Below are 126,584 nucleotides of genomic sequence, written 5' to 3'. Positions count from 1 at the left end.
GAACATTGCTGAAGCCAGAATTGAATAATGATGATGATGACGGTGAGACTTTAAGATTTGTGTAGGTCGGGTGGGGACTTTTGTAACAACAGCGAAGTGTAGTGTAGTCTATGACATTGGCCGTGATGACCTCTTTACCTTGGCATTTTCTAAATACCAGGACAAACAATCACCGGTATATAGAATTTATTTTACAACTTAGAAGCAAAAATTAGTTTGGAACAAAGTTGACGAGAACAGATTTGTTATATATTTTTTTTATATTCGTATAAAGTGGGGTGATTGATCGTAATTTATTCTCGCGGTACAGAGACAGTGTGTGTTTGCAATGGTTTTTTTTTGGGTTGTTCAGCATGATGTCCGACGTTTCGCTCCACATTGCTGGAATCACTTTCACGATATTCTTCAGGGACGCTTTCGATTCCTGAAAGACGCTCCCAGCACGCGGAGCTAAAACGTCGTACATGGGTGCTGAACAACACGCGGCACAGCAGCACAGCAGCGCAAACCGGCACAGTAAGCAACCTTCACGCATCGATTTGTCATTGCAACTCAACTGGAAAACCAGGAATTGTTTCACAACAACCGCGTGCTTGGTGGTACATCTCAAGGAGGCACAGGACGAGTTCAGATTTTCCATACAATGATCCCCCGTATCGATGTAATAGACTGTTGGGGCAAGTGATGTTAGAGCGAGCAGCACCTATGAAGACCGGTATGGCACACAAGGGGGTGGGTGGTTAGCACCAGTGCCAATATTTACACACCGCACTAGGTACTCACTTGAGGCTGAGTCGACCTAGAGGAGGCCCAGGACCGGTTCAGATAATCGTCATTGATGTTGATCATGAGAAGGAATCGAACTCGGGTCGTCAGTTTCATAGAGCAGTGCGCTAACCATTGTGCCACTGCTCTGCACTTATACACGCGGTCGTTCTTGGGATCGTCGCACCCTCAGGCCCCCCCCCCCCCTGTGCTCCCCCAGGTGCCCCTGCCCTTCCCGTGTGCCCCCCAGGAATGGCAAACATGGAGAGCGAGTTTGGTGGGGCGGCCCATCTAGTTGCACAAGACGGAGGAGGAGCGGCTGGAGGAGCGACATCGCCCCTGCTGCTTGCAGCGCGTGGTCCTTTGTGTTCCACGAGAAGATGGAGTTCGTCCAGGCGCGTGGTCCAGAGAAGCGAGGGCGGACAGGTCAGGACGGGAGACCGAGTATGGATGACCAGGGTACGGTGCGGTTGATTTTGTTCCACGCAGCTCCACGTGGTTCCACCCTGGGTCTCAGTGGCTCCACGTGACTCCCCCTGACTGAATAAACGAAATAGGTACCACCCAGTGTAGCAAAACGTTCGTCGTACTCATGCATTTATTGGGTCAATGATGACACCACTCATTTCACGCAATTACCACACAATTCACTATTATTGGCCACAATCTAAAGCTGGAACCACTAACGGGATGCCACCTCAGGTGGTACCGACAAGTGACACATCTGACCCTGTCTCATGGACGAAATACACCACGAACCCGGCGACCCGAGATCCACCACTTGGGTTGGCTCAGTTTTAACTCGACTTAGTCCTAATTGAGTACCTTTTGTGGCGTGTAAACATCGGCATTGGGGAGACAAAGGCGGCCAAGCGTGGTGTTGGCCACCCCACCAACTCGTGCGCCGTTCTGACCTTCACAGGTGCTCGCTAACGGCACTTGCCCCAACAATGTCATGGATATAAGGGGGACCTTTGTCTTTGTGCGAGCGAGAGAGCGAGTGAGGGAGCATTGGTTGCTATCCTCCTCTGTCCTGTCGACAGTGGTGGCAGTGGTGAAGGACTCGGTGGTCAACCAGATGAACCCGCCCAACTTCGACAAGATCGGGGTCACGGCCATGCTGATCTCCCTCAATGAGTCGCCCGTGCTGGTCAACCTCAAAGAGCGATCCTCCGTCGTTGATGATCTACGGAGGGCATCGTGGCCTCCAGGTCTATCAACATCACCACGAACACCACCACCATCACGTCGATCATCACCATCACCTCCACCATCATCTTCATAATCAAGAGCAACACGTGCACCACCACCATCACCTCTACCGTCCATCACCATCACCATGGACATCCCTATCACCACCACTGCCACTGCCACCAGCAGCAGTAAGACCATCAACACGGCTGTCGCCATCATCGTCGTGTGCATTACCAACGCCATTGCCAACATTGTTTCCACCCATTGTAATCATCAGCCTCATCATCATACTACTACAATCATCATCATCATACGACTATCATCATCGTCTGTGTCAATTCCACGCCATTGAAATCATCACACAACCACACTCGTCAACATCGTTACACTACTTCATTGATATCACCATTACACCACTCGTGCAACAATCATGATCACCATCATCATCACACCACTATCATGACATCGTCACAATCGTACTTATCACGCACCACAATCACATCACAATCATCATCATTATCACACCACAAAAATGACCACTAGTGCCAAAATCGTCATCACACCACTATCATTATCATCATAACATCATCACAATCGTACTTATCACGCACCACAATCACACCACAATCATCATTATCACACCACAAAAATTACCACTAGTGCCACAATCGTCATCACACCACGACAATAATCATAAAACCACCATCACCATCCTAATCATCACCATCATCACCTCGCCCCCTTTGTGCACCGCAGACCGACCCGGGGGGGTCTCTTTCTTCTGCGTCACTGTGAACCTCCACGAGGGATTCCACGTGGAGGCGAGAAGAGGCAGGAGGGCGCCTCCACGCGTCACCTCCAACCCCGACAACGCGCACCACCAGCACTCGCTCACGGGTACGGGTAGACAAAGATCCCCCGTGTAGCCTTGAACAGACTGTTGGGGCAAGTGCTGTTAGCGAGTAGCACCTATGAAGGCCGGCACGGCACACGAGGGGGTGGGTAGCAGACACCACGCCCGGCCGCCTTTGACTACCCAGTGGTGATGTCTACACACCACAGCAGGTACTCATTTGAGCCTGAGTCGACCTAGGGGAAGCCCAGGAGCGGTTCAGATATTCGTCACTGGTGTTGGCCGTGAGTGGGTTCCAATCACAGCACGCTAACCACTACACGACCGCTCCCCGCGTAGATGAACAAAGACAAAGATTCCCTGTGTAGCCTCAGACTATAGTGGAAAGTGCAGTTAGCGAGCACCTATGAAGGTTGGAACGGCACATGAGGGGGTGGGTGGCCAACAACACGCCCGGCCGCCTTTGTCTCCCCAGTGGCGATGTTTTGCACACACCGCACCAGGTACTCATTTGAGGCTGAGTCGACATAGGGCAGGCCCAGGACCGGTTCAGATAATTGTCACTGGTGTTGGCCGTGAGTGGGAATCGAACTCGTGTCGCCGGGTTTGTCACATCGCGCGCTAACCGCTACACGCCCGCTCCCCACGTACGTGAACACGCACACACACACGTGTACAAATCTCCCGTAAACCACGTGACTTCTACGTGGTCACTCCCACTCTGAAGCCCTCCCCCCTCCCCCCGCCCACTGTAAGAACAGACGCTGCTCCTCCGTCCAGCCTCTTCCCCCTCCTCTCCTCATCTCTCCTGACCCCCTGTGCTCCCTCCATCCTTTCCTCTTATTCCCCATGGCAAATACGGACGTATTTGCCATGGGGACGTATTTGCCATGAGCAGGAATGGAACTCGGGTCGCAAGGTTCATGCCAAAGTCAGCTCATTGTGCATGACACGTACCAGGTACGTAAACGTAAACTAAAAACTAAACTAGTTTTTTTATTTTACCAGATAAGGCACCCTGAGCTATGTAGCTCTTTTTCGGAAGCGACCTGTCCACAAATGACATCTCAACGAAGTGGCTTATCATGTAGACATTTATAGCAGCCAAATACTCTAAACGCACGTTTCTAAATGTGGAGGGGAAAACTGGAGGACCCGGAGAAAAATCCACGCGACCACGAGGAGAGAGAAAGAGACACCGCAAACTCCAAATATACAGCAGGGATCGAGATCGAACCCACGACCTCCTATATACCAGGTGAGGAAGTTAACATCTCGTTACCACGGCACCCTAATTAGCGTACACCATCACAGGTACTTGTACATCAACAACCACCATTCGCCACTCAGTGGCGGTGACGTTACCACGACGCTTGTGCCAGGCTATGTGCACCTTGAGGCCACGTGAAGTGTACACCGACATTAATTGGACGGTGACACGGCCCAGCGGTAGCGCGTTCGGCCACTTACCGCGACAAGGTTCACGGTGTCGAGTCGAGCGGTAGCCGCCCCGGTGATGACTGCGGCGCGTAACATTAATCGCGCCAACACGCGCCGTACGATCCACTGCACGTCGTTCGCGAAGAGGGGGCCATTGTGTGCCGCCGTCAACATTCCAAAATGACAGCCCAACAAGTGACTGGATTGGGGGATCAGACAGAGTAGCAGCAGCAGGAGCAGGAATCATTGCCCCCTAGTGGCAAAATCACGGCCCAGAGTCACTCTTGCAAACGAGACTCATTCTGGTTCTCTTGTGCAGTGTGGTTCTCAACATTGTCTTGCCTACTGTGCGTGTACCCCCCTCCCCCACCACCTTGTTGAGTTTTGTTTCACACCTCGCCCGACCCAAACATGTTTCTGAGAAATGTCAATATTCGGATAATGATTAACAATATTTTAACCAATTGTTCATTTGACGAGGTAATCCCTAACTAGCTAAGTAACTGTGCTCGCTGCTTACTCTTGGAAACCGCCAACATTGTTGACGGTCAGTGACTTTATGAATATCGTTCAAATCGTTCTAGGTTACCACGTGGATGTAAATGTTATCGTAGTTATTTTATATTTGGCAGATTCACACGCGATTATTCGCCAATGACTCTCAGGTACGATATAATTTCACACATTCATACATCGCCTCTCGTACCCCCAGGGGCTCCGCGTCACCCCGGGCTGAGAACACACCTGCATTCTTGCGTTCCCACCCGGTTACACAAAACAACCTCGAAATATTCGACATTTCCCTCCCTCCTCCTAACCGCCCTCGATCTCTCCCCCACGAGCCCTCAACCCCGCACGTCTCACGCCACCTGCCGGCCAAACACAGCGCAATGCGAGCTGGAGAGGTCTTCCTTGAGAGACTGAGGTGGCCTGATGCGGGGGGGGGGTTGGTGGTGGAGGGGGGGGGGCGAGAGGATTGGGGGGCGGGTTCCAGGTGGCGGACGGCCGTGCTCCTCGCTCGTTTTATGTCTCGCACTCAGGAAGATAAGACGAGCAAGTAGTCGGTCCGTCCGTCACGCAACGCAACGCGCCACCTGTGGGGCCACGTGGCCACGGGGTCACAGGGCCCGTTCCTCACACTCGCCCGGGCCACCTGGCTCACCAATCACCAATCACACCTGGCTCACCAATCACACCTGGCTCACCAATCACACCTGGCTAACCAATCACACCTGGCTCACCAATCACACCCGGCTCACCAATCACACCCGGCTCACCAACCTCGCCCATCTCACCTGGGCAGGAGAAGCAGGTGAACGGCAAGCCGCCTCGCTCCCCTGCGGCATCTCCACCACTCCTCGTCAGCTCCTCCCGCCGCAGTCCATCCCAGTTGTTTCTGCTCTCCTGCCCGCACCTCCGATTAGCACCGTTGGCTACGTACGGTGCAAAAAAAAGTCCAGCGTACATACAGCTCCTTCTCGGCTCACCCACTCTTCCTCCTTTGAAAACGAATTTCTTGAAAACGGCGTTTTGTGTCTCGTTTGTCGTCCTACGTACGGTGCGAAAGTTCAACATCCATACATACTCCTCTCAGTCCCACACGCGCTTATCCAGCTCCTCTCAACCTCCTCCACTCCTCCACCGCCACATGGAAGCTTCGCTCCTGCGATTCCATTCCCGCTCTCTACCCCTCGCTTCCCCCAGCTCCTCCCCCATGCTTCACATCCTCCATTCTGGCCTTCCTCCTCTCGAGGCCACAGCGCTGCTCGCCGGCATCTCCACAAGTCCTTCTCCTCGCTGCCTCCATCGCTCCAAACCACTCCACCGCTGGTTTAATCCCCTGGCCGTTTGTAACATGGTGTTGATCCTCACGCCGCTGTTGCTGCTGACAATTATGCTGTTAATGCTCACGATGTTAATTCAGTCGCTGCTGCTGCTGCCAGCAGAAGTTTCTGCTACGAATATCGATGCTGTCATTGCTGCTGATGATAAAGGCGCTGTTGCTACCGATGTTGACACTGCTGTTGTGAACGATTACAATACCGCTGCTACTGCCGCTACTGCCGATGATGTTTCTTGCCCCGTGTCCTCCAGCAGAAGGGAGACGAGGGAATGAGGATGAGCCGTGATGGACGCACGCTCCACCCCGACTGCGATTTGTGAGACTTTGCACGAGATTCAAGAATGCGGAAACACACCACTTGGCCCACGCTCCATCTGCTGCTGCAGTTTTTTTTCACACCGCATTCACGCAGTTCAGCGTTAATATTTTCCTTCACGTCCAGGTTCTCCATTGACCCATTTCACTCTGACCGTCTAGGGTAGGGACGGGGGTGTAGGCAGCACACGCCGTGGGCAGGACACAGGAGGTCGTTGGTTCGATCCCGATCCGACGCCTAAATATTTGGAGTTTGCGTGTCTCTCTCCTCGTGGTCGCATGGATTTTTTTCCCCAGTCCTCCGGTTCTTCCCTTCACATTTAGAAACATGTGTTAAGAGTATTTGGCTGCTATAAATTTCCACATGAGCTACTTCGTTGAGAAATCATTTATGGCCAGGTCGCTCAGTGGGCCTCATAAGGTAACAAAATTTTTGTTTTTCAATTTTAGGCTAGCGACGGGTGTGGGGAACGTGCCCGCAGCGTGGCAAGGAGGTTGGGCGGCACGACCGCCACCACGGAGATGGAGCGAAGGATCAGCTCACGCAGAGGGAGCGAGATGGATCATGGCATCGCGGGATGGTTAGGGAGTGCGGAGGCATTCATCCAGCAGTGGGTAGAACAAGCCTGATGGTGATGATGACGATGATGATGAGCAAAGCCCAACAGAGTTGGTGATAATCTGTACCCCATCAGGCAAACGAACATTTGTTCGCGTTAACAAAGCTAGCGGAGGACAAAGTTCGACTCAGACAACATGAATGAGTTAAATGTTTTATTTAGAAGAGTCGGGGTCACGTGACTGCCCGAGGCCATGTGCTCCACAGACCAATCACGGCTCGTCGTAACGCAGAGCCCCGTCACGCGAGGCCACCGCCGCACCACGTCGCAGCGACGACCCATCGTCAGTCCACTGCTGGATGCAGGCCTGTCCACACCGCGCGGGGTTGTGGGGATTGACGACGCTTCACCACGCTGGTCCCGGGGCAAGGCTGACGACGAAAGCTTACACAGTGGCTCACAGCAGTCGTGGTGGTGGTGGTGGAGGCAATGCAGCGACGACTACGTTTCCAATGTCGCACGTGGCAATCGTGGTTGTTGCTGGCAACGTCGTTGCCCCGACGTTGCTCTCGTCGTGCCCCCGGTGGCCGTGGCGGTGTCACTGAAAGAGGCCTTGGTCCGGGTCCGGCTGAAACCGCACCTCCTCCTCACAGGGGACGCCCCCACCGGCCTCGGCCCAGCAGCTGCGTGCGCACGTGAAGACGAGGACGGAGCCGAACTCCGGGACGGAGTCTGCGAGGCAACGCAGGGGGAGTGGGAGTTGAGTTTTAGCACCGTTGTGTGTGCGTGTCTCAGTGTGTGGAGCGGTGGTGTAGCGGTTAGGGCTCTGCGCTACGAACCCGGCGACACGGGTTCGGTTCCTGATCACGGCCAAGACCAAATTACGATTATCTGTATCGGTTCGTGGCCTCCCCTAGGTCGACTCAGCCTTAAATGAGTACCTGGTGTGGTGTGTGTAAACATGGCCACTAGGCAGAGAAAGGCGGCTGGACATGGTGCTGGGCACCCACCTCGTGTGCCGTGCCGGCATTCATAAGTGCTCGCTAACAGCACGTGCCCCAACAGTTTGTTAAGGCTATAGGGGGATCTTTGTCTTTGTGTGTGTGCCTGCATGCCCAGCCACCGCATGCCCAAGTAGCTTCTGTTTGGCCAGATAGAAGGGGCTAAACAGGCACGACAAGGGCTAGAGGTGAGTGGACATGCCGATGGCCAGTACCAGCGGTGTCAAGATCGGCCTCTGTGGAGGAAGCTCGTGAAGGACGCTCCTGGGCAGTTACAGGCAGTCGCCCTCCAGCAACAGAGGGTGGAGGCGCAACGCTCACAACAACGAGCGGAGCGCCAGACAGATTAAACGTAAGTTGGGACAGTGGTGAGCTGGTGGTGCATCTGCCAGTCAACCCATGACACCTGGGTCTGTTCCATGACCTCCTGTCAACGCGGCCTCAAAGTCCACATAGCCTGGCACAAGCCACATGGTCACGTCACCGGCACTTAGCGGCAAAAGGCGGTTCTTGTTGATCACAAGTATGTGAGAGAGCGATGGAAATAAGCGGACTGAACACAAATGAGACAGAAATCAGAAATAAAAATCCCAATGCAGAGACCACGAGTGACGGATGTAATTATCGGGGCTGCACGGTTACAATGGACGTAGGAGGTAGGGAATGGCTGCCGAGAGATGTGAACGTGGAGAGAGTGATTCGTGCACTGCTCTACAGACCCGATGACGACCCGGGTTCCATTCCCAGCCATGGTAAACATAATTGTGTCCACACAGGCCGCCCCCCCCCTCCCCCCCACCACCCTCACCTGTCCCCTCGGCCCCCCTGAGCTGCCACACGAGCGCGGGCATCAGCTGCATCTCGAAGACGCGGGGGGCACCGCAGAGTGGGCACGGCATTGGGGGCGCGGTCAGGTGGGGGTCGGGGGCGCTCACGTACAGGGGCTCTCCCCCCCACGAATACCTGCGCACGTCGGGGGTGGGGAGTGGTGGGTGGGGGCGGGCGGCAGAGGACGACAAACGTGACTCACTCGACTCGCTCGCTCGCATAAACCCACGCTGCCAGCTGCTTGCCACCAAGACTAGAACCCCTGCTTCTCCCAGGCAGTTTCCAACCCAAGAACAAACCGGGCTCACCCCCTGCATGTGTGTATGTTGAACTTCTTTTGAACCGTACGTAATCAACCGTGCTAATCGGAGATGCGGGGGATGGACAACTAGTCTCAGTGTGATGAGTCTATGGGTCTCTGTGCAAGTCTATGGATCTCTGTGAGTCTATTGGTCTCTTTGTGAGTCTATTGGTCTCTGTGTGAGTCTATGGGTTTTTGTATGAGTCGATGTTTGGATGTTGAACTTCTTTTGAACCGTACGTAACCACCCATGCTAAATCGGACGTGCTTTGCTCTCGAGACCGCCGGCAAAATTGAACGCATTCCGGATGATTCGGTTCGAAGCAACAACAACGCAACGTTATTTAGAATTTTACCTGGTGACATGTGGTCTTGTGGCTGCCCCCCCCCTCCACCCCTCGCCCCCCTTCCCACCAGGCCCCCCTTGCCCCCCTTCCTACCAGGCCCCCCCTGACCCCGTCACCGTGGCGGCCGCTCACCTCAGCACCTGGCGAGGGCACCGCGCCGTCCGCTTCATGAATTTCAGGAAGAGGCGGTCGCCGTGGCGTGCACACGCCGGCTCGTACTCCTCCCGCGCTCCACCAACCCCGCCGCTGCCGCCACCGCTGTCACTGCTGGGTGCGAGGTCATTTTTTCCCGTGGTGAGGTCAAAACGACGCGTGTCTCCGTGTGCGTAACCGCGGGGGGAGCAGCGGTTTAGCGGTAAGCGCGCTCGCGCTACGAAACCCGGCGACCCGAGTTCGATTCCTCGCTCACGAACAACACCGGTGACGATTTTCTGAATAGATTCTGGGCCTCCCCTAGGTCGACTCGGCCTCAAATGAGTACCTGGTGCGATGTATGGACATCGCCACTGGGGAGACAAAGGCGGCTGGGCGTGGTGCTGGCCACCCACTTCATTGGTGCTCGCTAACAGCAATGACCCCAATAGTCTGTTAAGGCCACATGGGGGACCTTTGTCCGTGTGCATGTGGTGCGCACTAGGACCACGTTTCCCAACAGCCTAGGCCACACGGGAGGGGGGGGGGCGGGGGGGATATTTATATTTGTGTGTGGTGCGCATATTGCGTTTTTATTCCAATCACACATGTGAGAGTCGATTATTGTTTTTATTCCTAAATGTGGTATGTAACAAATATTCCAGGGATATCTGCATGCACTTAAGATGCGCTACAATCGCCACAATGCAACTTTCTGATTTCTGTTGTAACTTCGTGATCCGACCATACAGGACATCTGCGAAAAATTGCTTCATAGCTCATCAGATTCCTCCAGTCTAAATAAAGATTCTGAAGTATGGAATTGATTGTTGATCTGAATCACGACTCCGAATTGTGAGACAATTCATTGAATCACGAGCGGAGCGAATCCTTAAGAGGCCTAGCGCACACAGCCAGCAGTTGAACACAGGCCTCCGAATGTGTATTACCGCCACTGTCCGCAGGCTCAGCATCGACAATCGTCTGCAACGCTCGCAAAACACTCATTCACACTCGCCGCGTGAGCGTCAACAAGTGCTTCCCGGCATCGGAGATCGACGCGGTAATCACCGGGGCGGATGAACACCAACCGCTCTCTCACCGCCGTGAACCATAGTCACCGGCGTGTCACACCCAACGACGCTTCGGAGATCCACTCACCCTTGCCACGGCCGCTGCTGCGCCGCCACCAGCCCATCGGCGCTGCCCTCCCGGCGCTGGTACTCGGAGAGCAGCGCGCGAGCGTGCTGCGTGAGCTCGGCCTCCTCCCCCCCCTCCCCCTCCTCCTCCGCGCAGTCCTCCTCGCTCACCGCGTTCAGGAAGTACGCCAGCAGCCGAGGTGCTGGGTCGCCGCTTTCCTGCGGTCTCGGCATTGCCGCCGATGCCGCCGCCGCCGCTATTGCGCGCCCACCGCCAAGCGACAGCCCGTCCATACCGGGGCACAGCTCCATGGCGGGGTTCGGTGACGGCGATGGGTGGGGGAGCTGGGGAACGCGGGCCGTGGAGTCCGGCAGAGGGGCGGGTGGCGTGGGCGCGTCCCCTGCGTCCCCATCAACGTCATCGCCCCAGTCGTCCGCCCCATCGCACCAGTCCTTGGTGGACATCAGAGGCTCCACCTGTGGAACGGTTGCGCGTGCGACGCTCAGACCGGGAGCGCGCGCCACGACCGATGCCGACGGTGTACGCGTGCGTGGCGCAATGTAGCCCGCTTTCGCAATCCGCTGCTGGGTGACCGCCTCCACACACCGCGTCAGATCATGGGGGATGCTTGACCATGCTTCAACATGGTTGCTCAGTGTGGGTCGGGGTGGGGGGGGCGAGGGGTGGACCAGGACCGGTTCAAATATTACTCGCCACTGGTGTTATCCGAGGTTGGGAGTCAAACTCAGCTGGATATACTCACAGCATAGTACACTAACCACTGCTCCACCAACACATGCACGCGGATGTAGACATGAGCAGCCACTGCACATATATACAACATATAAACACAAGCCAAATGTCACAATGCACAACTCAAAATATTCATCAGCGTCATTGTCAAGAAAATTAATAAAAAACATAAATAGGCAACGTCTCATTCGTATGCACGTCTTTCCATGTAAAAAATTTAAGTATTTCCTACACCACACACCAGCCGCACAGCCTTCTGGGAGTGCAACATTTCAGTAGCGTTTCAAGACAAGCAAACTCTGGACTGGTTTTGGCACACACTGCCTCATCAGCAGTCAGGCAATAAGCAAGGAGCGTCAGTCGAAGAGAATGTTAAAGATACATTGAAAATTTTTATGGTTCACTTTAATTTCTGGAAACTCACACAGCCACGCTAAACCCCCTTTGGGATTCTGAGTTCAACGTTATTGCCTGGGACTCACAGAGTCTTTAGGATTCTAACGTGACTATATCGTGGCCTGAAAGGCGTAGGGTTAGCAGTGCCGAGTGCGGTAAAGTTGCAGGAAAACGACCCGTCGACATGACATGAGTTCATCACGGTCAACTGCCTCAGGAACGTAACAAATTAAATGAGTTGACCACGCACGTCTCACCTGCGGGGGTGTGGGCGCAGGGGCAGGCACCGCGCGCGCAGGCTCCAAGTACTGAGAACGTAACGCTCGCCAGCTGCAAACAGAACAGAGACACGGACACACAGAGAGACACAGACACACAGAGAGACACAAAGAATCCCCTTGTAGCCTTACATGGGGCTACGGCCCTTCTACACGGCACACCCTGCACCGTGAAGGACCATTGCCCCAAACATCACCCGTTATATATTGTATGCCTTTTCAGGCTACTAAAACTATAATAAATTTTTATTTTACGAGGTAAGGCCCACTGAGATACATAGCTATTTTTCAGAAGCAACCTGGCCACAAATGATAGCTCAATGAAACGGCTTATCGCGTGGAAATTTATAGCGGCCAAACACTCGAAACGCATGCCAATTCTAAATGTTGAGGAAAAAAACGGAGGACCCAGAGAAAAATCCACAGCACCACAACGAAAAATATGCAAACTCCAAATATACAGCAGGCGTCAAGGTCGGGATCGAACCCATGACCTCCTGCATACCAGGCGATGGGAGTTAACATCTCTCCAGCGCAGCACCATGGTGCTACTGACAAATGTGTTATTTGCGCTCGTGCACCACTGCCAACGCAACAGCATCACCAAATAATTTGTTCGACATCACAAACTAAATCCACATTCTCGTCGTTGGTGGGGAGTCATAGTGCAAGACAGGCTGCGGGAGCTGAGCAGCGGGCAGCCTCACCCTCGAGCGGATGTGGAGCATGTGGCGTGTGGGCACGCGAGGAGGTGCAGGGCGCGGTGGTACGGCGAGCCCTCCAGCGGGCAGTACAGCTGCGCCACCAGGGTCTGTGCGGAGCCGCATGCCCCGCACGCCGTGCGTCCCGCCAGCGGCACGCCGGGCACGCTGTCCTGCAGAGTGCGCAACCGAGACGAGGGGTCCGGAATTATATACAAGGTCGAACTCTTTTATAAGGTCGCACTGATTATACACAAAGTGCTTGCCACAAATGAACCACAATCAATACCTTGCGGGTCTAGTCAAGGAGCATAAACCATCATGCGAACTCCGGTCATCCTCGCAGCGGCTTTTGGCTAACCATTGAACAAAGACGGCAACTGCATCACACAAGTAGCCGGCCGTGTCGGCCATGTCTGGGGAAGCCAAAGCTGCAGCGAGCTGGCGGAATCGTCACGATCCCGGCCAGCACGTGACTATAATTACACTTCCCACCCAGGCCTAAGGCTCCAGGGCTGTGGGACCAGCACTCCACGTCACGTGTAAAAGCATTCGCTAAATAAATAACTGCATCGCTCGCTGTCAGATGCACTTCTGCGGCCGTCTGGAACACTCTTCCTTCCGATATTCGATAAGCCAAATGGAACTATGCACTTTTAAATCTAGATTGAAAACTCATTTTTTTTGTTTTAGCCACCCGGCGCTCTGCTCGTTGTTGTGAGCGTCACTCCTCCTCCGTATGGGCAGACAACCCATTTGACAGGCGAGGAGTGGAGAGGCCTTCAACCAGCAGTCTATGGAGAAAGAGCCTGTAAATGGAGTCATAATTGATTATTTTGGGTCACGTCGCGCGAGTAAAATGCGTGTTGTACACCCTCCTTCACCTGGCACAGCCCATTAATTGACAATTGGTTACAAACGTTTTGTTGGTAGTTGCAATCAGCATCATCGGGTTTTTGGGTGATTTGTTTTCTGTACCTTGCACTCGTATCGTGTCTTTGTTGTGTTGTTGTAACGTTCTTAGCTCGTGCCCCGACTGGGACATCTGTGAAAAAGAGCTTTATAGCTCATCGGATTCCTCCAGTATAAACACATATTCTGATTCTTATGTAAAGTGGTGTGACGTCACAAATGTGCGCCGACATGTAAGGAGCACGTGGTAGGAAGTTATACCGAGAGGTTAATGTAGTCACATAAATGATCAAAGATTATGTTGGATTATATAAGTTTAAGACATAGGCTTTCGCGGCCAAGATATTGCGATTTCCTGCACCTAAAAACGGCAAGATGTACATGCATAATGTGCATGCGTAATGTATGTTGATTACTTGCCCACAAGTGACGACATCACGTTTATCTCCTCTACTTAAGACTGAAACAGGAGGAGGATTTCTCCACAAATCTGGTTGTCGCCTGATGATGCTGGTTGTAATATCTGGTGAAACGTCGTACTCGAATTGTAAATTTCGCAGTGGGTTTACTCTCCAACGCACCAGTGTGCTGAACTAGTAACTAATTGTCACGTTTTGCTTTGGTGACAAACCTTACTAATTGGTTGCGCCGGGTGGTGGCGGGATTAACGACACATTCATATTGACGCGATCTAACCAAAAACATTAAGTTAGAAATGTTAATGTGTACCGTACATGCTTACGTGGAAGAGGGTGGACTATAGATATTTTACTTATGCGAACCGACTCAAAAATAAATTATGCATCGCAATATTAGTCGGAAAGGCCGACACGTTTGGCCTAATAAGTACAATATGCATCACTTATAAACGAATGTATTGGCGTATAGATGTGCTGCGAAGGGCCGTTATCTGAAATGTCGCCAAAGCATATTATTCGATCTTTCACGAAGCTTACGGTCCACCATCAATCGCATCCGCACAAATCGTGGCAGCAGACGCGGATACCCTGATGCACAAATGGGACATTAAACACCCTGCAGTGGTATGGTGGTGCGGCTGTGGTCGTCCAGAACAGAGACCGAAGTACAACGCGTAACGACGCAATGCCCCGATCCACAAATACGAAGAAGGAGACATCACAGCGACGACGACGACGGTGATGATGATGCACTCACTACTCCACTTGGCTCCTGACGCGGTTACCTGCTGGTTTGACCACGTGAATGTGGAATTGTAAGTTGTTGCTCTGCATCCACATCAGCAGCCGTACGAAATGAGAAGTTTTATTGACCAACGTGTTGCTTTGTGTTGTTGTTATTGTTGGTGGTGGTGGTGGTGTTTGTGCATCACTGCCAACGAAGCAGCAGCAGCAACACCAAAATCACGGTTTAACTGGTAGGAACCCACTGGTTCCACCAGCCCACAGGGGATTATTGTGTCCGTCCGTCCTGCAGGGAGGGGCTGGGTGGGGAGGGAGGGGCTGGGTGGGGAGGGGCTAGGTGGGGAGGGGCTGGGTGGGGTGGGTGGGGAGGGTGGGGAGGGTGGGGCTGGGTGGGGAGTGGGAGGGGTAGGGCTGGGTGGGGGGGCTGGTCACCCCGTGATGCCCTTATAAAACTCAACGTTTAACCTACTCACGCCGGCTTGTGCCCGCCCTCACAGTCGGCCATATTTGCGGAATACACCACGCCGCCGTTGACCCTGGCCATTGACCGAGCAACCCAACGTTCCTACCAGCTCCCTCTGCAGGAATGTGTTTAAATCATCAACTTCTCAGGCGCCTCCGTTCGTTGCAATTCGACCCCAGAGCCAGCAGGGAGCGCTGCGGGCTGCCGCGTGTACGACTCGACGCATCGTGAACCAAACTTGAAACTTCATGCAAACGGGAATAGAATAAATCGCCGGGCGCAGTTTCACGTAACGACTTCGTACTGTGATGTAATAAATGTTAATAACGACGATGCCTTTAAGATTTTTTTTTTAAACACACACCAAAAAAAAACATGTAAAAATAATACCGAGCCAGGCAGGAGTCGAACCTACAATCTTCTGATCCGTAGTCAGACGCGTTATCCATTGCGCCACTGGCCCCGAGCCGCATCCACGTCACTCAGAGGCCAACTTAACTCTCGCGCGAAGTCACCGCGTCCACAAAATAACATCTTATAATCGACCCTATTTGAAGTGTTCAATTGACAACAAACATTTTAACTAAACTCGCACGACGCGCGCGTTCCCCGTGGTAACACGGGAGCCTCTCGGCCTAGACCAGACCCTCCCCTTTCCTCATGTCTCTCCCACTCCCCGTCGCCTCTACTCGCGAAAATAACCCACACAGACATTAAATTAAACATTCACAAACGCGACGATTAGAAACTCTCCCTCACCGGCTCGCCGCCGATCTTGTTGCAGCTCCACGAGGTGGCCGAGCGAGGTGGCACGGGCCCGTCCAGGAGCCCGAGCAGAACGGGGGCCTCGCCTGGGCGAGCGGCCATGTGAGTTGGGGGGGCAGGAGGAGGCCCAAGGGCCCCCCTCTGATTACGGAGTTGCCTCTCTCTCTCTCACGCCTTGGTTTCTAAGTCGTCTCTCACGACGACGACGACGTTCCTCAGCAAGGCCTGCCGAGGTTGAGTCGAGATCACGGGGACCACCACCAGCAGCAGCAGCACGAGCTCCCTCGCTTCCCGGCCACGTGTCTCGGCCTCGCCTCGCCTCCAGGGGCCACCGTCTCGCCCGCGAGCTTGTCAACGTGCCCGGCTCACGTGGGCATCAGAACATTTATTATACTCGAGAAATCCGATGAGCTATGAAGCTCTTCACACTGGGGGGGGGGGGGGTACCACCACCAGCACCACCCCTCCCTCGCTACCCGGCCACGTGTCTCGGCCTCGCCTCTCGTGGGCATCAGAATATTTATTCTGATGGAGAAATCCGATGAGCTATAAAGCTCTTCACACCCGCCCCACACACACACACCGGGGGGTACCACCACCAGCACCACCCCTCCCTCGCTTCCCGGCCACGTGTGTCGGCCTCGCCTCTCCACCTGCCCCCCCCCCCGTGTCGGCCCTCCTGGGCATCAGAATATTTATTCTGCTGGAGAAATCCGATGACCTATAAAGCTCTTCACACCCGCCCCACACACACACACACGTGTCCGGTAGTTACACAGATGGCTCACGCCTGCCTATCCAGAGTTGACGAAAGCCGACTTCAATAACCAAGAAGATGAATCCCTGCAGTCACGAAAGCTTTAAATCGAAATTCAATTTGCGTACTTATGAGGACCTTGTCAGCGATTGAGATGGTCATGTATGCACGTACGTTGGACTTCATTGGCACCGTACGTAGCCAACCGTGCTCATCGGAGGTCATACTAGCAGGAATCTTAAAAAAAACAAATGTGTGTTCTCTATTGTTTTATTTCATTGACGTTTTATTTTACCAGGTAAGGCCCCACTGAGCTGTGTATCTCTTTTTCAGAAGCGGCCTGGCCACAAACGGCAGCTCAACGAAGTGGCTTACCATCATCGTGTGAACATTTAAAGCAGCCAAATACTCGAAACGCCTGACCTTGATTCTAAATGTGGGCGTAAAAACCATAGGACCCGGAGAAAACTTCACACGACCACAAGGAGAGAGAGATACTCCAAATATACAGACGTCAGGGTCTGGATCGAACGTCAACAAACTCTTGTATACCAGGCGAGGTAGTGAACATCTCGCCACGGTGGCTCTTGGTGGTGGTGGTGACTGTGATGTGTCCTGGTCGAGAGTCATGAGTAGAGGTGGACACCGTGGTTAGGACGGGGAGGACTGCCCACGGGATCCCTCCTCGGCCCCTTGTGCCTCACTCACGCCCATTCCACACTCCGCGGTCTTGATGTGTTCGCATTGATGGTGGTTCCCAAGTAGGCCTAGCGAGGTACCATTCCAAGCTGGGGTGCACGTTTGGTCAGGGGATCAGGAAACCAACGTAGGTCGACCAACTTCCACCCATGACCCCTCGTCTCACGACTCCTCTCACGCCTGGTTGTAATTGTATTGATGTTGACAACTTGATGCTGTTGTGGGTTGAGAGCCGATGAGGTATGCATCGAGGATGACACTCATTGCTCAAGTTTGGCCGGAGACCAGGACTACATGTGCAGCGAATCATTTCAGAGACACTATTGAAGAGGCAACAACGTTTATTCTATACTTTACACGACACCGTTACACACGGGACTAATACGCCTGTCTCTCACTCTTGTTGCCCACGGGACTATAATACACCGATCTCTTTCCTACACGGGATAACTACAATCGGGTCAGAGCAGCCACGATGTCGAAGGCATAGCCGTAGCACCTCGGTTCCGCTTCATCCACGGACAGCCCCGATATGCGATCGGGGCTCCCCTTTAATCCCTCTCGGCATGACCCGGCTCCACCCTCGGCCACGCCCCCCTTCTCGAACGTTCCCGAAGGTTTCCGATAACCTCTCACATGCTTCCTGCCCGGCTCCGCCCTTAACCACGCCCCCCTCAGGGACTCTCCGTGTCCCCTCGGTCACCTGTTCCCCCTACCCCCCACCCCGGCCAATCACGCGCTTCACCCGGAGCCGGTGACTCGTCCTCACATACCCCCTCAGCCAGCAGCCCTCCCCACGTCCCCTCGTGACCAATTTTGCGGCAATTACTCGCTGCGCTGGCGGAGTTGCTGCTATTCCCTATTCTGTCGGTAGAGCTCCTTTGCCTCTTTCTGCGAGCACCCGGTACCACGCCCCCAGTGACCCACTGTGGTACTGCACGGTGTGCTCACCTCTGCCCCCATATTTCCTTGTTTCCTGCACTCAGTGCTACGCACCGTAGTGATCCATTTACATCACTACACATGGGTTCCCTTTTCCTACCCTGGTTTCTCCATCTCACGCTTGTGTCTCTCCTGGTTGATTATAGTTTAACTATTGGCCTGTGTCCTCATCGGCAGACTACATTTTTGGGAGTTGCCGGTTTGTGAGTTTTTAAATCCTTTATATTAAGTTCGCTTGCTTGCTTGCGTGCTTGCTTGCTTGCGTGCGACCGTGCAAATCTTTCGGTCGTTTTTTAACCCACTTCCCGTGATCCAATCGAGCTGACATTTTCCACACAGACTCGTTGTGCGAAACAATTAATGTTCGTGGAAAAAAATTCCCAAAATTTTACACTTTTTAGGCAATTTTTTTTTATTTTACATATATTCAAATAGAACTCATTCATGGCTTTGGCTGAACGTCACAGTGTAAGAGCCCAGAGCGTAACCACTCCACAGGCCGTGGCGGAGTAGCGCAGTTGGTAGCGCCCTCGCTTCCCATGCCAAAGGTCGCGGGATCGATCCCCGCGTCCTCCACAGGCGAATATATTTTTAAATCCTTTATATTAAGTTCGCTGCCACGCATATAAAGGATTTATAGTGAAAAACTTTGTTTTTACTGGTTATACTTATTTTTAACCTCGTTTTAATTCGAGGTCTCTTTATCTGTACTTTCTCTTTGGACCCCGCCCCTTCCTCTCTAGACCACACCCCTCTTTCTAGACCCCACCTCTTTCTCTTTAGACCACGCCCCTTTTTATTTAGACTCCACCCCTTTCTCTTTAGACCCTGCCCCTTCCTCTTTGGACCCCGCCCCTTTTTATTTAGACCCCGCCCCTTTTTCTTTAGACCCATCCCTTCCTCCGGACATGGGGTTGGCCTCGTGTTTTTAAAGGCAGTGCTACTTTTCTTTTCCAGCGAGACTTGGCAACTTTGGGCTGGAGGCGAATGGATTTGAGTGATAGTTCGAGTGGGATCAAATCAGAGAGACCCGACTCTGAAAAACGTTCGGGAAATCCAAGCAAATGAGGCACAGAAAAATCGAATTGTCACGCAGGCTAGAGTGAGTCTACATTTGTGCAGCGGCAATAGCAGGCCTTATAATAAATTAAATAATACTTATCTTGGATAATAGTTTCCTTCCTCAAAGGCTGCGTGTCGAGACACAACTTCCGGAGCTGACCCTTATATAAGACCTGGACCATTGGAAGCAACTGCTGGACCACTGCAGTCGTTAGGGCAGAGCGAGTTATTTAAAACAGGCCAATAACAAAAACAACACCATGAGAATCTTGTGCCACGTGTGTATGCTGAACTTCTTTCGCACCGTACGTAGCCAACCGTGCTATTTGGAGGTGCACGGGAAGGGCAACAAACTAAACACAAAAAGCAATTCTAAAGAAATAAGTTTTCGATCTAGATTTTAAAGTGCATATCTCCAGTGGCTTCCTAATATCTCAGAGGGAAGAGTGTTCCAGACGGCCGCAGAAACGCATCTGAAAGCGCGGAAATACAGCGACCGTCTTTGTTCGATGGCCAGCCAAAAGCCACTGCTTCTGCGAGGATGACCGGAGTTTGCGTGATGGTTTAAGCCGCGTTTGTTGTGACCCAGTTCCTCGCACATTGCCCGCCTTCCTGGCTGCAGCAGAGCGCCCGGTTTGTCTGCAACCGACCATGGGCGAGTTTTAAATATAGCTCGCGTCCGAGTTTAAAAACGTGTAAGACTTTAAATAAACTTCCCAGCCACTCCACAGTGATGACCAACGAGCTTTGCTCTCAGATCTCATCTGCAAGAAATTGTCAACATTGTAACCATATATGCCCGTCACTTGGTTAAATATAAATTACGTCATTCGTATTTCGGGGGTGGGATGTGATGGCCAAAAATAGCCCAATGCTTCTGTAGTAGTTGGTTTATCCTGCACAGCATATTCTACACTTTATCAGTTTATACCCCGCCATGGAAATGTGGAATTGCCACACGAAGCCAAACGCTCATTACATGGAACTGGCAAAACTTCCTCATGTGGCGGGATGCTCCTGAAATTGAGTCTTGAGACTGAGGGAGGCCTTCCTGGGTAAATAGAAGGCCGTGTCTTTCTCCCCGTGGTCGTGTGGATTTTTCTCCAGGTCCTCCGGTTTTTCCCTCCACATGTATAATCAATATACTTATGGAGTATTTGGCTGCTTTTGTTTCCACGTGATAATCCACTTCGTTGAGCTATCATTTGTGGCCAGGTCGCTTCTGAAAAAGATCTACATAGCTCAGTGGACCTGACCTGGTATAATAAAAAAATCTTTGGCAGTTTTAGTTGATTTCACAAATAGGACGCACGGACGTTTCCCTGGTAGCTATAACCAACTTCATCAGGCACTTGCCAGAATTTGACTTACGGGATCGACCAAAAAATAAATTAGGAATCATCATATGGGTCGCGAAAGCCCCGACGCGTGTTACATTGAAATTAAAGAGGCATTCATTTGGCTACCTTTGCAGTGGTGTCAATTTCTGCCTCTGGGTCTACGGGAAATTAATGCATTTAAGCCTGGGGAGTGGTTTATCCAGGTGCGATTTGCCATTCTCCGTCCCGTATTAAATCGGCAGCACAACGCAGAGGACGAGTCAACATACAACTTTATTAGAACACATTTCCAGTTAGTAACATTTTCTGTATTTGTTTAAAAAGGTCTACTTATTTGTTTCGTTTCATATGAAAACTCCATTGTACAAAGGTCATGGCTGAAGTGTTTACAAAAGCGACTTTAATTGAAGGCCACGTGATCCACCGCTAAATAGCAATGCGTAATTTAGCAGTAGAGGGGGTGCGTGCGGATACCCCTCTCCACCCGATTAATGTTTTATCTCGTGGAATAATGGACATCATTATACCTGTATGTACAGGACCTTTCATCCTTCTCTCTCTCTCTCTCACACACACACCGCAAACTGAACAGGTCCGGGCGCCACGTGGCAAGTCTCCACTAACTCTCACGTGTACGAAACACAACAACCACCTCTCCAGCACGTGGCGCGAAACGTCGGACGTCGCACCCCAACGACGCGCGGATACGACCCGCCCCCCCCCCACGCCCCTCCCTCCCCCCCAAAAAACACATCAAAGAGCAGCCACCACAAGATACTGCGGCTGCAAGAACGGCAGCAGCAGCAGTATCGATTTTGATCAAATAACGCCCACTTCCACCTTAGACTACCAGAAGTGAAATCCAAACGCAGACACAAAGACAAAGATCCCCCGTATAGCCTTAACACTGCTGCTGGGGGAAGTGCTGTTAGCGAGCACCTATGAAGGCCGGCACGGCACGCGAGGTGGTGGCTGGCCAGCACCACGCCCGGCCGTCTCCGTCTCCCCAGTGGCGATGTTTACGCACCGCACCAGGTACTCAATTGAGGCCGAGTCGACCTAGGTGAGGCACAGGACCAGTTTCAGATAACCGTCACTGATGGTGTTGGCCGCGAGTGGGAATCGAACTCGGGTTGCCGGGTTCGTAGTGCAGGGTGCTAACCGCTGCACCACCGCTCCCCACAAGCACACACACACACTCGTGTGCACACACACACTCGTGTGCACACACACACTCGTGTGCACACACACACTCGTGTGCACACACACACACTCACGCTCCCTGCAACTGTCAAATGGGCTTTAACCGGCGCAGGAGGTGCGCTCCCACATCCCTGAGCTCGCCGCGCGAGGCCGCTTGCACCGCGCCTCAAGTGGTCCGTACGAGTTCATTATTTGGAATCGACCCCCTCACAAGGATGACCTCACCACCCTCACTCAAGATCGATGGACCCTCGGGGTCCTCAGCGCGTGACATTCCGGCTGCATCCTTCCGACCTCGTTCCCCGACGAACACACTGATGTTAAAAGCGGGGCCCCTTCTCATCCCAGGTCAGTCCTCGTGACCCCAAGGGGTTTAGCGATCACCAACATTGTTGCACAAACGAAGCCCTTAACAGTTTCACGCCGCCGACTTGACGATCAGTACAAATCTGACACCCGAACCGTGAAGTTGGGGGGGGGTGGGTCTTGGAGCCTGGATTTCGGCAGAACGGAGACAAATTAAACGCGTTATTAGGGCATTCTTACATCTTAGAATTCAAAAAATCTTAAAATTGTTCATTTGGCAGCGTGAATATCATCGTGAGGGTTAACAAAAAAAAACCCAGAGGGCGGCGCTCGCAGTCCCCGCACCGCCAGGGAAACGCTGCTGACAATTCCGAGAAATGGGGCGAGCGGGGGAGGAGCAGGACGAGGTCGGGATGACCCCAGCCACGTGGGACCCTGACCCCCACACCACCCCTACCAACCCACCTCGCCCAAGCACCCCTCTCCAAGCTGCCCAAAGGCCCCTGGGCCAGCACACGCGGGCCGGGGCCACACGGCGCACGGTCAACGCGGAGAACCTAAAAGCAGCCAACATTTGAAACGGGGCCGCATGCTGCAGTCGTCCAGACACGAGCGCTACCATTCAGCCGTGACCCGAATAAACTCGCCAACCAGGCACTGGTAGCACACGAGACAACCATATGCTAAACCCGACACCTAACCACAACCAGCTAGCTAACCCTACCGCCACCATCGCCATTCACCACGCACACCCGCTGCACCCCCCCCCAACCATCGCTTAAATTTTCATTCAATTCTTCAGTTGTTGGCAAGTTCGCATTGCCGCCGTGTGTCGAGCCACCACGTAGAGGCGTCGGTTCATCACCGTCAACGAGCGGGGCCCTGAACGGCTCTCGACGCCCGGAGGTTGGCGCTTAGCGGGGGCTGTGAGAGAAATGGCGACGGCCTTCTGGTGGGGGGGAGAGGAGGAGCCTTCAACCAGCAGCGGATCGAGCTCGGCCTGACGAGGACGATGACCACTTCCCACGTCGTTAATCATCGGGGGGGGGGGGGATGAGGATTCAACCGCTGTTAGGGGAACACCCCCACCGCCCCCCACCCCATCCCGCTATTCTCTCGCGTGTCCTTCCGCTCTCAAACCACGACGACAGCCAACGACGCGAGGCGGCCCGGCGTCGGAGCCCCCCTCGTCGTGGTCGACGAGTGATTGAAAGAAAAAGTCGACGGACTCTCGACCCCCCATCCCCGGGGCGGAGGCGGCGCGGCGGCAAGGGGAAGCGCCGCGTGGCAGAGCCAACGAGGCGCTAGCAGCAGCAGGGGGCAAGGGGGGAGCGCGCAGAGGGTCACCCTGAGAAGCCGCCTTCCCGGGCGCGGCGATACCCCGCCGGTCCCTCGGCGCGGTGGCGGCGACGCGACGTTATCTCTCCCGTGCGCGATGACAGATAAAGGTGAAGTATGGTGCACGCCCCCGACATCCGGATGCCATCCCCCCCCCGCACCCAACCCACCTTCCCGACCCACGTGCAGCCGCTACCCCACGTGGGGGGGGGGGGTCGAAGGTTTCGGGCTTTAGGCAGAGGAGGGGAAGTCAACCAGGGACATTTTCGCCGGTGGGCCACCACCAACCCCCCCTTTGCACGGACATCGTTCGTGGAACACGAAACCCCTCCCCCCAACCCCCCACACATCCTCCTGCGTCCGTCGCTGTGGCCAAAGCCACTTTACAGACAAAAAAAAACTCCGGAAAGGGAGAGGGGAGAGCAGGGCGTGGGAGCGGTGGCGACGTGAGGGGAGGGGGGGTGATGGAGAGAGACGCGCGGAGTGTAAATGTCAGTCGCGACGCTGACGACGGAGAAGGTCCTCGTCCACCACGCCTCGGGCTCGCGACAGCCGCCGTCGCGAAGGACGAACGTCAGCCCCCTTTCACAGGCGACACCGGCCCCACCATTCCCCCCCCCCCCCCGACACTCCGCGCGAATCGCTGCCTCCACCCGTCCCAACCACAACCGCCAGGCCTCTCGCGATTCAAACTCGGCGGTCGCTTGGCGTCAACTCGCGCAGAGGGCCGCGAGGAGACCTGCATGCCGAGCGTGGGACTCTCCGTTGGGGCTTCGCGGAACCATCCCTCGCCTAAGTAGACTTAGGCGAGGGATGGTACAATCCACAACAAACAATTCAAAGAAGACAGACAAGATGGACGGACAGACGGACACGCGGGTCGTACAAATCGTGAGCCCAAAACCATGGCCTCGAGTGACGAGAGTGGTTCTCCCGGGACATCGCCGAGAAGGGGGATGTGGAGTCTTCCCTGATGCCCAGGGACTGCTGTTGTTTTTAATCGACAAGGGAGGCAATGGAGAGGTGTCACGTGTCCGTGGCCGCTCCGCATAAAGACGCGACCGGGTCGTGAGCTTCGCTCGGTTGATGCGGAACCGTAAGAACCGAGGTCACGGCGGGCGCGCGGGAATTTTGAGGCCAATCGTCGTCGGCAGGGCCTTGACCGGGAGCAAGTAGTACGCGGCCTGTGCATGACCGAGGCATGGGGTTTTGTGGAAGAGTGCGTCGATCGGTCGATCGGAAGTCGCCATCCCCAGTCACCCAATCGGCAGGGGGAGCAGCAGATGGTATTAATCCATATTTTGGGGAAATTTATAAAAAAAAATGTTTTTATCTAACAGAAGTTGGCGCGCCAGTGGTTATCAGTGAATGCTGCCAGGAAACTCCACAGTGAGAACATTGTACTCGGGGTGAGTGAGGCAATCACCCATTGGGGCTGTGACCACGCCAGGCCACTGCACACACGAGCGTTGTGCCAACGGCACCCTCGGGCCTCCCCTCTTCCTGACGCCCCGTTTCACGCCAGCTTCCTCCGCAGGAGCAGGGCCGCCAGTGGTCGCCACGCTGGCCCACGTGCCCCCGGTGTCCACGGTGCCAGACGCCACCCCGGGCCCCTCCCCCACCAACCCCCCCCCTCCCCTCGCGTAGGCCCGCCCCAGGTCTCTACGACGTAAGCGGGGGTCGCCCCGGAGGCTTCCGCTCGGCCCTAGGGGCCCGAGTGTCCGCTGGCGGTGGCCATGCCGGCGAGGCGCGTGAGCAGCTCGTGGAAGCCGTGCGCCTGCTGCAGCAGCTCGCCCACGCGGGCCTCCGTCTCGCGCCGCAGCGCCCACGCGCCGGCCCCCGCCGCCGTCGGGTAGCGCAGGGCGGCCGCCTTGCTGGAGGCCGCGACGGCGCGAAGCCGCTCGCTCACGGCCTCGGCCAGGGCCGCCGTGGCGGCGCGGAGCTCGGCGGAAAGGGCGCCGCGCGCCAGCGCGTCGGCCAGGAAGGCCAGCCGGTGGCCTCCGAGGACGACGGCGCGGCCGTGGGCGAGCAGCTGCCGCGGCGTCAGCGCCCCGGGCTCGGGCCCGTCCGCCGGGTCGTCGTCGCCGCCGCCGCCGCGTAGCCGGGAGGCGAAGGACTCGGCGGCCGAGCGCAGGGCCCGCAGCGGGGCCTCGCCCTGCTCGGCGTAGAAGCGCAGCAGCTGGCGGTCGTGGGCGCACAGCGGCAGGCGGCACAGGGCCTCCAGGGGCCCGGCGCAGCCCGCGGCCGGCTGGGTCGGGCCGCCCTCGAAGCGGTACACCTGCACGGGGGTGGGAGCGCGTGGGACGGCCGGTCAGAGGCAGTGGCAACAACAACAACAGCAGCGTCATCGTAATCATATTTTGATTGTTACTCGATTTTTGGGTCAGGCCACGTCATGGTCTGGCCAAATAAGTGCTCAAAGACCCCCTTCCCCACCGCCGCCCTCCCCTGAACCTACCCGACGCAATGTTAACCCTTTCCCATTCCAAGACGTCTGCGGGGTGGGTGTCCCGTTCACCACTTAATCTCGGAACGCACAAGCAGTTAGCATACATTTTATTTAGAGAGGCATAGCGCCGTTGTTTTTAAAGTTATTGTACTCATCGCAGACAACTTTAGCGACCTGACCGCACTCTAAAGAGTGAACTGCCCCGCCTGGTATACAACAAGTGGTTGTGGATTCGATCCCGACTCTGACGCCTGTATATTTGGAATTTGCGTGTTCTCCCCATGGTCGCGTGGATTTTTTTCTCCGGGTCCTCCGATTTTTTTCTCTCCACATTTAGAAACATGCATTTAGAGAATCTGGCTGCTATAAATTTCCACGTGATAAGCCAATTCGTTGGGCTCTCGATAGCAATAGCCAGGTCACGTCTCGATAGCTCAGTCGACCTTACCTGGTAAAATAAAAATAGACGCAGCCCAACAAAATTGTCACGTGATACACGCGCGTTTAACGATGCGCCGGTCATCATTACTGGTTGTTAATCTTGATTTGAAGCTTTGGTGACTACAGGAATCCACACTCTTTGGTTCTTTCTGTAAAGTCACGTAGTTAGAAATAAACGTCGTGATTTGTTTTTATTTTATTTCTAACTACGTGACTTTGCCGAAAGAAGCAAAGAGTATTACTGGTTGTTGTTTTACCTCTTCTGATCAAGGTTTTCATGCCCAAATTCATCGCACGAAACCAGGAAGTCAGAGTAAAAATCCAGCGTGCCGGAGAGTCCACAACATTTGGCCACGTGGTGTACGGAAGCCCCGAACCCCAAAATATCGATTTGAAATCATGTCGGCTGCGAAACCCCTTCGTGTGAACGGAACAATACCGTCAACGATAGCAGCAATGTAACTGTAATCAGATAGGAGCGGTGGGGTGGCCCGGACGCCGTTCACGCACTTCCGTCATGAACCGAGCCGATGATGAAAAAATAAATCATCAACAACGCACTCTGCGCAGGTCGCCCGTAAGCTGCCCATTCATTCATATGGCTCAACCCGTCAACTCACCCTCCGCCACGCCCCCCTCACCCCATTCTAAATCCTTAAGGGACATTAAACAATGTCGATGCAATAATTACACACGTGTTAGAAGAGTCGACAGATGCAAGGTCCTTTACTCATTCCGTTTGGCGTTTAACATTCGTTTCAGATTGGTTTACAACAGTGACGGTGTCGTCCCCCGCCGCCCCCAACTTTAATCAAAGTCACGCTACACCGCCGGATCCACGACTATTTATAGGTTCATTCAGGAGGGGCAGTGGTGGATTGTTGCATGCCGAGAGATAAGCACGGTGGGGGGCGGGGGACGGAATAGGGGAAATGGTGGTTAGAAGCGTCGCACTCAAACCAACAGCGGGGTGGGTGGGTGGGGGGGTCATCGTTTTTAAAGACGTCAAAGATCGCCCCCATTTGTGCGTGGCCCTCGCACGAATTTGGGCGACCCAATGGAATTCTACAAAGACAAGTTCCGATAGCGAGCCCCTGTAAGGCCACGAGGGGTGGCGGGTGGCCAGCACCAAGCCCGGCCGCCTTTGTCTCCCCAGAGCCGTTGTTTCACGCACCGCGTCAGGTACCCATTTAAGGCCGAGTCGACCTAGGGGAGGAGCCAGGACCGGTTCAAATATTCGCCAGCGTTACCGGCCGTGGGCGGGATTCGAACTCGGGTCGTCAGGTTCGTAGTTCGGCATGCTCCCCGCCATACTACCGCCCCCCTCCATTACGCAACGCGACCTGCCGCACGCGTCAAACGAGCGGCGAGCGCTCACCTGAATCAACTCGATCTGATCTTTAATCGGTCCCATCCCGTTGCTCGTTTTCTCCGGCTCCGGGTCATCCTTTGCCTGGATGAGGAGGAAGGAGAGGTGGCGAGGGGTGGGAGGGGGGCAATGGTGGCACAGGCAATGACGCGAGGGTAGGTGGATCACTGCACGCAACGTTTGTCAAACTCCCTACCCGTTGAACGTCGAGGGGGGGTGCCGTATCCTGGCTCGCCAGAAGGCCAATGCGGGTTTTCTGCAGGTCTCCTCTCACGCGTGCAAACGCTCGTTTACCCTTTCCCGTTCCGGGATGTCTGCACGTTGCGGAGTCTGGCTGTCCCTGTTCACCTCCGAACCTCGGGAGCACGCAAGTGGCTCAGCGTTCATTTCATGTAGAGGAGGCGTAGCGCCGTTGTTTTTAAAAGACGTGGACCGAAACGCACCTCGCATTTTTTTGGGATTAAACTCGTGGGAAATTTCTTCTCGATTTACGCAATGTTTTTTTGTTTTAAGGTTGCCTCCCCCTCGTATATCGAGGGATACCTGAGCACTGCATACGCAGTGTGTGTGTGTATTTGTTTATGTGCCAATTATTCTCCACCGCAATGCAAGAAACGCATGGGAAATGGGAATTGTAAACTCCTTTTGTTGTTAAAACGCCCATTTGAGTTTACGCTGGCGGCCACGTCAGCACCAATTGGCCTGACCGGCGATTGCGGATCTGTCGACAATAGAATTGGCGCTCCCATAAATACATATTACGCGTGGGAAGCACGCCACCCAGGTCTGATGGACACATTCACTATTCATGGCAACTGATGTTGGTTGCTAATGGCCGGCTGCTTCAGAGGGGAAATGCGTTCACACATTTGAGTAATCGGCCGTGTCGGGTGGAGAGGGCTGTACGACGTACGTTTCAGTTTGCGATCTGACCCAGAAATCACTTCAGAATAAAAATAAATTGCAAGCGCGGTTATACTCCCCAGCCCGGATAAATGAAGCTAAACTATTGTTTATTTTACCAGGTAAGGCCCACTGAGTTATATAGCTCTTTTTTTAGATGAGACCTGGCCACAGATGATGGCTTAACGAAGGGGCTTATCACGTGGAACTTGATCGCAACCAAATATCCTCAAAACATGTTTTTAAATGTGGAGGAAAAAAGTGGAGGACCCAGAGAAAAATGCACGCGACCACGGGGAGAGAAACACGCAAACTCCAGGCGAGAAAGTTAACACCTCGCTACCGTGGCGCCCCTAAAAATAATTCACCCATGGGACACCGCGAGCCCACGGCGTTCACCTGCAGGTGGACGTAGTCGTACTCGTCCGAGCCGGGGTCGCACGACCCGTCCGCCGAGTCGTCCCCGTCGCCGCACGACACGGCGGGGAAAGGTGGCGGCGATGGCAGCGGCCGCGCCTGGATGCCCCCCGGCCGGTCCGCGCCGCCCGCCGGCAACCTCCTGGGTCCGCCGTCGCCGTAGCCGACCCCGTTGTGGCCGACGACGCCGCCGTGGGAGAGGCCATTCCCGAGCGGCACGGGGCCCCCGCGCTGCGGGCCCGCTGGCCCGTTTGACGATCCGTGCGCGCCCCCGACGTACGCCACGGGTGCCGCTCGCTGCTGCTGCTGCCGGGAGCCGGAATGCGGCGACGCGACGTCTTTGGAGGCTCTCGCCGGCGCCGTCGACGCGCCGTCGACGCACGCGGAGGAGGACGTGCCGCCGCCCCGCCCGACGCTCGCCCCGACGGCGGCGGCCACCTGGTGCCCGACTCCCGGCGCCATCGACCGCGGCTCGGCGCAAGCGGCGTCGCGCGAGGCCGCCGGAGGGACGTCGTACTCGCAGTCCCGCGACGACGCCGCCTCCGACCTCGCCTTGCGCACCGAGGCGTACACCTCCCTGGGGACGTCGTAAATGTCCTGCGAGGCCGACGAGGCCGACGAGGCCGACGGGCCCTCCGCCGAGGCCTCCACCGCCGCCGCCCGCGAGTCCGGCGCGGCGGCCCTCCCGCCGTGCAGGACCGGCGGCTCCGAGCTCCCCGCACGGGCGGAACCGGCCGACGCCGGCACCGCGGGCTTGGGGCAGTCGTAGACGTCTTCTTCGGCATCGTCCGCCGCCGCCGGCGCCGCCGCCGCAGGCGCCACCGCGGCCGGCGCTTCGCGCGGCTCTGACCTGGGCGCCTGCAGGCCCGGCGGGATGTCGTATATCTCCTGGCCGGGGGGGGGCGGCGCGGCGCTAGTGCCCGCGTAGGGGAAGACGGGCCCCGGCGGCCTCTCGGGCGCCGGGGTCTCGCCCCGCGCGCCCCTGGCGAGCGCCGGCACGTCGTACACCTCGTCGTCCGAGGAGCGCCGCGACTCGGCGGCGTGAGCGTGGTTGCCGTTCCTCGTCGGCTGATGCCGCAGCTGCTGCTTCTGCTGGCGCGGGTAGCCGTTGGATGCTGCTGCCTGACGCTGTCCGTCGGCACCGGAGGTCGCCTGCTGCACGCTGCGGCCCCCGAAGGCCGGAGGGACATCGTAAGTCTCATCCACAGAGGCCATCGTCTCCATCTGAAACAGGGCGAGGCGGGAAGATTAAACAAAAAATGTTACACACTTTTTTTTATTTGACCAGGCAAGGCCCACCGAGCTATGTAGCTCTTTATTCAGAGGCGACCTGGCCACAAATGATAGCTCAACGAAGCGGCTTATCGTGTGGAAATTTATAGAAGCCAACCCATATCGATTCAACATGTAGGGGGAGAAACCAGAGGACACTGAGATGAGCCGCGAAGCCTTGGCCGCGTGTCCTGGAAGGTTACGGCATCGTTGAAGACAAATCGACGCTTTCACCGCACGCCACTAATTTCATGACACTGTGCTCACCACGTGCGCCCATGCTGTGCGTGATCACGCAAGACATCACCTGATGATGATGATGCTGCTGCTGCTGCTGCTGATGATGCTGCTGCTGCTGCTGAGCCACGGAGGGCACGGGGGGCACCATGCGGCCCAGCGACGCCGGCGTGTCGTACACGTCCTGGCCGCCGCCACAGCCGCCCCCCCTCCCACTCGCGGGCAGCACGTCGTACACCTGGGCCCGAGGGGGAGGCAGGCGCGGTCAGAGGAGGAGGGCCTTCAGGCGCGGCGGCTCTCACCTTGTAACTGTAGCTACGCGCCCGGCCTCCCGTCTCGACCGAGGTCGTGGGACGCCAGGGTTTTTTTGAAGCTCCGTTAGCACCGAGGAAGGACAACCGCCCCGCCCCCCCCCACCCCCGGCGCGCGCGATCGTCCGTGGGTGTTTAACGGCGGTGGCCGGGGCCTAAACGGCGAAGAGCGTTCGCTCCGCTCATAGTCGTTTTTAGAGGGTTCGCAGTTATGGAAAAAAGATTATCAGCGGCCCGGCCCGTCTGATAGCGCGTCGCGTGTGCGGCGCGCGCGTAAATCGTAACAGCAGCCACGCGAGGCCGCCTGCTTCGCCCGCGGTGGACGGTGCAGATGCCGTGACGCCGTTCACCACGGGAGGCGCCCGTCGGGCGGCGCCGGCGTCACAGTGCAAGTGTCAGCTGATGCTACAGGCGGCCGACAACCGCTGATCCTTTTACTGCCGATTTTTTTTTACCGCAAGTCCCCCTGGTATAGCATCACAACTAAAAATTGGAATTTACATCGGATCGTCTTCGCGAGAGCTCGTGCACTTACGCGCTCGACCTCAGTTGGAAAGCGTTCGTAAATAAAGTGCCCTTGTAGTGTCACCGGGAGCGACGATCCTTGCGGAGTAACGGTGGTGGCGGTGCGAGGGCCAGGCACGTTTAGACACAGCGTCCACACAGACACACAACAAAGACAAAGACAAAAATCCCCGGTTTATCCTTAACAGACTGTTGGGACAAGTGCTGTTACCAAGTAGTGCCAATGAAGGTCGGCACTTTGGCACACGAGGGGATGGGTGGCCAGCGATGTTTACACATCGCACCAGGTACTCATTTGAGTCCGAGTCGACCTAGGGGAGGCCCAGGACCGGTTCAGATAATCGTCACTGGTGTTGGCCGTGAACGGAAATCGAACTCCGGACGCCGGATTCATAGCGCAGCGCGCTAACCGCTACACTATCACACACGCACACACACACGCACACACACGCACACACGCACACGTGCACACGCGCACGCACACACACACACACACGCGCACACGCACACACGCACACGCGCACACGCACGCGTACACACGCACGCGCACACACGCACGCGCACACACGCACACACACACACATACATGCACACGCGCACGCACACTGTTGGTGGGCTTAGGCACCCTCTGCTCCCCCCTCTCACCTGAAGTTCCTGCTCCCCGCCGGCCCCTGATGCCAGTAGATGAAGGCCGTGCTGCTGCTGCTGGTTGTGGTTGCTGTAGTGGTGGAGGAGGTGGTGGTGCAGGGGGGCCTGGCCCGTCCGGGTGTTGGGCCGTGGGGGGGTGGCGCACCCCAGTGAGGGGGGCACGTCATAGACATCGTCGGAGGACACGCGAGGAGACGCCTGATTGGAGGATGGGGGGGGTAACGGGCGGAGGGGGAGGAGGGGTCACAGGGAGGGAGAGGGGGACGATGAGGTCACCGCAAGCGGTGGTACCGCCCCCCGATACCGTGGTGGCGCTGCCGTACGGCGCTCCGTCTTCGGCTTGTGCCGCGAACGTTCGCGCGGCACGGTGTCCGACGTTTCATTCCGCACGCCGGGGAGCCTGGCGCTGGAACTTCTTCAGCGCGCAGGGCGAAACGCCGGATGGACATCATGGGGAAGAATACGCGGGACGACCCGAACAACAACAATAATAATCATCACGTCATCTCGTAACGCTGCGTCACCACCGATGCACGTTACCCACTCATCGCTCTCGTAAAGAGGGGATGACTCCAGAGACAGAGAGAGAGAGGGCGACAAGCCAGAGGCACAAGGAGGATGATGAACCACAGACGAGCGGGAAGGCAGCAGTGGTAGCAGCGGCGGCAGCAGCAGCGGCCACACGTTGGCGAGAAGCCGGCTCTGGCTATTGCCCAAGCTCTGCGGTTCACTACATATGAAGAAGTCTTCGGCCAATTAATGTGCGTTGATACACAAGTGGGAGGAAACCGGAGCACCCGGAGAAAACGCACCAAGCGTGCGAGGGGGAAACACTATATCCCCGTACATACACAGGTGGGAGTCCAGATTTTCTGCAGCGTAAGTTTTAGGGAGAGGTTATGGAGGGAGGGGGGGAGTTCCAGTATTCGGATTAGTGGGGTGGTACATTATTTAATTATGTGGTGACGCCGCTGCAGTGGCAGCGGTGCTCACGCATCGCACGACTCAACACATTCGTCAAACAACACCGCACACGTGACGGACAACGTTTCGGTCAATGGCCCTTCCTCGTAGCGCATGGAATCACGGAAGTGTTTCTGTGGTATGCGTTGGGACTCGTCCGTGGGTGTGTACTGTTGGCAGAGTAGGGAGCACAGCTGAGGAGTGAGCCCACATCCCACCCCCTACCCACCCCACTTCGTGTGTTTGTATTTCTCCTCGTTCGATTCCCGCACACGGTCAACAGCGGTGACGATTATCTGAACCGCTCCTGGGCCTCCCCTAGGTCGACTCAGCCTCAAATGAGTACCCGGTGCGGTGTGTAAACATCGTCGCTGGGGAGACAAAGGCGGCCGGGCGTGGCGTTGGCCACCCACCCCCTCGTGTGCCGTGCCGGCCTTCATAGGTGCTCGCTAGCTAACAGCACTTGCCCCAACAGTCTGTGAAGGCTACAAAGGGGATCTTTGTCTTTGTTCCACATTCCCCATGAGAGACGGGGACAGGGGGGGGAGAGGCGGGAGAGGAGGGGGAGAGACGGGGGAGGGAAGGGGGAGAGAGGCAGGGATGAAGGGGGGGGGGGCAGGGATGGAGGGGGGGTAGAGAGACCGGGAGTGGTGGGGAGAGCGACAGGGAGAGAGAGGGGGGAGACAGAACCAGTCTTCCCCGCTTCTCCGCGCCGTGCCCGGACTCGCGCGGCCTCGAGCGACGAACGTTGGAGAGCAGCAACCAGCAGCAGCAGCAGCACACTACAAACATAAAGATCCACCCCCTCCCAGTATAGCCGCCCAGGCCGTTGGGGCAAGTGCTGTGAGCGAGCAACGGATGTGAAGGCCGAGTGGACCGAGGCGACGCCCAGGGTGAGCTCAGATGCTCAGATCAGAATATTTAATCATACCGGAGGAATCCGATGAGCCATCACTCGCCACTGATGTTAGCCGTGGAAGGGATCACGTGAACGGCTGCAGCATGAGGCCGTGAAAGTGCACTCACAGATACACGACACACACTCTCACAGATACACACCAATACCAACACCCGGAATTTGCCACGAAGTGATGGTGACGTCATGTCAAAGTGTCAAAGGCTCGCTGACAGGAGGAGGTCATGGGACAGACCCTGCAAGTGCCATGGGTCGACTGGCTGAGATGACTGGCTGATGCACCAGCTGTGCCCCCTACTGTGCCAACAAAAACAAAGATAAAGACCCCCCATATAGCCTTAACACTGTTGGGACAAGTGCTGTTAGCGAGCACCTATGAAGGCCGGAATGGCACACAAGTGGGTGGATGGCCAGCACCACGCCCGACCGCCTTTGTCTCCCCAGTGGCGATGTTTACACATCGCACCAGGTACTCATTTGAGGCTGAGTCGACCTAGGGGAGGCCCAGGACCGGTTCAGATAATTCTCAACGGTGTTGGCCGTGAGCAGGAATCGAACGCGGGTCGCCGGGTTCATAACATATCGCGCTAACCGCTACACTACCACTCATAAACGCACACACACACATGCGCTTATTTTCGGTGGCGTAGTGATTAGAGCACTACGCTCTGAGATGTTAACCGGTCCACGGTTAACGTCACAGTGGCAACATGACAGCCAAGCGCGGGCACTGCCGACCTCACCAACCCACACTGACCAGAGTGGTGAAGTATGGTCACCACTCCCCACACGGTGCCAACAGTACGTACACGTGCATGTGTACACACGCGTGCTCACCTTCACACGCAGACACACACACACACAGATACACATAAAGCCACGAAGAAAAACGCACGCGGATACGTCAACACACTCCGCTTCAAACACACTCTCACCTTCACACACAAGATAAAGGCGCACATTCCGCACCTCCGCTTCATGTGCGGTTGGCTGTGTACGGTGCTAAGGACGTCCGACGTACACACGCGCCATGATACACACGCACGCGTGCAATCTCACACACACGCGTGCAATCTCACACACACAAAACAAAGATCCCCCCCTGTGTTGCCTTGAGAATTTTGGGGCAAGCGCCGTTAGCGAGTAGCACCTATGAAGGCCAGCACCGCACACGAGGGGGTGGGTGGCCAGCAGCACCGCGCCTGATGTGTTTACACGTCTCGCCAGGTGCAACTTGAGGCTGAGTCAACCTAGGGGAGGCCCAGGACCGGCTCAGATAATCATCACTGGTGTCGGCCGTGAGCGGGAATAGAACTCGGGTCGCCGGGCTGGTAGCGCAGCGCAGCTAACCACTACACCACCGCTCCCCCCACACCCCCCCCCCCCCCACATAACCAAAATATATAAACACACACACATACATACACACATATATATACACGCAAAGACGCACCACACACGCGCGCACATTCTGGCGGATTTACCTCATCACTCACCTTCCCCCGGTGATGCAGCCGAGGCTGGAATGTAACGGCCTCTGCCAATTTGGCTTCAGCTGCAGCGTTCGGAGTTCCATTTCCAGACTCAGAGGAGGGGACCGACGGGGCTTGGTGGGTGGGTGGGGTGGGGTGGCTTAGTGGGAGGGGTGGGTGGGGTAGGTGGGAGGGGTGGGTGAGGTGGGGTGGGTGGGTTAGTGGCTTGGTGGGTAGGTGGGGGCCTCGGTGGGTGGGGTTGGTGGGGAGGTAGGTGGGGGGGTGAGTGGGGTGGGATGGGTGGGTGAAGTGGCGGGGGTGGGTGGGGTGGGAAGGTGGGGTTGGGGTTGGTTGGTTGGGAGGTAGGTGGGGGGTTTGGTGGGGTGGGGTGGGTGGGGGGGTGGGTGGGGGCGTGGGGGGGTGGGTGGCTTGGTGGTTGGGTGGGTGGGTGGGTTGGTGGGTGGGGTGGGTTGCTTGGTGGGTGGGGTGGGGTGTGTGGGGTGGGGGGCTCGGTGTGGCTGGGTAGTTGTTTTTGGTGAGCAGGGTTGGTGGTGGTAGTGGGTGGGTGGGAGGGAGGGAGGGGGTTGGTGTTTGTGGTGGGGGGGGGTGGCTAATTCCCCAATTAAAATGTTCACCACCGAATTCGCGAGACTCCTCCGGTTGCGTCACCGTCGTTCAGTTTTGGGGGGGGGGGGGGGGCGAGGATCTCCTCGAGTTTCCGTCTCGCTGTTTGGGTGGAGCAAGTGGGGAGCGAAGGAGGAGGCCTCGCGGAGGCCTCGAGCTGGATTCATGAAGCCGCTGGTTCTCAACCTCGTCTTGGCTAGTGTTTGTGTGTACCCACCCCGCCCCCCCCACGTTGTTGAATTGTGTTTCACACCGAGCACACTCCCCCCTCCCATCCCTTGCCTGACCCCAGAGAAATAAATGTGCAGATAATGGACAACAATGTTTTAACCAATCGTCCATTTTGTAAGGAAATCCGTGTGCCATGCTAAGTGACTGCGAGCGACTCTGAAACAAAAATCACGCGTCTCGCGATTTGTTCGCGCTCGCTGCTTACTCTTGGAAACCGCCAACATTGTTGACGGTCAGCGAGTTTATGAAGCTCGTTCAAATCATTCTCGGTTACCACGTGGATTTAAATCTCATCGCGGTTATTTTATACGGACAGATCCACGTACGTGATTATTCACCCAATGACTCACCCCCCTGGTTCAAGCCGCTGCTGTGTTGGCTCCCAGGAGGCCCCCAGTGACTTCAGTGCCTCTGTGTGGATGTGTGCTCGAGGACGGGCGGCTGAAGATAAGACAAGGATGCAACACAGCCCCCCCCCACCCCTTTAAACTGCGATGCTTTCTAAAGTTTTCACGGATCAATAAAGGGGGCAAGTGGACGATTACGTCACCCGGCAGGGCGCGCCACGGTGGGCCAGCGTTGAGGCCACGGTTTACTGTCCGGCCATTATGGTCCCTTCTTCCGAAACGTCGATCCAACGTCGGCACGTGGTTGTGGAACCGTCGGGCCAACGTCGAGGCAACGTCGGCCGAACGGTTCCAACCACGTGGCAACGGTGGATCGACGTTGGGCCTCAACGTTGATCTGGCCAAACGTCGAGGCAATGTTTTACGGAAGACGGGACCATAATTACCACGAGCCATCGGCCTGGATCCTCGTAGACAGAACCACTCGTAGCCCTGCGCGCGAACACAAAGGGACCTGCGCCGCTGTTATTTTGGGGCCGCACCTCGAACGAAGAGACCCAGCAACTTAAATCTGCAGGGTAATCCATCCGCCTACAAGGCACCATCCCGGGAAATCCACCAACGTTGCGCACTTGCCCCAAGAGTCCGTGAAAAGCTTCGTGGGGGGGGGGGGGGATGGGGGATCTTTGTCTTTGTGTTTTTAGCGGCTTGTCTCTCCAGTGTCCGCTTGCAAGCGAGACCACCAAGCAAGGTGGCAGCAGCACACTCGTGGGTCACTGTCTTGAGACGCGGTGAGGCTTCTTGGGCAAAGGAGAGGTCACCATTATCACCACCCGCGATGTCGAGATGTTAGCTACCTCGCCTGGTATGCAAGAGGTCGTGGGTTCAATCCCGACCCTGACACTTGTATATATTCGGCGTTTACATGTTCACTCTCTCTCTCTCCCCGTGGTCGTGTGGAATTTTCTCCGGGTCCTCCGGTTTTTCCCTCCACATTTAGAATCAACATCACACGTTTAGAGTATTTGGCTGCTATACATTTCCACGTGATAAGCCACTTCTCGTTGGGCTATAATTTGTAGCCAGGTGGCTTCTGAAAAAGAGCTACAGAGCTCAGTGGGCCTTACCCTGCTAACATAATAAATAGCTAGCATGAACAAATCACCAAGACACGCGCCTGACCTCACCACATCTGACAAGCTCGGCAGGTGCCAAGCCTGGGTCACGTATGGGATGGGCGATCGCTATGCATACCCAGGTGCTAGAGGCTACAGACAGGCAGGGCTGCATGGTGGGCAGCAGAAGGCAATTCGACAGTCGATCGTCCCGTCTATCCTCCCACGTCTATACTGCACCAAACCCAAGACCGAGACGCGTGGAGAGGCATCCCATCCAGCAGTAGATTGTGCGAGACAACCCACAATGCACCCCTCATCACCACCAGCCGCCACCCCAGACTCCACCCCGCAACCACTGCCCCCCCCCTCCATCCTCGACATCGACGCTACCGACCCCCCCCCGCCCAAAACTTTCTACAAAAACAAAAGTCGCAGCTCTTATTTTGACCCCGGCTGTCATAACAGTGGCACGGGGCCGGGCCGCACACTCGGTGGTGTTTGTTACCTCTCTCTCTCCTCTGTTTACGCTGCAGCCGTCCCCTCAGTGTGGAAGCTCCCCCCCCCCCCCTTGTGCTTCGAGAGAATTTTACGAGATCGTAATTTTACCAAATCAAACTGTTCGCAGGCCGGCAACACAGTCTGGCTGGTTCCTGGAGGTTCCTGGAGGTTCCTGGAGCCCCCCCCCCCGCCCATGGGCAGAAGGCGACGTGGGCACCCCCCCCCTCCATCCCACACCCCACTCCCCCATTCCCGCGCCCCCCCTCCATCCCGCGCCCCCCCTCCATCCCCTGCTCGGAGTGATGTTTAGTGGGGGGCTAAAGCTTTTTTCTCCCCTTGACCTCCCCACCTGCCCCCCACCCCGAGTCCCTGCGGTGCTGCTTGCGAGCGGTGCGTGGGGTTGATAAACCACACCGTGCCGTGCAACTTGGTTGCACTCAAACAGCCACATGTACACACAAAGTGGGGCCTATCGATTGCTCGGTGTATTCAATCCTCGTCGACTCGAACGCTCGAAGCACTGATCGCTTGGCACCGTGAATGCTTCAGCGCACTGCAAGTTACGGTTTTTAAATAGCTGCCAACATCTAAATGTGAGCCTGCTCCAAATAAGCAATGCGGTGAGCTCATCTCAGCGCCAGCGGCGGAAATTCCACATTCCCGTGGCAAGAATCCAGTCTCTTATTAACAAAGCTGCTGTTGACATTACCGATTGCAACAACAATGCGATAACAATGGAATCATTTCCATCCCCGACAATGTTAAGAATAAAATAATTGCCAAGTGCATTTTTTTCACAACGTTGCTAAATGTTTCCATTGAGTAATGAGATCCCTCTGGCAGTTACAACAAAGACAATAAAACATTACGACACAGAGGGGGGGTATGGGGGGGGTTGGCGTGGGTGGGGGGATCACCCTGTCTGGTAACCAGTGGGGGGGGGGGGGGTCAAGGATGCGTCGCCAATCCGTCGATTCCGCGGGCAAGCGACGAGCGCATCGATCCCTGGGCGTCGCAATCGATGCCGGCAGGGGGGTCAGAGCATTGATCCAGCGCCATGCGCAAGGTCCTGGGTTTCACAGCTCCCAAACTGGTGATCTGATCCGTCGGCTTCTCCAGGCGGAGCGCGCCGATGGGACCGGCCCTGCGACCCAACGGCCGTGTCAAAAGCGCAGCGAGTTACGTTTGGTTCTAATTTGGCTCAAATCCTACGATGATAATAAAAAATATTGGTTTCGACCATCACACAATGGATATCTCTCTCACCCTTCCCGTCTGTTACCCCCCCCCCTCGTCCCTCACCTCTCTTCATCTCGCTGTGCGACCCTGGAGAAGCACAGAGCGCTGCACCTCCTCCGCACCCTGCTCCGTTACAACCTGGAACTACTCTTCACCCTGCTCCTCCTGCTCCTCCTCCTTCACACCCCGTGCTGCTCAACTCCGGAAGTCGTCGCCACCCTGCTGCTTGAGGCCGAGTCGGCCTACGGGGTAGGCCCAGGACCAGTTCAGATAACCAACAGCGGTGTTGAACTGTGAGCGGGCATCGAACCCGGGCCACCGGGTACATAGCGCAGCGCACAAACCGCTCCACCACCGCTCCCCACGCACGCACGCAGAGTTCCCCCATCGCCACTCACCTCCCCGGCGTGGACCCGGCACGAGTCTTGCCCAACGCCGCTGCCGCCGCCGCCACTTCCACCGCCGCTGGGATTCCTGTCCGGCGTCGGCGGGGCGACCCCGTCCGTGGCCCCCCCGCCGCCCCCCCTCCGCGTGGGGCTCAGCCGGGCCTGGGGCCCCCCCCTCTGACCCGCGCCCCCCACAGTCTGGGCCCCCCGGGGGGCCTCCAGCGACGGCGGGACCTGGTACACGTCCTGAGCCGCCAGCGACGGCGGCACCTGGTACACGTCCTGGCTGCCGTCGTGGGGCCCGTCGCCCCCCGCCGCCACGGAGGAGGAGGAGCAAGGTGGCACCTGGTAGACGTCGTCGGCGAGGGAGGGCGGCACCCGGTAGGGGGCCTGGCCGCCGCCGGCACCGGGCGCCGCCGGCGGCACGTCGTACACGCCCTGGGAGGGCGGCACCCGGTAGAGACCTTGCGCCGAGCCCGGCGACGGTGGCACCCGGTAGATGTCCTCCTGCGGTTGCGAGCGGAAGCCGCCCCTTTCCGCGCCGGCGTTGGCGGCGCAGGTCTGCCGGGCGGCGGAGGCGCCGCCGCCGGCTCCTCCCGTGCCACCCCCCTCGTAGCAGCCAACGAGCAGGCGCAGGCGGTTGCCCGGAGCAACGCCCTGGCGCCCGTGCAGCGAGCAGAGCCACCAGCCCTGCAGGCCGCCGGCGTTCTGCTCCAGCACCGTGACGATGTCGCCCTTGCGGAAGGCCAGCTCGTCCGGAGACTCGGCCACATTGTCGTAGAGGGCCTTGGCGAGAACGTTCTGCCGAGAGAGGGGGGGGCGGGCGGGGGGGGTGAAGAGGTCACGGTTCGGGGTCACCGCAATGGGAAACCCATTCTGGGTAAATCTGTAAGGCTTCCCCGGTGCCAGCGAGTGGTTTGTGTATGTGGGTGTGTGTGCACATAGCCTGGCACAAGCGCCGTGAAGAATGCCGGTTGTTGTTGTGAGTGTGTTTGTGGGGGCGGTGGTGTAGCGGTTAACAATTCCCGCTCACGGCCAACACCAGTGACGAGTATATGAACCGGTCCCTGGGTCTCCACTGGGTCGACTCGACCTCAATTGTGTAACTGGTGTGCGATGCGCAAACATCGTCACTCGGGAGACAAAGACGGTCGGTTGGGCATGGTGCCGGCCACACATCCCCTCGTTTGCTGTGCCGGCGTTCATAGGCGCTATTCACTAACAACACTTGTCCCAACAGTTTGTTAAGGCTATTACGGGGGATCTTTGTCTTTGTGTGTAAGCAAGTAACACAATCCCAGTTAAAACCCCTTAGTAAACTAAGAGCAAAACAACCCTACACAGACGGATATACAAGTGAAAATAAATGTGTGTTGGATGCCACAGTCATGCCCTCCCCCCTTCTCTATGCTTGTGAAACGTGGACCCCCCCCCCCCTCCAATCCTAATGGAACATCTGCACCGGTCGGAAACATTCAAGCTGTCCTGCCGACAATCCATCTTGGGTTTAACCTGCAGGCTGGATTGGCTGAGACGTCTCCACCACCCCCACCTCCCCCCAGGTGAGCTCCGTGAAAGCCACCTGCCGACACCTGGGACCGGTTCGTCTGGATAGCGGTGTCCCCCCCCCCCCCCCCACGAGACGTAACTGTACAGGGTCTGAGTTATTTGGTTCCAGCCAGATCAACATCTTGGAGGGGAGGGAAATTGTTTTGCGTCTTCCCTCCGTCAACAGTTAATCGTTACTTGTTTCCGATTTCACATTGACACAACGGGGAGGGCAGTCGTGGCAAGGACACAACAAATGGGGAAAAGAGAAAGGAGAACTACAATAAACTCTTCGTTTTATTTGGCCAGGTAAGGTCCACTGAGCAATGTAGCTCGTCTTCAGAAGCGACCTGGCCACAAACGATAGCTCGACGTAGTGGCTTATCACGTGGACACAGCAGCCAAATACTTTAAACACGTGACGTCGATTATAAATGTGGTGGGGAAAACTGAAGGACGCAGAGAAAATCCACACGACCACAGGGAGAGAGACACGCAAACTCTAAATACACAGCAGCAGGCGTCAGGGTCGGGATCGAACTCACGACCTCCTGTGCACCAGGCGACGGAGTTAACATTTTAGAGAGAGGAGGCAGCGGAAAGGCAGTCAGCTGCTCGGCGTCTGTTCTCACAGCGGGCAGCGACGACGGCGGGGGGGGGGTTAAAGTGGGGGAGGGCGGGGGGTTTAAAGTGGGGAGGGGCTACACAAAAGTCACGTGATTCACGAGAGGCTTCAGCTGGTTTAGAGAGGCGAAAGTGTCAAGCGTGGTCCATGACGTACAATGGCCACCTCCACACATTCCAGCCGGGGGGCTGGACACCTGGTGAAGGAGAGCCTCGCGGCTCGTCGTGTTCCTCTAGGTTAAGTCCAATGTCTGTGCTTTCGTCGGGTTTGAGGGGAGTAACAAACACATCGGATCTAAGTCTGTAAGTACATATGTATGTTGAGCTTCTTTCGCGCCGTGCGGAGCCATCCGTGCTCGTCGGAGGTGCGGGGGAAGGGCAACAAACTAACACACAAAAAGCAGTTCCGAAGAAATAGATTTTCAATCTCCATGATTTAAAAGTGAATAGATCCCAATGGCTTCCTAATATTGGAAGGAAGAGCCTTCCAGACGGCCGAAGAAAGGGCATCCGAGAGCGTGCGATGCGGTGACCGTCTTTGTTCAATGGCCAGCCAAAAGGCCCTGCGAGGACGATCGGAGTTTGCGTGATGATGGTTTATGCTCCTTGACGAGATCAGCGAGGTGTCGTGGTTCATTTGTCGCCAAGCACTTGGTGTGTAATGAGCGAGACCTTAAAATGTATTTTCAGCCAACCGAAATCCAATGCAGCTCAGCGAGCGTCGGACGGACAGAGTCGGATCTTCCAGTACCCGTCACAACACATGGGCAGGGTCCATCATGGGCAGGGTACATCATGGGCAGGGTACATCATGGGCAGGGTCCATCGTGGGCAGGGTCCATCATGGGCAGGGTCCATCATGGGCAGGGTCCATCATGGGCAAGGTACATCATGGGCAGGGTCCATCATGGGCAGGGTCCATCATGGGCAGGGTACATCATGGGCAGGGTCCATCGTGGGCAGGGTCCATCATGGGCAGGGTCCATCATGGGCAAGGTACATCATGGGCAGGGTCCATCGTGGGCAGGGTCCATCGTGGGCAGGGTCCATCGTGGGCAGGGTCCATTATGGGCAGGGTCCATCATGGGCAAGGTCCATCATGGGCAGGGCCCATCATGGGCAGGGTCCATCATGGGCAGGGTCCATCATGGGCAGGGTCCATCATGGGCAGGGTCCATCATGGGCAGGGTCCATCATGGGCAAGGTCCATCGTGGGCAGGGTCCATCGTGGGCAGGGTCCATCGTGGGCAGGGTCCATCATGGGCAGGGTACATCGTGGCCGGAAGGGTCAATGGCTGTAGGTGAGACTGGTGCTGGAATGGCAGCCGAAGGAGAGAACGCACACCACCCTAGTCTGGCCCCCGTGGAGATTGGAGCAATGAGATCGGCTCTTGGGCAGGGGTGGGTCTTCCATCCAGCAGAGGATAGAGCACACCTCTTGACGATGGTGATGGCAGTGATATTTGTCTCGGGCCAGTGATAGACCGTGTCTCGTGACGATGGTATTGGTATCCGGTCACAGGTGGCGACTCCTCGTGATGCCACCGATTGTGATGACAACAACAACCGCCATTCGCCACTAAGTGGTGGTGACGTCACCACGACGCTTGTGCCAGGCTGTGTGCACGTTGAGGCCACGTGAAGTGTCGAACGCCTGCTGGCAGGTGGTCACGGGGCAGACCCAGGTGCCACGGGTTGACTGACTGAGACGACTGAGATGACTGGCTGATGCACCACCTGTGCCCCCTAATGTGCCAACTTGCTGTGCTTTAGCCACCCGGCGCTCCGCTCGTTGTTGTGAGCGTCGCTCCTCCGCCCTCTGTTGTTGTTGGAGGGCGACTGTCTCCAACTGCCCAGTAGCGTCCTTCACGAGCCTCCTCCACTGAGGCCGATCTTGACACCGCTGGTACCAGTCATCGGCAAGTCCACTCAGCTCCACGTCCTCCTGTACCACATCAATCCATCTCTTCTCTAGCCCGTGCCGCGCCCGTTTAGCCCCCTCGATCTGGACAAACAAATGCTGTTTAGGCATGCGGGCTACATGACCCAGCCAACACAATCTTTCCTGGCGTAGGAGCTCAATGATGGGACTTTGTTCAGATTTTTCAAGGATATGTGAGCTCCTCACACAATCCAGCCTGGTTAAACCCAGGATGGATCGTAGGCAGGCCAGCCTGAATGTTTCTAAACGGCGAAGATGTTCCATTAGAGGGGTCCACGTTTCACAAGCATAGATAAGGGAGGGAATGACTGTGGTCGAGAAGACCTGAAGCTTCGTGCAGAGTGACAGACCAGGTAGCTTCAACACAGCGTTATGCAACCGATGAAAAGATTATGCCGCTCGACTGATTCGGAGTGAGACCTCTGCTGTCAAACCAGAGCCAGTCATGAGCACACTGCCCAGGTATGGGAAACTCTTCACTCTCTCCACAACTGCCGTATTACCAATTGGGAGTTGTGGGCGTGGAGTGTCGGATGGTATAAAATACCCAGGAAGGTGCTTATTTTGGTGGGACTGATGATAAGTCCCCACCTCTTCGTGGCAAGCTCCAGATTCAGTAACAGCGCCTCCAACTCCTCCTCTGAGTGAGCAGCAATTACCAGATCATCGGCATACATAATGTGGTTGAGCAATAGGGAGCCATCCCTTGACCGCACGCGGGCATCGATCAGCCTCCCATTGTATCTGTACCAGATGGAAATTCCTCCAGTACAGCTATTAAACGCTTCACGAACTACGCGGTCGAAATAGATTGTGATGACACACGCACGCAGACACACGCGCGCAGCGTATGCGAGCTTCACCATAATCTCTCGCACTGGCGTTGTGCCAGTCGCCCACGATGCTCCGTGTCGAGCTTGGTGGCCTCACAGTTACCGAGCAAGGCAAAGGCCTCTCCCCTCTCCGAGTCTGAGCCGTACTGCTGCAGCCCACGGTGCCCTCTGGAATGTGACACGCAGTCGAAGAACTTTAGATGCTTTCTCCCTCCTGCTTCGGAGATTCACACCCCACCCACAACACCACCCCCCACCACAGATCGTGGCATTTGTTTGCGATGCCCACAGGTCATAACCAGACAAAGACAAAGATGCCCCACCTCCACGTATAGCCGACACATTCTGTTGGGGGCAAGTGCTGTTATCGAGAAACTACGATGGCCGGCACGGCGCACGAGGAGGATGGCATGTGGGTCAGCACCACGCCCGGCCGCATTTTCCCCCCAATGGCGATGTTTTACACATGGCACCAGCTGCTCATTCGAGGCCGAGTCGCAGGGCCGAATGAGATTATCGTTACTGGTGTTGACCGTGAGCGGGAATCGAACTCGAGTCGCTGGGTTCATGGCGCTGGTCCCCCACTATCACAAAGACACACACACACATATGCACACACATGGATGGAATAGGGATGAAGGTTATGGAGAACGCAGAACAAGAGCCCAAACCGCCTACACACACCCCACCCAACCTCCAATCAAAATATATATATTTTTGCCTCTGCAAATGGAAAAAACAAAATCATAAAAATACTGAAACGATAACAAATCTTGCTTTGCGCACGACAAGATTGTCCCCCCGATGTTGCTGGGAAGGCCGGGGGTTGTTGACTTGAAGTCCATTCTGCACAGGGAGGGGGAGCGGAGCCACGTGGTGGTGGTGGCGGCTGTGGCGATTACGATCGTCAACTGATACTGCTGCTGCCGGTTTAACCCCCATCGCACCCGTGCCAGGAATCAAACCTAGATTACAGCAGGCAGTGGGGGGGGGGGAGTCACGGTTGGGAAGGAGTGGGCAGGGGTAAGGATCGCTAAGCCAGAGGATTGGTAGCCAGAGCAGAGCGAGCAACGGGGAACAGGTGAGCTGCGTGGTGTAGATGAGAACAGAGGAGCCTCGGTGGCAATGGGAGCATCAGGAGGAGCAGGGATGAGAAGCCAGGGATGGGTCAGGGATGGGCCAGGGATGGGCCAGGGATGGGCCAGGGAGTGCGGGGAGGACCACGGAGATGCAGCGAGAAGCGTGGAGTGAGCGAGCAGCAGGTTGGTCGCGGGCAGAGGCAATACGAGCGATGAAACGCAGAACACGAGGAGGAACAGCCGGGAGACTAAGGTAGCAAGGGAGCTGCACTTGGTGCTCAGGGAGCGGTGCGGGGAGGAGCAGGGATGTGCCGACAGGAGCGCGGAGGCGTAGGGAGAGAAGCTCGATGGAAGCAGCGAGAAGCGGTGAGGAGCAGGGGAAGAGCACCGGGCGCAAGAGAAAGCAGCGAGCGGCAAACAGGGAAAGGGCAGAGAGCAGGGAGGAGCCTCTAAGAGCGGCGGCATTCGAGGAGCAGTGATGAGAAATTAAACACACAAGGAGCAAGAGTGTATATTTATCCTGGAGAAATCCGATAAGCTCTAAAGCTCTTTTTCACAGACGCCCAGTAGGGGGTGAGTCAGAGAGTTACAACAACAAACAACACAAACAAAACAACCGATAGGAGTGAAAAGTGTAGGAAAGGTAAGCGGGTCATTAAAAATAAATACAAAATAAAGTATAGAAGTTGAAATTGCATGAATACATCGATTCTTGCCGATTTTTCAACACTCAATGCAAGCTCGGAGAAGGCAGAAAAACAACAAAAACAACAACAAAAACAACAACAAAAACAACAACAACAAAACAACAACAACACCAAGACAACACACAGCAGCACCCTCAATAAAATTGAACAATCGATACGCGGGTAAGTATCAAAGTAACAAATCACATTCTCAAACGTGGCTATGACCGGCACGGATCTTCTGCTTCTGGACATTTTTTTTGAAGGATGATTTACGATGTCAAGGGAGGAAACGAGACTTGTTCCAAAACGTCAGCGGCTGCAACGGCAAATGCTTCTTCACCTATTCCGATTCTTGTTCTTGGAACAGTTAACAGGCTTCCTGGATTTGAGAACAACAACAGGCAGAGAGAACACAACAGCAGGCAGAGAGAGACGCAGGCGGGGGGTGAATAAGGAGCAGGGGTGGTGACGGATGCCCAGGGAGTTCACAGGGGTAACAGGGAGGTGCTTGCCTACCAGCTGGAAGGACGTCCGCCTGCCCCGCGATATCAAAGGGCAGTAACGCAGGAGCCGGCCATCCCAGATAAGACGCTGTGGTTCAACCCGACACCCGCATCTCGGCTTACAGCCAAAGCCAGCCCCCACCGGGGAATAATGGTGTGTGTGTGTGCGCGCGCGCAAAACGCCGACACACAGACACATACCATTACGCACACACATACTCTTATTCCTATCCAAATATGCCATCAGTGGAACGTGGCTATCTGAAACGAGTCTGGCGCTTCCCTAGGTCGACTACCGTCTTAAGAAAATATACCTCGAGCGATGTGTAAATGTCAGCACTGGAAAGACAAAGGCGGCCGGGAATGCGTTTCGGACACACTGGCCTCTCTCCAGTGCGGTGGGCGGATGTGCTCGCGAATGACATTTGCCTCTGCAGTCTGTAGGCTGCCCGGGTGATATTTGTTGTTTGCGTACTGCGCGTCCGTGTAAACGTGTCTCTACATGCGTGTCGGTGTACGTTTGTGTCTGTATGTCCGTGTGCACATCACTTGTGGGGACCGATTAGCACAGTGCACTAACACAAACCGGGCGACCCGAGTTCGATTCCCGCTCATGGCCAAAACCAGCGACGATTATCTGAACCTGTACTGGGCCTGCCCTAGGTCGACTCAGCCTCAACTGAGTACCTAGTGCGATGTATAAAAACTAGGGAGACAAAGGCAGTCGGGCGTGGTGCTGGCCACTCACTCCCTTGTGTGCCGTTCCGGCCTTCATAGGTCCTCGCAAACACAACTTGCACCAACAGTCTGTTAAGGCTATACGGGGTATCTTTGTGTGTCTGTATGTCTCTGTGTACATCACTGCCAGCGCTTGCCATAACGTTGTGTGTGCTGTGTGTACACACGCATAGCACTTGCTAACAGCACTTGCCCCTGCAGTCTATTGGAGCTACACGGTAGATCTTTATCTTTGCTGTACAATAGCTCTGCCACATTTTATATCTGAATTCCATTTTTTTTGCTGCTGCTGCTTCTGCTGCCGCAGAGAGGGGCCTTCAGGGAAGGATGGGGCGGATGGACGTGCGGCTGGAATCGTGGAAAATAATATGTTCGGGGAATAGCATGGTGCCCGCAGTAGCTGTAAAACACCGGGTAGAGGGGAGAGGGGGTAGGGGGTCACACTCTTGAGTTTTAAAAGACGGAGGGGGAAACTCATCACCAGGTCCCCTTCCACCCCACCCCTCCTCCCCCACACTCCATCTCCCATCATCATCAACTGCCCCCCCTGCTCCCCACAGTTTGACGTTCGACAGCGGCGCTCGCATCAAGCGGAGTTTATTTTCTTGAGCTTTGGGCAGTCGCGGTGGGTCCGCTTGGTTCACGCGGGGTCTGATGAACACCGCGTCGAACTTTCACCGGCAGCTGGGCGAGCAGCGTCAACGCACGCACCGGCCGAGTGGCCGACTGGAATTAGGATTCGGTGGTGGCCTCCTGTGGGGATAACGGAGCGGGCCCCCCCCCCCCCCCTGCAATCGCTCGCTCACGAGGGGGGTTCTAGAGGTGCCTCGCTCGAGTCCAGAGCAGGGGTCGGCCAACCAGAATAACACGAGCAGCCATTTTTTTGCGGATTCGGTAAAAAGGACTCAATACTTCAAGAAGCCGCGCAACGCACGTGAACACGAGACGGTGGCGGGTCCTCGGTGAGTAACGTCATGAAGGAGCTCCATGAATAGAGCCGCCACCGCCGCCGCACGCACGCACGCACGCGTCTCCGGAGCCGTAGGTTTGTTTTGCCAACCCCCCCCTGGTCGAGGGGGAGGCTTGTTGCCTTCTCTTCCATGCTGGCCAGACGTGTCGGAAAAGGTAGGCGCACCCACGCCTCGCCCCACCGCGGCGTGCTAACTGCTGGGTGGGCAGAAAAAAAAGAGCGCAGGTCGGGTGAGAAATGGGGGTCGGTGATTTTTGTAAACGTGTCCATTGTTTGAACTACCGCGCCGGGAGATCGAAGCAGCGACCTCCGGATTGTAACTCCAGGGTGCTGACACCATGACACCAGCATCATCCTGTGAGTGAGGTTTCTATAAATTTTATAACTTCCGCTCAGGTTCGGTCTCTTAAGTTGAGGGTAATGCTGCAACCTTCCTGTGATAATGTTGCTTATGGCCGGCCGCAGCGCTCCAGATAAAGGTTTATGGCTTGCGAGTAATTTGCCCTCCATCATAGACAGATGCAGTAAGCACCATTGGTACGTGGAGAGGCGGTCAACATAAGTTATTCCAATGGACGGACTCGTCCTCGCCGATAGGAATGTGGAATTTCCCCCCAAACTGGCTCAGGGCTGTAGCGAGATGAGCACTCAGTCGTGCGGGGAATCACTTAGACTAAACAGTTTTCTGACGAGGAGTAAAAAATGTATCTTCAGGGAAGTAAATTTTAGCATTAGCCTGATCACTTATGGGCCATAAGTGGGCATTACGTGATCAGGTATGCATTATTAACTAAAACCTGAACACTTAAAATGTAATGTTACTTTAAAACCACTTTCAAAGCACTCGGTCTAACGAAACAAAGCTAACAGATAAAAAGCGGTGTTCGAAAATTATCTGGGAAAATTTTAGCGGTGATTATTTTAGCCAACTTTTTTAAATTTTATTTTCCCCAAATGAGATACAAAACGTGAATCGTGTAGTTTCAAATGCGAGTTTCAGGTTTATTTTGTTGAACCCCGGTGAGAACTCAGAGAGCAGGACGTAGTCTCATTTGAGGATGTGGCTGCTATAACATTTCCACGGGATGACAATGAGCCCCACTTCGTTGAGCTATCATTTGTGACGTCCAGGTCGCTTCTGAATGAGAGCTGTGATAGAGCTCAGTGGGCCATACCTGGCAAAATACTAAAATAGTTTAGTTGAACAAATTAGTTTGCAAGCGTCGCCTGGGGGGGGCATGAGTCCATCAGCCGTAGGGACGATGATTGCCGCTCCGTGTTTAAACCCAAATTGAGTAATTAACGAATGTTGGCAAACCGAGTAATTTTCTATCTTTGTTACCCTGACACCAGCACTCGACGGGCGTACTCTTGCGAATGTCGTCACGGGCATCTTTAATCGCCCAATGAGAGTGAAGCAGATGACATAGCCAACTGAGCCATGTAGCTTCAAAGCGGCCTGGCTATTACAAAAGATAGCTCAACGAAGTGGCTTATCATCACGTTTAAACGAATGGCAGCCAACTACCCTAAACGCGTGATGTTCACTCTAAATGTAGACGGGAAAAACCGGAGGACCTGGAGAAAAAATCCACACTACCACGGGGAGAGACACACGCAAACTCCAAATCTACAGGCATCGTCAGGGTCGGGATCGAAACCAGGACGTCCTGTGTACCAGGCAGGGAGTTAACATCCCGCGGCCCTCCAAGTACTATTACCGTATAAATCACACCCACAGTAATAATCAGGGCTGCCGCTGGATTCGAACCGCGAAGCTCTGCAACCATTGGGCGGACGCCGCTAACGCTGGGCCATGCGGACGGCTCAATAATGTAGAGAGGCTGCTCCTACGGTGCCCAACAATGGCTTCTTGTGCGTTGCCCCGTTTTTGTCACGGGCTGGCAACACCGCACAGACCGAGGTTACAAGTTGTGTGTGCGGTTTGCAACTACTGGAGCAACAACGTTCGTTCGCCATGCAACAGCTTGGAGTTTACTGTCGTTTTCTTGATCCGGGTGACCTGGTTGCTAGGGCAACAAGACGAACTAAGACTCCGTGGAATGTCCGATTAGCACGGTTGGCTACGTACGGTGCCAAAGAAGTTCAACATGCATATGGTGTAGGGGCCGTCCATAAATGACGTCACGCGATTTTGGACGATTTTTGACCCCCACCCCCCTTGTTACACGGCGTCACAAAAAGTCAGACCCCCCCCTGAAATATGACGTCACAAAGCTCTGCCCCCCCCCCCCCAATTTTTTTTAAACATGCTTCAAATCTCTATAAACTATTGTCATTGTAGTGCGTATTTAATGTGGCGCTGCACTCTGATGTTGTAGGAGTGTTGCTCTAACAATTAGTGTTGCTATAACAATTCTATATTTATTTATAGTTGCGCATTTTATGTGACGTCACATTTCTCAAACCCCCCCTCGTCACACATCGTCACAAATGTCTGACTCCCCCCCCCCCCCGCAGGTGCGTGACGTCATTTATGGACGGCCCCTTAACACGTAGGCTTTCGTGACCGATATTATTCATAATAAAGATTTTTTTTGGGGGGGGTTATATCACGTAAGTATGTGTCGTAACCCTTCACCACCTAACACACCCAGTAAGGTTAGACACGTGGTGGGGGGTTACGGACACATGTATTCTTACGCGATCTAACCCAACAACCTTGATTATGAATGCATGCACGATTAACAAGGAAACTTGATTAACATCTCATCCCATTTGTTTTGTAATCTTGAGATGCGATTGCATTGAGGCGTTATGAATTCAAATGGTTCACTGGCATTATGAAGATCGATTAGGCACATTCATAGCTTTGCTCCCATTGTATTATTTCCCATTTTTTTTACACAATTAAACAAAACTCTTTTTGTTGTGGGTCGTTCACCGCCCTCGCCTAGATTCCTGCCGGGTTTTTGGTGACCCCCGTTTGGGTCACGGCCATCCAGGCAAGCAGGGAGGGCAGGACGTGGGGCCCTCAGACCTTCCTACGTCTGTACTGTACTGGGGGGGGGGGGGGGGGGAGGTCAGTTTTTTCATGGATCAATTGATTTTAATGGATCAATAATACACAAACGTGTCGCCAAACGGACGCAGCGGCGAGGCTGTATAACTGTGTTTAACACCAGGATGTTGCGCAACATTCGGTAAGATCGCAACGGAGTATTTTTTTTACGTGCGGGAACGTGAAAACGCCGATTATTAACCAGAGGTTGGGATTGACGCGTCTCCGCTGGGGCCCACGCTTGATCGAACGTCACGACAACTTAGTTAGGGCGCTTCCAACAGATTTCCCTTCCAGACTCCCGAGTTTTGCAACAAAGTTCTCCACTGCACCCAGAGTGGCGTGGCGCTGGGGGCAGAGGAAACAAACCAAGAGAAAGCATGTGCCACCCCTCGCCCCCCCCCCCCCCAAGTGCATCAAACATCAGCTCACGTTCAAATCCTCATCGCAAAGCAAGAACTTCATCATCATCATCACGATCCATGGGCAGATATTGCCCCGTAGGTGTGCACCGCACATTTCGCTAATCTGCTCAAGTCGTGGCCACATCTTTCTGCCACCAATCTCTAATCGTTCCCTTTCTCGTTCCTTCAGTCCCTATCTTTTCAAGAACTTTAATTAAATTCTCTCTCATCTCCCATCTTTTCTGCATCTCACCACATCTCTTATTATTAGTACAATTGTTTCCCCCCGTCTAAATTTCTGTTATCCGACTACTGTACAGTACACATTTTATTGCTTTCTCTTCATCTCTTCTGTCATCTCCCTAGGATTGCACAGATTACAATCCTGGTGCCTCTCCCGCACCCCCCCCACCGCTCCCCCAAATTGGCTGACCCGGCTGCAGATCCACAAACGTTCCTCACAAGCGGCTCTCTTGTTCACAACAGCCTTCCCCTGTTGTCCAGCCGGGGAGTGTGGGAGGGGGGGGCCTTCACACCCCACGCACACCCCACCGTGTGCCTCATGAGGCACAGTTAAAAGCAGTTCCTCCATGCAGGGGTGGGGGGGGCAGCAAGGGCAGTGACAACTCTACACTAAGTGGGGCCTTGTGCAAGGAGGTGGTGGCGGGGGGGTGGGTGGTGGTGGTCCGGGTGGGGGAGGCAGTGGAGGAGGGATTCTCGTTGGCTTGGGCCCCCTGAAGACAGAGACCGGCGACAACGCGGAGAACGATAGAGTCGCTGAAACGGGAGAGGCGCGGCATGAGACGCGCGTGTGGAGTGAAAAGAAGCGAGAACACGCAGACAGTCGCGGAGGTGAAAGGATTTCACCGTTTTTTTTTGTTTCTGGGTGAGGGCCCACTGATGCAATGGTAGCTCTTTTTCAGAAGCGATCTGGCCACGAACGATTGCTCAACCAAGTGGTAGTGGCTTATCACGTGGACATTCATAGCAGCCAAATACTCTAAACGCTTGTTGATACGTCTAAACGTGGAGTGAAAGACCGGAGAAAAATCCACACGACCACGGGGAGAGAGACACGCAAACTCCAAATACACAGGCATCGTCATCAGGGTCGGGATCGGACCCACGACCTCCTGCATACCAGGCGAGACAGTTAACATCTCACCAACGTGGCATGGCAAGAGACAGAAAGCCACGGAGAGGCCGACAAAGAGACACTTGATGTGCGGTGAGAGACAAAGTCACAGAGAAATACAATGCCACGGTGAGATGCATCCCCAGAGAGAGTGCTGGAGACGTGGAGACACAGAGGGACACAGGACACACGGAGAGATGCATTCACAGAGGCATAGCATCACAGCTCCACAGTAATCTATACCAACACCAATGGACAGAACCGGACTAAGCGACACAGATGACTTCGGTGGGGGAGTAGGGGGGAGTTAATGGGGGGGGGGGCTACCATAGAAGTGGAGGCAGAAGGAGGGGGGGGCATGCGTGCACTCGTTTCATCGGAGACGGCGTACAGGCCACACTGGCTGGTGGGGGGGGGTGGGGGGGGCATCTGGGACAGAGGGAAGCGCTCGGCAGGGATGGGGGGTGGAGGGCGTCGAGCCGTGCAGAGACAGGAAGTGTCCCACTGGCGAGACACGGGGAAAAGAGATTCTCTTAAGTCGGTCCCTGGGGACGCTGCCGGCACGGCAGAGGGCTTCCATCAGCCCCCAGCCCCCGACGAACCACCAAGCTCCCCTCTCTCCAACTCCTTACAACCGATGACCCCCCCCCCAGCCAACCGCTGTGTGTATCTGGCTGAGCAAAAACCATCAACCACGTGAACTGCGGTCGGTCATCCTCACAGTAGCAGCAGCGGCGTTTGGCTCAGCTGTCGAACAAAGGCGGTCGCCGCAGCCCGCGCTTTCAGACGCGCTTCTGCGGCCGTCTGGAACGCTCTCCCTTCAGATGCTAGGAAGCCACTGTGCACTTTTAAATCATCATCTAGATTGAAACCTCATTTCTTCAGAACGGCTTTTTGTGTTTAGTTCGTTGTCCTTCCCCCTCCCCCGTACCTCCGACTAGCGCGGTAGGCAACGTACGGTGCGAAATAAGTTCTACGCGCGTACTTACCGAACTGAAAATTTAACAAAAAGCGGTGAGGGTGGCGGGGGTGGCGAGGGTGGCGAGTGTGGCGAGTGTAGCCAGAGTGGCGAGTGTGGTGAGGATGGCAAGGGTAGCAGGGGTGGTGAGGGTAGCAAGGGTTAGGGCGAAGCGTTGTAATGTTACGAGGATGAAGTTTCCGCGACGGGGATATTGAGAACCTGATTGAGTTGAATCGACGAAGCAGTGCGTCACCGTTGCATCTTTTACTGAAAATTTTTTATTTAATTTTACCAGGTAACGGGCGCACTGAGCTATGTGGCTCGACCTGGCCCACTGATGATAGCTCAACTAAGTAGATTATCACGTGGACATTTATAGCAGCCAAATACTCTAAACGCATGACGTTGATTCTAAATGTGGAGGGGAAAAACCGGAGGACAATCCACGCGACCGCGGGGAGAGAGAACAGGCAAACTCCAAATATACAGCAGGCGTCAGGGTCGAGATCGAACCCACGACCTCCTGCATACCAGGCGAGGAAGTTAACATTTCGCCACCGTAATGATGATGAGAGAGAGACACGCAAACTCCAAATATACAGCAGGCGTCAGGGTCGAGATCGAACCCACGACTTCCTGCATACCAGGCGAGGTAGTTAACATCTCGCCACCGCCGCACCCCTTAAACTGGTCGCGTCGTTTGGCGACGCCGAACGCTTCACGCATCGCGGGGGTTCCACGCCGCTTCCTCAACGCAGAGGGGGGGGGGGACTACAGTGAGGTGGGGGGGGTCACATCCTCCACAGAGGCATTCATTATTTATTTATCCCCACGTGCTTCCGCGTCGTTAAAGTCCAACAGGAGGGCCCCCCCCCCACTCCACTATTTTACATCACAATGCGGTCGCACGCAGTGATGGACCGGCCGTGACGGACGGTCTACGTTCCTCCGGTTACGTGTGGGTTGTTAGTGGGGGGGGGGCGGTCGTGGCTCAGGGTCCTAAAAGTCCCCCAACTGGGGTCTGTGTCCCCGAATACCCCAGGCGATGGGGCTACACGGGCGGGGGCGGGCGGAGTGGTGTGCGGTGGGGAGATGTCGTCATGAATGACCCCTCCCTGCGGTCAATGCAGGCACAGAATGATCCCGACGGTGGGCGAGCGCGCCCGAATGCCAGACATGACAAGCGGACAAAAAACTCGAAAAGGTCACAAGTTTCAATAGGGGAGGGGCGCTGGTGGGGGGCGGGGGGGGGAAATAGTTTTGGGGGGGGGGGCGGAACACACTGGGCGAGCAAACATGAGCCATACCCCCCCTCAACCCTAACCACCTCGCCCAGCAGACACTGCAACGGTCCCCTCTCGCTTGACCCGCACCACCACCAACTTGCCGCCAATAGCAACACCGAGCCCGACCCTCGCCAGTTAACCAAGCAGCCGCAAGCGTTGCCGGGAGTCGTAGCGCCAACCCCAACCAGCTAGCCAACCACGTACAGTGTACCACGTTCTGTGCACCACGTTCTGTGCACCACGTTCTGTGCACCACGTTCTGTGTACCACGTACTGTGCACCACGTACTGTGCACCACGTTCTGTGCACCACGTTCTGTGCACCACGTACTGTGCACCACGTTCTGTGCACCACGTTCTGTGCACCACGTTCTGTGCACCACGTTCTGTGCACCACGTTCTGTGCACCACGTTCTGTGCACCACGTACTGTGCACCACGTTCTGTGTACCACGTTCTGTGCACCACGTTCTGTGCACCACGTTCTGTGCACCACGTTCTGTGCACCACGTTCTGTGCACCACGTTCTGTGCACCACGTTCTGTGCACCACGTTCTGTGCACCACGTACTGTGCACCACGTTCTGTGCACCACGTTCTGTGCACCACGTTCTGTGTACCACGTTCTGTGCACCACGTTCTGTGTACCACGTACTGTGCACCACGTACTGTGCACCACGTTCTGTGCACCACGTTCTGTGCACCACGTTCTGTGTACCACGTTCTGTGCACCACGTTCTGTGTACCACGTTCTGTGCACCACGTACTGTGCACCACGTTCTGTGCACCACGTACTGTGCACCACGTACTGTGCACCACGTACTGTGCACCACGTTCTGTGCACCACGTTCTGTGTACCACGTACTGTGCACCACGTACTGTGCACCACGTACTGTGCACCACGTTCTGTGCACCACGTACTGTGTACCACGTTCTGTGTACCACGTACTGTGCACCACGTACTGTGCACCACGTACTGTGCACCACGTTCTGTGTACCACGTACTGTGCACCACGTACTGTGTACCACGTTCTGTGTACCACGTTCTGTGCACCACGTACTGTGCACCACGTTCTGTGCACCACGTTCTGTGTACCACGTTCTGTGCACCACGTTCTGTGCACCACGTACTGTGTACCACGTTCTGTGTACCACGTTCTGTGCACCACGTACTGTGCACCACGTACTGTGCACCACGTACTGTGCACCACGTTCTGTGTACCACGTACTGTGCACCACGTACTGTGTACCACGTACTGTGCACCACGTACTGTGCACCACGTACTGTGCACCACGTACTGTGTACCACGTACTGTGCACCACGTACTGTGCACCACGTACTGTGCACCACGTACTGTGCACCACGTACTGTGTACCACGTACTGTGCACCACGTTCTGTGTACCACGTACTGTGCACCACGTACTGTACTTCTGTTATCCCTTCCCCTTGACCCCAACTAACGAGCCTACCGGCCGCTCGTACGAGCCCTACCCTTCACCCTCGCCCTCCCAAGCCAGCCACGGAGTCCGATCCCCGATGGCAGCCCCAACCAACCCAGCAACTGACCAGTCGCTAGCACTGGCCCTCGCACTCACCCCTTAGCCCGACCTTTAAATGCACCTCTCCAACTGCTCTGCCAGGGCCTCCTCGTCGCTTTTCTGTTCGCCCATCGGTTTGCGTCGTCGTTTCATGAGTGACGCTTTGGACACCCTCCGCTGCCACCAATCACAATTTGTGTTGATGGCCGCGCCATCACCACGTAGAGGACAGGGGTCATGCGCCGTGCAGAGACCGTGTTCGGGCTCGGGTCATAGTTGGGAGCTTGCGATTGGCCACCACAGAACTATTTGAAACCAAATGGTGCTTTATCTATTGCCAAACATTTGTTGTTTAATTCCCAGCAGTGGCATTTCTCACTGCGGCCACAGCAGCTTCAACAACAAAAAAAACCAAAGCGTCTCGCCTCTGGGTTCCACTCGTGAACCCTGACCCCCCCCCCCCCAATACCACGTCAGCCACCAACCATCCCGACTCGCTGCACCTCTGGCTTCCGCTCGCAAACCTTGACCCCCAATACCACGACAACCACCAGCAATCCCGACACCCCCCCCCACCCCCAGGAACGTCGCCAGCATGGGGGGTGGGGGGGGCAGGTGGACAAACTGCTGCCCCTCTGCTGGACAAACAAAAACCCGTGCCCTTCCCCAGCTGCCCAGCGGAGGGGCCTCTTGGTCGCGATGCCCTCTTGGATGTCCACTGGGGAAGTTTTACGCCACTACATTTGGGTTCTCATCCCTGGGCTATGCCCCCACCCCCTGCTAAATGGGCACCACATCCCCATCGCTCTCCGCCTACGGATTTCAGGCAGCGCACCAATGCGGTGGGGCAAACAGTGGGTACGCGCCTTGTCGCCCGCGCTTACAGTTTGGCCAGCGGGAGTGAATTCCTGCAGTGTGGAATAGTTCCAGCTTGAGTGAATTCCTGTAAAGTATTTGTGAAATACTGTATTTATTATTTATTGGGAGCGGGGATGGGGGGGAGAGGGCAGTGGTTAGCGCACGCCGCTGTGAACCTGACGAGCCGAGTTTGATTCCAGGACACGGCCAACACCCCCCCTCCCTCCCCACTACTTCACAAAGCACACTGACCAGTCTCATGAACAATGGTCAAGCACCCATCCATGAATGATACGGAACAGAGGGGCATTCATACAGCAGTTGATGAGCACGAGGGGCTGTATAGTTTGCTATACTAATTATCCTACGCTTTGCACTCCTATCGTCTGTTTGTATTGTTTGTTATTGTACCGTTCTGATCCGCCCTTACAGGATCTTTGTGAAAAAGAGCTTCATAGCTCATCAGATTCCTCCGGTATAAATACACATTCTGATTCTGATCGTGAAGTAGAAAGTGGTTCACTTCGTGCTGTGATAAACTTTGACACTTTGTTTTTATTTTTCGATTTAAAGCTTTCGTGACTGCAGGAATTCATCTTCTTGGTTCTTTCAGTAAAGTCACGTAGAATGGAAATAATAAAATAATAAAAATAAAACAATAAAATAATTCTCACAATTATAAAATAATAAAAATAAAGCAATAAAATAATTCTCACAATTACTTCATTGTTTTATTTTTATTATTTTATTATTTCCATTCTACGTGACTTTACCGAAAGAACCAAGAAGACTGTTTTTAGTAATAATTCTCTGGCGGCTCTGTTTCACACACGCAGGGGCAAGCCCCACCGCCCAGCCGACGCTCCCTCGTCTGTTCTCAATCCACTGCCGGACGAAGACATCCCCACGGCGCGCGAGTCCTGGGGATCGCTTGACCATACTTCACCGCGCCGGTCAGTGCGAGTTGGTGAAGACGGGTGGCGGCAGGGGGGGGGCGGGGTGGCAATACCCACAACGGGTTTAGTTCAGATAACACTCGCCACCGATGTGACCCCGTGGAATCGATGTGACCCCGTGGAATCGATGTGACCCCGTGGAATCGATGTGACCCCGTGGAATCGATGGACCTTAGTTTAATCGCCCGAACCAATCGACAGACGACGCCCGCCACTGCCGCCGTTGTTTAAACAATCCGCTGATGGGAGCACATTTTGTTTTCTGGAGGGCACATCGGCCGGGCAGATTAAATGTCATTTCCGCCACCGATTAAAAAGCACCCCCCCCCCCCAAACCTCGCCGTGCGTTTTAACCGTTTAATGACCGTGGTAATTATGCATCGGGGCGCAATGCAACAGGAAGGGTGGGCGGGCGGGAGCGACTGAGTCATCACCAGGGCATGGGAGGTGCGCTCCGGTGATTATAGCTGTCTGACTTAAGAACTCGTAAGTGGCCTGGGGAGTTTTTAAACATCACTTGCGATGGTTACCTTTCTCGCGCCTGTGTCTGTGCGTGTCTCCCTCCCTCGCTTGCCGTTCAACCGCCACCGCCTCTCACTTCCCTTTCTCCTCCTTGCTGCTCTCTTATTCTCACATCTATTCCCTCTCGTAGATGTACGTGTGGATGTCGAGCTTGTTTCGCACAGCAATGTAGCCAGCCGTGCTAATCGGAGGTGCGGGGGAATGATAACAACAAACTGGACACAAAAATCAGTTCTAAACATGCACATGTTTCAATCTAGATGATTTTAAAGTGCATTGCTCCAGTGGCTTCCTAATATCGGAAGGAAGAGCGGCGTTCCAGACGGCCGCAGAAGCGCGTCTGGATGCGCGCGATGTGGTGACCGCTGTCTTTGTTGGATGGCCCAGCCAAAAGGCGATGCGAGGATGACCGGAGTTCGCGTGATGGTGGTTGATGCTCCTCGTCCTGTCTTTCACCGATTCATCCTCTTCCACCTGTCACTCCACGTTCTCCACTGTCCCACCTCTGCCATCTCTCTCCTGGTCTTCTCATGTATCTCTCTTGATTTCTCTCTCTATCCGCTTTTAATCTCTCTTCTCTCTATCTCTCTCTCCCTCTCTCGCCACTGCTTACCAGACCAATTACATCCAGATCTTAATTTCTCACATTAATATTTTCCGGGTCGCTGGTAGACTGGAGTAGTTGCCACGCGACTTAAGTAGTAGCCACATCCCATAGTTGATCGGTATACCGGGCGTGGTGTGTGGGATGCCAGAATGATTTTTTCTCGGCCACAGATCCAGGAGAGATCAAGCCCTGTGGTCATATCACCTCTGCAAAATGCCACCTCATTTCCAAGTTGTTCAGTGTTTGAGCTCTTCAGTACAAATCAAAGACTCACCGGAGATTGTGGGTGAACTTTGAGATGGCTTTGAGCTTGATGAAGTTCATAAAAACTCACGTCCGGTCATCCTCGCAGCGGCGGCTTTTGGCTGGCCATCGAACAAAGGACGGTCACTGCATCGCCCGTGTTCAGACGCGCTTGTGCGGCCGTCTGGAACGCTCTTCCTTCCGATGTTAAGAAGCCAGAGAGCTATGCACTTTTAAATCATCATCTCGATTGAAAAGTAATTTCTTTAGAACTGTTTTTTTTTTAGTTCCTTGTCCTTCCCCACCACATTCGATTAGCAAGGTTGGCTATGTATGGTGCAAAAGAAGTTCAACATACATACATACATGAAAAACCACCCCTGGAACTTAGGAAGCTAAGCAGAGTTGACCTTTGACAGCGCATGGATGGGCGACCGCCAAGCTGAGCAGGGCAATACTGGCTGCTGCGATTTCTACACGGTGGCCTACAGAGGGCCAGGGCGGCAAAACTCCACTGCTGCACTGGATTTATAAGCTCCCCACTTTCATCAACCGGCAAACGAGCGGCGTGCGGTGAAGTATGGTCAAAATAACCTCCACGGTGCACGCGGTGTGGGGCGGGGGGGGGCCTTATCCAGCAGTCGTCTGACAGAGGGCCGTGCATGTTCACGTAAACCCTCTCCCGGTTCGCGTGAGCATTCTCTCGGCGTTCGCGTGAACATTCTTCGAGTTCCCGTCTGGGGAAACATGAGCTACTCACCGCGGGGTCCCTGTTTGCAACCTTAACCCCGAATCCTCACTCACCCCTGCCTGGGGTCGGGAGACCAAGGTGGGAAGGAGGAGGAACCCAACTCTTAAACCCAAGCACCAGCCTGGAGGTCTTCATCCTAAAGTGGATTGATCACGACTGCTGATGATGATGACAAATCCATGAAACCGAAAATACAGCCCTTTGTCAATCCACTGCTGGACAAAGGCCTCTCCAAGCTGTGTCAGTCATGAAAGTTGTTTGAACATACTTCACCATGCCGGTCAGTGCCGGCTGGTGAACGAGAGGCGGGGGAGGCTACAGGTTACTCGGGAGCAGTTCAGATATCGTTCGCCACTGATGTTAGCCGTGGCCGGAAAATCAAACAACTCAGATCACCGGGTTCGGAGCACCGGTGCGGTCGCTAACCGCTGCGCCACCGCTCCCCTCCCCGGAAGTAATACCTAAGTGGTGTAATAATGAAAGTTAATAATAGTACGGTATTGGATTTTAAAAAACAACCGTGACTCATTAATGGCACAAGTCGATGGTTTGACAGAATGGCGCAACACACGCGCACAACACTGAACGCATCACCACCACCACCATCGCAGCGTGGATGGAAAGGTCTCTTGGTCTCAGTGCGTCCAACGCCGCTCGGTACTGAACGAATTGTATTGCACCCGAACATCAAGAAGAAATGTCGACAGTAGTTTCCATCTCCATCACGTAAGTTCCTAATCGGCTGGCAAAGTATACCCAAGCTAAAGGACTATATTGAAAATCATTACACTAAACCATTTTGCTTATTTTACCAGGTAGGGCCCACTACTGAGCTCTGCAGCTCTTTATCAGAAGCGACCTGGCGATCACAAATGACAGCTCAGCAAAGTGGCTCATCGCGTGGAGGTTTAGAGCAGCCAGAGATCCTCCCAACGCACAACGATTCTGAATGTGGATGGAGAAACCGGAGGACCTGGAGAAATATCCACGAGACCGTGCAAACTCCAAATATACAGCAGGCGTCAAGGGTCGGGATCGAACCCACGACCTCCTGTAGACCAGGCGAGGCAGTTAACATCTCCTAGCCACCGTGGCACCACAACACACGTTCGAGTGGCCGAGATGCACATCCGAAATAGTTTAAAGGCGCCTCTCGTCTGAACGGCACGGCCTCGTCTCTCCACGTGGACAGCGAAGTGGCCGTGTTCGCCTGCTTCTCGTTTTCAGTTCGCTGTCCTTCCGCCCGTACCCCCGCTTAGCGCGGGTGGCCACGTACCGTGCAAAACAAGTTCAACACGCCTACCGTGTGCATTAGTCCATCGCCCATCGGCGCTGAGGTCCGGAACCATGTTGGCCAACAGCATTCGGTTTAAGGGAGCAAAACATTGAACCCCCCACTCTGAACCAGTTTCGATTTCTCGTGAGTCTCGTCAGCGTCACGTGGCCAGTTGCGCACGTGAACCGCACCGGGTGTTTTCTCGAACTCTTGGCGAAACCAAATCGCCCTTGTCAGGAACTGTAAATGCGATCGCGTCTCGAAATGTGCCCTCGCCGAGTTACGCAGATGTCAAGTATCGATTGGGTATTGAACCAAAACAAACGTTGGCTTCAACCAAAGCTGGAAGGCGCGCGCCCATTAAACAAAAACACGACAACGTTGGGTGAACGTCGGGCCAACGTTCCACGTTTACTGGGCATGCTGGGCAACGTTCTCAGCAGATGCACCGTTGTACTGTAGTACGCTCCAACGTCTATGCTGCCCGGCTGCTCCACCAAACAGCGCAGACCCCCCACCCAGCGTGGTGAGGTATGGTCAAGTAACCTCCAACACAGCCCGCAAGTTGTGCGGGCTGAGACATCTCCACACAGCCGCCGCAGGCTGACGAGAAGCGGCGGCTCTCATCGTCATCTCGCGGCTCACACACGACCAGAGTCTCGATGTGCAGTGGAGGTTTTTGTTTCCCGTAGCAAGGCAAGGCCCGCGGGCCACTGGCAGGCCCTCTGGTCGCCTTTAGTGCGGCTCCTGACATGGGCGAACCACCAAGACCACCACCACGACGACGACAAAACACAAAATCATGCTGCTGTCACAAAGCCAACAATGGTTTCAAATCGTGTGGCGGCCCTCACACGTCACACTGTTGATGTCTCATGCCTGTCAACCCCTTATCAGCGCCCTACCTTATTACAGACCAATTCAGACCTTACTGGTCACCTCGTGCCCCTTATAAATCTCAACGTTCATCCTACAAAGTCCCATCACGAGGGAGAAACACAAACACAGACAAACACAAATGTTGTGCCCGTGTTGAAACGGCTGTACGCAGTATGGACCTGAAAACGCAATTTCCCTGTACAAGAATACGGTGTGAACCCGTATGGGTTGACAACTATTATGTCTTACCGGCGAAAGTAGACCCCCCCCCCACTCACCCCCTCGGAAAATTAGAACACTGTTTTAGAAGCTTCGTTGTGCATCATTATTTAATCATAATGTAATAAAGACTTTAAAAGTCGCTGGTGACGTCACACGCCAGCGGCGTCACTCGTGCCGGAGAACTTCTTCGAAGTTTTTCTTCTAAACTCGCCTCGACCCTCCAGCGAGCACGGGGGCTTCGACTCGTGCGAGGAGACGGGGAGAGCGCACGGGGAGCGAGCGAGAGAGAGAGGAAGGCGGATAGGAGAGAGTCGAGAGAGAGTAGAGACGGCAGGAGCGGGGCGAGAGAAAAACGACGAGAGAGGAGGAGGCGATGGGTGCGGAGAAGAGAGCGAGTGGGTTAAACTAGTTGAGAGAGAGAGAGAACGCTAAGGGGGAGAGTACAGGGGCGAGGGACTGGCTTGCGTGTGGCAAATCGAGAGAGGGAGACACTCACGGAGAGAGAGACGGAGAGGGAGAGCGAGAGGCACGGTAGGAGGAGGAGTCGCGTTACCATTTGCTTCATGGTGGCCGCGTCTCCGCGGGGCGCTGCCGGCGTGCAGCCCGAGACCCGCGCGGCTCCTCCCCGGCTGATGTCGCTCTCCTCGGGCCTCTCGCTGCCCCCCTTCTCGCTCGCTCCCTCCGAGATACCCACAACCTCCCCTCTCTCTTCTTCTTCTCTCTCTCTCGGCGAGCTTAGTAGGACGACGCCATCGTCGCGGCGAAACCCCGGGTATCCTCAGCGACGCTCCGGCAAGTTCCTCCCCGTGCGTGCGTCTCTTTCTCTCGTTCTCCCCGTGTCGCTCTCTCTCTCGTTCTCTCTCTCCTCCTCCTCTCGAGAGCAGTGATGACAACACCCAGCTCAGCGAACCCGCCCACTCTCCCTCCCTTCCTCTCCCTCCCCCACTCTCCCCCGCCTCATTCACCGCCTCCCACGGTCGGGAGAAGACGGCCCAGTGCCCGCCCCCCCAGCACTGGGGGACAACTCCCAACACCCCCAGCACCCTCCATCCCTCGCTCCCTCTCACAGTCCCTTCACTCCTCCATTGTCAATCACTCACTCATTCACTCATTCATTCCTCCCTGCCTCCTAAACTCCTTCACAGTCCCTCCGTCTCTGACTCGCTCTATCCATCCATCACTCCTCCATTGTCAATCACTCACTCATTCATCTCAGCCACCTTCATCCCTTCACCGTCTCCCCATCCCTGATTCATTCCCTCCCTCCCTCTACCATCCATCCCTCCATCCATCTTCATTCATGAATTATCTCTCTCCCATTCATTATCCCATCATTCATTCCTCCCACATTCCTCCTTCATTCACCCCCCCACACACTCCCCTTCATCGCCACTCTCTTCCTGCGCGCATTCCATTCGACGGCTGCCCGATAATATATGTTAATATATGTTAATATATGTGACTACTGTACATGTTCATGTGCGGAGATTGCTACAAGATAAAGACGCCGGTGCGTGGTTAAGCGTCAGTATGCACCCCGATGAAAGTCGGGGGTGCATGTCGATGAACGGTAATACGTGCCAACATCGCATGCGCCGTGCGTACGTGCAGATTGTACGCTGCGATGCCATGCTGATGCATTGCGATGCCCGCTGATGGAACGCACGGATGCGAAACGAACCAAACACAACCACGTGGCACGCACAAGCGACGGGACGGCAGTGAAGGGACATGGCACACGGGTACTGATTGTACTTGTGAGAGGAGCGGTGGCGCAGTGGTTAGCGCACCGCGCCGCAAAACCTATTTACGGGGCAGTGCCACCGGAGTTCGATTCGGGGCCACGGCTAACATCAGTGGCGAGGAGTATTTGAACCGCTCCTGGGTGCCCGCCGCCTTTTCACCAACCAGTGTGGTGAAGTATGGTCGAACGACCCACATGAGCGACATGGCGTGAGAAGGGGGGAAGGGGTGGGAGGGACGGCGACACTTCATCCAGAAGTAGATTGACACACAAAGGGCTGCAACTCAATGATGATGATGATATATTATATCGCGTTTATACGTTACGCTGCATTATAATGGGAACGCGTACATGGACAACCCTTACATCAATCCACTGCTGGATGAGGGCCTCTCCACACCGTGGATGATGGGGGGTGGGGGTCACGCATGGGGGCGGGGGGTGGGTGCTATTTAACCATACTTCACCACACAAACGCCGGTTAATGATTGATAATCATATGCAAATGAGCGACCGAGCACGTGGGCGCCACCGTTCCATACAAGGGAACGGGAGATGGAATCTCGGCTGGGGGCTAAGGAATGTGAAGAGGGGAGGGGGGCGGAGGGGGGTGAGGGGGGAGGAGCGGGGAGGAGGAGGAGCGGGGAGGAGGAATTCCATTCGGTCGAGAACGCGCAGAGCCGACAGTCTATAAATAACCCGGCTCCCACACTCAACACTCACTCACTCACTCCGGCCGTTATTTATTTATTTGCTGGCTTACCAGCCAGGAATTTTAATTATATAGTCTGAACTTGTATAGTCTATACCCTTCATTAGTAAGAAATGTGGAGTATTCGTGTAACTTTTGAGCGCCTGTGTGTGTGTCCGTCCGTGTGTGTTGCACAATCTGAAGACAAGATCGTGTTTATCCGCCAGAGAGACGATTGCTCACTTTCTCACCACGATCTGCTGCGGAATAACAACTCGGCGCGTCTCATTCATTGGCGTGAGTCACGGGTGTCTCAATGGAATTGTGTCCTGGTCTACATGAGGAGGAGGATGATAATGATGATGATGGTGGTGACTATTTTTACTTTTTGATCAATGAACGGGTGTTGTTGCTCAATAGCAACCAACCATCACGTCACTTCGTATAACTGTGGGCAAATATTCACACGCCCGTTTAAAGGAAGACCGTGTTGTCATCGGGAAACATTGAAAAATGCAATTCTCATCAGAACCCCAAATGGTGTCAACAAGTGGCAGTCTGCAACTCTTACCACCATCCAACTCTGCCTTTCTCCTGGCCGCTCTGTTCACGTGCTCTGAATAAGGACCATCGCCCGAAACGTCGCCTATTATAAAATTGCAATTATGGCCACACACACGGTGTTATTGACGAATGCGTCCTTATTGTTGTTTTGCTAACACGACCGCATTATTGTTGTTGTCGTCGTTGTTGTTGTTTTGCTAAGACGACCTCGTGGTTGTTGTTATTTTGCTAACACGACCGCGTTGTTGTCGTTGTTTTGCTAACATGACCTCGTCGTTGTTGTTGTTGTTGTTTTGCTAACACGACCGCGTCGTCTGGTTGTTGTTGTTGTTTTGCTAACACGATCTCGTCGTTGTTGTTGTTTTGCTAACACGACCGCGTTGTTGTTGTTGTTTTGCTAAGACGACCTCGACGTTGTTGTTGTTTTGCTAAGACGACCTCGACGTTGTTGTTGTGTTGCTAAGACGACCTCATCGTTGTTGTTGTTTTGCTAAGACGACCTCGTCGTTGGCTTTGCGGCGCATCGTCTCCCCACGCCTTCTCCGGTTGCACGGCGTCCCGTTCGCACACGATGTCCGACGTTCCGCGCCGCGTGCCGGGTGCGAGCTTCAGGAAAGGAAGACAAAAGAGAGAGCCGTGACGATTGTTGTGATCGTGGTGAAATAATGTTCAGTCCTTTGTACATGTTGTTGTTGTCGGTCGCCGAGGTTGTTTGACCATAGTTCACCACTCTGGTCAGTGTGGGTTGGCGAGGTCGGGAGTGCCAGCCCTTGGTTGTCATTTTGCCACTGAGATGTTAACCGTGGCCCAGAATGGAACTCAGGTCACCGGCTACAGAGAGTAGTGCACTAATCACTACGCCACCGAAAATAAACACGCGCGTGTGTGTGTTTGTGGGGAGCGGTGGTGTAGCGGTTAGCGCGCTGTGCTATGAACCCGGCGACCCGGGTTCAATTCCTGCTCACGGCCAACACCAGTGACGATTATATAAACCGGTCCCGGGCCTCCCCTAGGTCGACTCGGCCTCAAATGAGTACCTGGTGCGGTGTGTAAACATCGCCACTAGGGAGACAAAGGCGGCCGGGCGTGGTGTTGGCCACCCACTCCCTCGTGTGCCGTGCCGGCCTTCATAGGTGCTCGCTAACAGCACTTTCCCCAACAGTCTATTGCAGGCTATATGGGGGATCTTTGTTTATGAGGGGTAGTGTAGCGGTTAGCGCCCTGCGCTACGATCCCGGCGACCCGGGTTCGATTCCCGCTCAGTGGCTCCAACACCCAGTGCCGATGAACTGATTCGATCCTGGGCCTCCCCTAGGTCGACTCGGCCGCAAAACGAGCACCCGGCGCGGTGTGTAAACATCGCCACGTGGGAGACAAAATGCGGCCTTCACAGGTGGCTTACTCGCTCACAGCTCTCGCCCCGTAACAGTCTGTGCAGATTGTAGGGGGCGGGGCGGGGGGGGGATGTTTGTCTGTGTGAGATCGTAGGCGCACCTCCGATCTCCTTCCACGGCACCTCCGATCAGCACGGCTGGGCTACGAACGGTGCGCGAAGGATGTTCAACAGTCGCGCTCTGAACCACCGCCACCACCACCGCGACGCCGCCGCCGCTGCTGCACCACCGCAGTCAGCACCGCCTGATCCCCCCACCTGAGTCACCGGGGCGAGGTCGCACCCTGGCGCCTCGCGTCACCTGCTCTCGTCCCGGTCGTGATTCACGGTCGAGGAATTTTGAGGAGGCGGTTTTGGGTTGACGGTTTCCCCAACGGTTCGGGGATCCACCAAAAAAACCACAAAACCGCCCCCACCCCCCATAGCCTTTAACAGACTGTTGGGGCAAGTGTTGTTAGCGGCCACCCTATATGTATATAGGGCCGGCACGGCACAGGAGGGGGTGGGTGGTCAACACCCGCCCTGACTCGCCAGGAGAAGGCGGTACAGCGAGTGTGGACTTCACCTGGTCCGTCTGTACGGAAGCACGGTTTTATCACCACCATCATCACCATCATGACCATCATCATCACCATAATTATCATCATCACCATCAGGTCGTCTTCTCCCACGTGCCACCTTTACCTGACTTCTACGTTTGGGTCACTCATTGGGCCCAGTTTCACCAATCGGCTGAAAACATCTGAACACGTAGAGGGACCGCAGACCTCGGGTCTGCGGTCCCTCTACGGGCAACTGTTGGTAGGGCCGCGGCCTCTTTGCCTGGCTGCTGCTGCTTCCTTCCCGTTCCTCTGTGGTTCATCCCCGCGACCCCGAGTCGCTCTCTGCCCGTGAGAGCGAAATGCCGTGTGGCGTGCGGCGACGTTGCAAGTCGAGGGTATCATCGTCATCATCGCCACGACTTCTGTCAAGTCCTTCCAACTCGTCCCGTGTCCTCACTGCGTCTTTCTCACGCGCCCCTTTGCGGACCGTAGCAGCAGCAGCGGTGTCCATCACGTGGCAGTGAACGCGAAACGTTCAATTCAGTAACGGGGAGAGCGATGGCTGTTCGAAGCATCGACAGCGGCAACGACGGTGCCAGTGCCGTTCATGGACCGCATCACGCACAGCAGGAACAGCAGCAACTGAAAGAGACACGGCCGGCAACAGCAGCAGCACTATTGTCAGAAATAGTAGAATCGATAGCAGCGATAGAATCAACAGCGACATCAACAGCAGCAGTATAATCAACAGCATCAACAGCAGCAGCAGTAGAATCAACAGCATCAACAGCAGCGGCAGAATCAACAGCAGCAGCCGATTCAACAGCAGCAGTCGAATGAACAGCAGCAGTAGAATCAACAGCAGCAGCATCAACAGCAGCAGTAGAATCAACAGCAGCAGCATCAACATCAGCGGTAGAATCAACAGCAGCAGCATCAACAGCATTAACATCAACAGCAGCAGGAAATCCGCTCCCCGGGTTCCTTAAGCCCCACATCACGGACCGTGACCCGGGAGGGGGGAGGCGGGAGTGGGGTGGGGAAGGAGAAGGATGGAGGGGAGGGGAGAGCGGGGGGTGGGAGGGGAGAGCGGGGGGTGGGGGGCAGGTTTGGGACGGGCCCCAGTGGGGGACCCCAGAGAGGGGACCTCATGACTCTGGTCTGGAGCCGGGACCCTTGAGGAGGAGGAGGGGGGGGGGGTGCAAGCAGGAGTGGTGGCTGCACTGGGGGGCTGGGGGGGAAACGATGATACCTTAGCGAGCACAGAGGTGATCCATTATTCACGAGAAGCAGAGCGAAACAATCGCTGCCAAACGGGGGCACGTGACAATAGCCGGGCGCGGTGGTCCAGGCGCTCTGTGCGGGCAAGGGGTTGCGGAAGGATCACGCTGAGATGTGCGAGGTGGCCACGAGGTGGCGGTGACGGCGAGCGGTTTCGTGAACACATCTGTGCGGCGCTCTCGACGTCACGCGCTCGTGGATTGTCTCCACGTCCTCCGGGTTTCCCCTGCCACAGTATCCCAATGCAGCAGGGCCCTCTTGAAAAAAGTCTCGAGACCCGGTGAGGTTGTCCTGGGTTAAAGGCCATTATGCCGCGGTGGCGGAGATGTTAACTAGATCGGCCTGGTATGCAGGAGGTCGTGGGTTCGACTTCGACGCCTCTTGTATATATGTAGAATTTACGTGTCTCCATATCCGTGGGGTGCTCCGGTTTTTCCCTCCACATTTAGAAAACATGCGTTTAAAGTATTTGGCTGCAATAGATGAGCTATCATTTGTGGCCAGGTCGCTTCTAAGAAAAAAGCTATACATCTCAGTGGGCCTTACCTGGTAAAATATATATATATATTTTTTATATAGTTTGGTTTATTGCATTCCCATCCGTCTTCTCATTCTTCTTTCGCACGGCGTTTGGGCGAAAATAAAACCCCAAGAGGCTACGCGCAAATCGCACGACATCCGGTGGCAATAGCCGAGCTGGGGAGCAGTCCGCCTGTCGCACCGGGCGAGACGCGCGTGTTGCGGATTGTTTAGGGCACTCACCGGTGTCACGACCACTACGGCAGTCGTCGTGCGGACAGAATTCAGAAATCGCGTCATTCGACCCCATTCCCAACCAGACGAGCGCACCCGGGCAAGTTGCCTTAAGCCTCCCTCCCTCATCACCCTCCTTCCCCCCCACCGCACCCGCCACCATAACCCTCTGGTTGTTTTACAAGTAGAACACTAAACAGCACTAATGGTCCTTTCCTACCAGCGCTTCCTGCTGCAGCCAATTAAGATTTCCAAACGTCTTGCGGGCAGCCGAGCGGGGTCGCGGCCGGGAGCCCGAAGGGGCCTGATCGTCGCCATCCATTGTCTATCCACTGCTGGATGGAGCCTCCGGCAGCAGTGTGACGTCGGCAGAGACGACAGCGCCATTTGAATCGTCGTCGTCAACGTTTGCTGCCTGCCAAATCAGTCGCGGATAGCAACGGTAGAGGCTCGTCGGTTCGATCTCCGGGCGCGGCTGTTGCAAGGAAGGAGCAATATTGACTGAACTTCACTTCCCCTCCCCCGCAGCCCCCCTCTGTCCACCCAGGCCCTGGGTTCGATCCCGACCCTGGCGCCTGCTGCTGTATATTTGGAGTTTGCCGTGTCTCTCTTTCTCATCATCACGGTGGCTGGGAGATGTTAACTACCTCGCCTAGTGTGCATGAGGTAGTGGGTTCGATCCCGACCCTGACGCCTGCCCCTGTATATTTGGCGGTGTCTCTCTCTCTCCCCGTGGTTGCGTGGATTTTTCTCCGTGGCCTCGGGCTTTTCCCTCCACAATTTCGAAACGTGCGTTTAGGGCATTTGGCCGCTGCTCTTATTTTCTACACGATCAGCCACCTCGTTGAGCCGTCATTTGTGTTGCTTCTAAAAGAGAGCGACATAGATCAGTGGGGCCCTTTACCTGATCAAATTTAAAAAAGTTAGTTCGTATACATGAGTACAGCAGAGTGGATCGACAGCTTGCGTGTGGTGGGGTAAAGTGTGGGTGTTCGCACCTCTTCCAAGACATCTGGCCAGCGTGGAAGAGCAGGCCAAGCGTGCTCTAAAGGGGCTCTCCAGAGCTCCCTCTAGCGCAGGTCACTTCCACCGGCAGTCACGTGAGCAATGCTATTGCAGGGCCCGTTTCTCTCTACATGTCACCATCAGCCATTGCCGATCCACTGCTGGATGAAGGCCTCCCACACGAGATGACCTCATCGCGCCGAAGCGGAGAGTCGTGAGCGAAACATTGCAATCGACGTCGTCTCGCCTGGGACACAATGCCCGGTAGAACGGGATGATTTCGCTAATGGTGGGATTAGGGTTGATGGTTCAGGGTTTATATGGGCGCTGTTCGTGATCGAAAGGTTATGGGGGTGAATGGGTTTAATCTGTGGCGATCACTCCAACCTTAGCTCCGAGAGCTAACCCTATTAAGGGTCTGAAACCAAGCACTAAACCTGCCCCGATTCGCAGCACCAATCATCTTAAGCCGAATCTGCCCCCTATTCACATGGCTCGTATCCAGTGTCGCCAGGCCACACGGCGCCCCGAACGCGGCACGCAGAGGCGCCGGGGAACAACGCGAGAGCCGAGCCCACGGCTCACGGTGAACTCTGCATTTTGCCTCCGTGTCTCATCGACCTCCACCTCTACCCACCCCCTCTCTCTCTTCGCTCCAGCTCCCGTCTGTTGTCTTTCACCGGTCCCCTGCCTCTCTCCTCTCTTCTCCCCTGTCTCTCCAACCCCTTGTATCCCCTCCTTCCTATCCCATTTCCTGCCTCTCATCTCCCGTTTGCCTTCTCCTGCCTCCCATCTCCCGTCTCTTTTAGCCCACCTATTGTCCTCTCCCATCTCTCGTCTCCCATACCAAGGGGTTTACTCTCATATCCCATCTCCTGCAGAACGGCTTCTCATCTCTCTTGCCTTCCATCTCCCGCCTTCTCCTACGGCTCATTTCAGTGAAACATTTTCCCCATCTGCTCGTTTCTCCCATCTCCGCTCCCGTCCCTGATCTCCCAACTCCCGTTTCCACCCCCATCCCACATCTCCCGGATCCCAAGCACACAACGTAACCAGACCACCACCAACCTCCTGTGCAGACACAAATACTTTATTTTAGAGCAAGTGAGAGCCTGCCAGGTTAAACTCATCTAGTTCACAGAGACATGTCTAGCTCACTCTATAACCGAGATTACTTGCTATCGTTCACACGAGAGGATGCACCGAGTCGTCAAGAGTTGGGGGCCCACGTGATTTTCTCCCTGTTACCTGGCATTTCTATAAACAACGGAGACAGCCCCTTTTGTCAATCCACTGCTGGACGAGGCCTTCCCCATGCCAAGCATGGGCCGTCCTGGTCATGTGACCATACTTCACTGCGCTGGGTCAATGCAGGCTCGTGGAGGTGGGACGCACAGACGTACGTCTGCTCCAGTCCTCTGCAGAGGCTTGCAGCCCGATCACACCCCGTTTACCCATAGCGGTGTCCAGGATCAACACGCCAGCTTAGCTTGCGGAATCTGACGATTTTGGGTGTTCAGGTTTACTTCATCGGTGTAATAGCAGCACAAGTGGAACATTCCACTTCGGCGTTATGAAACAAGACAGCGAGGCATACGGCCACGTGTGTGGTCAGGTGCATAAACCACCTCGAGTCAAAATACCCCCCAAGCTTGAGTGAAATGGTCCAGCCCTGTCATTGCTCGCTCACGCCCCGCCTCCCAACAGGTGATTTGGCCAAGACGTCATGGAAGGACTACCCACACTTTACCCCACCACAAGAGATCTTGCCGACTGACTTAACTGCAGCAAAGGGATTTTAATAAAACTCGCGTCACCGTTTCAACTGCCGGAGCCGGAAGGTCGAATCGAACTGTTGACCTCTGGATTGCAATTCCAGCGCGATAAACGTTACACCGCAGTGCCATGCCACTGCTGGGGTGTTCAGCAAAACCGGACGCCGACCCACGAACCACTTGCTCATCTTCCCCTTGGAACAGAAGGCGCTTCACCCTCTTCCATCGCTAATGGAGCACTCCAGCTCTACCCCACGGGCTGGTAGTGGTGGTAGTGGTGGTGGTGTGAGGGGGGTGAGTGGGAGTGGGGGAAGAGGCGTGGGACCGCGGTGGCGCAGGCGGCCAGTGTTGGATCACGATGCCCGCGTAGATGAAAGTTTCTAAAACGTTCAGAAATGTTTCACTTGAATTTGTATAAAATGTTTTACTTTATTCGCAAACACAGTATGAACATGATCTCGCGGTCGCCATGACAGCGGCTCCTGCCGTCTCTCTCCCGCCATTAGACAAATTAAAATAACTTTAAACGGGACGGTCGCGAGCGCGCCCCCGAAGCCGCCACTGCCGTTGGAGATGTCGCGCAATGGAACGACGCCCCCCCTCGCCACCCCCATCCCCGTCGAGCGCAGCCGCTCGCTGTGGGAGTGGAGATCCCTGGGGGGGGGGGGGGGGTGTCGGGTGGATTAGGGGTGGGTGGGGGGGGTGGCCCCTCGCTGTATGAAAATCTAATCAATGAAACAAATAGCGCGCCAGATGGGGCCCCGCGGTGATGTAAGAGACGGTGATGTAATGGGGTCAGTGGGAGAGGGGGGTGACATCACCGGGCCGGGGAGACGGGACGACGACAGCGCCCCGGCATCGCTCGGCAGCAGCTGGGGCGCCTTCACAGCGAGCGCGGTGGGCCCAGCGTTTTTCGGTCGCCCGTGCTCAACGCCGGGGGATTGGCGCACGACAACAATTTTGGAAAAATGTAAAAAAAATTCCAAGGCTCTGTCATTAACCAGACGCCAGCCCCAGCGTGCCACCACCACCACCCCCGCCATGCAGCAGCACCACAGCTGCCCTCCGAGAGCGCAGAGATGCGACCTTTAACCCCGGGGGGGAGGGGGGGCAGGCAGGGGGCGGCATACCTTCCCCCCCCCCGGGCCAGCGTCGGCGATCGTTTCCGCCGCGGCCCACGCTCGGTTAAACGGCGAACGCCGCCACCGCTCTCCATTCGTCCAAAACGAGCGATTAAAAGAATTACGGAAAAATGTCGCGACGAACGTGCGCAGCGGTGGCCGTCCGTGGCGGGGGGAGCCCCAGGGAGGCCGCGGTCGCGTAAACAGTGACCAGAAAAATGCGCCAATTTACTCCAAACACCAAACACGTTCCCGCGATTTTAAAGGGGGTCCGGCAGGAGCGTCGTGCGTCTGTTTACTCGCCGCTGTCGCAGCCTGGTGCTGCTGCTGCTGCTGCTTCCAAATAGCGGGGCCGCTGCACGACGCCGGGACCGCTTTACTCAAAACGCCCTTGCGCTGGGGTTTTTATTTTTTTACTTTCTGAAACCCAACATTAAGAACGCAGATGTCCGAACTTAAACGGGCGAACATCCTTGCCGGCGAAACTGCAAACACTGGGAGCTGAGCGGGTGGGTGGGCGTTGGCTGGAGGCCTGCAACGTTCCCCACCCCACCTCCCCTCCCACCACACACCCCAGGGGGTCATGGCCCACTCAGCGTAAAGCTACGGCAATGAGCGCACGGCCTGAAACAAAAGCTGCCATCTCAACCCCCCCACCCTCCCCCCCCACCACCACCACCAGCGGCGCAGCGGCCCGCACGCTCAAGCCTCTAAATGCGTCCAGCAGCTGTTTCCAGGCTTGTGTCGTGGCACCGCGCGTCCGAGCGAGGGGTCCGCGTTGCCGGTGGTGGCGGCGGCGGCGATGGCGGTGCCGCCGCCCCGCCCCGCCGAGCCGCCGATGACAGGAGGCGGCTGCCCGCTACCGCTTGCTCTTGGTCAGGCGGATGCTCTTCTCGATCTCGAACGTGCGGTGGTCAACTCGGTCCAAGAAGGCCTGACGCTCGATGTACCTGCGCGTGGGGGGGGGGAAGACACGGTGTGGGGGGGGGGCAGGGGGGGGGGACGTTCCGTCTCGATTACGACGGCAGCAGCGCAGGAGAGGAGGACGACGACGGTGCGGATTGGGGGACGGAGCGCCGAGTCGGCACTGTCAAAGGTCAGGGTTCAAATCTGGATTTCGGCCTGCTGTGAGAAAAGCGGGCCGTCAAGTGTCCGTGAGTTGATGGTTTCATCCTGGTCACCTATAACTGATTAAACAAAGCATTTTTAAAAAATTTGTTTCGTCGCTTAATTTAAGAAAAAATCCAGCTGTGAGAACTTAAACAAAACAAGATTTTGGTTTGATTGACATACAACAAAAGGGTTCATAGGAGAGTTCTGCCCCCTAGTGTAGGGATAAGAGGTCGCTTAAAATGGATCTCGGAAGAGGTTCTGTGATATCCGCTTCTGTGGGCCATTCTCTAACATAAAAAATCTGAATCTTTATTTACACTGGAGGAATCCGATGAGCTATAATTCCATTTGTTCACAGATGTCCAGTAACACAGTGAAACATCCCAATTTACATCCGATTCCACATCTTCTCGTGGGAGGGGGGGTGGGGAAGGTTGGGGTTCCCTGGCTTCAGCTCCTTCCATCGCCACTCCCGACCTCTTCACCTCGCATCACCGCACTCCGTCCTGGGGGATTTTTTTACAGCCACCGGCTGATACAATGTAACGCCATACCCAGGACAAGCGTTTGCACATGCCGATGGTCTAATCCACGAGGATGTTCAGCTTCTTCAAGAGCTGAACTCAGTCCCAGAAGAAGCTCCCAGCACGTGGGGAAAAAGGGGGGGCGGGGAACGTCGGGCATTGTGCCGATCAACGCCTGCTAAATACCACGAAAAGCTACGCAAGTGGGCAGCTGCTCGCACCGTTTAAATTCAGCCCCAAACGTTTCATCTACGTCCGCCACAACGTGGAGGTGGCGTTCGGCGAAAGCGAAAAAGGCTTCCGTGAAAATCTGTCCAACGCTGCTGCTGCTGCCGCAACAGCAGCTGGGATCCGTTTGGGGGAAATTGAAGGCGGCCGACCGTCGTCAGCCGTGCCAAGGCCGGGCCGCACGTTTTTATCGCGTTCAGCACAAAGAGCGCGTTTCTGTCGAGAGGTTCGGAATCCGACGGAGCGGTTTCACGATCAGCCCCCCCGTCCCTCCCCCCCCCCTCCCCCACCGCCCCACCGGTGCGAGCGCGCGGGACGCGTCGGCCAGATGGTGCACGTCCACAGCAGCAGCGCCAAACGTGCCTGGCGAGACCGCTGACGTTACAACAAAAACAAAACTTTAAAACCCCGTTCTAAATATCGGGGGCCGGGCACCTGAAGTTGCCTTGGCAGGAAAAGTGAAAGATTCAGCACGTCGCACCCGCTGACTCAATACAACAAGCTCGTGTCATCGCCGTGACCATCATCTGTCTACTGCTGGATGAAAGCCTCCCCACGTCACCGCTATCCCGCACAAGCCACCTCATCCGCTCCCAAGTCCGCATTGGTCGTGCTCTCCGAATGAGCGTTGTGCGTTTTTAGCGAGTTATAAAAACTTGTGACAACAGGCGTCCTCTGGTCTAACACCGTTTGAGACTAGGCTCGAAAGAAAGCTGTCTCTGGTGTGGACCAATCAGTTTCAAAGACAATGCATATACTATCGGTGTGTTTTTTGTTTGCATTCTGACCACAAGTATTGTGGTTAATGCAGACATGATTCCTTGTAAAAGGTTTCAGTTTGGCGTTTTAACATCTTAACACCTGTTTTGCTGCCAGAAAAAAATGGAAAATCCTATTCTCATATTTTGGTAAAGGCAAAGGAGGTCCCATGATATAAAAACTTGGTAAAAAGTGGGCCCTGACCCGTGGACATGACTACGCAACTCCCCTTCCTCGACCTCAGCGTGCGGCCACCAGAGCAACACAAATGCACACATGCACGCACCCACACACGCACGGGGGCACTCCCTGTCCCCAAGGGCAGCCCCGTGCCCATTTCGATGAGCTGGGCGTCCGCGAGACTTGTCCCCCCCGCCCCCCCTGGCTCTGGCACCGCGAGCCGCTTGCCAGCGCTGCCCACACACGAGCCAGGCGGGCAAGCCTGGGAACTCTCGCAATTATGGCCCGCGCTACGGCTTAATGAGAACACGTGCTCCCGCTCAGCTGATTATCAAACAAAGGGCGATTAATCGGAGAGGTATTTCTTCTCTCCCTCCTTTTTTTTTCTCCGCGACTCTCCCTCGTCGCGCGTCTCGAGTTCACGTTCCCCGCTCACCAAAACAAACCCCCCTCCTCCCGCCAACCACACCGCACACCGCTCGTTTAGCACCACACCAGCCAATGCAATTGCTCAGCAAAAAAAAATGTTTGTCGATTGAAAATTATGATAATAATAATGAGAGTTCCACGGGGATTTACCCCCTTCCCTCCACCCCAGTCCCCTCCTGCCTAGCGACCGCGTATGCGCGCTGCGCCACCGCATGTGCGAGGCAGTGTAAAGACTCCCACGCTTGCTCGCTCACTGACTCGCAGGTGGTAGCACACTGGGTGACAGTCAGCAGGTATGTGGCTTGTTCAGGCCATCTGTTGGATTGCGTGTACGTGTGGTGTGTAATTGTGGGGTGTGTGCAGTGTGTGTATGTGTGGAGTGTGTGTGCAGTGTGTGTGGAGTGTAGTTTGGTGGTGTATGTGCTTGTAGCATGCAGCCCATGTGTAAGTTTCGCATCTCCGATTAGCACGGTCAGCGACATACAGTGAGAATGACGTTAGACATACATACATAAGTAAAGTACGTGTGGAGTGCAGTGTGTGCAGTATGTGACCCATGCGTAGGTACTTGTGGAGCGTGCGGGTAAAGCAGGCAGGTTGCCTGTAGGTATGGGTGTAGCTGAAGCATATAGTCCCCACCTATAGGCAGCATACACGCCATCTCTGTGTGGAGTGTGCAGTCTGTATTTGAAGCATGCTGTGTCGTCCATACATAGGAGTCAGGTGGAGTGGGCAGGCGACGCAGGCAGGAGCATGTGGGTGGTCTCTCGGTCATGGAGAGGGAACCTGTGGCCCGTGGGCAGGATACGGCCCACGACTTCATTTCACAACGGTCCCAAGCCACGTGAGGCTTCACGGCAGTGCTCTTCGTTGCAAGGGCCCCACGGGCCAACTGGCAGCCTCTTGGTGGCCTTTAGTGCAGCCCCTGACAATACCACTCATGTGAAAACACCCCCATCATGCTGGCAAACCCGACAATCGTTTCAAAATGTGTGGCAGCCCTCACACTGATGGTGTGCTATCGACAAAAGTGCCGCCGCCGCCCCCGCCCCCCCTGAAAATGAGCGAAGAACACCGCTTTACGGCATCCTAACAGCCTGCGAATTATATTCCTCAATAACTGCAAGCGTTCTAACGCCACTTATCGATCGAAAACACTCGAGAGAATGTGTTTGGACCTGGCAACACCGCATTGCCGATGGTTTAAAGACAGCGAGCCCTCGTTGTTTGTCGCGTCGCCATTGAATAAGGCTAAGGCGCGAGTACTCACGTGCGTTACTGCATGACGTTTTTGGCAACGGTAGTTCGGCAGAGCAGCATCATGTGCGTGATTTGCTGAACGGCCGTTGCCCGGGGCCGGCGTTGGTGCTCATGCAAACCACCACTGATGCAGTGTCACCAAATGAACCATCCCAAATAGCTTTTTTTTTAAATCCCATTCGGCCCTCACCAAGTAACAAAGGCTTCTCACGCCGTTTCACGTTAAACGTGCAAGAGGATCCTACAGCTGATCAGCGAGCGTGGAGGTGCGTGGGGTGCACGTAAGTTGCGTATGTATGGGCGTGGTTGCGTGTGGTTGCGGCTGCATGTACTGTGGCTGGGGTTGCGAGTGGTTGCGGTTGCGTGCGATTGCGGTTGCGTGCGATTGCGGTCTTGCGCTATTTTGCGGTTGCTCGTATTGGGGGTTCAAGCGATTGCGAGCACCCACCCGGCCTTGCCGCGGTTGTGTGTGGCGAGCTCGTCGCTGATGCCCTCCCCCTCCTTGAACTGGTCCCAGTCCATCTTGGACTTCTCCAGGGTGCTCATCTTCGTCTTCTTGCCGCCGATCTGGCCGAGCACGGCGCTGAGGCCGGCCGCGCCGCCCGGCCGCTTCGCTCTGGGGACCGGCGGACAGCCGGGGGGGGGGGGAGAGCACAGGGATTTTATTTTCAGATTATTAGTAAAAAAACAAAAACAAGCCACTTGCCCACTCGCAGACGGTCACCAGCATCGCGCGCTTTCAGATGCGCTTCTGCGGCCGTCTGAAAAGCTCTTCCCTCTGATATTAGGAAGCCACTGGAGCTATGCACTTTTAAATCACCGAGCTGAAAACTCATTTCTTCAGAATAGCTTTTTGTCTTTGGTTTGTCTTTCCCCTGCACCTCCGATTAGCACGGTTGGCTACGTACTGTGCGAAAGAAGTTCAACATAAATACATATATACATACAGAGGTTAGGGGGGTTAGGGATCACACGTACGCAAGTGAGGGAGCAGTGGAGGCGGTGCCAGACCCAGAACCTCCCTTTTCATCCTCCTTCCCCTCCTCCTTTTCCGCCTCCAGAGACTTGAGATAGGAGCGTGCTTCCTTCGACTCGGCATCCACCTCCTTCGTGACCCTGCGCCGCCGCACAGACACCCCATCGTCCTTCAGCAGACACTCATCCACGCTTCGCGTCTCTCCGATTAAATCTCTCAAGACGTTCACTATCAAGTGGCCACGGTGTGCAAACGCGAGAGACAAATTCTTCGACGCGTGTGTGCGGATACCGATTATTATCGATCGTTTACAGTTACAGTAAAATCTTGGATTGCGAGTAACTTGGTCTGCGAGTGTTTTGCAAGACGAGCAAATTTTTTAAATAAATATTAATTTGATAAACGAGCGAGGTCTTGCAATACGAGTACTGTAGTACGTACAGTATATGCTTTGTCTGCCGAGCGTCACGTGATCTCAACTGAGCCAATGGTTCTCTCTCTCTCTCGCTGCGGGATTGTGGGTAATCGTCTCCCATGCTCGGTCTCAGTCGGCGTGCCTCACTCGTATAGTCAACATCCGTGCGAGTGTATACTGTTTACTAAAGTGTTGTGACCACGTGTGCGTGCGTAAAGCATTTTTTTATTTTGTGTCCAAGTGTAGTGACTGTTCTTTAGTAACTGTACTGCAAGTGAAAGTCGTCCTACACAATAACACTCCTCTCCTCTCTCATCTCCCTCACACCAGCCACGATTAAATGTAATTAATACATTTCATTACTTTATATAAAATTTAAATAATAAAAATATTAAAAGGTATTTTGTATGAATCATTTTTATATGAATACAGTATTTTTGGGTTGTGGAATGAATCATCTGAGTTTCCATTATTTCTTATGGGGAAATTCGCTTTGATATACGAGTGCTTTGGATTACGAACACGTTTCCAGAACGAATTATGCTCGCAATCCAAGGTTTTATTGTTATTGTTACACGCAATGCTTAATAATGCAAAACGAGAAATGAACAACCCTAACTCTGAGCGCAATTTGCGTTGTGACACAAGAAGTTTCAATTGGAATAGACCAACGACCACCCACCTGACCTCCTCCCCTGCAAAGTCAAACACCTTGGTGATGGAGACCTTGGCTCCTTCCCTGGGCCTCTCCGTCTCCTTCCGCGCCTCCGTCTTCACCGCCGTCGAGCTCTGCCGACAGTCGACGAGCGGACAACCGGGGACATCGCTAAACCCGTCTCGCGACACCAAAAACCCAACACGCAGTGCCAGGTTGTGGTGTCTGCATGGAGACACGGCCACTCCACTGCTCTTCTCTGCACTTAACGAACGATCCGCACTGCATCAGCGCACCGTATAAACACATTAAAAGCTTATCTATAAATTGACTATGAAATGTTATCTGTGAAAACACAAACCGTTGACATAACGCGGGGCTTATCGTTCTGATGTCTTTACTGTTTGTACTGAATGTTGTTTAGCACGATGTCTGACGTTTCGCTTCGTGTGCTGGATGCTTCTTCAGGTGAATTGAGCTCTCCACAGAACGTGGAGAAAAACGTCGGACATCGTGTCAAATAACACGCGGTACAACCAGAACACATATTTGAGAGCTACACAGCGCAACCACAAAAAATCTCCGCAGTAAGAATAAAACTGCATCGATGCAGTTTCACATACAACTTGCACACTCCACAGTGGCGAGACGCTAACTATACGCCTGGTATACAGGAGGTCGCTGGTTTGACCCCAACGCCGTTTAAGAGCATTGGGCTGCTATAAATGTCCACGTGATAAGCCACTTTGTTGAGCTACTATTTGTGGCCATGTCGCTTCTGAAAATGAGCTATATAGCTCAATAGGCCTTTACCTGGTCAAATTTTGTTTTAATAGTTTTAGTTGAGAGTACGATCGTGTTTTCTGTGAAAATCTCAGCTGTTGAGAACACGTGACCCTTACTTGGCTGGGAGTCTTGTTGACCTCCACTTGGCCGCCCTCCTTGGCCTTTGGCTTCTGGCCCACGTCGCTAAGGAAACTGGCCCAGAGGTCGTCGGCGCGGCTCTTAGATTTGCCGGAATCGGCCGGTGTCTCCGTGGCGACCGCGGCGCCCTCTGCGTCTTCCTGCCCAGGCGACCCCTGACCCCCAGACTCCTCTTCAGCCTCATCCCCCGACAGCCTGATGCCTCCAATTCGTGTTCTCTTCCTGGTGACATCGTTTAGCAAAACGAAAAGTACACAAATGTGTTAATTGCACTGCGGCACCCGATGTATCTTTAGTTTTACTTTCAGCAGTTATGTGCACATGACTTTGAAGTTGGCAAATAACCATGGTGATCCCTGTTGACTAGCCAAGGGGACACATGAAGGATTAATCTAGGGGCACAGCTTATGACTGCCACTACCTGAAACAGGAGGCTATTGCACATTACTCTTTAGAAGGCAGTGTTAATGATGAACGTAATTATATTTTAGTTGTGTTTGTTTACCACTGTCATGGTGTTTTAATGTTTCATGTTTAAAAAGGCCCTCAACGGGTCATTACTTTGCATCACATTTGTGTTGCCCCCTGCTGCCTTTGTCCACACAGCAGTATAAATGTGAATACCCAAATCAGTGGAGAGACAACAGGAAAATGATGTGGGTCAGAAGGTGCAAGTAATGCAAGTGGAAGGCAGAAGAAGAGGTGAGGCGATGTGGTGCTATCGGACACGGTGGCCCGAGGAGCGGAAAGAGAGATGGCGCAGGGCAAAGCAGCATGGAGGAGGTTGGCAAGGACAGTGGACACCACGTGAGTGGGACAAATGCGTGGAAGAAGAAGACCCAAATCAGCTGAATGGCATCGCATTGGGCTGTGGGGACTGGTGGCCAAGTGCCTTCTCCAGTCTACTAGAGACCCGGACTATATATATGAAGCGCCATGATGGCGAGAAGGTAACTATCTCGCCTGGTATACAGGAGGATGTGGGTTCGATCCCAAGCCTGACGCCTGCTGTATATTTAGAGTTTTCATGTCTCGGGGATTTTTCTCCGGGTCCTCCGGTTTTTCCACTCCACATTTAGAATAAACATCACGCGTTTAAAATTCCACATAAGCCACTTCGTTGAGCTATCATTTGTGATAGCCAGGTCGCTTCTGAAGAATGTATGAGAAAATAAGAATAGGTTTTACCCTTTCTGGAAATAAAACAGGTGTTAAGATGTTCAAACGCCAAATACATACCTTTTGCAAAGCATCAAGTCTGCATTAACCACACACGGTACTTGTGGCAAAACATGCAAATAAACATGCTCTGATAATATATGCATTGTCTGTGAAACTGATTGGCCTACACCAGAGACAGCTTTCTTTAGGGCCTAGTCTCACCACCAGTGTCAGACCAGAGAACGCCAAAAGGCGAACAGCACAAAGACAATGCACTATCAGAGCATTTATAGCTAGGGGTGAGCAGCTACACAATGGGACCTTTTTTGCCAGTATCAAAGTATGAAAAAATAAAAATAGCTTTAACTCTTTGGCATCTCAACACCTGTTTTATTGCCAGAAAGGGTAAAACCTGGCAAAAAAGGACCCATTTAGGGCTTAATAAGTAATATTTTTTAAATTTTTTAAAAAACACGCTTTAATGAAATGTACCGTACTAGTAATGGAAGAACTCCACGACTCCAGGAAGTGGGCCCGAAGCTTGCCATAACGTAAGGGACCATAGTCAATTAGAGCCAACGTCAATTTACCGTGGACAATTAGACCCAAGCCGAAACATAACATATAAAAAATAATGTTTTTTTTATGATAGAATATAGTATTGTCATCAGTATGACATAAGTATACCAAGTTTGCAGTCGATATCACATTGGGAAGTGTGTTAAAATTGAGTTACAAGATTTTAGGCTACAACAACAACAGACAGAGTGAGTTAAATAAAAGCGTGTAATGAAAGCGTGTAAAAGGTCCCATTTAGGGCTTTACCTAGTGCTAAAAAAAGTTATTCAGAGAGAAATGAAGCTCCCCGTACCTGGCTCCCAGTAATCCCTTGGCGGATGTCGCCCGCCGCTTTTTCAACGACGGAGCCTTCTTCTTCATCGCCGCCGCCGCCGCCGCCGACACCTCGTCGTCTCCATCCTCCTCCACCTCGTCATGCCCGGCCTGATCCCCGTCGTCATCGCTCGACTCCTCGGCTGTGACGACAGAGCGAGTTGGTGACGGACGCGAGACTCAATCGGCCACCGACACGCACAGTCCACGCACAATGGATTTACAAAATCTCTCGGTGCAAGTAAGTGTAGCTTATACGAGATAACCTTTTGAAATTCCGCCATATGGAAAACTAATTGTATTTACCCCACTTAAAACCAGGACTAATGTTTTATAATTCACTTAACTTAGGATGGCGAAATAAGTCGTCTACGGCACAACACATTCGCTGATCAAAAGGGAATTATTTGGGTAAGGAAAACCCGGATAACACAACAGTGTGCGAATCTACAACAATTATTGATGGTGTACCGTATTCAGCGCGCAGTGGGTGCCTTTGCATAATTACATTTTATGAAAAAGCAACATCGCCAGGTGGCTCGTTGGAGCTGTCCAATCAGCGCGTTTTACCCGACTCCGCATATTACGGCTTTGACGAATACGACTGACAAGCCAGCCATCTGAAACGCGCTCAGACAAGCATGGGGAAGAGAGCGTGCCGGGCGAATGTAAATAAAGTCGGCGCTGCGTGTTATCGTCAGCGAAATTTCGGATTCTTTTCAATATTGTTGATATAAAAGCTAAAAAAAGAAGTTTTTTCTCCAGTACAATGATCGCGATCAGGAATCGGCGTTCTTCTACATGGTCACATCGAGGCTGAACAGAGAGGATCCCGTGGATTGCAGAACAAACGCAAGTTCGAGACATAATCTCGACTTGAAATGCGGGATCGGGCAGGCCACGTTCTGTGGAAAGAACGTGGCCGATGATGATCGCGATGTACATCCACACACCGCTCACTCGAACTCCCGTTAGATTCAATTGTAATCCCTGCTAGCTATTACCATGACCTTCTCTAGCCCGAGCCTGTACCTCCCACAACCTCCCCACCATCCTGTACATTGCCTTACCTCGCTGATATCCATAACCCATTGCTATCCCAAACCCCTCTACACAGCTCTACCAAGCCCACCACCACCACCACCAGTGTGAGTCTCACCCGAGGGCACGTAGTCAGAATCATTCTCAGAGCTCAGATCCTCCGAGTCGGACATCCTCTTGCCGTTGCTGCTGCTGCTTCCTCTGCCTCTCTCCCCCTCTTTGCTGCTGCTCCTTCGCCTCTTGCGTTCTGATATCGCTGCTCCTCCTGCCGCTACTGGGTCGACCTCAGCTCACCCTCTCTCTGTGGGTGCGCCTCAACCTCTGCTCCTATTGTCGAACCCTACTGTTGTATCCTATTGTTAAACCCTATTGTTTATCTTTTCAGCGTTGCTTTCTCCGGCCTCTTCGCGTCTAGACGAAGCCTCTCGTTCTAGGCCCCGCCTTGTGTCCTTACGCGAACGCGGCGCGCGTTTCCCCTGCCAACGCATTCGCACACACACAGATCCGCGCGTGACACGAATAAAATAAATACATCAGGTCGCGTTGCCTCGCCGTGTTTCGTACAACGTCGTTTCGCGACAGGGGTTGCCACTCGTTTGCAACGATTACAATTTTTTAATTACTATTTTCACACCTTGGTTAGAGTTTGACAAAGTCCTGCAGTAACCTCTACGAATCCGCTTGCCGCGAATGCCTCGACTGCCGGCACATTCGGGGGGGGGAGGCGGCACGCGATCTCGAGGGGCACGCCTCTGATTCGTCAACCGCGCCGAGGCGAATTGCGATTGGCTGGCGTAGAGTGCGCGCGGGGTGGGGGCTTAAACCAGAAGAGGGCGGAGTTAGAAGGCGGAGGGGCGTGGCTTACTGTAAGGGGGCGGGTTCAGAATCGGTGTGTACAGACACTCCTCTACTTACGAACGAGTTAGGTTCCAGAGGTCTATTCGTATGTCGATATTTTCGCAAGTCCAACTTTAATCCTGTCGATTCCAAACGTGTTGTACGGCATGTACACTAAGCACGGGGAATGGCTTTAAAAGTTATATATTCTCCTGTAGATGTAGATGCCACTGGTTCTTCGTGTTCTGCAGATGTAGATGCAACTGGTTCTTCACGTTCTGCAGATGTAGAAAAATAAACAAATCACCCAAACTCATACACATACAACTCAACCATCTCCATCCTACCAGGCAAAGCCCACTGAAGCATTAACCCATTGGTCAAAATTGACCTGGCCATAAATGATAGCTCAACAAAGGAGTTTATCATGTGGACATTTATACCATTTATACCAGAAAAATATAAACGTGTCGTTAAATCCGCCATCACCCGACGCATGTTTGTCACGTGAACAAAACAATTGCAAATGTTGTGGGTTTACTCTCCAACACACCAGTGTTGCTGTACTAGTAACGAATTGCCATGTTAACGAGACACACCTTACTAATTGGCTGTGTCGGGTGGTGGTGGGTTTAACGACACATTCATTTTACGCGATCTAACACAAACACCTCTATTATGTTTCGATTTAAAGCTTTCGTGACTGCAGGGATTCATCTTCTTGGTTCTTTCGGTAAAAGTCACGTAGAAGGGAAATAATACAATAATAAAAATAAAACATAATAAAATACAATTCTCACGACATTTTTATTATGGATATTTGTCGCAAAAGCCTACGTGTTAAACTGATCACAGTATAATTTTACTTTTAATGTAAATAAGTATTATATTGTCGTAAATTATGACTGATTATTTAAGGGGTAATGTGTTACTCAGTAGCTACGATTATGTATTTAATATGCCGATTGGAAAGCGTGGAACTGTAATCATGAATTATTTTTAGAATTGCAATTCTTATTAGGCCCCATCGTGTTAAGCAGTCCTTCAAGGCTTATCAATTCCATCTGTATATATATCCTATCACTAAGGGTCAATGTGCGAAACGTCGCCTATTTTAAAAATATTTTTATATTATAAAACAATGTCCTTTTAAGGACACAGAGTCACACATACACAGTGTGTTGGTGGCCAACGGAGGTTGCGTTTGAGAGGGGGGCGGGGCGTCTCTGAGAGAGGGGGCGGAGCGTCTCCAGGAGGGGCGGGGGGAGGGGTGTGGGGGCGGGGCGTCTCCGGGAGGGGCGTGGGGAGGGGTGTGGGGGCGGGGCGTCTCCAGGAGGGGCGTGGGGAGGGATGCGGGGGCGGGGCGTCTCCAGGAGGGGCGTGGGGAGGGGTGGGGGGGCGGGGCGTCTCCGGGAGGGGCGTGGGGAGGGGTATGGGGGCGGGGCGTCTCCAGGAGGGGCGTGGGGAGGGGTGTGGGGGCGGGGCGTCTCCACGAGGGGCGTGAGGAGTATTGGGGGGGCGGGGCGTCTCCGGGAGGGGCGGGGCGTCTCCGGGAGGGGCGGGGCGTCTTGGGGAGGGGGCGGGGCGTCTCGGGGAGGGGGCGGGGCGTCTCGGGGAGGGTGCGGGGCGTCTTGGGGAGGGGGGGCACGGCAGCTGCTTCTTTACCAGGGCGGCGGCACCTGCACAGGGACCCGAACCGGGCAGAAACGAGTCAAGGAGAGGATTGCCAACTGGGGGGGCGGGAGGTGATCGAGGCGGAACGGGCTGCCCCCCCCCCACCACTGCTGCTGCCTCCCCCCCACCACTGCTGCTGCCTCCGCCGCTGCTTGCGAGCGGATTACGAGTGACTGGACGGGCGCGGACGGGGGCGGTACGGGCAGGCGAGCCCGAGGTCCCGGCATGAGAGCGAGGGCCGGCTGACGGAGGCCCTTGGCGCCAGGGGCCGGGCGAGGGAGCGGGCTGCTGGGGTCGCGGGCCTTCGGGTACCCGCTGGTACCCGCTGGTCCCCGCGTGGCCGTGGCCATGGGGGGAGCGTCTTCGTCTCCCGAGAGCGTGCGGGAGGTGCTGTCTCTGCTCGCCCACAATCCGCTCGTCGCCTTCACCGGTATGGGTTCGATCCCTAAACCCTATCTCACACCCTCCTCGTACAACTACTTACCCCTTCTAACTCCTCCTCCATCATCATCAACAGCATCGTCGGGCGCGACAAATCCACTGCTGGATGAATTCTTCCCCCAGTGACCGTCGTGATGTGAAGGGCTATTGGGGCCCTGTTGTAAGTCTATTAGCCGTGTATGTTAAGTCTGCGGGGTTCCTATGCGAATTGGCGTTAAAGCCAATTTAATCGCTCCATCTCCACGCTAAATGGGTGCTTTGGGTGGCTTCCATGATTTGGCTGACCGCCCAAACTAACTCGCTCGCACAGTACTGGATCATAACTCAACTTCCTTGACTCCCCCCTTCTACCTTGAGTGTCAAACTCAGGTGTCTTGATGGCCTTCACGTCAGGTTAAGGGGGTCACTGTGTCCACTGGTTGATTGAGGGGGGCACGGAGGTGGCGTGGTTGGGGTCCATGCGCCTGTGGGTCAGAGGGTTGGTGGATTGCGTGAGGATTTGTTTGTGTTCTTGGTGCGGAGATGCTTTAATCGTTCTGGCGGACTTCGGTGGAGGTGGCTTGCCAGGAGTTGGAAGATTCAGAAAGTGGATTCGTTAGGCCCGTCCCGTGTATTCGCACAATCCGAGTATTTATTTTCACTGCAGGAATACGATGAGATGTAAAGTTTTTTTTTTCCACAAATGCCAATTAGGGGCGGGTCAGAACGTGATAACAAACATTTAAAAAAATACGATCGGAGTGCAAAGTATAGAACAGGTAAACACATCGCTTTAAAAATATGCAAATAAAACTAAACTCTTTTAGTTTATCGTACCAGGTAAAGCCCACTGAGCTACAGTATTCGCTTTTTTTACTCGAGCGACCTGCCACAGCTGATAACTCAACACAAGTGCCTGATCACGTGGACATTCATAGCAGCCAAATTATCTAAAATACTGAAGCGTTATCTTCAGTGGGACGCTCATTATAATGTGCGGTGTGTGTGTGTGCCACGACTGTACTACAACTACTGTATACTGCCTGGTGTGTGTGGGTGGGCCATGCCGTTGTGATGTGCGTAGGAGGTATGATGTGCCATTGGGGAGCAGTGTATGTATGTTGAACTTCTTTTGCACCGCACGTAGTCAAGCGTGCTAATCGGATTTTTTGATGTGTGTGTTTGTGTGGCACCTGTGCATTGTACAGTGCCTCTACGGTGTTCTGGCTTGTATATATGATGTGTCAATTTGATTGTCTGGTGGTGTGACCACAGCTAACATCAGTGGCGAGTGATATATAAGCACCGGACTCCCCTAGGTGGACTCAGCCTTGTGGACTCAGCACTGAGGAGACAAAAGCGGCCTTGTGTGGTATTATCCACTCCCATCCCCTCATGTGCCATTCCGGCCTTCATAAGTGCTCCCTTACAGCACTTTCCCATGCAGTCTGTTAAAGGCTTCACGGGGGTATGTGTGTGTGTGGCATCTGAATATTGTGCCACGGGTGTTTGGTGTGCAGGGGTCAGATGTGGAGTGGCATGAGTTGTACCAGTGTGGTGCTTGGTATGTGTAACGTTAGGGTGATGTGTCGTTATGATGTTTGTGTGCAAGGCGGTGTGTCATGTGTACTGGTTGACTCACTCAGACCCACAGGCTCACATAGAGAGAGACCTGTGACTGACTTCCTCTTTCTATACAATTCATATTACCACTAATCTTATCAGCACAGGTCTTGAGTTGCAGTTGCATTTATACTTGACATACATCCACATTGTTTCTCTCTATACACATGAACAGTAGAGTTTAACATTCTATACGTCTACGGGTATCTAGGTAAATCTGTGCTTTTATATGTTCACTGGTCATCGGATTTTTTTTCAAGGATAAATACAGATTCTGATTCTATTTATTTAAGCCCTGGGTCAAGACCTTCCTCTTCCCCTCTGTCCATGACTGATTACCTCTGTCTCGCTCTAAATTACATATGCCCAGTGTTCCTATATATATCCTTGCCCTGTGATACAGTCGCCTTTAGCTGCTATATAAATTCACGTTTATTGTATAGACTCTGTGAGATCAGGGACTTGCACAGTGACCTAGAAACTCACACATAGGCTCATATACTCAAGGCTCCATAGACTCGCACAGACACCCATAGACTTAACACAGAGAGCAAGAGACTCGCACAGAGGGACCCATAGACTCGCACAGAGAGACCGATAGACACACAGAGAGACCCATAGACTGCAAATAGACCCATAGACTCCCACAGAGATGGAGACTCATAGATTATCAGCTGTAGGCCCTTATTACTGCCTCTTTATCAGCATCACCTTCGATTAGCACGATTGGTTACACATATCAAATAAGGTCTTCCCAAGCCGTCTTCCAAAGCCGAAATAGCTACTCTATAAAATAAATGTAAACACTGCTTCCGTACATTGTATGGAGTTGCAGTTGTATTTATATCCTACGTATGATTCCACATTGGACTCCGATAGAGACTATGATTCCACATTGGACTCCGATAGAGACTCGTACAATTCACAGGGTTGCTTTGTGAGTGTTAAGTCTCACGGTTTCTGTGCAGCATCTTGGGATTTGGTCGCATTTAGACCCCTGTGCAAATCCACATTGCAATTGTCTGGTTTATACATTCCTTGACCTAACCTGCTGTGACAATCTCTATCTCGCCCTTGCCCACAGAGATGTGGTACTGGGTCTTCCTGTGGGCACTCTTCTCCTCCATCTTCGTCCACGGTTCCACGGCGCTCCTCGCCTTCGTGTCACTGCGGCGCCACCGCAAGGCACGGTTCTTCTCGGTGGCCATCGCCGTCATGGGCGTGCTGGCTCCCATCACCGGCGGCATCATCACCAGTGAGTGTAACCCCCTGAACCCTGCCCACCGAGCCCCCCCCCGAGCCCCCCCCCCAAGCCCCCCCCACCCCCCAACCGTGTGCTCGCCCCATATGATTCGTTGCTAAGGGCCTCGGCTGCCTTGGCTCTTGTCTCTGGGAATTGTTGGTGCTGCCTTAGGTCACCCGCGGTGGTGAGATGTTATCTGGATTGCTTGGTATGCAGGAGGCCGTGAGTTGGATCCCGACTCTAACGCCTGCTGTATATTTGGAGTTTGTGTGTTTTCTCTCTCTCCCAGTGGTCATGTGAATTGTTCCCTGGGCCCTCAGGTTTTTCCCTCCACATTTAGAAACACGTGTTGAAAGTATTTGGTTGTGATACATTTCCACGTGATAAGCCACTTCGTTGAGCTATCATTTCTGGCCAGTCACCTGGGAAAAAGAGCTATATAGGTCAGTTGGCTTTACCTGGTAGAAGAGTTTTTTTTTATAATTGGAATAGTTGAAGTTCAAGTTTGACATCCATAATAAACACCTCATTGGAGACCCACACATCACATACTCCTGGTTTTGATATCCCTCAAAGACACTGGTATAACCATCAACCACAGGAGAGCATCAACTGGCCAATGCGTACATCTCCGTTATTGGTGGAAAGTGAAGACACAAGCCACACACTATTGCGATTGTGGCCATGCCACCCAAACTATGGGCCATACAGCAAATCACGGGAGGCTATGCTCCTCAACGGAGGAAAGGCCTTTAGCTCCCGTACATATTGCCATACACAAGGATAAAATAGTTCCAAGTTTCGAGTTTATTTTGTTTGACCGTGTGAGGCCTCAAGAGACCAAGAGAGTCTCATTTGCATGAGTGACCTGAGACCAATGCCCCTGGATGCCCCTGGATGCCCCTGGATGCCCCTGACTGCCCCTGACGTGCCCTGGGTGCCCTTGGGTGCCCCTGGCTGGCCGGGCTGCTCCTGGCTGCCTCTGGCTGCTCATTGTTGTTGGTCCTCGTCCACCGTTGCGTCATCCCCTGGCCGTACCACGGTGTCGCTCTCTCCTCCCTTCCGTATTTCTCGTAACACGCTAATTTTACCATGAGTCATTGTTAAAAAAAATGCCCAAGCCAAATTTTCTTCGTGGAAATGTGCTTTTTATTGAATCTTTATTATGTTTGTGCGCTGTTTTTAATTTCTTCTGAAGCGTGATTGTTTTTGCTCTGATTTCTATTTGCTTCTTTGTTGTACTTTTTATTTTATTGCTTTCATCAATTTTGGTGACCCGGGAACACTCATCCTTGTCTCTTGAGTTCCCACCCAGTTAAACTAACTGAAACTAACTCGCTGTAATCACCACGGTATTTTGGCCAGACAATCACTGTCCCGCATTGACCTTTGGTATCTTTCTTCCGCTCAGTCTCACCGGTAATGTAGACTGGTCCCCAAGCCATCTCGTCTGATCATGCGGCCCACAAAAATGTCGCCTTCCTTATCGCTGTAACGTTTTATAATTTAACAACCTTTAAAGGTCATATCAACATTTTATGGCCGAGGCTTTCAAAATGTAGTCCACAGTCCGGATTTTTTTTTGCATTTACCATTCATTTACATTTACACGTAAACTGGAGGTTTTCAATCGCGTGGCTGCTGCAGCACATTGTCATAATCGGTCATGATTACCCAACAGTTGTGTTGTCTATTGCCTCCGACATGACATCAGGTGCTGTTTGTGCTTGTGCTCGGCATGTAACGACGCATCGATTTATCGATTACAATTTTATTCTCACACTCCTGATACAAGCATCTGATCATAGATGTTGCGAGGATAGGTTATGTTTTATTTCTGAAGCCTGTGTGAGGGTGATAATACGAATGTAACATTCATGATAATGGTGTAAACAAAACTGGACAAAATAGATGGAAACAAATTTACACGAGACAGGTTCACAAATAACCGGTTTTCGAATCAAATCGTGATCTAAAATTTTGGCACTCTGTCGATCACTGGAGGGGCGAATGGCTACAAGCCTAATTGGTTACGATCCATTGATGCCTCCTTTGTTGGGGATATTTTATCTCTTGGTGCCTGTGCAACGGTTATAAATAAATGTGTTCATTTAATGACTGGTTATTCTCAGCTTTCATTTGGATGGCAGAATTTCAAAAGCAGGACCGGACTTCAGAGTGGGGCTCATCGTGGATTACGTTGAGTTTTTTCGCCTCCCCATGCTGTTTGTGGTTTTTTGCTGCGGTGTCTGAGATGTTAACTACCTCGCCTGGTATACAGGAGGTCGCGGGTTTCACCCCGAGCCTGACGCCTGTACATTTGGAGTTTGCATGTTCTCCATGTGGTTATGTGGATTTTTCTGCGGGTCCTCCGGTTTTTCCCCTCCACATTGAGAATCGACATGGCTGCTATAAACTTCCACATGATAAGCCACTACTACTTCGTTGAGCTGCCATTTGTGATAGCCAGGTCGCATCTGAAAAATAGCTACACAGCTCAGTGAGGCCTTACCTGGTAAAATTAAAAATAGTTTAGTTTGTAGTTTTCATTAAATTAATAAAGATTTTGCTTCAACCAGAGTGACGGAGAAGACGGTGTCTGCTGTTGACACTTAACGTTACAGATGTCGACGATGCCGATGATGCACAATGTGAAGGCATTGTTCACGCCATGTCGTTCTCCTATGCGTTTTTCGAGTCATACCGGCACGACGTCCGACGTTTAGTTCCACGTGCCAGCAGCCGCTTCCTCGAGGAACTGAAATTGAGCTGAATCGAGCTTCGGTTTCTTCAGCTCCCACCACGCGAGAGCGAGACGTCGGACATCGTGCTGAGGTGGCGCGCGCGGACGAAAAAAAACCGAACACGCGCACGGGAGAGCTGCGCCGCTATTAAGCTGCGGGAGACGCCGGGAGGCTCGCCCTGATTGAGGCCGAATTGCTCTCGGCTCCCGGCTCTGGCAAGGTGCCAGGGTGTTTTGGCGACACGAGCCCCGTGAATTGCCGAGTCGGTGATCTGCGCGACCGAGATGCATCAAGCACGCCACACGCTCTGTACTTTGCACTGCCTTGCAGCAGCAACTTTTACCCATTACCGGCTGCTGTGAATGGGGGTTGTAAAGGCCAGATGGGGAAGCGTCATAAACTGGATAGGCCGCAACGTACGTTGCACAGGAGGAGAGATGCAGACGATTTGTGTGGAGGGGGGAGGGTAGAGCACACGGCAGCCGATTGAACGGTCGCCCAATTTAAACACTAACCACTGAGACAATGGAATCGCTCGTACTCAACCTAAACAACCAGTCAACCAGACACTTAATAGTAGCTCTACTCTTACACCTAACCTTTTTTCCAGGCAGACACGAATACTTGCCCTCCGTACTGCTAACCGCCAACCACCTAGCCAAGCTGACACTTAACCAACCAGCAAGTAGTTCCTGCCCTACCCTTACCCCCTAACCAATTAATAAACCAGGCACGAGCACCAGCCCTGCTGCTGAACCCGATAACCATATAAACGCCCCTCCCTCCCCCCTTTCAATTAAAATGTTTTTTTCCTTTCAGTTTTGGCTTTCACAGCGCAATTGTTCATCATAGTAGTCGAGGTGCAATCTGGGTACTCACTCTGCTTTGGAGAAGCCAATTAAAGTTAATTCATTATTTACAACCCCCACCCCCCCCAAATATTTTTTAAAAGTTAAATTAAGGGTCCGGATGGAGCCCAGCATGTCGCCCGCCGGCACAGTGTAAATGCAAGGGAGGGGGGGGGATGGTAGGCGATGGAGGCGGAGATGTGATGGGGGTGATCACCCTCCCTCTTGAGAGCATGTAAATGTGTATTTTATTGCTGTTGACTGAAGAATATATGTTGTTGGGGGGGGGGGGTTATCAATGTGAAGGGCCATATTTAAAGAACGCGCAACATTTCGGGATTACCTCCCTTGGGAAGTTTCTGGATCAGCCTCAGTGTCGATGGCGGGAGTCTGGGGCATCCGTTTACTGTGGATGTCTTTGGACCCAAGTTGAGAGCGCAAGGTCAGACAAAGTCATCCGGAGCCCGATGAGGCAACGAACGACACTGTCTGCATTTTAATCTGCCGCCTCTGCTCACCCCAACAATACTTGTGCAACTTCCAAAGATCGTAAAAACTGAGAAACAACGAGCTGGCGACGCACCAAGAGCTAACCAATTGAGCGTTGAGCGGCAGCGTGCGACGACGCTGTGCTACGTGTGTCGGCAAGGCAGAGCAGGGGTTAAAGGTTGGCTGGTGGCATGAAATGTGTGTTGGCCTGCTCTCTATTATCGTTCACTGATGTTGGCAATGTACGTACAGCCCTTCATCAATCCACTGCTGGATGGAGGCCTGTTGGTCGTGGGCAGGGGTCGGCAACCAAAATAACAAGATAATTTTTTTTTATTGCATAACAATAAAACGAATAATTTTTCAAGAGGCACAATGCATGTGAAATAAATAACGTCACGGAGCAGTCCTTAAAGAGCCGCATGCGGTTCTGGAGCCGCAGATTGCCGACCCCTGGTCATGGGCACTGTTATTTGATCAAACAGTCTGTTTTCTATAACGCGGTAGTTGCGTTCCTGAAGAACACCGAATTATGGAAAAAGCACGTTATAATAAATAACATATAATATAGGGCAAACTACAGCCCGTGATAACACGGGAGATGCATACGCAGGCTGAACAATGCCACAGGCGCGTGGGTAGCATCTTGAAGAATCCAGCAGCATCCCACTGCCTTGTGCGATGCTACGCAGAGGCAGCCGTACCACCGCTTATTGCTACTCGCGCGGCGCAGTTCTGTTCACACTCAATCGTGTTTCATCCAATTCGTTCCCTCATACATTCATCGTGTTATATCCAATTCGCGTTGTGATATCACGCGGCGTTATAGGGGAACAGTGTGTACTTCATCACACTGGCCAGTGCCGGTCAGTGAGAGGGGGGACCCAGGACCGGTTTAGATATCGCTCGACACTGATGTGAGCCGTGGTTCGCAATCAAACTCGGGTTCCCACAGTTGTAGTCCAGAGCACAAACCGTTGTGCTACAGCTCCCCACTGACATTAGAAATGCTTTTTTTTTTACAGGAATGCCGCATTGAGTACCAAAACTGTTTTCCAGGAGAGTCCAATTCTTATAAAAAAAATTATGAACGGTGTTTTTTTGCATGCGGGAGAAAACTATAATATCCAGAGAAAACCTTGCTTACGCGAGGCTAGACCTCGAAGGTCCACACCGATGAGGTCATGAACCCACTTACCCCATACTGCGAGCTCATGGCTGAGGGCCGTTGGAAGAGTTTCACAAATCTTCCAAAAGATATACCAACCTTTTCCTCCAAAGCATCGGCCCACGGCCGCCTGCTAACGCTGTTCTCTCCGCCCGCCCCCCCCTTCGCCCCTTCCCCCCCCCCTCTCCCATGCCCCCCCCCCCCCCCGCCAGGTGCCGCGGTAGCCGGCGTTTACCGCGCCGCCGGCAAGACGATGCTTCCGCTGGAGGCGTTGGTGTTTGGCTCGGGGCAGACGGTCATCACTGTCATCATATCCGCCGCGCGCCTCCTCGCCAGCCTCTGATCGCCGGCCTAGGATCCTCCCACGTCGTTCTCCTAGAGCCAGACCGAGATGGAGGCAGCAGCGGAGCAGCCGGTTCGGCGGCAGGATGAACCGACGGATGGACGGACACCGCGTGCGCACGTTTGCTGGCGCTCGTTCCGCCGACGTGGAATTGAGCCGGCTGGGAGCGGAGTTCCAGACGGCGCGGATGAAAGCCAAAGTTCGCTCTGCTGGGATTTGGGGCCCGTCTGCGAGGGGCTGCGAACTCTCCGTTATGTTGGCGAAAGCGATTTATTACCGCCACGGGTCATTCCTGGCGGTGATGCGCTTTGCAGTTTAAAAAATGGAAACAATTGCGAACGGCGTCGACCGCGTGGAGGCGCTGCCAACGACGTTTTGCCCGTCTCGTGATGCAACTGGCCTGGCCTTCCAGCGCGTACGTGCATGGTGTGTGCGAGTGCATGATTCGTGTGTTTTGCGTACGCGCGAGTGTTACACGCGTGTGTGCACTCACGTGTGCACAAGCGGTGGATGTGACGCCGGCAGATTTCGCGCATGTGTGCCGTGTGCATGATTTGTGTGCGCGCGTGTGCACGTGGGTGTGTGAGCGTGCGTGTAAGTGGCGTGGTACTGTATGCGGTGTTTGCGGGTGCCCGAGTGTGCAGCTTCATGTCCTGGTCGTGCAGCATCGTGTTCCGGTAACGTCCCCCCTGTGGTCGGCAAACCCGCACAGCGAGCCCTTGACCACAGTGTAGAAAGACCGTCGGGCATGTGATATTGCATCGATTCGTCGATTAAACGATCGATTCTGATGCGAATACATGCAAAGCAATACGTGCAAAACAGCATAGTTTACAACCTGGCGCATATTACGTGCAAATCACGTGCCCCCATTAACATTTGAGGCTAGCGGAGCGAACAAAGCTGTACAAATCAAATGGAACGAGCGAGGAACAATAGAGGCGAGACGTTAAAACGTAGGCCAAAAGAATTGCATCCGATCGCAACCCTGAAACATGACAATTCATCGAATCGCTCGGTAGGTGAATCGCCACGTGCCTTGGAGTGACGCAGCGAGACACACGCAGAGTTTATCAAGCGTTTATAAATTACACAGTACCTCGGGGACCAGGGTTCTTCAACTTTCATTACCAGCGGGCCGCATAACAACATTGTCATGTCATGGGTTACCCCGTGCCGTCACACCTCAAGTACTGTACAAATGTTATGACGTGACACTTGTCAGTGTGACGTCATAACACTTGGCAGTGTGACGTCATTAAAGTCTGTACTACGACCGCTAATCTGTATCTCTTGTCTCCAGGTCTCTTCTCTTATTGATCTCGCTTTAACCTCAGAAATGTTTACCTCTCATCTTCAGGTCTCTCATCTCTCTGCCGTCTACAACTTGGCTCCATGCCTTGTTTATCTCCCTCTCGTCTCGATAATCAGCTGGCCATAGCTTGGCGCCACTCTTGAGAGCTTTTTCCTGGCCACATTGTGCCCTGTGGAGACCACCAGTTGAAGAACCCTGATGTAGAGCGAGCGCTGGGTTTCCCCACCAACACTCCCAGCGCTTCCCACAGGTGTCTGCGCGGCACTCGGGACGCCGATTCCTTCCCACGGTACGATATAGCACCGACCCAGCCGATTGACGCTCGTCGCCTTCGCACTGTGAGAAGGTTTCGGTCACCGCTGCTCACCAGCCGACCGCTAGCCCATGACAAGAATGGCGGGTCTCGTGAGCACGAGATGCAGAGGTGGCTTCTCGCAGCAGTAGAAACCTCCGATTACTGTGGGTCGCTCTGGCTTAGTGAGATCCCGCCCCCCCCCGCCCTGCCACCTCCCTGAGTGAATTAGAGTTGGGTTGAGCCATTTCTGCTGTGTAAGTTCACCAAATCAAATTTGTATATGAAATATTACGTAATATACATGCCCCATCAGCAATCATTTTTTTGCGCTGTCCTCAAAATATGCCAAGGTCGCCTCCCAGATTTTAATGACAATCCAAACACTCCCAGAATTCCGTGTTTACCAATTTCCAGTCGTCACTGAATGGAAGTGCTAATGGGCAGAATTGGTGAACGTCGCAACCCAGGTTGTGGAGTCATGACAGTATTTTAATTTCTGCGATCGCCACTGACCGTTGGCAATCTGACCCCCTCCTCCGCCCCTCTTGTCACCTCGGACTAAAACTAAACTATTTTCATTTTAACAGGCAAGGCCCACTGAGCGACATAGCTCTTTTTGAGAAGGGACCTGGCTATCACAAATGATAGCTCAGTGAAGTGGCTTATCGCTTGGACGTTGATCGCAGCCAAATACTCTGAACGCAAGTTGATTCTAAATGTGAAGGGAAAAACCGGAGTGCCCGGAGAAAAATCCACGCAGCCACGGGGAGAGCATGCGAACTCTAATTATACAGGTGCTAGGGTTGAGATCAAACCCACGACCTCCTGTATACCAGGTGAGGCAGATAACATCTCGCCACCAGGGCCACCAACCTGCGCCCTTCCCCCGGTGCTTGGCAACCACCAGTCCGTCGGCCCTGGTCTCGGTTCAACTCGGTTCTCTGGGCCCGCATCGGATCCGCTCGTGCGGTTATTGAAATGGCAATGTCACACCGTGAAATAGGGAGGGAAGGAAAAAAAAGAGGAGGGAAAATTAAGGCCATAAATAGTAAGGGCCGATGCGGTTGCCAAGGGAGAGTGGATGTTTTGGCAGATGTTGTTTGAGAGTTAATTTACTGTGAGATGGATAGCAAGTGTGTATGTGTGACATATATGCGCGGCAAATGTTGTCCCGTGGCATTTTAGCCCGGGGGGCGTTCTCGTTCTCGGGTTCCACGGGCACGTGTGAGTGTGTCTCTGTATGAACCTGGCGACCTGAGTTTGATTCCCAGCAAGTGGTGACTGATCTGGTCCTGGACTACCCCTAGATTGACTCAACCTTCAATGAGTACCCGGTGCCGTGGGCAACATCATTGAGGAGGCAAAGGTGGCCAGGGGTGGTGTTGTTCCACACGCCATTCCTTTTAGGTGTCATTCTGGCCTTAATAAATATTATCTAATAGCACTTGCCACACTAGTATGTATGGCTACAAGGGGGTTCTTTGTCATTGTTGTGTGTGTGTATATGGGGTGTGGTCATAATTTTTAATGCTACAGTGTAATAAATATTGTTTATACAATGCTGATGTTAGGCTAACTTCCAAGGCCATGTGTACTACTTGGTGAATACGATCATTGGTATGTTGGTGACTTAATTTAATATATGATATGTGTGGTGAGAGGTAGGACTTTTTGACTACCCCTCCTATGAGTGTGTGTATGCTTATACACACAATTACAAAGACCTCCGCATAGCCTACATCAATTGTTAAGAAAAGTGCTGTTAGCTTCCGTCTCTTAAGCCTGGTGTGGTGCACGAGCGGGCGGGGAGTTTGCTGCATAAATAAGTAAAAACCCACGAGTAACAATATATTTTATTATTGTTTCATGCGCCGCTCGTCAGAATATAAAGTTTGAGATCATGACGGTCAACGCCACCATACGTTGCCATGGCTTGCTTCTCTATGCTAGATCCGTGCACTGTTGTCAGGTCGGCATGCGTCCTCCGAGAACCATTCTTGCAGTGTCGCACCATCTATCTGGCTTTGAGTGTTCCCATTTCGTCTCTGAACTCTCGGTAACCACTGCTTAGGCAACCTGGCCTCCTCCATCCTACACGTGTCCCACCCACCAGTATCTCTACTCCATAATGGCATCTACAACTGTTTCTTTCAATGCGTGGTCATTGGACGTGTTAAATTGTCGTTTTTTTACAATTATCTGCTCTGATATCCAACCCCCCACCCCATGTCCCTTTTCCGAAAACGTCACGCAGACACTTGTCGCGTAGGTGTTCAAGGTCGTGGTGCACAGCTCTGCGGTGCGTGTTCGGGTTGTACTGCCACCTGTTGTTCGGGACGATGTCCGACGTTTCGCTCCACGAGCTTCTTCAATTCTAATACTAACATTTTGCTCTGGGTAGCTGTAAGTTTCGGGAAACTGAAACTACTAAAGCTCCCAGCACTTTGAGCGAGGTGTCGTGGTGTCGTGCGTGTAAGCACGCGCACTCGCTGGACCCCGGGCACCTCTTCAAAGCTGGTAACCCACATAGCTGGGCCTTCGCAGGAGCAATCGACGGGATAAAGCGTTTTCTGAACCCCCCGGGGGCCCGACTGGTTTTATATGTACATAGACACGCGGTGGATACTTATTATTATACACTATTCTTGTACATACTGTATTTATTCCGAAATATTTTATTTTTTTAAGGGTTTGTGTTTCTACAGTGTGTTCGAGCGTCGCAAATGGGGGTTTGTGTTGGATGCCGGTTTTAAATGTGATGTGTTAATGGTGCCCACTTTCGCACGCAAAAAAAAACACAGCCCGCAGTGTTCGCCTGCCTTAGTTGGATTTGTGACCCTGGATGTACATAATACACTGTTACACGTGTACGAGCCACGCACGAGGGACCGTGTCGTTATTTCCCACTCTGCAGTATGTCTTGGGGATACGCGTGGAACGTCGGGAGCCAACTTTGGCCCAACGGTTCCAATGACATGCCAGCAGTTGGCCCACGGTTGCGCCGTTTAGAAAGCGATGCATCATATCTTTGACCCACCAATGAGCTGGCCGTGTGGCTCAAAAGGCTAACTCGGTGTTGGGTCACTGGTCCAGTTCTGGAAACCTGAGCTCGAGTCCCTGGCCACAGCCAACATCAGTGACAAGTGATATCTGAATTGGCCCTAACCCCTCCCCCTCCACACAAAATCCCCATCCTCCAAAAGGCGTGGGGTGTCACTCAACCAACGTTGGGTTAGACCATGGCTCGTGATGAAATGGCAAGTCGCAGCTCCACTGGGCAGGCTGTGACTGGAAAACGTCCTTCACACTGGGTGGGTAAGCCAGGCGCTGGAATGTGTGTGTGTGGTGCAGGCTGTAGCGAAGTGGAACACAATTACCCTGGGGCCAATCGACTAGTAAACAATCTTAAACTAATGCACAGACAAGAGGTGTGTTTCACCATCTACATCGCTACTGTATGAGAAGCGGTTTTTTTAATTTCTGTGAGTCACTTTCTCGGTCACAGGGCTGATGCAAGTTTTGTTTGTCTTGAAGAGTCATGTCAGGGATCTTTCTGATCCGGAAAGAATCCGGGACCTATGGTATCGAATATCGATGATGAGTTTTGCACGTCCTATGACCGTTGAGTTAGTTTAAAAAAAGAACGAACCGATTATGCTCGCCATGTTAACCGAAAAAGGTACAGTGATACCCCGATTTGCGTAATCCCCCCCTTCCTTTCACATTGTTTTGCAAATACGTCGTGGCTTTATCACTACCACGCCTACCGCATTTGCGTCAAGCCTCACACGTCGCCGAAAGTATCGCACGTCCTTCCTGGTATCTGTCGCCTCCACCATCTAACCCTGGACACTGCTTTGATTGACACAAGCCTTAGATATTCGTCAACCTTTCAGGAACTCATCCCCGACGTACACCGGGGTTTTATTTGCATTAGCCGAGTGTTTCAAGCCAATTTTAGAGGGGGGGTTGAAAGTGCGCGGCACCAGCTGGAGACGAGACAGGCTGATGTGGTACAGGAGGATGTGGAGCTGATTGAACTTGCCGATGACCGATACCAGCGATGTCAAGATCGGGCCTCTGCGGAGGAGGCTCGTGAAGGACGCTCCTGGGTGGTTATGAGGCTGTTGTCAACTTATCCGTTTTGTCGCCAAGTTTAGCAGCTTTCAATTGTGGACAACAGCGAGAGAGCGATGACGCCAAATGTCAGGATCAACACCACGACTCGTGATTGGGGGGCAAGGCGCAGTGCAGGTGATGGCTCGGAACTCAGATTTAGATAAATAAATAAAAATAAAAACCAGAATACAGTTTTTGGGTTGGATCGCGTAAATATTAATGTCTTCTTGGTTCTTTCGGTAAAGTCACGTAGAAGGGAAGTAATAAAATAATAAAAATAAAACATAATAAAATAGACTGTCTGTAGACTCTGTCTACTTGACGGACCTGTTCTCCACCTGAGGACGGACGCTTGCGTTGTGGCTGAAACGTCGTGAGAATTATTTTATTATGTTTTATTATTTTATTACTTCCCTTCTACGTGACTTTACCGAAAGAACCAAGAAGATGAATCCCTGCAGTCACGAAAGCTTTAAATCGAAATATTAATGTGTCGTTAAACCCGCCACCACCCGACAGTTAATTCAATTCGTAAGGTTTGTCACGTAAACAAAACGTGCCAATTGGTTACTAACTTCAGCACACCTTTGCGTTGGAGAGTAAACCCACCACATAATTCGAGTACGACGTTTCGCTGTTGATCACGACCAGCTTCATCAGTTGATTGGCCAGAATTGTGAAGTTTTCCGGTCTTAAATCGAGGAGTAAAGGCGTTGTCATTAGAGAGGGGGGGGTGAATGTAGTCCTATACATTACAATGGATCATGCCCATCTGAGAATCTGCAGTACCTATTATTGGTTGGGTTCTTGACGGTTATCACGTGAAGCGAAGCAGACGCAACTCCGAAATCCCTGGCCGCAGCTTGTGACTGACAGCCAAGCACGTGCGCTCCCCTCCCCCCGCGTGCTGTCAAAATGCGAGCAGGCAAACACTCGGACCCACTTTACGCGCCGTATGATGATGATGATAATCATCCCCGCTACTTGTGACGAGAGAGAGCGACTGAGAGGAACGAGGAACCCAGAACAAGCAGGAAGTCAGCCACGCGGTGAGCCGATGCCAAGAAGTGCCCAAGGGGCCGTCCATAAATGACGTCACGCACCTAGGGTGGGGGGGTCAGACATTTGTGACGATGTGTGACGAAGGGGGGGGGGGTGAGAAATGTGACTTCACATAAAAATGCGCAACTTTAAATAAATATAGACAACACGTTCTACTTAATTAAATAGACTTTTTAATAAATGTTTTCTCCAACATCAGAGTGCAGCGGCACATTAAATACGCACTACAATGACAATAGTTTAAAACGATTTGAAGCATGTTTCATTTTATTTGGGGGGGGGGCAGAGCTTTGTGACGTCATATTTGAGGGGGGGTCTGACTTTGTGTCGTCTAAAATCGCGTGACGTCATTTATGGACGGCCCCCAAGCTCTGCCGTCCTCTATATATTGTACGTGTGTGTGTTGAACTTCTTTCGCACCGTACATAGCCAACCGTGCCAATCGGAGGTGTGGGGGACGGACAGACTAAACAACAAATATTAAGATGTGTATATCGGTCGTTTAACGAGTGTTTGCATGCGGGAGAGAAATCGGAGCACCCGGAGAAAATCCACAGCGAGCGAGGTGGAGACGCTCCAGCCCAGTGCGTGGGGGGGGGTGTCACATTCGCCGATAAGACATCATCAGTATGTGTGAGGACCGCCACACATTTTTAACCATTATTGGGTTTGACAGCAGCACGATGATGATGATGACGGGGGGTGTTGTCACGTGCGGTGTATTGTTGGGGGCCCGCGGGCCTTGCAATGAAAACGCCGCCCTCGCCCGTACAAACCCAACAGATGCAGTCCACATTTGTTGCTGTGCCACCATCTCCTGGTGAGCCCAGAGTGTTATGACAACCTCGACGCCCATGGGAAGGCAGTTTCGCGACATGTTTTGCCGATCCACCAGCCCTTGGGTGTTGGATTACAGGCTTGCGACACACATGAGACATTCCTTCCCCTGACGAGCATCATATCCAACTCCGGTTGAGCAGCACCTTCTATTCTGATGACAGCACCAATTCGCAACCATCTCTTGCTCATGTGGGTCACAACGACCACCATCACAATGGCATAGCGAGTGTCACTTGAGAGCCACTCCTTGTTACAAGTCAGCAACATCCATGCACCTTGTTGGGATTCGCTTTGTCCACTCTTTCTGGCGACTTTTCCTTTTACACGCTTTTATTTAACTCACTTCGTCTGTTGTATCCTCAAAAAAGAAATCTTGTAACTCAATTTTTACACACTTCCTAATGTGCTATCGACTGCAAACTTCGTATAGGTATGTCATACTGATAACAACACGATATTCTATCATAACAAATTCAAAACATTTTAAAACTTTTAACACGCTTTTATTTAACTTGCTATATGTGTTGTATCCAAAAATCTTGTAACTAAATTTCAACCGTATTCCTAATGTATCGACCGCAAACTTCGTATAGCTATGTCATACTGATGACAATACTATATTCTATAATTGAAAATTAAAAATATATATTTTTAAACAATATTTTTAACGGCTCTAATTGTCCACGCTCAACTGAAAATGTGGAAGGAGGGGAGGGGCGATGGGGGGAGGGGCAGGGGGAGAGGCAGCTCGGACAGTACATTTCATTCAAGCGTGTTTTTTAAAAAGTATTTTTAAATATTTTATTGTAGTCGACATTGGAATATCCAGCTCGCGATGCCTCGGGACTTTTTTAGTTTTATCTGGAATTTGGCAAACTGCTTCAAGTATTTGTTTTCAGTAGTTATTTTTTCTTAAACACGTAATATAGGCTTTCGCGACCGATATCCATAATACAAGTTTTTTGGGGGGGTTAGATTGTGTAAATATAAAAGTGTCGTTAAGCCACCACCACCATCCGACACAGCCAAATCGCCTGATAAAGCTGGTTGTAATCACGAGCGAAACGTCGTACTCGAATTGCAAATGCTGTGGGTTTACCTCTGCAACACACCGATTGCTGAAACAGCCAGCGAATGTAATAGCTGTCAACCCCTTATCAGTGCCCTACCTTATTACGGACCAATCCAGACCTTACTGGTCACCCCACGCCCTTATAAATCTCAACGTTCATCCTGCAAAGTCCCATCACAAGGGAGAAAAACACAAACAAATAGACAAAGAAAAAGGTTTACCCGTATTTAAACGTCTGTACGTCGTATGGGGGACATGTAAACGCAATATCTCTGTACAATATTTCGGGGTTAAACCGTGTGGGTTGACAGCTGTGGATGTAATTGGCACCCAATTGGCGATGTCGGGTGGCGGTTGTTTGACGACACATTTATGCGATCTAACTCCTCCCCCCCCCCAAAAAAAAAATAACTCCAACCTTTATTAAGATTTTTTGGTAATTTCAACAGTTGTGGAGGTGTGCCCCCCCCCCATGTCACAATCCACAATCCAAGCACTGCCCCCCCCATGCCCAACGCGACCTCCGCTCCATCTCCTCAGAGCCCCCCCCTCCATCCCACGGCGTGAGGCGCCGCGGTGACGTCACGCAGTGTTTACCCCAAAGACAAAGATCCCCCGTGTAGCCTTAACAGACGGTAGGGGCAAGTGCTGTTAGCGAACACCTATAAAGGCCGGCACTACACACAGGAGGGGGTAGGTGGCCCAACACCACGCCCGGCCGCCTTTGTCTCTCAAGTGCTGATGTTTACACATCGCACCAGCTACTCATTTGAGGCTGAGTCGACCTAGGGGAGGGCCCTGGACCGAAAAATCGTCACCGGTGTTGGCCGTGAGCAGGAATCGAACCCGGGTGGCCAGGTTCGTATCACAGCGCGCTAACCGCTGCACCACCGCTCCCCACACTCACACACCGCGCGGCGACCTATCGGCCCCCTTTGCCGTCTTCCTCCTCCTCGTTCCCCCAACATCCCCTGGCGACTACCGAGCCTCTCCAGCTTGGCCGCGAGCGCTGCAGGGAGAACCCGGGCCGGCCTTGACAAATGAGGGCCGCGGGGTCGCGGGGGTCGCGGGGGGCCCTGGGAGCCCCCCATGTAGCGATAGGCCTTACGCGGTGCCTCCCTCTTTCCTAGCGATTCGGCCGGGTTTGGTGCACCGAGTCCCGCAGCCGCGTCCGGATTAGAATCGGTGAGGGGGGGGGGTCTTGCTGACGATGTCCACATTGTTTATAATTTTATTTTGTTATGTTTATGGAGTTATAAAGTAGTAGACAGGATTGGACGTGAATTTCTTGTTTATCTATTGGGTGGCGTTATAGTTTAAACGAGGGAGTTCCAACTTGGTTCCAGGCTCGACTCATCGTGAACAGCACCAATCACCGTTGCCTCTGTGGCCAATAAAATAGTAATCCGCTTTGTAAGAAGTCACCAGTGTCTGTTGCGTGTCATAGGAATGTGGAATTTCCACCCTGGACTCTGGCTAAACTGAACGTGAGCGCCGCCTAACGCCCGATTGCCTTGGCGGCGGCGACTTTGACCCATGATGGCACTGCATTGCTTTATAAATCCAGGGCCATGCCCGTCCGTCAAAGTTTAGATCAAGTGCATTGCGGCAGTAGCCTGGACATCGGCCACCGTGGGTTCCTGCCCGAAATCATCGGCAATTGACGGTGGAGATGGAGTTGGGGGGTGGCAGCTCTGTCCACACGCGCACCGCGGGTCTCCAAGCGCATCTTCCCGCTTGACTAATCCGCGGGTCTCCCACCCCTCTCCCCTTCCCATGCCCGTCCCCCTGCTCGCCCACAGCAATGGGCAACGCGATGGGAGGCGACGGTGCCGCTCTGCAGCGGCAGCTCGCCCGCTTCCGACCCGAGGAGCGAGCGACTCTGAGCCGCGGGTACGATTCGATCGCCCACACGACGCGGGGACCTGGGGCGGCCAAGCCACAGGGGGGACCCGGCGAGGGATTCCGCGTGGCAGCGCTACGGGTGAGAGAATTCAGCGCCGCGGGTCCAAGCGTCAGGCTTATTCATGACGATCATCATCATGAGCGTCACGATGGCCCGTTGTGTTTGTCTGCGCGCGCGTGTGTGTGGATCAGAATGAGAATATTTATACTGGAGGAATGCTATGAGCTGTAAAGCTCTTTTTCACGGATGTTCAGTAGGGATTGTTGATAAGAACGTTGCAACAACAACCAATACGAAACACGATAGTAGTGCAAATTATTGGAAAGGTCACTTAAAAATATACAAATCAAACTAAATTATTTCCATCATCAATGGGGAGCACAGTTGCTGCATCTGCCAGTCATCTGAGATGAGCCATAACACCTGCGGGGCCTGTCCCGTTGGCACCTGCCAGCCGAGAGCCTCTGACACTTCACATCATCGCCTCAAAGTCCACCTAGCCTGGCACAAGCCAGGCATGCTGTCAATTCGGTGGCCAGCGGCGGCTGCGACTGCTGTATGTGGATGTATGTTGAACTTCTTTCGCACCGGACATAGCCAACCGTGGCAGTCGGAGGTGCGACTGCTCATTGGAGGCTGTTGTTGCATGATCAGAAGTCTGATGTTGTCAGATGACGTAAGCTACGCAGACTTGAGCTTGGATGGGTGACCATGCATAGCAATCTCCGATATACTGTACACGGTTGGCTCCACACGTACATAGGCTGCAGGGCTACGTGATGAGCAGCAGAGGCCAGTGCAGTAAAATCCATTGTAATGTACCACAAATGCTGCCACGTCTATGGTCCCCACCTTCACTCACCCACGCCAACCCGTGTGGTGAAGTATGGACAAAATAACCACCACGATGCACTCATTGTGAAGACGTTTTGGCCTGCTGTGGACTGGCAAGGCTCTACATGTACAATCAGGAGCAATATACTCAACTGTTTTAAAGCATACAGTTGCAATACTTATTACAGCTGGAGTAGAATGAATAATAATTTAAACTTGCAACGCGTCTCACAGTATTCGCTCGAGGAGAGAGGACAACTCAGAGGCACAAGAAACCACAAACACGAAAGAAGGCAGCCACACATTAAGTCGGCACCAACAATTGCCCAAGCTTTACGTTCCTCTATATATTAAGGTGTTACTGGCCAATTCATGGGTATTTACATTTTGAAGGAACCAAGAGCACCCGGAAAAAAAACCGACGCATGCAAGGGGGCAACACTCTAGCCCAGTGTTATTCACGAATTTTCAGAGGTGGGCCACTTTCACTGATAAAACATCATCAGTGAGGGCCGCCACACATTTGATACCATTGTGTTTGACAGCACAATGGGGTGTTTTCACATTTGTGTATTGTTACGGGCTGCACTCAAGGCCACCGGGGACTGCCAGTGGCCCGCGGGCCTTGCAATTTAGAAGACTACTCTATGCCATAGATATTGAACAGGTGGAATCCATATTTTTGCCGCCTTCTGGCGAGCCAGGGTACGACGCCTCACCGACACCCACGGGAAGGGAGGTCAACAACATTTGTGCGATCCACCAACCCTCACCTTCACAGTGCTGGATTACTGGCGTGAGCCACCACTGCCTGGCAAATGATGATAGCCGTGTGTTTTTTTGTGTCCTAACGTTTTACGTGCCGGCCGTGACAGCAATTCGTGCAACCCGCGCTGCCGGAGGTGCTGCTGCTGAGCCTGTTCCGGGGAATGAGCCACGCGTACGACCCCACCCTGAAGAAACCCGCCCCAGCAGGTTAACACCTCCTCTTCCTGCTCCTTCTCCACCTGCTCACGCATCCCAGTACACAAGTGGGCACGCCCGAGTGCCTGAGATTGCCTTCACCTGTTGTGTGTTTTTCTCAGGATTGTCTTCTTCCCAGGTCGCTCTTGCGAATGAGACTGTATCCTGGTCTAATCAGTTATTGTACTGCTCTACGAATCCGGCATCCCGAGTTCAGAATCAGAATCTGTATTTATGCTGGAGGAATCCGATGAGCTATAAAGCTCTTCTTCACAGATCTCAAGTCGGGGCAGGACCACAGGTGTGTGACTATTTCCAACCACGGCTACTATCGGTGGCAAGTGATACATGAACCAGTCCTGGGCTTCCCCGAGGGTCGACTCAGCCTTAAATAAGTGCCTGGTGTGTAAACATCAGTGCTGGGGAGACAAAGACGTACACCACCCTCACAGCCTTGTCTGCCATGCTGGTCTTAATAGGTGCTCGCTTACAGCATTTCCGCTGACAGTCTACGGCTTTACAGGGAGTCTTTGTGTGCGTGTGCGTTTTAGCGGGATCAGAGTGCGTGTGTCAGGAGCGGTTCGTGAGGTTCGTGGCATCTGTGCTGCGGGGAGGAGCGGAGGAGCAGGCCGCTGCTCTCTGCTGGATGGTGGGCGAGAGGAACGGAGGCGTCGCCAGTCAGCAGGTCCACCAGGTGAGGACAGCCAACTGCTCAACATTATCATCATCATCGTCACACACCTGTGGTCCAACGCATAGGTGGCAACAGTTATTTTTTTATTTTACCAGGTAAGGCCCACTAAGCTATATAGCTCTTTTTCAGAAGCGATCTGGCCACAAATAATTGAACCCAGCAGGATTTGTGAAACTCTAAAACCCTTTGATGCTTTTAGGTGGCCAGGGGAATGCATTACAGCAAGTGGGCTTTTTAACGCATTTGTGCAGTCTTTTGGAGTGTTGTAGAAAGTTTTAGAGTATTTGGCTGCTATAAATGTCCTTATACTTGATAAGCCACTTCGTCCAGCTATCATTTATAGCCAAGTCGCTTCTGAAAAAGAGCTACATAGCTTAATGGGCCTTATCTGTTAAAATAAAAACATTTTAATAGCTTTGGAGGTGATGAATCATTAATTACATACAGGCGACCCTCGCACCAACGACCTAATTGGTTCCTGTACAATGGTCGCAAGTCGAGGCGTCGTAAGTCGAATCCTTATTTCCCATAGGTCCCAATAGTTATACATTGGGGTTCCGTTCCTGGAAACCCATTACATACCGTAAAAATACCAAAATTGACCACGAAAATAAATTAAAATAACCCGAACAAACATGTATCGTAACTTAATATAACCTTTGCAAACATTTATTAAGTAAAAACAAACACTTACATTTGAAAATCCTCAAGTACCTTTCTGTACGTGCATAGCGAAAGGCGAAATGTCTTCAAAATTTTAAGAAAACTTACGTGAAGAGCGTCGAGAAAGAGACGCCTCTACATACACATACGGTTGAAGCGCAAAGCAGCGCCACCTGGCAACGAGTGTGCACATAACTCACGCAGACTCGTCGCCTGATGGCGCTGAGTCTGTGCATATCATGCACAGCGCCAATCGACTCGGCGTCGGTAGCAGTCGTAGATACGAGTTTTTGGTCGTCACTCTGAGGGGTCTTAATTACTATAAGAAAGTTCGTAAAAGCAGGGGGGATGTAAGGCGAGCCGTCATAAGTCAGGCGTCACCTGTATAGACATTTCAGATGACGGGAATTAAAATGCCACTTGTCATGGTAATGTGGACTTTCCACCACTTTCTCACTGGCGGAGCCAACATTCCGCGGTCGTTGGAACAGAAATGAACCTTCACTTTTTTTGCACAATTCTACGTAAAAGTCGGCCCCGTGCGTGGATGCCAACTTGCCATCAGTAATCAAAGTGAATTCGTCCGGACTAGCCACTAGTCATCCAACCCATATTTCCTCCCAAAGGCTCGTTCACGGCTTGACTTGCGACCCACTATGGGATTCCTTTTTGGCAGTATCCAAAATGATGAAAAATAAGAATATGTGTTTCTCCTTTCTGGCGATAAAACAGGAAGTGTTAAGATGTTCAAACGCCAAATCGATACCTTTTGCGAGGCATACAGTCTGCATTAGCCAAACGTACTTGTGTAAAACATGCAAACAAACATGCTTTGATATAATATATGCATTGTCTTTGCGTATATTATATCAAAGCAATGCTTGTGGTGGATTTTCCTTCCGGTTCTCCAGTTTCCTCTTGCCACACGCTAAATAATTCATGAACGGAATTGGTCAAACATCCCAAAGCAGAACCCTCCTTAAGACGAGTGTTAAGGCTCAGCGAGGCTTTCCTTGGAGGATAATTGGTGTTGTGTTTGCAGGGATAATCGCCTCCAGACATAAGCAATAGCACTTCTCCGTTCATTCCTTGTTAATGGGGGCATCTCCATTTGCGTGTACTTGACCTCCCATTAATATGTTAAGTATGCAGTGATTTAGATGCAGATGTAGAGAGTGGGGATTTAAGCAGAGATGGACTACTCACTCACACCTCATTTGTGTTCTCGTGGCCTGATTTAAACGCGTTTCACAACTGTCCGTGCATCCCATCTCAATGCGACTAATGGCCTGCCTTGCCTTTTGATCATATCGCTGACAATGTGCCAGATCTTGCCAGATAATAACAACAGCAACAAGGACTCTATTTATACCGCTCCTTTCATCAAGCACCTCAAAGTGCGGTTGGCTAACTCGTGAAAACTAAACATGAAGAAAGAAAAGATAAATAATCAAATGACTTCCAAATGCTGTTTGCCAAAATTAGCTAAAAGCTGAAATCACAGAAGTGTATATGTCCGTGTGAAACGATAAGAATAAGCTTTAACCCAATAAAACAGGAGGTGTTAAGATGTTCAAACACCAAATAGAAACCTTTTGCAAGGCGTCAAGTCGGCATTAACCACACACGGTTCTTGTGGCAAAACGTGCAAACAATCGTGCTCTGATAATATCTGCATTGTCTTTGAAACTGATTGGCCTACCCAAGAGACAGCTTTCTTTATGGCCTAGTCTCACCAGTGCTAGACCAGAGAACGCCAAAAGGCGAAGAGCACAAAGACAATGCAAGTGTCAGAGCATTTACAGCTCGGGTTGAGCAGTTACATCTCTGGGACCTTTTTGCCAGTGTTAAAATTATGAAGCAATAAGAAGATGTGTTTGTACATCTTAACACCTGTTTTATTTATATTCTTTGGTTCTTTCGGTAAAGCCACGTAGATAGAAAAATAAAAATAAAGGGAATAAAAAAAACACTAATGTAGACTGTAGCCTGGTTCTTAATAGGAGTGAGCGTACTGGCAGTCTATAATGTAGACTGTAGCAATGGTTATTAAGCTGGGTGAGTGTACTGGCAGTCTATAATGTAGACTGTAGCATGGTTATTAACCTCGGTGAGCGTACTGGCAGTCTATAACGTAGACTGTAACCGGTTCTTAACTTCGGTGAGCATACTGGCAGTCTATAATTTAGACTGTAGCCTGGTTCTTAACCGCGGTGAGTGTACTGGCAGTCTATAATGTAGACTGTAGCCTGGTTTTTAAGCTTGGTGAGCGTATTGGCAGTCTATAATGTAGACTGTAGCCTGGTTTTTAAGCTTGGTGAGCGTATTGGCAGTCTATAATGTAGACTGTAGCAATGGTTATTAAACTGAGTGAGCGTACTGCCAGTCTATAAAGTAGACTTATTCTTGGTTCTTTCGGTAATAAAAATAAAATAAAAATTTAATATTTCCAGAACAGGGTAAAACCTATTTTTACTGTTTCATCATTTTGATACTGGCAAAAAGGTCCCATAGATATGTGTGTGCACGTTGAACTTCTTTCGCACCGTACGTAGCCAACGGTGCTAATCGGAGGTGTGGAGAGATACGTTTTGAGACGAGCGTTAAAAATGTTCACGAACTCGAAGATGCTGACATCTCGTGGGAGCGAGTTCCAGAGCCTGGTGGCTACATGGTTGCCCAGACACCGAAGCCTCTACGACCTGGGGACTGCAGAGAAGATCTGGATCACCAGATCTCGAGAGCTAAACAGCCCAAGGGTGCTCTGATGGGCCACCATGCATAGAACAAGTTGTTACGGAGTGTTTGTGGGTTGCAGAGGGAAGTGCAGCAGTACATCCATCGTTGTACAGTACTTCTGTGCTCTCACGTATATGCTCCCCGTTTTCACTCCCGACACCGACCAGCATGCCGAAGGAATGGTCAAGTAACCCCTCTCCCCATGACCTGCACGGCATGGGGAGGCCCTCATTCAGCAGCGGATTGAGGAAGGGGGGTGTACGTGTACATCACGCTCTTAGGCGTCTGTTGGGGGCACCAGCTCCCGTCGAATCCCACATGCCCTTCAGTGATGCACCGCTGTTTGAACTGAAGCCAAAGTTAACGATAGCGGCCGCTGCCCTTGAGTCGGGGCAGTCGGTATCGAACGCAGGCTCGCCTGACACAGCACGTCGAGAGATAAATGAGTGGTGAGCATGCCACATCAATTGTGACCGTCCCTGCATGTGTGGCGTGTGCACTCGTGTGCGTGTGTGTGTGTAGCCTGGGGGGAGCAGTAGTGTAGCAGATAGCATTCTATGCTACAAACCCGCTAACCCTAGTTTGTTTCCCCGCTCACGACCAATAACAGTCACAAATATTTGAACTCGTCCTAGGCCTCCCCTAGATTGACTCAGCCTTAAATGAATACCTGGTGCAATGTGTAAACATCACTGGCGAGAGAAAGGCGGCCATTGTGCTGGCCACCCACCCCTTCGTGCACCGTGCTCTCCTTCATAGGTGCACGCTAATAGCACTTGCCCCAATAGTCTGATAAAAGGCTATACGGATAATCTTTGTCTTTGTGTAGCCCTGTGGGGTCGGCGTGTGTGTAAGCGAGTGGTGATCGGGGTACACAGTGTGAAGGGCATACACGCGCTTGCACGTACACACACACATCGGCCTGCACACGGATTTACACACGAATCAGATCTGGAATACGCGTGCTTCGTGTGCGTACATGCCTTCCAGGCGATGCGGTTAGCACGCTGCGCTTCGAACCCGGCGACCCGAGTTCGATTCCAGCTCACGGCCAACACTAGTAATGATTATCTGATCTGGTCCTGGGCCTCCCCTAGATTGACTAAGCCTCAAATGAGTACCTGGTGCAATGTGTAAACATCGCCACTAGGGAGACAAAGGCGGTCTGGCAGGTTGCTGGCCACCCATACCCTCGTGTACAATTCCGGCCTTCATAAATGCTCGCTAACAGCACTTGCCCCTACAGTTTGTTAAAGGCTATACAGGGGATTTTTGTCTTTGTTTTTTTTATATGCATGTGTGCGCATGTTCATGCGTGTGCGTGTGCGTCCATGCTTGTGTGCGCTTGTGTCCAGCTTGTGCAGGAGCTGCTTGAGGTTGCGGTGCAGGCGCTGCACCACGGCAAGCTCCTGCGTGGATGGCGGCTGGACAAGATGGCCGACACGCGGGAAGGGGCAGCCCTCGTTGCGACTGCCCTCCTCGCCGAGATTCGCCGGTCCGGTGAGAGGGCAGCTCTCGGCGTGGGACAGCCCCAATTTGCCTGTAGTAATGAGAGCTCTACAATCAGTCTATTCTCCTATAACGCAGGAGTTGCGTTCCTGAAGAACAAAAACTGAGGCCCGTGGATAGCATCTAGAAGCATCCAGCAGCATCCCACCTTGTGTCGTGCTATGCTGAGGCAGCCGTACAACCCCTTATTCCTCCTTGCGCGAAGTAGTTCTCTTCACTAAATCACGTTGTATCCAATTCGAATCGCGTTACGTCCAATTCATGTCATGAAAACCCGCGTTGCAGGAGAACAGACTGCGTATATATGTCCAGCAAAATCTTATCAAGTCTCAGGAATCATTAATGAGGGCTTAGCTTCAAGTAGGAGGTTAGCGGAGGACCCAGAGATGGCCTGTGGTGAGAGGGTAATATAGATTTTAGTTTTTCCCATAATGCAGTGTGCCCTGAACTCATTATTTTTGGGCATGTAGCGGTTACATTCCCTCTATGTAGGAGGATTAGGTGGGGCGGTCGCAGATTCCAGTATTTAGTTTTCTACTCGTATCAAGAGCCTCGGCACCATACTCGACCAGCATATTTCGTTTGATCACCGTCTGCAAAATTTCGTCAGGTCGAGCACTTTTCATATCAGGGGCTCTGCGACACATTAGTCTACTATTGAGTTGTGACATAGCCCACACGGTGGCATGTAACATAGTATCAACAAGGCTCGATTATTGCAACTCACTACTCTACAGGACGTCTGGTAAAAACATTAACAAACTGCAGCGTGTTCAACATTCTTTGGCGCGTGTCATGACGGGTACTCCAAGATCCAACCATGTCTGTCCGGTGCTTGTTGAGCTGCATTGGCTTCCTGTTGCCGAACGACTACATTGTAAGGTCGCACTTATTACACACGAAGTGCTTGCCACAACTGAACCACAATACCTCGCTGATCTCATCAAGGAGCAGCACATTCCTGCGGAGGGAGCTGGTAGGAACGTTGGGTTGCTCGGTCAATGGCCAGGGTCAACGGCGGCGTGGTGTATTCTGCAAATATGCCCGACTGTGAGGGCGGGCACAAGCCGGCGTGAGTAGGTTAAACGTTGAGTTTTATAAGGGCACCACGGGGTGACCAGCCCCTCCCCACCCAGCCCCACCCTCCCCACCCAGCCCCTCCCCACCCTTCCCTCCCCACCCAGCCCCACTCTCCCCACCCAGCCCCCTCCCCACCCTCCCCTCCCCACTCAGCCCCTCCCTTCCCACCCAGCCCCTCCCTGCACGATGGACACAATAATCCCCTGTGGGCTGGTGTAACCAGGAGGTTCCTACCAGTATAAACAATCACACAAACTCTGGTCATCCTCACAGCAGCTTTTGGCTGGCCATCAAACAAAGACAGTCACTACATCGCGCTCTTTCAGGTGCGCTTCTGTGGCCGTCTGGAACACGCTTCCTTCCGACATTAGGAAGCTATTGGAGCTATGCACTTTTAAATCTAGTTTGAAAACTAATTTCTTCAAAACATCTTTTGGTGTTTAGTTTTGACCTCCCACACCTCCGATGAGCACGGTTGGCTACGTACTGTGCGAAATAAATTCAACAAACATACATATGGAAAGAATAGTTTTGTTTCTCAATCCTCACTTTGAATCATCCCCCGAATCACGACAATCAAATCGATAAGTGTGTGGATATTTGAAATCCTTACACACCATGCTCCTCTGTCAACCACGCTTTCGGCAATAACGTTTCAGAGCTTAACCTTTTTCAGCCCTTGGCCCTCGGATTTGGAACGCTCTGCATGAAGAACTGCGCCTTATTGTTGAAGATTCTCGCATTTAAAAAAAACTACAAATCTACTTATTTACAATAATATGTGAACTAAAAAAATGTTCTTCTGTACGGCGTTCTGAAGCCCTTTGTTGGTTCTGTCGCGCAATATAAAATCATAAAATACATTTTAAATTCACGGGATGACGCTGGGCGCCGCTTCCGCGTACAGATGGCGCCACGACCGATACAGCGAGCGGAGCGGCGATTCGCGACGACGTGTCGGACTGGCTGCACCGCACACCGCTCGTCCCGGCGCTCCTCTCCCTCCTCGTCACCTCCTCCCTGCGCCTCGACCTGGGTCACGGTCACAACCTCCTCCTCCTCCCCACTGAGCCAGCCCCATCCTCCTCCTCATCCCCCTCGAGCAACGATTTCGACGGCGGCGGCGGTGGCGCCGGGCCCTCCGCGGAGGCGCCCGCTCCCGACGAGGACCCGCGCCGCGCACTGCCGCCGCTCCTGGTGCCGCCGGCGTGCGAGGGCGTCGCCTGGTCCCAGCTGGGGGTTGGCAGCGGCGGTGGTGGCGGCCGGGGCCCGCGGCTGCTGCTGGATGTGCCGTCGATGCTCCATCTCGGCGTCCACCTGCCGGGCGAGCTGCGCGACCGCTGGAGGCTGCTGTTCTCCAGCCGCCTTCAGGGGGAGAGCTTTTCAAGGCAGGCATGGTGGCGCCGGTAGTGCTGCTGGTGGTTGGAAGCGGTCGTATAGTGGTCAGCGCACCGGGCTATGAATCCGGCGACCCCGAGTGCAATTCCTGCTTACGGCCAATGTCAATGACGATAATCTGCATCAGTCCTCAGCCTCGCCTAATTCGACGCAGCCTCAAATGAGTACCTGGTGCGGTGTGTAAAGATTGCCACTGGGGAGACAAAGGCGGCCAGGCGTGCGTGGTGCTGGCCACCCATTTTCTCGTGCGTCGTTCTGGCCTTCATAGGTGCTCGCTAATAGCACTTGCCCCAACAATCTGTTAAGGCAACACGGGGGAGCTTTGCCTTTGGTGGTTGTGGTGTGTAACGCAATGCTGTGCCACGTAAAAGAAACATCGACATGGAAGACAATGACATGGAGGTCAAATCGGTTTTTAACCGAAATGAGCCCTTTGTGTGACGGTGTTGTGTCGCGATGCGTGACAGTGTGGTGTCACGTGCATGATGCGGTGGCGCAGGCTGTGTGGCCTCACCGTAGGCCAGGGCCCAACCCTGCTGCTCGTGGAGGATGTGGACGGTCATCTCTTCGGGGGCTTCGCCTCGGCCAGCTGGGAGGTCAAGCCCCAGTTCCAGGGTTCGTCTCCACTCGCAGTCATCAGCAGCTACGGTTCCCCCCCCCCCCCTCATGGGCCCATTAATTTTACAATCAGGGGAGGCCGTGTTTTTTTACTGCTAATGATTTTTGTTTACAACGTCGCTTTAATTGTTCATTGGTCGTGGAGTAGCAGCGCAGCAGTGACGGCGCTGCGGCGTTTGACCCGATGACCCCCGAGTTCGATTGCTGGCCACTGGCTAACATCAGTAGCGAATGATAACCGAACTGGGAATTATATACTTCAGGAAAATGACCGATGGATGATGAATGACGTTACATTCACAACTCTTTGTCAGAAGCACTTTGTCAAGGGTGGTTCGGCCGGCAATCAACGTCAGAGCATTCCACAATTACAGAAATGAAAATACAAGCAAACTTAATCGAAGCAATTATTTGTACAATTGCATTCACGCTTAAACTTTAGCGATTTTAATAATTGGGTGAGTTTACATGAGGACAGCAATGATTGTATGGCGAAATCTGGAAACTATTCGCCCTATCCCATTCCGGGACGTCTGCAAGTTGCAGGGTGCCTGTCCCGTTCACCGATGAATCTCGGAACATGCAAGCGGTTTGCGTGAATTTTGCTTAGAGGCATAGCTCCGCTGTTTTTAAATACATTGTACTCCCCACAGACAACTGTAACTACCCTCTATGATAGCTGGCGCCAAACTGTGCCACGCCCTCCCGCATGGCCTTGTGGGAGCCTCGGTATGTCTTCCGACCTAAAGTTTTTTTCCCCATCCGATTCCGTTCGTCGCCAGAATGGGAAATGGTGAATAGACTATCAGCTGTGCGTCACCACTCTGGTCAGTGGGGGATGGTGAAGGGAGCACCCAGCAGAACCAGTACAGATGTCCCTTGGCCTCTGATGCAAGCAGTGACCGGGAATTGAACTCGGGTCGGCAGATTTTATAACACGCCGCGATAACTATCGCATCACCGCCCCCAACTCCTGTGTCTTGTTTATTCTTTTATATTTCCAACAATTGTATGGATGTATGTTGCACTTCTTCCGCATCATACATAGCCAACCGTGCTTATCGGCACGAATAGCTCAGTAAAATGTATATGTTTTCACTTCCATATCCCCGCCGACTAAGTCCAGCCGTGCGCTGCCTGTCACACAATGGGGCATTGTCTAGGCTTGGTGTTGGAAGTCAACACTCCCCGGAACCCAAATTCCTTCTTCCTCTCCGGACAAAGGCAAACAAAAGTAAACAAAGCAGGCTTTTCAAAGCCAGCACCAAGTCACCAGGTCGTTTCTTCCCAAGCCTGACTGGGCCACACGCTTTTATACCGATATCTAAATGGCAGTGACACAGCCCTTTGTCAGTCCGCCGACACGGCATGTTTCCCTCCCCATGCTGTGTCGACCTTGTTGTTTAGCCATACTTCACCGCTCTGCTGGACTAAAGCTTCCCTACCCCCCCCCCCGCCCCCCCCCCCCCGGCTGTCCACTGTCTCTCGTGGTTTTTGCGATGCAAACCGATCCGTCCCTCTTCTGCACGCGAGCGTATTTCACCGCTCCGTCTCCACGGCGGTCGTGATTCCTTTCGCTGCCATTCCGTCCTCCTCCGGCCTCGACCTCCGGACGTCCTCCTTCTAGCTGCGACGTGTCCTGCCTCAGCGCACCCTTCTCTCTAGTACTCTGTTAACAGTGACATCGGTTAACGGTTTTTGCTGTTAAAGTTTCGCCACATAGGACCCCCCCATGGTTTCGACCGATTTAAAAATGTTAATTTACGTTACGTTTACGTTATGCACACGGGGCGCCAATTTTGGCCAATCCGAGGGCTCGTAAGTGGGGCTGAGCCATGCCCTCAGCCAATCAGCGACGCCCATTTATGAACTTTTAGACCTCGACTGGCTTTGTTTACATTATTACGTTTTTTTATATTTTGGCAGTGGAAACAGCTCTCTTGCAGACTCGGTGATTTTTACTTATTTTTCAACGTACAAGTGAATTCGATTAACGGTTATTTCGGTGAGCAGTAGTTTTCATGGAACGAATTAAAAACGTTAACCGAGGGACTGCTGTACATGGGTTCCTCTCCCTTGGGTTATGCCGCAGCGTTTGCCCCCCCCCCCCCCATATAAATCCAAAGGTGCACCGTATAATTCGTCTTTATTCGGACGGCATCAGTAACGTTTTAAAATTGAAGGTCGTCAGAGCTTTTGCTCCGACGACCGCACCTCCTGTTAGCACGGTTGACTCCATACAGTACGAAAGATATTGAACATACATACATACAACTCTCTTTCATATGGCTGATGTAGATGCAGCGCAACAACTTCAATTTCACATTCAGGTGGTCAAGGCAGCAGATGACCGCGTCGGGAGCAGCGGAGTGTACCGCTGCGATGTCTCCTTCGTATTTTATGGATCGGGCATTATTGGGTCGTTATATGTTGTACGGTTCGTTCTGGATGACCACGGTCGTATAGCGACAAGCCACAGTGATAGAACATTCGCCGAACGTGCACGGCGAACTAACCCAGCTCTCAACAATCGCCGCGACAGGCGTTTTTTTTTGCTTGTCTTGCGACACTGAGCCACGATCCCCAGCCAACCCCCTCCTTCGCCGTCCTCCGTTTGCGTTGTCCCAGGAAGCAGCCACTGCTTTCTGTTCAGCCTGCGGCCGTCCGTCGGCGTGTACTCCTGCACAGGCTACAACGACCACTACATGTACCTCAACCACGGCCAGCAGACCATGCCCAATGGACTCGTGAGTTCACATCTGCCCCGTCGCCCGTGCGCAACCTGAGTGGTAATCGTAGTGACGTCACCTCTGAGCGTACCACCACCGCGCAGCGTTCGCTCGCTCTCAGAGAGAGGAGAGAGAGAGGAGCGGTGTCCAAATTCCTCCACCCGCCCCCAAGCTCTGCGGTCCTCTGCATATGAAGGTGTTGTCGGCCAATGAGTGAGTTTTTACTAACAGTCCCAGTCACATCCGTTCCCCACCATCGAAACAACGCTGAACTCAGGCCGCCGCCGATTCCTCGACAATTTGTCGATGCTACGACAAAAACTCCCATGGGTAAAAAAAAATCTGACTCGGAATCAGAATATTTATTTATATTGGAGGAGTCCGATGAGCTATAAAGCTCTATTTCACAGATGTCCAGTGGAATATACTAATTAAGAAAGTAAAAAAGGTCTTTAAGGACAGATGTGTGATCCTAATTGAGTAACCTCGCCTGACACCGTCGCCTCAGTGAACATCACCGTTGCTTATGGAGAATTAGGATCGTTGTTGATGTCGTTGATGTTTTTGATGTTGTTGATGTTGACGTTATTGATGTTGATGATGTTGATGTTTTTGATGTTGATGTTGTTGATGTTTTTGATGTTGTTGATGTTGTTGACGTTATTGATGTTGATGATGTTGTGTCCGTGCAGGGCATGGGCGGGCAGCACGACTACTTTGGGCTGTGGCTGGACAGCGACTATGGGCGTGGGCACAGCCGCGCCAAGCCGCGCTGCACCACCTACGGCAGCCCCCAGCTGTCGGCCCGTGAGGAGTTCTCGCTCTCCGCCGTCGAGGTGTGGGGGCTCGGCGCTCCCCCCGAACGCGCCCAAGGGAGCGTGAGTCCCCCACCCACCCCCCCACCCCCCCACCCCAAGGACCTCCTCTGTCGCTGTTCAGGTCCCATCTGTGGGAATATTAAATGCCCCCTGCTGCTTGTGGCGATGATGATGATGGTGATGATGGTACTGCTCCCGTTGATGTTAACCCTTTCCCATTCCGAGACGTCTACAAATTGCAGGGTGTCCCGTTCACCTCTAAATCTCGGAACGCCCAAGTGGCTCAGCGTTAATTTTATTTAGAGAGCCATAGCGCCGTTGTTTTTAAAGACATTGTACTCACTGCAGAGAACCGTAGCAACACGACCGCTGCACTCTACGGTAGCTGGTGCCAAACTGTGCCACACGCACTCCCGCATGGCCTCGTGGGAGGATCGGTCGCGATAAAGTTATTTTATTTCAGTTTTTCTTCTGATTTCGTTTTGATGATGTACTCACACGTCACCAGAACAGGAAAGGGTTAATTGTGGTGACACTGCTGCAGATGGTAATGCTGCTGTTGAAAGTTGATGACATTGTCGCTCCTGCTGATGACTATGATGATGCTATTGCTGCTGCTGATAATGATGATCATCACCATAATGTTTATTTTGATGACGCGACTGCTGCCACTGCTGCTGCTGCCATTGCCGCTGCTGCTGCTGCTGATGATGACGGGAGTGCCACGTGCACCACCCACAGGGAGGCAAGGCCCGCAGCGTGCTGGACGCTGACCCGGAGGTGCAGGCCATGCTGGAGATGGCCGGCAAGGTGAAGCACAGTGACGGCCTCCGCGAGCCCAAGGCGGACGAGTCCTGACCGCCCCGCAACTCGACCGCGTGACCGGCGGCGCGGTCACGTGATCAGCGCAGCGGGGGTCATGTGATTGGAGCAGCACAGTCATGTGACCAAGAATAATAGTCGTGTGATCGGAGCAGCACAGTCACGCGACCAGAGTAGCATGGGCCATGTGACCAGCAGCTTCCATCTCAAGTGGGTAGCTCTGCAGTATCTACTTCCCTGGGCAGTTCTTTAACACGTAGGGTAATGCGCAGCCGTGCTAGAGATCCATAGTGGATTCATCACCAAATGACACGAAAGTGCATATTGGGGGGAAAAGTTAATTAAGTCACCTGACCAGCAGTCTCACACGACGGGGCTTAATTTCTCACTGAAAATATTTTGGTTTCTTTCGAGTGGCTGGTCAACCGGTTTAGGCACGTGGACTGATAACCGCAGCTGTAGCGGGAAGTAACCTGGTCGTGGTGTGCCCGGGCGCAGATCGTTTTCTGGGTCACGGACCCGGACAGACCCAGCTCCCGATTAAGCCCCGAGTGTAACCCTGTGTGACCAGCAGGACAGGAACAACATCGCATGACGAGCAGGGACCTGGCCACCACAAATGATAGTCCAACGAAGTGGCTGCTTGTCACGTGGACATTTATAGCAGCAGCCAAATACTCTAAACGTGTGATGTTCATTCTAAATGTGCATTGGGGAAACCGGAGGACCCGGATAAAAATCCACGCAATCACGGGGCGAGAGAGACATGCAAACTCCAAATATACAGGCGTCAGGGTCGGTATCGAATCCACGACCTTCTGCATACCAGGCGAGGTAGTTAACATCTCGCCACCGTGAATATGCCGGGCTGAGAGAAATCATGGGGAAACTTTCGAACAACCACGTTATCTCATTAACTTCTTTGATGATTATTTCATTTTCGTACGGCCAATGAGCAATTATCGGAGATTCGGTTCTAAGTGATTTAGCCTTTCAATTCCTTTGTCTGAGAGTTGGTGACTTTCAAATGCACGTACCCAGCCACTCACCACCCACTCACCACCCACTACCCAATCACCACCCACTCACCACCACCCAATCACCACCCACTCACCACCCACTCACCACCACCCACTCACCACCCACAGCCTTCAAGTTTACATTTGGGGCAGTGCGAAGTTGCATGGTCCATGGTTTGGTGTCCGTAGCCACAGCCGTGCACAGGAAGAGAGAGAGAGAGAGACTCTTTTATTCACCACTTGTGCATTGGGTGTCTGCATCTGCCGTGGTTTGTGCGGATCCGGTTAAGCGCTGCCCATTGTTCCTGTGGAAGGTGGAAGCCGGGCGGTGTGGTGATCGTGGTCGTGGGCTTGCTGATGAGCTCTGGGTAGAGGAAGTCAGGCAGTGTGGTGGTGGTGGACTGGATGATCAGGTGTGTGTTAAGGAAGGTGGAAGCCGGGCTGTGTTGTGGTGTTGGGCTGGCTGATGAGCAGTGTGTAGAGGAAGCCGGCAGCGTGGTGGTGGTGGTGTACTCGCTGATGAGCTGTGTGTTAAAGTAACCGAGCAGCATGGTGGTGGTGGTGGGCTCGCTGACCAGCTGTTTGTTCATAGATCTCGTAAATATATAAATGTGTCGTTAAACCCGCCACCACCCGACACAGGCAACTCGTAAGGGTTGTCCGTAAACAAAACATGACAATTCGTCACTTGTACAGCTCACCGGTGTGATGGAGAGCCAAGCCACAACATTTACAATCTGAGGACGACGTTTCGCCAGTAATTACAACCAGCTTCATCAGGCGACAGCCAGATTTGTCGAGACGTCCACCTGTTTCGTTCCTTGTATAGAGGCGTAGATGTGGTGACCACACTTCTGCACGCTTGTGCAAAGTGGGGAAAGGGATTACTGAGTCAACGTACATTATGCATGTGCATTATGCGATCCCTTTGTACTTGTACATCCTGTCCATTGTGTGTATTAAAATAGCCGTACCAACGGTGATCCCTATCTGTTCGGTAATCCCTCTCTGCTCGGACGGGGTCAAAATGGTAAAATAACACAGCGTTTACTGAAAGAAAACGCATACTATCTGAATGCAGAGTCACACCATCACCCCGCACAGAAATCTGCTCTTATCAAGACGCTCATTCATCGAGCTAAGAAAGTGTCAGATGGTGACAGTCTGAGAAGTGAAATTCAACATGTTCAAGAAGCGCTGCAAATAAACGGTTACAATGATGCACAAATCAACAGGGCATTGAATGCCAAAACCAAATCAAATAACACGAGCATTGAAACTGCCCAAGTAATGTAAACGATCAAAATACCGTACATTGCAGGAGTAACTGATAAACTAGCCAGATGTTTGGAAAAACAAAACATCCGAGTCAGATTGGGCACGGAACATAAAATACAGAAATTAATATCTGGTACAAAAGATGCATTACCGAAGCTATCAACAGAAGGTGTGTACAGGATTAACTGCACGTGTGGTACATGTTATGTTGGGCAAACAGGACGAATAATCAGCACGAGGCTGAAAGAACATCAGAGAAATATTAATTTCTCCCAAATGCAACTGTCAGCAGTAGCAGAACACGCGTGCCAACAAGGACACTCAATTGATTTTCATAATGTTGATGTTCTGTGCAAAACTAGCTACTACTGTCCAAGACTGATTAGAGAATCTATCGAAATTGAAAGAAATTTAAATAATTTTAACCGTTCGGATAGCTACCGCCCTAGTGCTGCGTGGAAACGAATTGTTAAATAATACATTGTTTAAATGCATGCCTATGAAGGGCACCATACTTCAATAGGGATTACCGTTGGTACGGCTATTTTAATACGCACAATGGACAGGATGTACAAGTACAAAGGGCTCGCATAATGCACATGCATCATGTACGTTGACTCAGTAATCCCCTTCCCCATCATTGTGCAAGAGCGCAGAAGCGTGGTCATCACATCTACGCCTCTATTTCAAGAACGAAACAGGTGGACTTCTCCACAAATCTGGCTGTCGCCTGATGAAGTTAGTTGTAATTACTGACGAAACGTCGTACTCAGATTGTAAATGTGGCTTGACTCTCCAACGCACCGGTGTGTTGTACTAATGACGAATTGGCCACGTTCTGTTTATGTGACAACCCTTACTCGTTGGCTGTGTCGGGTGGTGGCGGGTTTTAACGACACGTTTACGCGATCTAACCCAAAAAAACTATTTTATGGATGATATTGGTCGCGACAGCCTCCTACATGTTAAACCAGCTGTTGGTTGTGCACTTTGCTTGAATCCCACTATTTGGTCCACCCCATTTCGATCTTGAAGTTCACGGCACACGGAGTTTGTGATTATGAACCAACTCATGTATATAAACGGATTTATAATTATTTACTAATGATGTTAAATATATCGGTGGGGGGGGGCTAAGTGGCGCTGTATTCATGAAGCCTTAAATTATTCCTAGACCCGGCATTGCAATGAAGGTGCGTGTTGCACGAGCAGCGGTGGTTGTAGTGTGCGTGTGTCGGTGACCAGGTCACTCGGGATCCACCCAGACTCACCGGGGGATCGCAAGTAAAGCAGAGTGTATTGTTGTTTGTCTTGTTGATTTTGTTTCACCAGACACGAACTCATGAGACCAGGATGAACCTTTACTCTTTGGTTCTTTCGGTCAAGTTACGTAGTTATAAATAAAATAAAAACAAATCACGACGTTTCGATCGCAACACAAGCGGTCGTCATCAGGCAAAGGAGTCAGCCTCTAAAGGCAAACTGTTTATGAAGGTTTTGGGATGGGCGTAGCCCAAGTGTATCAACAGCACCAGGAGCATGGGCGGTGCACGAGTGCCAATGCAGCAGTAATGCCAATGCAGCAACAATGCCAATGCAGCAACAATGCCAATGCAGTGGGCGAGAGAGGGGGGGGGAATGGGGGGGCGCTGCGTGAGCGTGACTTTACCGAAAGAACCAAGAGTATGGATTCCTGCAGTCACGAAAGCTTCAAATCAAGGATGAACCTCATTTGCAAGAGATGACCCGGGGCATTCTGCCAGGAGGGTGGCGATGTCTGCTGTTGCGAGTGTGTGTGTGGGATCCCAGTTCAGTAGTTCGTGGTATAATTTTTCAAATTTTGGGAAATTTGGGTTGTCACGCGGCACACAATGGCCTCTTTCGAATGAGATAATGGAATCATTTATATAACGAAACAGGAGGACTTTTCCACAAATCTGGCTGTCGCCTGATGAAGCTGGTGGTAATTCCTGGCGAAATGTCGTACTCGGTATGTAAATGTTGTAGCTTGGCTCTCCAACACACCGGTGTGCTGTACAAGTAACCAATACAAATGTTCTGTTTACGTGACAAACCTTACTAATTGGCGGTGTCGGGTGGTGGCGGGTTTAACGACACATTTATATATTTACGCGATCTCACCCACAAAAACCTGTATTAGGATTCTTTAATGTTTCCCGCACCGCCGATTGGCACGGTTGGCTACACATACACACGTACAGTGTCTGCAGATGTCGTTTGGTTGTATA

At 53.1% G+C, this 126,584-nt stretch overlaps 5 protein-coding genes and 1 non-coding gene across 9 annotated transcripts; 2 read left to right on the top strand and 4 right to left on the bottom strand.

Annotated features, from left to right (window-relative positions):
- Positions 1-7,146: 7,146 nt before the first annotated feature.
- Positions 7,147-16,725, bottom strand: PDCD2L (programmed cell death 2 like). The gene is made up of 7 exons (XM_078868969.1): positions 16,145-16,725; positions 12,854-13,020; positions 12,126-12,198; positions 10,741-11,195; positions 9,580-9,714; positions 8,780-8,934; positions 7,147-7,702 (listed from the first exon to the last, which is right to left on the bottom strand). Exons 1-7 carry the CDS (start codon positions 16,250-16,252, stop codon positions 7,569-7,571), a joined length of 1,227 nt encoding a protein of 408 aa, XP_078725095.1. The 5' UTR covers positions 16,253-16,725; the 3' UTR covers positions 7,147-7,568.
- TRNAR-ACG (transfer RNA arginine (anticodon ACG)) lies at positions 15,776-15,848 on the bottom strand. The gene has a single exon. It is a non-coding gene; the product is annotated as a tRNA-Arg (tRNA).
- An 8,731-nt stretch (positions 16,726-25,456) lies between the features above and the next one.
- Positions 25,457-64,615, bottom strand: LOC144942091 (uncharacterized). Its single transcript, XM_078868775.1, has 7 exons — positions 64,302-64,615; positions 40,176-40,964; positions 32,367-32,567; positions 30,956-31,123; positions 29,359-30,600; positions 28,066-28,140; positions 25,457-26,075 (listed from the first exon to the last, which is right to left on the bottom strand). The coding sequence occupies exons 1-7, from the start codon at positions 64,311-64,313 to the stop codon at positions 25,503-25,505; spliced, it is 3,060 nt and encodes a 1,019-aa protein (XP_078724901.1). The 5' UTR covers positions 64,314-64,615; the 3' UTR covers positions 25,457-25,502.
- Positions 64,616-75,304: 10,689 nt separating this feature from the next.
- Positions 75,305-85,637, bottom strand: CFDP1 (craniofacial development protein 1). 3 transcript variants are annotated; one of them, XR_013639312.1, is made up of 7 exons: positions 85,292-85,637; positions 84,113-84,275; positions 82,059-82,302; positions 81,213-81,327; positions 80,089-80,226; positions 79,559-79,726; positions 75,305-75,567 (listed from the first exon to the last, which is right to left on the bottom strand). XR_013639312.1 is itself a non-coding variant. In XM_078868772.1 (7 exons), the coding sequence occupies exons 1-7, from the start codon at positions 85,344-85,346 to the stop codon at positions 75,477-75,479; spliced, it is 966 nt and encodes a 321-aa protein (XP_078724898.1). In that variant the 5' UTR covers positions 85,347-85,637; the 3' UTR covers positions 75,305-75,476. The 3 variants fall into 3 exon arrangements, 2 of the variants coding, with proteins under 2 accessions (XP_078724898.1, XP_078724899.1); XM_078868772.1 differs by having other exon boundaries at positions 81,184-81,290; XM_078868773.1 differs by lacking the exon at positions 85,292-85,637 and having other exon boundaries at positions 81,184-81,381; positions 84,113-84,252.
- Positions 85,638-87,641: 2,004 nt separating this feature from the next.
- TMEM170B (transmembrane protein 170B) lies at positions 87,642-100,822 on the top strand. The gene is made up of 3 exons (XM_078868774.1): positions 87,642-88,114; positions 90,812-90,982; positions 96,432-100,822. The coding sequence occupies exons 1-3, from the start codon at positions 88,033-88,035 to the stop codon at positions 96,560-96,562; spliced, it is 384 nt and encodes a 127-aa protein (XP_078724900.1). The 5' UTR covers positions 87,642-88,032; the 3' UTR covers positions 96,563-100,822.
- A 5,061-nt stretch (positions 100,823-105,883) lies between these two features.
- MEAK7 (MTOR associated protein MEAK7) lies at positions 105,884-125,055 on the top strand. 2 transcript variants are annotated; one of them, XM_078868771.1, is made up of 10 exons: positions 105,884-106,123; positions 107,068-107,249; positions 108,881-108,980; positions 109,520-109,662; positions 114,420-114,564; positions 116,561-117,041; positions 117,551-117,666; positions 120,298-120,416; positions 121,091-121,276; positions 121,958-125,055. In XM_078868771.1, exons 2-10 carry the CDS (start codon positions 107,070-107,072, stop codon positions 122,072-122,074), a joined length of 1,587 nt encoding a protein of 528 aa, XP_078724897.1. In that variant the 5' UTR covers positions 105,884-106,123; positions 107,068-107,069; the 3' UTR covers positions 122,075-125,055. The 2 variants fall into 2 exon arrangements, with proteins under 2 accessions (XP_078724897.1, XP_078724896.1); XM_078868770.1 differs by lacking the exon at positions 105,884-106,123 and adding an exon at positions 106,159-106,450.
- The last annotated feature ends 1,529 nt before the right edge of the window (positions 125,056-126,584 follow it).

Source organism: Lampetra fluviatilis, chromosome 26 (genome assembly GCF_964198595.1).
Source record: "Lampetra fluviatilis chromosome 26, kcLamFluv1.1, whole genome shotgun sequence".
Taxonomy (NCBI): Eukaryota; Metazoa; Chordata; class Hyperoartia; order Petromyzontiformes; family Petromyzontidae; genus Lampetra; species Lampetra fluviatilis.
This window is presented reverse-complemented; position numbering and strand designations above follow the sequence as displayed.

What these genes read in the sequence shown, in the direction of transcription:
- PDCD2L (XM_078868969.1), bottom strand. Translation starts at nt 16,252, where the DNA reads ATGGCCGCTCGCCCAGGCGAGGCCCCCGTTCTGCTCGGGCTCCTGGAC. An exon ending in TGCTCCACATCCGCTCGAGG is followed by an intron (nt 12,199 to 12,853) that starts GTGAGGCTGCCC and finishes TTCTGTTTGCAG; the next exon opens with CTGGCGAGCGTTACGTTCTC. An exon ending in CAGGGGGGCCGAGGGGACAG is followed by an intron (nt 7,703 to 8,779) that starts GTGAGGGTGGTG and finishes GTTGCCTCGCAG; the next exon opens with ACTCCGTCCCGGAGTTCGGC.
- LOC144942091 (XM_078868775.1), bottom strand. An exon ending in GCCGGGTCCACGCCGGGGAG is followed by an intron (nt 32,568 to 40,175) that starts GTGAGTGGCGAT and finishes TCCTCCAATCAG; the next exon opens with GCGTCTCCTCGCGTGTCCTC. An exon ending in AGCAGCATCATCATCATCAG is followed by an intron (nt 30,601 to 30,955) that starts GTGATGTCTTGC and finishes GCCCTGTTTCAG; the next exon opens with ATGGAGACGATGGCCTCTGT.
- CFDP1 (XM_078868772.1), bottom strand. Translation starts at nt 85,346, where the DNA reads ATGTCCGACTCGGAGGATCTGAGCTCTGAGAATGATTCTGACTACGTG. An exon ending in TTCTGACTACGTGCCCTCGG is followed by an intron (nt 84,276 to 85,291) that starts GTGAGACTCACA and finishes CTGTCGTCACAG; the next exon opens with CCGAGGAGTCGAGCGATGAC. An exon ending in TCAACAAGACTCCCAGCCAA is followed by an intron (nt 81,291 to 82,058) that starts GTAAGGGTCACG and finishes GACTGTCGGCAG; the next exon opens with AGCTCGACGGCGGTGAAGAC.
- TMEM170B (XM_078868774.1), top strand. Translation starts at nt 88,033, where the DNA reads ATGGGGGGAGCGTCTTCGTCTCCCGAGAGCGTGCGGGAGGTGCTGTCT. An exon ending in TCCGCTCGTCGCCTTCACCG is followed by an intron (nt 88,115 to 90,811) that starts GTATGGGTTCGA and finishes CCTTGCCCACAG; the next exon opens with AGATGTGGTACTGGGTCTTC. An exon ending in CACCGGCGGCATCATCACCA is followed by an intron (nt 90,983 to 96,431) that starts GTGAGTGTAACC and finishes CCCCCCCGCCAG; the next exon opens with GTGCCGCGGTAGCCGGCGTT.
- MEAK7 (XM_078868771.1), top strand. Translation starts at nt 107,070, where the DNA reads ATGGGCAACGCGATGGGAGGCGACGGTGCCGCTCTGCAGCGGCAGCTC. An exon ending in CCAGTCAGCAGGTCCACCAG is followed by an intron (nt 109,663 to 114,419) that starts GTGAGGACAGCC and finishes GCTTGTGTCCAG; the next exon opens with CTTGTGCAGGAGCTGCTTGA. An exon ending in CAGGGGGAGAGCTTTTCAAG is followed by an intron (nt 117,042 to 117,550) that starts GCAGGCATGGTG and finishes GCGGTGGCGCAG; the next exon opens with GCTGTGTGGCCTCACCGTAG.